Source organism: Dysidea avara, chromosome 1, assembly GCF_963678975.1.
Source record: "Dysidea avara chromosome 1, odDysAvar1.4, whole genome shotgun sequence".
Classification (NCBI taxonomy): domain Eukaryota; kingdom Metazoa; phylum Porifera; class Demospongiae; order Dictyoceratida; family Dysideidae; genus Dysidea; species Dysidea avara.
In genome coordinates this window covers 14,884,624-15,015,502 of record NC_089272.1, presented here as the reverse complement: position 1 = coordinate 15,015,502, position 130,879 = coordinate 14,884,624, and the positions used below count along the sequence as shown (strand labels likewise).

Genomic DNA, 130,879 nt, shown 5'->3' with positions numbered 1-130,879 from the left:
ACACACTGAAATTATCTAAATATGCTATTTCAACATCCTAAGTGAACACTTATATTGACCTTCTCTAGTTATTTTGACTGATTTAGTTCAAATGCCTACCCTAGTTATAACCACTTTTAGATGGTCATTTTATCCAAAATTTCTTTAGTTTAAATTTATCCATGGAGGTCGAATTGACCCATTTGAATTTTCTGCGTATCACTAAACATCACATATTGCATCACTTATCCACACACAGCCCAGTGTCTTCCCTCACCAATATGGATAGTACCTGGATGATCTTGTGCCACCCAATTACTGCACGCTATGGACTACTTCACACACCATCTGGACAATGTTGATGTACTATATGATATGTACTATAATATATACAATGCTGATATTCTGTTGATGTACTATATGAATTGTTTTAGACTTCCAAAAAGCTTTCAACTAAGTAACACACTACTACATCAGCAATGATTCAGCAATTATTACAAATTTAAAGCTATCCTGAGCTATTCTCATTTGGAATTCACAGTAACCTTTTATGTTGGATAAAAGATTTTTATAACAGAGAACAACAAGTTGTCCTGAATGGTCACACATCCCAGTAACAAGAATCAGTGTTGGGTCCTGTTCTCTTCACAATGTTTGACAATGATATACCATCAATATTTTTTTAAAAACCTGTATTCATGTTTGCTGATGGCACAAAAATATTACATGCATATATTAAGAAGTAGAGTGACTCTGATGACTATGCAGCCCTTCAAAATAATTTAAACTCACTTTATAAATGGCTAATCACTTGACAGATGAGATTTAACACACTAAAATGCAAATATTTACACCTAGGGACCAGTTCATCATTTTGGATTCTGGTACATTAATAACTAAAAAAATGATGAAACTACCGAACAATTAAACATAAAGACCTTGGTATACTCTTTGATGACCAACCTAAATTTCATGACTATACAACTAAAGTAAGCTTGAGTCTATTATGCTCCAAAATTTGCTACAAAATTAGTATAGGCATACTAGTGCAGAAAGCATATCTATAGTCACTTTAGAAGTTATAGAGATTTTATTGTCCAATATCTTTTGTAGTTTTGTATGCAAATTATATATAAAACATCATGCGTAGTAGTTTCTGATTGATCGTCTGAGTTGTATTCAAAGGACAGCAACTACTATGCATGCAGCACCATGCCAAGAAGATACTAGCCTCCTGGGGATAAACACTTAAATGATTCTCGTTCTCTTTGCTGCATGCGATTACCGTTCTATTAGAGTGTTTGACTGTTCTATTAGAGAATCTCGATCATTTTGAAATATTTCCTGGTTTGATATTATCAAGAGTAAATGTGACCCAGTCTGACAAAACCGGGCTTATCGCCTATTTAAAAGTATCGAGAAATGCCGGTTTTAAGTATTTAGTGTGTTGTAGCTCGCCAATGGTTGAAGCTATGTGTACCAAATTTTCACACATTTTACACCAATTCCTTACCTTACAGAGCATCCACTGTGCAAGTAGCCAACAACTAAGTTTCCCGCCATTTTAGATGGTTTTTAAACCGAGGTTGACTGTACCAGGCGAGCTGCAAATTGGGTGGGAGGCGGGCAAGATGGTGTTCAAAAATTGAATAGAAAGGCCAAGCGATGAATTAGGCCAAGTTTTGAGCCAATGAGGTCTCACAACTGGCTAAAATGAAAGGTAACTCACAGCAGAGGTACTTATTCAACACCACAGAGCTGTACAGCCACACAGCAAGGTCGGAGGAGACGGTCCGGTTGGTCAGGCCTGAGCCGGACCAATAATCTGGAGTTGAACCAACTAGCTGACTAGCTCGAACAACATTACTCTCATGCAATCTTTGGACGATCACATCTACATGTAGCTACGTACATTTTACAGATGTTATTGAAAATGCATGACACGAGTAGTTACCTAGTTTCTCAGCCTAACTAAAGCACAGAACTACACGTATAGTACCTCCAATTACCTTACAGTATAACAGCATTCGTATCGTTTTGTACAGAAATGATTGTGGGTTCTACGTACAGTATCACGTGTGCTGACAGTTGACATTTATCACGTGTAAGGCAGGTGCCTTCTTTGATTCTAAACCAGCACACTTATATCACAATTCAATCTTCATAAAATAATCATTAGCATTCCTTGGCTTGTCTCTCTTGGCTTCTTTTACTGGGCGAAGGGCTGGCAGTGACAAACCAGATGACTCATTCCGCGACAAGAAGCTGTACACCGTACATACATTACATGGTGGCCATCTGGATTAGAAATCACTCCTCTCCAACTACCTACTCGTCCTGTCGAGATACTGAGCAAACTCTCAGTCTTACCCACATCGCGCCATTTTCGAATACCGATTGGTCTTGTGACTGTCCACCAGTATATTTACGTGATAATCCGTTCACTTCATACAAACCAGTATAGTAGTATACTGTATTTCTGTAGCTGTGTAGCTTTTTATTGTAGCTGTGTAGCTTTTTATTGTAGCTGTGTGAATTCACTATATAGTCCTAGCTAAAGGGGGCCATGCTGCATGGGGTCCCTGTGAAATTTGGGGGGGAAGTTGCAAGTTGCTAGCTAGTTTTACTTTAAAATTTAGCATGAGTTTTAAATTTTAAGGCATTTTCAAGCCTTTAAATTGTAAAAATTCTGCAACTCCTGGGGGTTGCACCCCCAGACCCCCCTTGAACTTCTAATTGCTAGTTATAACTAAATGAACCATACAGCAAGTTTCATGCTGTGTCCCCTGTATGTCAGGTCTACAATTATACCATAGATCCTGTAAAGGATCTATGATTATACATAGTATAGAAAGTCTGAAGAACAACAGATAGGCTTGAGCATATTTATATAGCTAGCTAGCAGTGAAAAATCACTAAAATTGCATATCTGAGTGTCTAATTTTCAAAAATTTCCTGTGGGGGCATGCCCCCAACCCCCCCTAGAATGCTCGTGTTTCGCACTTCGCAGAGTGTGCTTTGCACACTGTGCAACAGCTCCTCTTCCATTGGCATGTATATAGTAGCAATTTCAACATTATAGTCAATGGCCTGACCAACTCAATTTTCCCTCCTCCGGCCCTGCACAGTCATTCTCAGGCTGACCAGAGCTCCATTAAGGCCCCACACCACACGTACGGATCGCCACTGGGCTTGGGAAAAGCAGCCAGCAAAACCAGACCACTCAAGTCTAGCTGATTTTAAATGTGGAATTAGATAGTTTATTCATGTAGCTGTGTGTCCTGGGTGAAAAATCGAATCTGCTGACATGGGTGATAAGACCGGTTTTCTCAGACTGGGTCACAAATAATGTATTATTTATTATTTACAGAGAAAAAGGCATTATGCCTGTGAGTCCTGCTCATTACAATAAACAATTACATTAAGAATAAAAGTTATCAATCAAAATTTTAAAATTGTCAGTAGAATTAGACGACACTACATAATTGGGTAAATTATTCCATGAATTGATGGTTCTTACTGAAAAGAATTTACTGCGAACATTCTTTTGGGCATGAGGTTTAAAATGTTTGAAGTCATGTCCCCTTGTGGCACTTGACAAATTCAGGTGGAAATAATTCAGGTTGAAGATTAACATTCCCTTGTAAGATATTATATACCATAATCATGTCAGCACAATTCCTTCGGTATGCAGGAAGCTTGAGGGTAACCAGACGTTCATCATACTCCAAACTGGACAGATCCTGAACACATTTAGTGGCTCTTCTTTGCACTCTCTCCATCCTGTCACAATCTCCAATATAATTGGGTCCCCATACAACATTAGCATATTCAAGGTGAGGTCTTACCAAAGCCTTGTAGAGTATTGGAAGGGTCTTTCTATTTAGAGTGTTAAATGATTTTTTGATTAATCCCAATACACGATTGGCTTTGTTTATAGGCAATTATAGCAGAGGTTGCTTGGCTATGGAACTTTAAGCTAGAATCCACTATTATTCCTAGGTATTTATGTTCTGATACTACCTGTAGGGGTTGTCCATCCATATAATATGTAAGACACGGGTTAGAGTTACCCAGATGCATAACAAATGTCTTAACAATGTTGAAATTCAGCAACCACTTCATTGACCACTCTTTTAGTAATAAGAGATCTTGTTCCAATTGAAAGTTACTCTGCTAGTTTACAATTGGGAAAAAAACTTAACATCATCAGCAAACAACAACACTTGAGATGATACTACACTGGGAAGATCATTGACATAAATTGAAAACAAAAGAGAGCCAATCACAGATCCTTGAGACACACCACTGAGTACATTACTTGTAGCTGATTTAACACCATTAATCAGAACAGCCTGCTTCCTTTGAGAGAGAAAAGATCTAATCCACTGCAGAACTTTGCCCTGCATGTCAAGTTTTAAAAGTAATCTTTCATGTGGGACAGAGTCAAAGGCCTTACTGAAGTCCAAATACAATACATCAACAGGGACGCCTTTCTCAAGAGATTCAGTCCAGTAATGTAGTGCAGTTAAAAGTTGTGTAACACAGGAGTCTTGGCAGAAAACCACGCTGTTCATCAGCTAGTAGATTATTCCTAAATAGATAGTCAAACATTTTATCTCTGATCACTGATTCTAATACCTTGCAAATCAGTGGAGTCAAACTAATCGGTCTGTAATTAGATGGGAGTTTACGGTCACCCTTCTTAAACACTGGAGCCACGTCTGCTAGTTTCCAATCATTAAGAACTATACCTTGTCCAAGGATTTCTGAAACAATACTGCGAAAGGTTTTGACAAATCAAGGGCTGCTTCTTTGAAAAATGGGGATGCCAACCATCTGGACCAGGTAATTTATTAGTATCTAAGTGACATAACTTGTCATAAATATCGTTATCAGAAATCTGAATATCAGCCATTGGTAATCATTAAATACATCAGGTAAAGAAGGCATATTTCTTAAATCTTCCTGGGTAAAAACACTTGTAAAATACTCATTAAGAACATTAGCTTTATCTAGATTTGAAACAGCTTCTCCATTATCACTAGTCCTTAAAGTATCCACAGGTAATCTAGTCTTCATTGTAGAATTGACAAATATAGCTAAATACAAATACTCATGTATTTGACCCCAAGCCTGACTACAAGTGCATAAACTCTCCTTATACATGTAGTAATGCAGATTAATCCCACTGACAGACTTACTACACACATAAATCCCCTAAATTTCAAGAACGATTTATGTGCTTTGAATAGTGGGGTTGAATGTGGCATGGCGGACCGGCTGAATACACCAAACTTGAAGTGCACCTAAACTGAAGGCCTTGGTAATACACTTGCACATGTACAACCTCCTCTGTTTTTGATGCAAAACTTGAACATGTTAGTTGATCAGGTGTTTATGTTTTACAAAATATTGATGACTGATAATCAATCCCATTTATAAGATTATCAACACCCAGTGTACAAATGTATATATCAGTAGGGACCACAAAGGAGTAGGCATATTATATTATATTTTATTACTGTGCAAGACCTCAAAATAGAGTATAAGAGCACACTATAGTTATAAAATTAATCAAGTAAGGATTTAAAATGTTCTACACTTGATGAATTAATTACAGATTCCGGAAGATTGTTCCATTATCGAATTGCTGAAGGAAAAAAGGAGTAGTGGTAGGAGTTGATTCTGGTGGGAGGTAGTAAAAATCGCAGTTGATGCCCCTTGTGGGGATCGTTAAAACCTGGAACGGACCGGACCGGACCAAAATTACCATGAAAAAGCGCAATCTGCGCACCACAGCGTAAGGTCCCGCGCCTTATATCAAGTCAAGCTATTTTTACACACTTGCGGTTTGTGTGCCATGTGTGATTTATGTGCCACGTGTGATTTGGTGTGAATATTGTACCTGTGGAAGAAGGTTAAGACGTCGTTTAGCCTTGCCACCTCCTTCATACTAATGCTTACCAAGCTGTACTAGGGGAAATCACATAATGTCGACAATTGTTATTAGTTCTGAATTCGATTCGTCATATTCTGATTCTGACTTCAAGAATGACTTGGCAGAAGCTAAAAGAAGATCAATACTAGAGACTGTCAAACAGAGAAGTGATGCTATCCTTGTGGAATATAAACTAAAGTAGTAGTGGCACATGTTTGTGAACGGATTTATTAGAATCTCTGCATTCATACATTTTTTTTAAATTTTAGTCGGGACAGTGTGCAGCAGGATTTACTAAAGAAGAGGAGAATTCTTGTGTTTCAATACTGTAAGTGTTCTATTTCTAGTTAAGGTATATCCTTTTATATATTGCACAGTGATGGAAAAGAAATTACTTTTGCCAGTCCTAGAGCTGGTGATGAAGGGGTGTTCTATGCAGACGACAATGAGGATATTGACATTAGCAACATAAATGATGAAAAGGTAATAATTTTGTTTGCATGTGTTTACTTGTGATATCTTGTTGCGCAGCAGGAATCTAGTGATATTGAGAGTGATGTTATAATGTAGGTGCAATTATACTTGGATCATCATTTACCTATTTTCTCTAGGAACAAAGATGATGAGCAGTACTTGCACAATGAGAAAAGTCTCCCTATATATGATGTTCGCAATAGCGGTTTGACTTATAGTGAAGCTGTAAGAATTTTGTTGGATGGAGACAAAAATCTAGTATGCCATCACCAACCTATTCTCGTGGAGAACAACTACTTGTTTTTAGTGAACTTGCAATTGGCTTCTTTGGATGACCCTGATGACATCAAAAGTGACGACTGCGGCCATTGGGTTCACAATGGCCGTAAATCAACCTATGTTGCAGTAACGTCTCATAATAAAAAGGTTGTGAATGTGAAATCTGTTGTCAAACCCGTGCCACCAGATGAAAACAGTACCATCCACTGCTTAGCCTGCACATATGACGTCCATGATCCCCATGATGATTTCAAAAGAATATTCTACCATATTTTTGGTGAGTTGTAGTTATGTGCTACCGTAAGGCAAGAAATTTTTCTGACATTAAATTCCATGGATGGGTAAAAATCTTTGTAATCTGCAATTTTTATGGTAACAATTTATTGTGGCTTAGTAATCACACAACTATCTACCGTGTGGCTTAATGCCAGTTATTTAGGAGTTCCTACATGATGAACAGTATTTAGCCATTTATTGTTAATTTTGTAAATTGGACTCCTAGCTATGTAAACAAGTTAGTTTATATAATGCTTGAGTGCAATAATTAAGGATTGAGAAGATGGTGAAAACTTGCATGATATCTTAATAATGACCAAATTTAGGCGGTGGGATATTGCAATGTGGGCGGTTGATCTGAAAAATAAAATTAACAATAAGGCCTTAATTAGCACTATAAACATCAAATGTTCAGAACCTAGTTTTCACTTACTCTGTTGTTCTACTGTTCTGTTTTCCAGGTTCTTCCAGGTTTTACTGCTCCCCATCCACGTAATTGTACTGTATTTGCCCAAGTGTACTGTGTCAGAAAATTTAATTATTTTGCATATTATTCACCATCTATATTTCAGATGCAGAGAAAGTCAGACACCCATAGCGTCTTATCCAATATTACAAAGCACCTCACATTGTACATCCAAGAGCACACGGTAATAGCAAATCTGACAAACCTTATGCCCGCAGTATGAAAAGCATGCACAACAAGTTGAGAGAAAGTGCTGGAAAGGCAACTCCCAAACAAGCACTAGTAAACTGTTTGAAAGATTGTGGTGGTGTACGTGAAGCACGCAGTCTTGGAAATATTCCAAAAGGCCGCAGTCAAGTATGATATCACCAGGCAAAGAACAAGGAAAAGGTTTCTCAAAGTGATTCACTGTTAAGTGTGATGCTTCAGTGTAAATCTACCGATCCAAACTCTGACGATGCATTTGTGTGAAGTGTTGTTGCTGCACCAGAGCCTATGGCAGTGCTTGCCACCAACTGGCAATTAAATGATATGGTGCATTTTTGACAGATCCCCAGCAACATACAGTCATGGGAATTGATCCCACATTTAACTTCGGGGACTTCAATGTAACCCCTGTTGCTTTTCGTTATTTGCTCCTTGAGCATAGAAAAGAAGGGCACTACCAATAATTTTAGGTCAGCTTCTTGTGCACCAACAAAAGAAGTTTAGTAGTTACCACTTTTTTGTTTCTACTTTGATAAGCCTCTGTCCTTCACTCAGAAACATTAAGGCGTTTGGGTCTGATGGAGAAACCAAATTATACCAAGCCTTCCAGATGCAGCTCCCAGAAGCTACTCACCTACGTTGTTTTCGTCATTTTCGGGCCAACCTTGTTTCAAAACTGACCAGTCTTGGGTTACCTTCTGAAGTGATTATAATCAATACATGAAGGATATATTTGGGGAAACGACAGCAGAAATTCATGTAGCCAGTTTAGTAGACATGCCAATGAAGAAGAAAGGATTGAAATGCTACGTGAAACTTGGGACCAGTGAGAGATGTCAGTTGGCTCACAGCACACCCCTGTTTTTTTCAATTGGTTTGTAAAAGAAAAGTCTGGTAATATTAAAAATAGTATGCTGCTTTCATTGAGAGAAGCTGCAGGTCTCGGTAGTCCCCCTTCCCCCTTTTACACCAATACAAGTGAAAGCCTGAATAACATGCTGCACTCAAAAGTGCAGTTGAAATCCCAATGGCAGCAATTTAACGAGTCCGTGAAGGAGCTGATTAAGGAAAGCTATAACTTGATAGAGTTAGCAGTCATTGATATTGGTGAGTTCAAGTTTAAATCTCAATATCAGCATCTAGTCATACCCCAATCACAGTGGTTCAAAATGACTCCCCAACAGTGAGAGCATCATATGTCAAAAGTTTCTTCAACTTCAATCAAGGAGTATAGTAGCAATTTTGGTAATGGTAGCAATTTTAGTGATAGTGTGCCCTTAAGTGACTTGCCAGATAATGTTTCATTGTCAATGTCTGTGGATGATGCGAATATTCAGTCTGTTCCCAAAGAAGTTCTAGAAGGGATTTGGGGAAAAGCTAAACGACTTATCAACACTCCTGGCCAAGTTGTGGAAGGCCCCTGCTTGAGTTCAACTGGTGCCAAATGTTGTGTAGTGGCCAGTAAATCAACAGATCGTCCCCACATAATCCAGTCCAATAAATCTGGGCAGTTTTCTTGTGAGTCAACTTGTCCCATGTGGCAGTCATCAAAAATCTGTACACATTGTATTGCTGCTGCAGAACTTGCACATTGTTAGGGGGAATTTGTTCTGTGGTACACCAAGACAAAATCAAAGGCAAACCTTAACAAACTGTCAAAAGTAGATATGCCTAAAGGGACTGGTCGAAAAGGAGAAAAGCCCCCTAGGAAGAAGAAATGAGGTGGGACCATGTGTTTTACTCTAGTGGATTAAAGAGCTAATTCTATGGAACAAGAAACATCAATTGTGCCCGTGTCTTCCGTCCAGTCAACTGCTTGCAATGTAAGCAAGCCATCTAACTGGAATGCTACTTCTCCCTATGATGGCATGTCTAGGTCACCATTCCCACCATCTAACCCGTGGATGTGTATGCTAGTTTACCAAAACCAATACGGTCATCAACAATACTGTGCTTCTCCCCAGATGTCAAATAACTTTTCATTCAGTCCTGTTTCACTCTATTCTCCAATGGGGTGTCAAACGTGGAATACTCCATTTGGCTCATCTTCTGTACCTCCATGCACCACTAAGTGGAATTCAGCCATAGCCCTGTACAACACCAAGAGAAAAACTCTAATCCTTTTTTTTGTCCGATTCATTGTTGGTAATATTCGTGTCTGTCAAGGTTGCACAGGCAGCCTCAGATTATCAGATGGATCAGTACCTTCCACTCCTAATAATATTGTGATTGCTTGTTTAGAAAGGTGACAATATTTTGATAAAGCCAGTGGTGTGTGGTGCTACCCTCAAAAAGAGACACTGAGTCATTATCACTTGAAGTTGTCATGTGTTGTGAAAGCTGAGCCATTATTTATGCCAAGCACATTGCAAGTACCTCCTGAGATGCATAATGATTTGCTTCCAGGTCACAAGGAGTTGATTGCTACAGAATTTGGACTGGCTTTGTGAACACATATGTTATTGTTAATCACCAAGCACTACCCGAGAAGTATGCCATGAAACGTCTATGTTTTTTCCATGAAATGTTAAATCGCCCCTATGAAATGTACCATGAAAGTCAATTCATGGTATAGCATGGGTTGTTTCATGGGCCATGAAATGCGTCTCCAGATCAGATTTTCATGGTAAATTCATGGCATTGCAGAGATTTCATGGGTGCAGTACCCATGAAACGTTAAAATTCATGGGATAAACCATAGGTATTTTCATTGGTATTTCATGGTTATTTTCATGGCAATTTCATGCACTGTATCTGGTAGTGAAGTGTTACTGTAAATTTTACTGATTCTTGTTTTTGATGTACCATGATATTGATGTGTTTGACTTTTTCATGTGTGCATTACAAGTATATTAAAATTACAAGTTGAAACAAATATATAGTTATTGATCAGATGCTTGCTGAAATGTTATGTGTGGCTATTCATCAACTGTCACAAGACCAAATTCCTGGTAATAGATCATCAATGTTGAATTCCTGTGGAAGTATAGTGAAAGTAGATTGGATGTCTACAAATCATGATTGTGGGTTTACAATAGGTTGTACCAAGAGTTAATATTAACTCTTGGCTGTACTAATATGACATACTGGCACATACTGTAGGTATCTGCAACCACGGTCTAAGTCAATGGTCAAGCTATCTCACATCCATGCCAAGCCAAAAGTTCACTGAAATGTCTGACCCACAATTGAAAAGTACTGAAATATTGTCACTAGGCACCAGTCAAATATATAAAAAAGGTCTTTTAATCCGGGTTCAAAGCTGGGTCAAAGTGAATAAAATTTCCATCGGTAAATGCGGTTGCAGATCTCCCTATAGCGCATACCTACGCGACGCCCCCGGTCCCTTGCAACGGTAAAGAGAATACCTTATATTTGCCTTGTATCCACGTAGTGCAGGCAAGTTGTGCTCGAGCAAGCTTTATGCAATACACAAGCCCTAAACCGCAAGTGTGCTCTGTTTGCTTGACTTGATATAAGGCGCAGGGACCTTACGCTGTGGCTTGCAGATTGCGCTTTTTCATGGTAATTTTGGTCCGGTCCGGTCCGCCCCCGTCTTGTATTATGAATAGATGATGAAATAACATCACCCATAAACCAGCCTCAATTTTTCCTGATGACGATGAGGCAGTATTGGTTAGGTAAAACTAAGCCAAACAAACTTTCAATCGACCCAAAATGCTTTCAACAAGTTGCTATGCATAATGGATTTTTTTTTAAATTATGTAACAGAATATGTTACCGGGCCTGCAAAAATAGGGCATGAGGGCACAAACTACACCCCACCACATAAAATCTCACATCTCAGTACTGGGATGGAATATTTTCATTCTATAACTTGTATTTTAAAGCTATCTAAATTCTGAATATGTATTGCCAAAAAACAATGAAATACAAAGTTATGACACATCAAAGTTTGAAAAAGTAGGAAATTTTTATGTGCCCACACGCCCTATTTTTGCAGGACCAGTCACATATTCTATACTGACTGACTGGCTGATTCCTTCAGACAGGTGTAACTCAATAACAGCTAAGGCTACGGTGCGTGGATTGCAGAGGTGCTTGTCAAACAGTTCTTGGTTTGAAATGCTGTGTAACGGGTTGAACATAGCTGACAACGAAGCGTATTGGATACTTCACTTTTGTATTTGTATTTGTATTTGTATTTTAAGGATAAAGGCTTATGCCTGTACATCCATAAACAAAATTAATAATTATTATGTACTTAGCTATTCTAATTGCTATACAAAATCAAATAAGCAATTACTGTAGTGTCTGTCCAGCAGTGTTTTAAAATCATTGACAGAGGGAGAATCAACAATAGATTGGGGTAATGAATTCCAGTCATTGATTACTCTGTTACTATAAAAATTAAATCTTGTATACGAATTAGTGTGATGTTTGAATAATTTCCTTGTGTGACCTCTTGTTACAGTAGAAGTGGATGGGGTAAATAAGTGATTTTCTATATCATAACTGCCTTTGAGAATTTGGTACAAATATATCAAATCACCCCTTCATCTACGGTGTTGTAAAGATGGTATGTTTAGATGTCTTAATCTGTCGTAGTATGATAAATGGTTGATAGATGGAATCATTCTGGTTGCTTTACGCTGCATTCTTTCGAGTTTTTGATTGTCAAGTGTGTAAGAAGGTCCCCATATGACATTGTTATATTCAACAATTGGGCGAATAAGTGTTTTATATAGTTTTACTATGACATCAGAGTCCTTACAATCAAATGGTTTACAGATGAGACTTAGAATCTGGTAGGCCTTTTTAACTACCATATCTGTGTGAAATTTTAATTTTGAGTCAATTTGTATGCCAAGATCTCGAATGTTATCCAATAGCTCCAGCTGGATTCCTGCTATAGTATAATTGCCGGTGTATGGAGCATTGCCAATATGTAAGACCTTGCATTTAAAAATATTAAAAGATAATAACCAACGTTTTGACCAGTCAAGCAAGATATTTATGTCATTTTGCAGTACAAGGCAGTCTTCAGAAGAACAGATGGTACGAAAGAGCTTTATATCATCTGCAAACATCAGTAACTGACTGGAGACAAATGACGGCAGTTCGTTAACATAATGAAACAATAACGGACCAAGTATTGAACCTTGTGGGACACCGCTGGAAACCTGTACCCAAGATGACAAGACACCATTAATTTTAACACATTGACATCGACCCGTAAGAAAACTTTTGAACCAGCTCAAAAGTTGACCATTAATTCCATATGCTTGAGGTTTCAATAAAAGTCTAGTATGTGGGACGCTGTCAAATGCTTTTGAGAAATCAAAATAAACTACATCAGCAGAGAGACGTTCATCGAGTGATAAGGTCCAATCATTTAAAGCATGTAGTAGTTGAGTATAGGAACAAACCCATGCTGATTAGGTGAGAGTAAGTTATTGTCGGAGAGGTAATTGGACAGAGTATCCTTTATAATAGATTCAAATATTTTAATGACAATAGACGTTAGACAAACAGTACGATAATTATCTACTTTAGTCTTGTTACCCTTCTTGTATATAGGTGTTATGTAACCAATTTTCCAATCATCTGGTAGTACACTACTTTCTAAAGATTTGTTAAAAAGGATAGACAGAGGGACACATAACTGATCTGCACACTGTTTGAATACCTCTGCTGGCCATCCATCTGGTCCAGATGCCTTACCAGTTTTAAGAGAAGCCAATATTTCAAACACAATAGATGGATCTATGGTAATACTGGATAATGAGACATCATCACTTTTGTCTATATTAAAGGTTGGTGCTGTACTTGGGTCCTCAATTGTAAAAACGCTGGAAAAGAAATTGTTAAGTGCATTGGATTTATCTATATCTGAGGTATAAAGTTTGCCATCAATTCCTTCAATATTTCCTAAAACTGGTCGTGTCTTCATTCTATTTCTTGCATAATTCCAAAATGTTTTTGGTTTTTCCTTAACATTGTTAGCAATCTGTCTCTCAAACTGTTTACGCAAGTTGTGTGTAAGAGTACGCAAGGCATTACGAGCTTGAGTGTAAGCAACATGATCAGCAGTAGATTGTGATCTGGTATATCTTTTCCACAAACGGTTTCTTTTGTTCTTTAAAGCTTTAGCTTCTCGAGTAATGTAAAGGTTGTTCTTTTTTCTTGGGACTGACATAGGAATACATTCTTTTATATAGTTATCAAACATACCAGAAAAGTGATCCCAAGCACTATTGATGTCAAGGTCCTTCAGAACTTCTTCCCAATCAGCTGAAGTAAGTAAACTATTGAGCTTGTTAAAATCAGCACGACATAAATTAAACCTAGGAACTGGTCTATTGCTCCTCTCCACATAACATGAGTACTTAAAATGTAAACAAACATGATCACTAAGACCAAGGCCTGGTTGGTACAATATTTGGTTGATCATGTGTTCTTCATTGGTGATAACTAGATCTAGGGTGTTAGGAGTCTGGTTCAGTCTGTATCTTGTAGGTTCATTAACATGTTGGTAGAGGAAAAGGTCATTTAGTTTGTCAATAACCTGCTGGGCACAAGAATCACCAGTATGACCTATGTTGTTGGCCCAATTGATGTTACTGTAATTAAAGTCACCACAGATTAACAAGTGAGAACAAGATTCAGCTGCTACACTAAGTAAGTCACATAGGGATTTTGTACTGGTAACAAAGTCAGCTGTAGGACTCCTATAAATACATCCAATACTCAACAAGTCATTATTCAGTAAGGGAATTGACACCCACAGATGTTCTTTAAATTGAGTGTCAAATGATAGTTCAGTAGCATTTATCATGTTTGATACATAAATTGCAATACCACGACAGTTTGAAGATCCGAGATTGTGAATGGTTGGATCAAAATTCAAGAATATGCTAAACCCTGGAATATTCAATCTTGCTTCATCAATAGGATTCGTTTGGGCTTTGGGAATAACTTCAGTAATTAAAATAATATCTGGTGGGTTATCAGCAATCTGCATAAGGAGGTCATCACGTTTATTTATAAATTGATCACTGTTTGTATACAGAATTTTGAATTCATTACAGTAAGTACTAGAAGCTAGTCAATTCTGGGTTTCTGAGCGCTGTTTTGGTGGTTAGCGGAATTAGGTTGAGAGTTGTTTCCTTGGTTGCCACTATAAGGATGTTTGGTAACTATTACTCCATTCCGAATTGTCAAGTTTGGTTCATTAGCAGCCTTTCTACGTTTCAATTCTTCAACTAATTGCTTGTGTTTGGCTCTCTGACACTTTGTCATGTCTGCTGAGATGTAAACATTTTTATACTCTTCGTGACGTCTAAGGAGGTAAGATCGAGATGTATTATTCCAGCTACACACCGATTTTCAGCTCACTGCTCTAAGCGGTTTGCCTGGTAGGCGTGAAAACTAATAGTGTAAGCCACCAATGTTCGACCACCATGGGTTCAAACCCGCAAAGAAAATTTCTGCTATTGCTATGCCTTTGGAGAGGTCTAGGCCATAAACTCTTGCATGCAAAATTTTAGACCTCAGTGCAACTTTCTTCGTCTGGCTGCAGGAGCTGCAAAAGTGACCTGTCCAAATGTTCTCAATTCTCGGACAAAAATATATATTATCGGTCGAGTGGCACTGCTAGTAATTCAATTTCATGCCCCACCCCCCCACCCACGGGAGGGGTGGGAGAATACAGGGGATTTGACAAATCGTGGTGTCAATTGAATTCCCCACTAGTGGGGCAAAATCGGCTGTCAAATCCCCACTATCTCCCCACCCCCATAGTAGGGGATTCGACAACACCTCAAGGATGACTAAGCACATAATTATTTCATGCATGTGACTAGTAATAAACCTGCCCTGTAGCTAGTAAAATTATAGCAAGTGCGATTTTATTGTTTAGAAATGCAACTACCGAAAATTGGTTAGTGAATTGGACAACTGTAAATTGCCCTAGGGGGGGACAAGAAGCAATGTCAAATCCCCACCTGGGGTGTGGGGACGCCCGGGGGTGGGGGGGGTGGGGCATGAAATTGACAAGTGCATAATGTTTGAAGCTGATCAAGTCCTTCTGTGCTTGATATGAAAGAGCAACTCTTATACTCTACAAATATATGTAGATATTTGGCTTAGTCCTTATTGGCTGTGAATTACAAAGCTCCAAAGTCACCTTTGCCATACAATCTTAAATTCGGCCACATGTGAAGCTCTTGCAAATCAAATAGTTACCTATATCGAATTCAAAGCTATTTTTTATGAACATTGAGAGCATCAGCTACTGTTCAATAGTAAATAGATAATGCACGATGACCGAACCTTGATTTTTTCCCGAATAGCTACATTGCATTTAGGCTTCTCTGATAGTAGCAGCCTAGCAACTGCACCCAGCACACACATACACAATCCAAATACACTAAAATGGAGTTTTTACTAAAACCTGTCTTAAAAATGTCAAAATTTTCTCTCCAAAATGTCCAGGACATTCAGCCAGATCAAAACACTCTAATGCAGAGTCAGCTAAGTGCAGAAAGTATTCTTCTCTGATTCCATCATTTCACTTCTCCTCTTTATGTGTTGAGACCTTGGGTGCTTGGGGATCATGTGCACACTCATTAGTGAGGCAGATAGGTTCCCAGGTGATGGAACAGTCTGGTGATAATAGGGCCACCCAATTTTTGATTCAGAAGGTTGCCATTGATGTTCAACGTGGCAATGCTGCTTCTGTAATGGCAACAATGCCATCATCCCAGGACTGGGCAGAGTTTGCCTCTCTGTCCACATTTTAAGTGTTTATTTATATTATCATTGTCTTAGTATCTTAAAAAAAAATAGAACAGTCACCTATTACACAATTGGGGCAGTCAAAAAATCTGAGGGCCACGCCCAGGCATATTCACTTTAATAAGACTATTACTATGTGAATTTCGTTGATTACAATGCTTAAATCAAGACACACGGTAGTGTGTCGTGCGGCCTAAGAAGCCGGCGCGCCACACCGTGAGTATATTTACAGGAAGAAAGTAAACGCGATTTTCACACCTTTGTAGCTCAGTGATTCCTTATCCGATTGAAACCAAAGTTGCTACAGAAGTGCCGGCTAGGTAGGGGAGTCCACATTCCAAATTTGAAGAAAGTCGCTCCATCCATTTCCGAGATACGATCGGCCAAAGTTTGGGTTTTTTTTTTCGTTTTTTTTTCTTCTACTTCTTTTCGCACACTTTGCAAAATCCGCCATAAAACATGAATTCGTGCTCCAATCGGGCTAAAACTTGGCACACTTAAAGGGCTCATTAAGGCGAATCTCAGCACCAAGTTTGGTAGGAATCCGATGAACATTCACCGAGTTATGACCGATTATTTCCATAAAATAAGGTCGAAGGTCTGTCACGCCCACAGGGTTAACCGCTTGAAGGAATGAGCTGAAAATTGCTATGTAGATGGAGTAACTATCGTAGGAGTGCCTTTTTGTAGTTTGAAAGGAATCCAGTTAAAGGCCATCGAGATATGACACAAAACCCAACCTGTGTCACAATTACGCGATCGATTTTTATGAATAAAAAAACTATTAGTTTTCACGCCTACTAGGCAAACCGCTTAGAGCCGTGAGCTGAAAATCGGTGTCTAGCTGGAATAATGATCATAGAAAGTCCTTGCAGTAGTACAGAAGAATCGGATTACAAACCACTGAGTTATGATTCCAAAGCCAACTACGTGTAACATACGCAAGATCGAGATACTCTAATAGAACAGTCACCCTAATAGAGCATTCAGCTAATTTATTTATTCCATTATAGAATTCCATTACATTGCAAGTTATTCTGTAGGGAAACAGTTAATATTATAGACAGTTCAGCAAGAAGCAAGTCACCCTATAGAGAGTTCAGCTACAGATATACCGCTGTAGTGATTCAGAAGAATCAGAACATTACAAGTCACACTGAAGAGGGTTCAGCTATAAACAAGTCATGCACCCTGAGGAGAGTTTGGCTACACTCTCTAGAGAGTTCAGCCACAAACAAGTCACTGTGGACAGAGTTCAGCTACAAAGAAACTATCCTGTAGAGAGTTCGTCTATACAAACAAGTTAACCTATAGAGACCAGCTGCAAACAAGTAACCCTGTAGAGATTTCAGCTACAGACAAGTCACTTCATAGTTTATACAATGTTCAGCTACAAGTAAGTCACTCTGTAGAGAATTCAGCTACATACAAGTCACTCTGTAGAGAATTTTGCTACAAACAAGTCACAGTGTAGAGAGTTCAGCAACCAAAAAACCACCTGTAAAGAGTTCAGCTATACAAACAAGTTACTCTGTAGAGAGAACAGCTAGAAACAAGAGAGAGCTCAGTTAGAAGAAGTTGCCCTGTAGAGATCTCAGCTGCAAAGAAACCCTGTAGAGAGATCAACTACAAACAAACCACCCTGCAGAGTGTTCAGTTATAAACAAAACACCCTGTAGAAAGTTCAAGTACATACAAATCACCCTATATAGAGTTCAGCTACAAAAAAAATCACTCTGTAGAGAGTTCAGCTACAAAGAAACCATCCTGTAGAGAGTTCAGCTACAAACAAGTTACCCTACAGTGAAATCAGTTTGAAACAAGAGATTTCAGCTACAAACAAGTCAACCTGTAAAGAGTTCAGCTATGAACAGATCACCCTGTAGAGAGTTCAGCTATACAAGTCACCCTGTAGAGAGATCAGCTAGAAGAAGTCACCGTCTACAGAGATCAGCTAGAAGCAAGTCACCTTGTAGAGAGTTCAGTGACAAAGAAACAATCCTGTAGAGAGATCAGCTACAAACAAATCACCTTGCAGTGAGTTCAGCTACAAACAAATTACCCTGTACAGAGATCAGCTACAAATAAAACACAGTGTAGAGACTTCAGCTACAAACAAATCAACCTGTAGAGATTACAAATCACCCTGTAGAGAGTTCAGCTACAAACAATTCACCCTCTGGAGAGTTCAGCTACAACCAAAATCACCCTGTAGAGAGCTCAGCTACAAACACATCACCGTGTAGAGAGATCAGCTACAAACAAATCACCTTGCAGTGAGTTCAGCTACAAACAAATTACCCTTTAGAGAGATCAGCTACAAACAAAACACCATGTAGAGACGTCAGTTAAAAACAAATCAACCTGTAGAGATTTCAGTTACAAACAAATCACCCACTGTAGAGAGATCAGCTACAACCAAATCACCCTGTAGAGAGATCAGCTACAAACAAATCACCCTGTAGAGAGTTCAGTTAAAAACACATCACCCTGTAGAGAGATCAGCTACAAACAAATCACCTTGCAGTGAGTTCAGCTACAAGCAAATTACCCTGTACAGAGATCAGCTACAAACAAAACACTGTGTAGAGACTTCAGCTACAAACAAATCAACCTGTAGAGATTTCAGTTACAAACAAATCACCCACTGTAGAGAGATCAGCTTTTCAACCAAATCACCCTGTAGAGAGATCAGCTACAAACAATCACCCTGTACAGAGATCAGCTACAAACAAATCACCTTGCAGTGAGTTCAGCTACAAACAAATCACCCTGTAGAGAGCTCAGCTACAAACACATCACCGTGTAGAGAGATCAGCTACAAACAAATCACCTTGCAGTGAGTTCAGCTACAAACAAATTACCCTTTAGAGAGATCAGCTACAAACAAAACACCATGTAGAGACGTCAGTTAAAAACAAATCAACCTGTAGAGATTTCAGTTACAAACAAATCACCCACTGTAGAGAGATCAGCTTTTCAACCAAATCACCCTGTAGAGAGATCAGCTACAAACAATCACCCTGTAGAGAGATCAGCTACAAACAAATCACCCTGTAGAGAGTTCAGTTACAAACAAATCAACTTGTAGAGAGATCAGCTATATAGACACTAGACACAATAATTATAGGGAATTCGGTTACAAGCAAATCACCCTGTAGAGAGTTCAGCTAGAAACACATCACCCTGTAGAGAGATCAGCTACAAACAAATCACCTTGCAGTGAGTTCAGCTACAAACAAATTACCCTGTAGAGAGATTGGCTACAAACAAAACACCTTGTAGAGACTTCAGCTACAAACAAATCAACCTGTAGAGATTTCAGTTACAAACAAATCACCCACTGTAGAGAGAGCATCTACAACCTAAATCACCCTGTAGAGAGATCAGCTACAAACAAATCACCCTGTAGAGAGTTCAGCTACAAAAAAAATCACCCTGTAGAGAGATCAGCTAGAAACACATCACCCTGTAGAGAGTTCAGCTACAAACAAATCACCTTGTAGAGAGTTAAGCTACAAATAAATTACCCTGTAGAGAAACCAGCTACAAACGAATCACCTTGTAGAGAGTTCACTTACAAACAAATCTACCTGTAGAGATATCAGTTACAAACAAATCACCCCCTGTAGAGAGATCAGATCACCCTGTAGAGAGCTCAGCTACAAATAAATCACCCTGTAGAAAGTTCAGGTATAAAAAAATCACCCTATAGATAGTTTTAATACAAACAAATCACCCTGTAGAGTGTTCAGCAAGATAACAGTCACCCTGCAGAGACATCAGGTTACCCTATAGAGAGGTCAGCTAGAAGAGGTCACCTTGTAGAGAGTTCAGCAACAAAGAACCCACTCTGTAGAGAGTTCAACTAGAAACTAGTTACCCTATACAGAGATCAGCTATATGTAGAAACAAGTCATCCTGTAGAGAATTCAGCTACAAACAAATCGCGTTGTAGAGATTTCAGCTACAAACAGATCATCATCCTGTAGATAGTTCAGCTATAGATACAAGTCACCCTGTAGTAGGAGAAGTCACCTTGTAGAGAGATCAGCTAGAAACAAGTCACCCTGTAGAGACCAGCTACAAAGAAACCATCCTGTAGAGAGTTCAGCTACAAACAAATCACCCAGAGAGTTCAGCTATGAACAGATCGCTCTGTAGAGAGTTCAGCTATACAAATCACCCTGTAGAGAGATCAGCTAGAAGCAAGTCACCTTGTAGAGAGTTCAGCTACAAAGAAACCATCCTGTAGAGAGTTCAGCTACAAACAAATCACCCTGTAGAGTGTTCAGCTAGATAAAAGTCACCCTGCAGAGAGATCTGGTCATCCTATAGAGAGAACAGCTAGAAGAAGTGATCTTGTAGAGAGTTCAGCTACAAAGAACCCACTCTGTAGAGAGTTCAGCTAGAAATAAATCACCCTATAGAGAGATCAGCTAGAAACAAGTCACCTTGTAGAGAGTTCAGTGACAAAGAAACTATCCTGTAGAGAGTTCTTCTAGAAACAAATCGCCCTGTAGAGAGTTCAGATGCAAACAAATCACCCTGTAGAGAGTGCAGCTACAAACAAATCAACCTGTAGAGAGTTTAGCTACATTTCAAGTCCCTTAGTAGAAAGATCAGCTACGAACAAGTTATCCAGTAGGGGATAATAGACATGTAATAAATATATTTATATAATTACTGATAAAATCAAAAACAGTTGAAGTATTAAAAATCTGCTCTCTCTTTTTATTCTTCCTGTGGTAAAGAAATATGATAGGTTAAAAAAGCCCCAAAGCCAGCCTATGGCCAGCTTTGGGGTATGCAAATACAAAAAGAAGTGAAATCTAATCCAAAACAGCCAAGCTGTAAAAAAGAGTGTGGCCCTCAAAAAGGCTATGGTGAAAAAATATGTGAAATCCAAGGTAGCGGCCAAGAAATGGCTGTGATGGTAGGTTAATGGTAAAAATTTTAATAATGACAATTCAGGTGAATTTTGTGCCAAGACCAAGCAGCACCAAATTCACCTGAATTGTCGTTATTAAAATTTTTGCCATTAACCTACCATCACAGCCATTTCTTGGCCACCACCTTGGATTTCACATCTTTTTTCACCTTGGTAATTTTAGGGGCCGCACCTTTTTTTACAGCTTGGCTGTTTGATTAGATACTTATTACTTCGGATAATACATTGGCTGATCGTTATATTAGAGTGATTGACTGCTCTATTAGAGTAGTTCAATCTGGCTAATGTCCTGGACATTTTAAAGAGAAACATTTGACATTTTTAAGACAGGGGATAGTATAAACCCCATTTAAATGGATTTGGATTGTGTATATGTGTGCTGGGTACAATAGCTAGGCTGCTACTGTCAGAGAAGCCTAACTGCAATGTAGCTATTCGGGAAAAAATCAAGGTGCGGTCATCGTGCATGTATCTATTTACTATTGAACGGTAGGTGATGCTCTCAATGTTCATAAAAATAGCTTTGAATTCGATATAGGTAACTATTTGATTTGCACAAGCTTTAAATGTGGCCGAATTTAAGATTGCATGACAGAGGTGACTTTGGAGCTTTGTAATTCACAGCCAATAAGGACTAAGCCAAATATCTGCATATACTTGGAGAGTATAAGAGTTGCTCTTTCATATCAAGCACAGAAAGACTTGATCATCTTCAAGCATTACGAGCAGTGCCACTCGGCCGATAATATATATATATATATATATATATATATATTCGTCCGAGAATTGAGAACATTCGGACAGGTAACTTTTGCAGCTCCTTCAGCCAGACAAAGAACGATGCAGGTCTGAAATTTTACATGCAAGAGTTTATGGCCTAGACCTCTCCAAAAGGCATAGCAATAGCAGAAGCTTTCTTTGCGGATTTCAAGAAAAATCGCGTCCGAACCCATGGTGGTCGGAACATTAGTGGCTTACTCTAGTTCTTTTATTCATAAAAATAGATCGCATAATTGTGACACAGGTTGGGTTTTGTGTCATATCTCGATGGCCTTTAACTGGATTCCTTTCAAACTACAAAAAGGCACTCCTACGATAGTTACTCCATCTACACAGCAAATTTCAGCTCATTCCTTTAAGCGGTTAACCCTGTGGGCGTGACAGACCTTCGACCTTATTTTATGGAAATAATCGGTCATAACTCGGTGAATGTTCATCGGATTTCTACCAAACTTGGTACTGAGATTCGCCTTAATGAGTCCTTTAAGTGTGCCAAATTTCAGCCCGATTGGAGCACGCATTCGTGTTTTATGGCGGATTTTGCAAAGTGTGCGAAAAGAAGTATTGTAGGAAAAGAAAAAAACGAAGACAAAACCCCCAAACTTTGGCCGCTCGTATCTCGGAAATGGCTGGAGAGATTTTCTTCAAATTTGGAATGTTGGCTCCCCTACCTAACCGGCACTTCTGAAGCAACTTTGGTTTTAATCAGATAAGGAATCACAGAGCTACAAAGGTGTGAAAATCGCGTTAACTTTCTACCTGTAAATATACTCACGGTGTGGCGCGCCGGCTTCTTGGGCCGCACGACACACTACCGTGTCTCTTGATACCACATGGACACGAGGGATTTGCCTAACATATATATTCCCAAGCCCAAGGGCCGCAGGCCCAAGAATCCGGAGTGCCAATAGGTGAGTATATTAACAGGAAGAAAAAAAACGCAATTTTCGCACCTATATAGCTCTGTGATCCCTAATCCGATTGAAACCAAATTTGCTAGAGAAGTGCCAGCCAGTTAGGGGAGTATACTTATCAAATTTGAAGAAAATCGCTCCAGCCATTTCCGAGTTACGAGTGAACAAAATTTCGTTTTAATTTCTTCGTTTTTTCTTCTACTTTTTCATTTCGCACACTTCACAAAATCCGCCATAAAACACGAATGCGTGCTCCAATCGGGCTGAAATTTTGCACACGTGAAGGGCTCATTAATGCGGATCTAAGTACCAACTTTGGTAGGAATTTTTTTTTAATTTATTTATTTTTTATTCCTGCCCTAATGGCACTCCCATCCTCCCCGATCTCTAGCTAGAAGTTAAACCTAATTTAATTTATAAATGACAAAAAGCAGAAAAAAGAAAAAGCAGCTAAACCTACAGAGCCTACACAGACCTACAAAAACACCGCATAGACCGCCAGCATACACACAGCAAACCCCTCAGACTTTGGTAGGAATCTGATGAAAATTCACGGAGTTATGATCGATTATTTGCGTAAAATAAGGTCGAAGGTCTGTCACGCCCACAGGGTAAACCCCTTGAAGGAATGAGTTGAAAATTGCTATGTAGATGGAGTAACCATCGTAGGAGTACCTTTTTGTGGTTTGAAAAGAATCGAGGTAAAGACCATAAAGATATGACACAAAACCCAACCTGTGTCACAATTACGCAATCGATTTTTTATGAATAAAAAACTATTAGTTTTCACGCCTACCAGGCAAACCGCTTAGAGCAATGAGCTGAAAATCGGTGTGTAGCTGGAATAATCATCATAGAAAGTCCTTGCAATAGTACAGAAGAATCGGAGTACAAACCACTGAGTTATGATTCGAAAGCCAACTACGTGTTGAAAATGCGAGATCGAGATACTCTAATAGAACAGTCACCCTAATAGAGCATTCGGCTACATTTATAACTTACTCCATTAAAGAATTATATTACATTGCAAGTTATTCTGTAGGAAGTTCAGCTACAAACAGTTAATCTTATAGACAATTCAGCTAGAAACAAGTCACCCTGTAGAGAGATCAACTAGAAGAAGTCACCTTGTAGAGAGTTCAGTTACAAAGAAACCACTATGTAGAGAGTTCAGCTGCAAACAAATCACCCTGTAGAGAGATCAGCTAGAAAAAAAAGAATTTACCTTGTAGAGAGTTCAGCTACAAATATAGAGAGTTCAGCTGCAAACAAATCACCCTGTAGAGAGTTCGACTACGAAAGGATCACCCTGTATGCCTGTAGAGAGTTCAGCTAGAAGTCACCCTGTAGAGAGATCAGCTAGAAGAAGTCACCTTGTAGAGAGTTCAGCTACAAAGAACCACCCGGTAGAGAGTTCAGATGCAAACAAATCACCCTGTAGAGAGTTCAGCTATGAACAGATCACCCTGCAGAGAGTTTAGCTACAAACAATTCACCCTGTAGAGAGATCAGCTAGAAAAAAGAATTTACCTTGTAGAGAGTTCAGCTACAAATGTAGAGAGTTCAGCTGCAAACAAATCACCCTGTGGAGAGTTCAGCTAAGAAAAGATCACCCTGTAGAGAGTTCAGCTAGAAGCAGTCACCTTGTAGAGAGTTCAGCTACAAAGAAACCACCATGCAGAAAGTTCAGCTGCATGCAAACAAATATTTCTGTAGAGAGTTCAGCTACAAAGAAATCACCCTGTAGAGAGATCAGCTAGAAACAAGTCACTCTGTAGACAGATCAGCTAGAAGAAGTTACCTTGTAGAGAGTCCAGCTACAAAAAACCATCATGTAGACAGTTCAGCTGCAAACAAATCACCCTGTAGAGAGTTCAGCTACGAACAGATCACCCTGTAGAGAGTTCAGTTAGAAAAAAAGTCACCCTGTGCAGAGATTAGCTGGAAGAAGTCACCTTGTAGGAATTCAGCTACAAAATAACCACCATGTACAGACTTCAGCTGCAAACAAATCACCTTGTAGAGAGTTCAGTTAGAAGAAGTCACATTTTAGAGAGTTCATGATCAGCTACAAAGAAACCACCATGTAGAAAGTTCAGCTATGAACAGATCACCCTGTAGAGAGATCAGCTAGACACAAGTCACCCTGTAGAGAGTTCAGCTAGAAGAAGTTACCTTGTAGAGAGTTCAGCTACAAAGAAATCACCATGTAGAGAGTTAAGCTGCAAACAAATCACCAAGTAGAAAGTTCAGCTATGAACAGATCACCCTGTTGAGAGTTCAGTTAGGAAAAAGTAATCCTGTAGAGAGATCAGCTAGAAGTATCACCTTGTAGAAAGTTCAGCTACAAACAAATCATCTGTAGAGAGTTCAGCTACAAACAAATCACCCTGCAGAGAGATCAGCTAGAAGAAGTCACCTTGTAGAGAGTTCAGCTATAAAGAAACTACCATGTAGAAAGTTCAGCTGCAAACAAATCCCCTGTATAGAGTTAAGCTAGAAACAAGTCACTCTGTAGAGAGATCAGCTAGAAACAAGTCATCCTGTAGAGAGTTCAGCTAGAAGAAGTCACATTGTAGAGAGTTCAGCTATAAAGAAACCACCATGTAGAAAGTTCAGCTGCAAACAAATCACCCTGTGGAGAGTTCAGCTAAGAAAAGATCAACCTGTAGAGAGTTCAGCTAGAAGCAGTCACCTTGTAGAGAGTTCAGCTACAAAGAAACCACCATGCAGAAAGTTCAGCTGCATGCAAACAAATATTTCTGTAGAGAGTTCAGCTACAAAGAAATCACCCTGTAGAGAGATCAGCTAGAAACAAGTCACTCTGTAGACAGATCAGCTAGAAGAAGTTACCTTGTAGAGAGTCCAGCTACAAAAAACCATCATGTAGACAGTTCAGCTGCAAACAAATCACCCTGTAGAGAGTTCAGCTACGAACAGATTACCCTGTAGAGAGTTCAGTTAGAAAAAAAGTCACCCTGTGCAGAGATTAGCTGGAAGAAGTCACCTTGTAGGAATTCAGCTACAAAATAACCACCATGTACAGACTTCAGCTGCAAACAAATCACCTTGTAGAGAGTTCAGTTAGAAGAAGTCACATTTTAGAGAGTTCATGATCAGCTACAAAGAAACCACCATGTAGAAAGTTCAGCTATGAACAGATCACCCTGTAGAGAGATCAGTTAGACACAAGTCACCCTGTAGAGAGTTCAGCTAGAAGAAGTTACCTTGTAGAGAGTTCAGCTACAAAGAAATCACCATGTAGAGAGTTAAGCTGCAAACAAATCACCAAGTAGAAAGTTCAGCTATGAACAGATCACCCTGTTGAGAGTTCAGTTAGGAAAAAGTAATCCTGTAGAGAGATCAGCTAGAAGTATCACCTTGTAGAAAGTTCAGCTACAAACAAATCATCTGTAGAGAGTTCAGCTACAAACAAATCACCCTGCAGAGAGATCAGCTAGAAGAAGTCACCTTGTAGAGAGTTCAGCTATAAAGAAACTACCATGTAGAAAGTTCAGCTGCAAACAAATCCCCTGTATAGAGTTAAGCTAGAAACAAGTCACTCTGTAGAGAGATCAGCTAGAAACAAGTCATCCTGTAGAGAGTTCAGCTAGAAGAAGTCACATTGTAGAGAGTTCAGCTACAAAGAAACTACCATGTAGAGAGTTCAGCTGCAAACAAATCACCCTGTAGAGAACTCAGCTACGAACAAATCGCCCTGTAGAAAGATCAGCTAGAAGAAGTTACTATGTATGGAGTTCAGCTACGAACAGATCACGCTGTAGAGAGTTCAGCTACAAACAAATCACGCTGTAGAGAGTTCAGCTACAAACAAATCACCCTGTAGAGAGTTCAGTTACAAAGAAACCACCATGTAGAGAGTTCAGCCGCAAAAAAATCACTCTGTAGAGAATTCAGCTACAAACAAATCACCCTGTAGAAAGATCAGCTAGAAGAAGTTACCTTGTAGAGAGTTCAGCTACAAAGAAACCACCATGTAGAGTGTTCAGCTGCAAACAAATCACCTGTAGAGAGTTCAGCTAGAAACAAATCACCCTGTAGTGAGGTCAGCTACGAACAGATCACCCTGTAGAGAGTTCAGATACAAACAATTCACCCTGTAGAGAGATCAGCGAGAAAAGTCACCTTGTAGAGAGTCCAGTTACAAATAAACCACCATGTAGACAGTTCAGCTGCAAAAAAAATCACCCTGTGGAGAGTTCAGCTACAAACAAATCACTCTGTAGAGAGATCAGCTAGAAACAAGTCACCCTACAGAGTAGAAGAAGTCACCTTGTAGAGAGTTCAGCTACAAAGAAACCACCATGTAGAGAGTTCAGCTAGAAACAGCTACATGTAGAGAGTTCAGCTGCAAACAAATCACCCTGTAGAGAGTTCAGTTAGAAGAAGTCACATTTTAGAGAGTTCAGCTACAAAGAAACCACCATGTACAGAGTTCAGCTGCAAACAAATCACCCTGTAGAGATTTCAGCTACAAACAAATTGCCTTGTAGAGAGACCAGCTAGAAACAAGTCACCCTCTAGACATATCAGCTAGAAGAAGTCACCTTTAAGAGAGTTTAGCTACGAAGAAACCACCATGTAGAGAGTTCAGCTGCAAACATATCACCCTGTAGAGAATTCAGCTACAAACCAATCGCCCTGTAGAGAGACCAGCTAGAAACAAGTCACCCTGTAGACAGATCAGCTAGAAGAAGTTACCTTGTAGAGAGTTCAGCTGCAAAAAAATCACCCTGTAGAGAGTTCAACTACAAACAGATAACCCTGCAGAGAGTTCAGCTAGAGTCAAGTCACCCTGCAGAAAGAATCCTGTAAAGAGTTCATCTAAATACAAGCAAATCACCCTGTAGAGAGTTCAGCTACATTTCAAGTCACACAGTAGAGAGATCAACTGCAAATTATCCTGTAGGGATTAATTGACATGTAATAAATATATGCATTATACATATAATTTGTACATATACTGATAAAATCAGAATGAATTAAAGTATTTATAAAATCTGCTTCTTCTTTTTCTTTTTCCTGCATGTGATAGAGATCAAAATAGGTTAAAAACCCTAAAGCTGGTACAAATACAAAAAGAAGTGAAATCTAATCAAAAACAGCCAAGCTGTAAAAAAAGGAGTGTGGCCCTTGAAAAGGCTATGGTGAAAAAAGATGTGAAATCCAAGGTGGCAGCCAAGAAATGGCTGTGATGGTAGGTTAATGGTAAAACTTTTAATAAAAACAATTCAGGTGAATTTTGTGCGAAGACCAAGCGGCACCAAATTCATCTGAATTGTCGTTATTAAAATTTTTACCGTTAACCTACCATGACAGCCATTTCTTGGCTGCCACCTTGGATTTCACATCTTTTTCACCATAGCCTTTTCAAGGGTCGCACTCCTTTTTTTACAGCTTGGCTGTTTTTTGATTACATAGAATATGTCTAGTTGCATTTAGAAAATGTGTGTGTGGGCAGGCGAGTTGAATATTTTTGGAAGTTTATGCCTTAAAGCACTATAGTATGTACTAATTGAGCTGAGTCCTCAATGTCTCACAATATTGTAATAACATACTTTTTGATGATTAATCACATAGTGATTTAATTTGCCATACATTAGTCTCAATAGTAGGAGTACAATTGATCCCAAATCGCATGGCCTTGTTTCTTGTAATTGCACTGTAAAGTAGCCAATAAAATAGCAGAATAACAGAAGCTTTTTAAGTGCAAATAGAAATTGATATAATGAATAGCCAATCAAAGAAGCCGACAATAGAAGCCTTTTAAGTGCAACATATGTAGACTTTTGAGTAGCCAATCAGAATTGCTGTCACATGAAGCCTTTAAGTGCAACAACAAATGATGTAATACAAAGAAGGATGATGCAATCACCTGGTAGAAGTTAATGGCCACATAGAACTTGATAGATGTGTACTACAAACCATGAAGGGTGGTCACTATGTGATTAGTAGGCAATCACACACATTTTCGTGCAATTATTATTATCGTGCAATTATATATGGAATAATTGTACTCGTAACAGCAAAAATTGCACTTCGCTTTGCCTCGTGCAATTTTGACTGTTACTCGTACAATTATTCTCTAATTGCACTCAAATGTGTGTGATTACCTATACTAATAATAAATCAATTAGTCAAAGTCCAGTCAATCACAATTTTACCATATATATACAATTCCTATGGGGAAGCCAAAATTGCACCATCTGTTATGTTCCTTTCCCATACTTGTAATGGAGCCAGAGAAAAATGTAATGGTCTGTCACTGGACATTTGCTGTCCAAATAGTCTGCACGTCTAAAATCACTAGTTTGCTCAGACATAATGTCCTAGCTATCAAAAGAAATGGGATGGAGCCTAAGGAATACAGTTTATCTGTTTGGTTTATGGATTGTACTGCTAATCATAACTACCACTTGGTTGCTAGGAGACACTACATAGCCCTACTCCCAATCAATTAGCAACAGTTGTTAGCTCACAACAACCATCACCAATACTGTGTGGAATTGATACAAGTGTTAATGACATTGATTTAACTAGTACATTCTGATTGAATTGTCCTACCTTGCCCTACCACGACCAATCAAGCCTGCACATGATAGGACATTACGATTGGTCTACTGCTGAACATATTATTTTGTCTGAGCCAAACCGCACATGTCTGCTCTTGGAAACTTTACTGTCACAACTAATCATGTTTGGCAGAAATGTTATTTCTCAAGAAAAAATCCATTTTTACTTTCTTAGAGGCTCACCTCAATTTGTACATACAATATAGCTCAGGCATTTATTTATATACTATTATCCATGCCCGAGGTGTACATAGGTAACGGGCCAAAACTGTCTACAAAAATAACAAATGAATGCCCATATTCAGAAATATCCTTTAACAAATTTCACCTTTCAGTGCTCTACTTGTCTTCATACTTTGAGCTAGATAGCTAAACAGTGGGATAAACAGTTAGATTTAGTCTCACCAGGGCACTGTGGTGTGTATGTTTCTGTCATTATTTGGTGAAAAGACAGGCAAACTCCTGGCCCATGCCCTTGTCCGTATGCACATGTACAGACACATGCTGACATGCCACACTATACACAACATATGTATAGTGTTACGTTACGTATAATTTGTAAAATACTAGCAAGTATATGACTCTCTGTCCATTATATATACATCTTTATTACATAAGCCACAAGTTTGTAAACATGGTTCAATGAAAAATAGCCAATTAATAGCATGGGGTGCATACAATTTATCCCATGCAGTTTGTAAACATATAATTTAAGTATGTATTGTGCAGAGCTATGTACACATTCTAAAATAAGTTACAAGGTATACACAAAATATAAAAACATTATTATGAAAATGTGGCTATTATAGTTACTCAGCTAGTTGCTTGGGGCACACACTTTTGATAGTCTTGTGCATTACAAGTTAGTATCTTCTACATCATCTTCATTGGCTTGCATAATCACAGCCTCCCTCTGGTACATTAAATATTGTGATGGTGATATTGGAGGAGATGTAGAGTGCATAAGATGGTGTTGCCGAGGAGATGTATAGAAAATTTTATCCATGTCATCAAAGTCATAGTCATCAACAATACCAGGAGTGTTAACTGTACAAGGTATAATAACAAAATACATGGCAACTTTTACAACTCACAAATGGTACTTGGTGGTTTAGTACTTGGACTGACAACAGATGCTGGAGTTGTATAATCATTGCAGATAACAGTATTGTAACGTGTCAGAATCTTTGCTCTGGTTTTTTCATCCATGTTTTCATGTACTGCATATACACAGATAAAACATCAACTATATGTACCGTATAACAACAAATATTGGCGAAACTAATATTTGGCGATTTGCTATAAAATTGCAGTTGGCGAAAGTTTAATTTGGCAAAATGCTCTCACTGAAAAATTGGCAGTGCACATGAGTGGTGTAAGGACAAAGTGTGCATGATGTAGTGTACAATCCTTTTTATGCTGAAATGTTATGAATTCAGTTACTGCATGCATCAGTCTGGCCTAATTGCTTTCATGATTGAACTGGGTCTGGATCTTTAAAGAACACCCAGATCCTGCAATTGTTTTGTGGGTCATGCCCACTTATCAGGATTATTTGGCATACATAGAGCCTCACCCTCATTTATCAATGGTTTATTGGCTGCACATGAATTCATGTCTGTTGCTATCTGCAAACTTACATGGAGCGACACCCACTAACCATGTACGAGTTCTAGTCTAGTCCATAAGCCACACCCATTTTCATGCATGGAACTACACTAATTTACTCTGTGTGTCTACGAAGTCATACTTGGTTTGTGAAACATATTTCAACAACTGCCATCAAAAGCTTGGACTATGCTTGGATACAAAGTATGAAAAAAATATATATACAAAATTTAAATCTGGCGGTTTAGTGACAAATTGCCAATTTGCCAAATTTAGTTCACCACCAATTTAATTGATATACGGTATATATATAAAGCATACGGAAAATTAGTAGTTTTAAGTTCGATTAGGGATCATGGAAAAAAAAAAGTTGGGAAACAAGGGAGGTCTTCTACACCTACAGAACATTTAATCCCTCATGAGTATAGACTGAATTAGGATATATATGTCCACTAGCATATCTGTAAGTGTAGGCGATGTTACTTGTTTCCTTACTTTTTTCCATTATCCCTAATCAAACTAAAAATTCCTAATATTCCTCATACTTGTTTGTTTACTGTTTTTAAAATGGCCATTACATTTCACTTTCACCTATTTTCAGCCCATTACACAGCATTACAAACGAAGAACAGTATCAGAAGCTCCTCTACAATCAATCCAGTCACCATGGAAAATACAGACGATTTCCGTTTACAAATGTAGGGAAGCCATGCATTGCACTACCATGAATCGACACCTTGGGCAGTCAGCAAAAACAAATGGGACACAAAGGAGGACAAAGGTAAGTCCATGATGCGTGCATTGTACATACTGCAGTATGTAAAAAGGCATGTATCAGGACTAAGTGATGTCAAACAGTGAAAAAATTCAAGCCCGTAGCCTTAGTCATTATTGAGTTACGCTTACCTGAAGGCATCAGGCAGGCAGGCAGTTAGTCAGTAGAAAATTCCATTGAATAAGTTTTCAAAAAAAAAATTGTAACAATCTATTGGAAGTATCTAGGGTCTTACAAATGGCACTTTTGCACTTGGTTTTACCTAACCAATACTGCCAAGGTGCCAGGATGGTATTGTGAAGCTGGTTTTTGGGTGATATTTTGGCCAGAAAGATGCAAACCTCTGTGATCCCTAATATACAGTACCGTAGTATCAGGTTGTTAAGCATATGCATCTACTAAGTGCATATTATTTGTTAAGCGCATACACATTTCTTGTGACTAACCATGGCTGCTAAGCGCACATGGTCAATGCAAGGCTCAAGAAGCGACAAAGCTACGCACAGGAAGAAATGCTGGAAAATGAATGTCTCCTCGAGTGCTTATGTCTCCCTTGAGGTCTCCCTTCACTGTGTATACAGCAAATCAGCCATCTGGATTGCAATATTCTTGTTCATTATGAAGCATTTCACCCAGAAATAGACTTACACACTGGCGTGGTTGCTGGTACGGACTACTAACTCCTCTATTACAACATAGCAATTCCGTGTTAACACAGCATAATTATTTCTTAGGCGTACTGCTGATTGCATGAATCATTAAGAATTGTGTGACACATGCGTGCATGTGCACACAGGACTCAAAATGTTTTGTTTCACGGAACAAGGTGCTAACGTCGGGAATCCTCGTCCCAGATGTCAGCAACCTGTCCCGTGATCTGCAACCTGTCCCAGATGTCAGCAACCTGTCCTGTCCCGTCTAAATGTTTTTAGATCTGGTGTACGTACTTGGTTACTTACACATGCGTCACACAATTTTTAAAGATTCATACAATCAGCAGTACTACACAGATACTGCTGATTGCACGAATCTTTAAAAATTATTGCGTGACACATGCGTGAGTACGTACACAAGATTTAAAAACATTTCGTTTCATGGAACAGGTTGCTGACGTCTGGGACCACAATTCCCGACATTAGCACCTTTTTCTGTGAAACGAAACATTTTGAGTCCTGTGTGCACATGCATGCATGCGTCACACAATGTTTAAAGATTCGTGCAATCAGCAGTAGTATAATTTTTCACAAATATTTTCTCCAAAAAAATTATAAGCACATGTGATCAACAACCTGATTTTACGGTACTACCGTACTGTATGGTATATATTGCACTAAGATGATTTATTTGCCCAACAAAGAGCAAATGAAAATTGCTTGTTTGCAAATTTAATACCTACAAAAACTATAATATAACAAAGAATTTTAATTAATGATAAAAAGGATTTGTGGTAGTTAAATGGCATTGCATGCATACTGCTGAATTTTAGAAGTGTTAACTAAGATGAGTTGTTATAAAATTGTCAGTACAGCAACACTGAGCTAGCTACTATCAAAGGGATTGTAACTAAAAGTAGTAAAACTTGTCTATTCCTGGGGAAGTGGTAAATTCATTTCACTACTTCTTAGCACATGAATCCCTACTTCATTGTATATAAATAATTATACTTTTTAGCTTAGAATTTATGTGGTAAGGCCCTTCCCAAAAAGTGGGGTTCTATAAAACCCTTGGAACCCTCTTGATTCAACACTGTTCTAGAACATGCTTGTAATGTAGTCACTGCTGTGATATAACCAAAGCAAAGGCATTACAGGGCCCAAAAGTTGTAAAAATATGGAAAAAATTATGGTAAAAGACTGTACATGGGTGTCTTAAGGCTTACTGGCAAGACACTATGCCAAAAGTTTTCCAAATAGAATTTTTTTGATTAGATAGCTACTTTGTATATTCCTATCAAGTCACATTAGTCATCATCTAAAGAATGATGCATTCCTATGATCAGTGTTGGGGGTAACACATTACTTATGTAACACGTTACATAAAATTATTACCTTTTGTGGTAACTAAGTAATATAACAAAATATGCTATACAAACTAGTAATATAACTCTACAATTGTAATGCATCTAAGTAATGAAGTAATGAATGATGAGAGACGTCTTATTTTCAGTAAGACGATATACAACATAAGTACAGGGGCCTAGAATCAGGGTTACCATGCACTGATACCCACAGGGTGGTGTCCTGGCAAGACCTACACTATTAAATTACAACACAAAAATAATAATTAGCTATAGCATTGTATAACAGGCAGAGCACAACTCAAAACAAAGGGAATGGCCTCTTTCACTTTCAGTAATTAATAGTTGGGGTGTGTGTGTGTTCAGATGTAAAACTGTCAAGATACAAATGGTGCCATTTTATCCTTTGATACAATATGTGTGGGGTCGTCAGTCACTATAATAATAAACAAACCAAGTACAAGGAAAAATAGGGATTCTAGTAGGAGTCATAGAAATAAAAGTAATGAAACAATTCAGGGAAGTCATCTGCAGCTATATAGTGGACTTTTTATCCCTACTTCAATTAGGGTTGCTGTATTTAGTGGATCATGGATCGGCGGGTCACGTGATGTACATATCCCACTACTCATTGCTCTGGTAGGGAAGAATGACTTTTGCTGACTACTGTGAGGACTAAAAATCAATCAACCTCATTGGAAATGTTTATTAAAACAAGAATTGTGTCAGCATTGTAATATACTTGATATATTAGTAATGAAAAAATGCTGCACACTTTAGGTACATCATCGCTGGCTAAATTGCCCATGCACCCTTTCAGATTTATGACCATTTATGGCAATAGTATATAGACCACTATCTGGCACTAGATTGAAATGGTGCATGTGTACATCGTTAGCCATGGCTAGGCAGGTGTTCAAAAAGACTGTGGATTTTATCAACTTAACACAGTGAATCTGAGTAAGTTAACTTGGTGAGCTAATTGAAGTAAGATTCTTAGCAGGAAAGCTCATCAATTCAGCGGTCTGATGGTTAGGGTAGCTAGCTCATTTAAACCTGCATAAAAGCTCGCAAATTTTACAAGATGTTGAAGGGTTCCTGCACTGATTTTTTCCGTCAGAGTGCTTAAATATCTGAACAATAGCTGTGGTGTCTCCTTTCCTGCTGTTAGTTAGCTGAAAACAATTATTTAATTTCCTTGTACTTAAACACTGGCAGGTAGCTTACTGCTGTAACTGACTGAACACCAATTGTAGGATTACAGCTGGCATGGTGGCATGGGCTGGCTTTAATATCTCACTGACTCTTATTTTGATCAAGGGTAGTAGACTTAATCTAAAATGCCTTGTAATAATGTGGCGTCCATGCTAGTTAGCTACTCGGTGCCTCGTAGCTTTACCTTCAATTGCCACAGTGATCACGTAACTGCATCCGTAAATCTGGAACAGCGTGTGAGTGTTATAACGATGAAGTGAGTATATCTAAAGTATGCAGCGTTTTGTCATTAATATATCTAGGATATTACAACACTGACACAAACTTATAAACATATCAAATGAGTAGTGGGATATACTCATCACGTGATCCATCAATCCGTGATCTGCCAAATACTGCAACCCCTTCAATTATGGCTATACTATTTACTAGGTATAAGACTGATTAAATGTGGCTGCAGGTATAGTCATATCTAGCTCCATCACTTTTTATGTCTATGACCCCTTTACACTTGTTACGTTATTTATTCCAAGGGGTAGCTCACAAGCTGGGATTATCTTTCACTATCTTAGAAATCCAATTATACATCCATGAAATATTCATTGAAATAATACAGAAATACATTTTGAAATACTTAAATATTGGGACTCTCATACACAATTTAGAAGTTTGTGTGGGCAGTTGACTACCCCTTGATTAATTTCTATGAAGTTGCATGCCTTATATATATAGATCCAGACTTTATCAGATTTTAACATAGTTTCTCTAATATTATTATAATACCAAATCACTAACACTATAAAGATTATATATCTTAAAACACAAAATACTGCAACATACATGTTTCATTTGTACTGGAGCCTTTCATCTACACAAAATAAATAAACATATGCTAAGTAAACATTACAGAATACAGTATCTTGTGGTTACTGTATTGTTGTGTAAAGCTGCATATATAACAGGATTGCTCAACTAGCTATGCAAATGCCAATGAACCTGCATTAACACACATAATTATGTGTTTGTAGATCATCATGTGGTTTCCATCCAAAATAAAGTGAAACTTGTGTACTAAGGACACTTTTGGACCAACTAAAAGTGTCCTGATAAAACATTATCCTGATTTTTCAGGTCAGTTTACCTACATTCTAAGGGACCATTGCCAAGTGTCCAGATTATGCAGGCGTCCTCATTATCAAGTGTCCTGATTAACAGGCCCCACTGTATATTTTACTGGTATGTTAAAATGTGTGACATGACATGTGTAATTATTTTCATTGTGCAAGTAAAATTTCATTACGTACGTCATCTTCATTGGCTTGTATAAACACAGCCTCCCTCTGGTGCTGTAAGTATTGTGACGGTGATATTGGAGGAGATGTAGAGCGCATAAGGTGGTGTTGCCGAGGAGATGTATAGTAAATTTCATCCATGTCATCAAAGTCATAGTCATCAACAATACCAGGAGTGTTAACTGTACAAGGTGTAATAACAAAATACATGGCAACTTTTACAACTCACAAATGGTACTTGGTGGTTTAGTACTTGGACTGACAACAGATGCTGGAGTTGTATAATCATTGCAGATAACAGTATTGTAATGTGACAGAATCTTTGCTCTGGTATTTTCATCCATGTTTTCCCGTACTGCATATACACAGATAAAATAATAGCTACACCATGGACACAAGTGGTTTGCCTGATATATACGCATAAGCCCAAAGGTCACAGCTCCGAGGGCGAGTGTGTATGTATCAGGCAAAACACTCATGCTTGCAATATGACTAATATGTGCCACGTTAATCACCTACACATCTGGGAAACTACTGGCATGCTATTGATATTGAGCTGTGTGAATTTTCACTGGCAACTATTAAGAATAATGGCAAGGCATTACTGAGCATTCAATCCTACGCGCAGTGATGCAAGTATGTGTGACATTCAATCCCTACTTCAATCATGGCTATAGCTGTAAGACTGAATTAGGGATTTTTAAATGTTCACTAGGTTATCTTCAGTTGTAGGCAACCAATAGCTTATCTTTAAGTGTAAGCAGCCTCCCTTGTTTCACTACTTTCTTATTTCTATGATTCCCAATAGAATTTATAATAATTAATCCAGCAAGCCTTATGTATATTTAAGGCACTTGCATGGGCGAGATCAAACAAATAAGAGTGCTATTATTTCCATACAGCACTGCATACGGAAAATACAGCACTATTGATCACATGTGTAACATTTGAAATCGCCAGAAGTAGCCAAAACAATGCTATCTGTTTGTTTTATGACCAAACTTGTACTATATAGGCACTTACCAATTGTCTGATGGCTGAAACACCTATGCAGTTTGAGTCTAAAACATGAACTCTCTGAACAGAGATTACCAGAAAGCATGTTAAAACACCTTCACACTCATGCAATATGGGAAAAATAACACTCTGGCGTGGTTTCAAGCCAAACATAGCACTTGCCTTTGCCTCATGCTGTAATAGTCTCTTGCCCATGCCTTTGTGCTATTTTCCCATATTGCATTCATGGTAGTGCTCTAACTAGTATCAAGATAGCATCAAATCCTATGGACATGAGAGCATGCAACTCCATAAACAGCGAAATTCAATATGGCTGCCATTTACTATAAAATGTGACTCTGAAAATTCCTTATTAGGACATTTTACTTAGGCGCATGCTTGAGTATGTCACATTACCGGCATGGCAAAGTGAAGCTATGGAAATGGAAGTTGAATGGCACAACAGAAGAATGGTAGTACAGTTATGGCATGACAGCCTATTCATCCGCTAGTGACACGAAATTGTTCTGGTGAACTATTCCAAACTGTTTTTCCATTCAACGGCCTTCCTCTTGAAGCAGCTTCACTTCCTTCACACAAAATGATAGAGCAGCAGCCCATTCTGTGTATACCTGTTGCACTTGAGAATGATGTTACTAATGATATACACTACTAGAACAAGATGTCATATTTGAATCTTGCCCGTATTGTTAGTAGTATAATATAGTTACATGTTAGTTTCATAAATTATAAATCCTAACATAATAGAGGTTATCTGTTTGACTTCACCCTAAATATTTTCTGTATAATCATTTGTAATGTGTAAGGCAAGAGTTAGTTACAAGCCAAAGAACGCTTGCAAAACTTGCAAAAAGTAAGAAAGCTGTGGTGCATTTGTTATGTTATTTGTTGCTTAGAAATATTGCTTAACAACTGGAAGAAACAAGGCTATTAAAATGCAGCTGCTCGTTGGCTTGTACCACAGAATTAGCCCAGTCGCCTTTGTTCTCTTTTTTTATAGGTACCTCACATAGCATAGCAATTTTCCCCACTCCTTCTTCAATTGTGCACAATCACAAAAATTTCACTTTCTTGCATACGTACCATTGACTTTTGCCTCAAAAACATGGCGTCTAGTAACCATTACTAACTTAAAATGACATAAATGGATAACTTCTAAACTAAACACGAACATTTATAACATAAAAATATAAACACTACAACATACATGTTCCTTTTGTACTTTTCAATGTGGAGCCTTTTGTCTGCATAAAAATTAAAGTATATACACAACCTTACAAAACATTTTCATGTATCATTGTGTGTAAAGCTGTATAATCAACTAGCCATGCAAACACCAATGAACATGCAGCACATTAATATGAGCATCCACACACACATCTGTAATCATTATGTGGTTTCCATACAAAAATACTATCATTGTACTGGCATGTTGACATGTGTGACTACATGATATGTGTAGTTAGATCAATATGTAAGCAAAAAAATTTAATAAATAAAATATCAAAATGTGGTTTGGGGTTCTGTATAAAACAATTACATAACAGTGCAAAAAGTTAAAACATAGTATATAGTATCAACTATTAAATAACACATTTTCACAATTCACATTACGCTACTTACAAAAGTAGAATATATACGAGATACTTGAGAATCTCCCATTTTGTGTAGTTTAATCTTCTTCAAAAACTGAAAGTGATTATTAAAATAATATCGTAATTGTTAATGTTGTATATAAGAGTTAATTGGCAAATTACAAACTCTAATCATTAGGCTTGTGCCAATTATGCAGACATATTTTGAGCATAATAGGCTAGCAAAAACATCAAGCATTATGAGTACGTATGTTTATCAAGATTCTAAATTAAAATCTGCAATGCTCACACCAAAATACATCAGACCATGAATAACATCCTACACATTAGTATTGCATTTTAAATCAAGAAAATGTGTATTTTTACTGCTTATTGCCTGAATAGTTACACTCCACAGAAATAAGATCAAAATTTCTAATAGAACAGTCAGTTATAGTATCATCAAAATATACATATAGCCAATACTATAGCTTACTCATTGAAAATTTCAGACAGTTACATGCAATGACACAAAAAGTTACAAAGTTTTTTTTAAAAGGTTCAAATTTTGTGTGAAAAAGGTACTTCTTCACCAATTCATTTGTTTTTAAACCATCCAATAGGTAAATATTACTATAACATTCTATTGTACATCTGTACTACTATAATTTACCGCTTCATTTCTCAGCACATAGAAAAACATAACGAAGAAACCCTGTAAAAATGTAAGAAAAGTTAAAGACAGTTACACGTCTATCCATGCATACCTGTAGTGAATTCAGTATTGTAAATATCCATGCAAAAGCTACTGCACTTTCATTGATGGCCAATAGTCCAAACACCCATGTGATCCCAAGTAGAGGAGTGACTATTATAGTTGCTTTAATCACTGGTCTGTTGGAATGCACACAGAGCAAAATTAATTGAGATTAATAAGTATTGATAACACTTTCAGAGAATAAACTTCAGTTTAATGGATAAACATTTTATTGCTACTTGGAAATATTTAAGTATCATGCTCAAATAGGCCGGAGCCTAATTAAGTGTAGGGTCCATAGCAATAAAATAAGTAATGAAACAATAAACTAGTGTCCATTTGGTTCTACGTGGGGTACTTAGAGACAGTGAGTTACTCTCTAGAATTCCTATGGATATAATTACATGAAAATAACAGGGAGAAAACATCCTGACCACCTGGTAGACTCCTGTAAGCGTTTGAGCGTAAATCGGATGGCTGCAGGTTTGAGGCTACCTAGGTCCAGTCATGGATTTTTTCTCCTTTCTCCAACTTTTCAAACACATCTTAAGTAGCTAAAGTCTTTGAGCAGGCTGTAGGACCAGGTGTCCTACAGACCTTCAGCACTTGTGCTGTAAAGCATTAATAAATAAAATAAATAAAAGGGAATTCACCTACATGCACCTCAGTGGTGCTTTAGATTCCTACTTTGGTCATATACAGCCTGTCGATTGTACAGTAGCTATATAGCCATGACTGAAGTAGGGATTATTCAATATCCTCTAGTTGTATAGCTACACTAAAGCTTAGGTGAACTCCCTTGCTTCATATTTTTAATTCTATGATCTCTACTCAAGTTTAAGTTTCATAACAATAGTATCTCATGTTAGTGCCTGAAGTTGTGTGTGATCTACTAGAATAATTTTAATAGATCTTCAAGAGCTTTATTTAACCAAGGGCATTCACAGGATTTAGAATATTTATCCCAAAATGTGATCCACCAAAATGTGATTTGACAAACTATCCTCCCACCAAACTATACAGTATCAGCTTTGATGAATCAAGTGCTGATGAAAAAATCACAAAATCGGTGATCTAATCAGCCACATTAAAGTTGATGAAATAATGCTGTTCACCAAATTCATCAACCTGCATTATAATTTTGGTACGTTACCTCCTAGTCACTATCTGACACTGCAGTTTATTCACAAATATGAGAAAAATCCCCATGAAGTATTTACTATTAAGGTAGAAGTTTAAAGAGTACAATTTGCTACCTTCTGAGTCACTTCTTTGGTACTATCTAACACTCACAGCAATGAGTGAAATCCTCATGCAAAAAGAGTATGGCTGTATATGAAAAGGACTCATCCACATATGCTTTAAGTAGAGCTCAAAAATCCAGCCTGTTATGCTTACAATTACACTTTCAAAATCAAGATTATGCTTGAGTGCTGACTGTTTTATTAGAGTATACCAGCATTTCCTGACTGCTGTATTAGACTGCTCATGCTCTATTAGAGAATATCGATCTTATTTCTGCAAAGTGTGAATAACTGACCAAGAAACAGTTCATCTAGTCATAATACCTGCTTTAATATAAATATACTAGTGGACATTTAATCCCTAATTCAGTCATGGTTATATTATAGCTAGACTGAATTAGGGATTAAATGTCCACTAGTATATATATCTGCAGGCCTCCCTTGTTTCCGTTTTTTATTTTTATGCCTGAACATGCACTCCAGCTATCTATTGCTGACTCGAAAGTGAATTGGTCATTATGCTCTGCTTTCAGCTATGTTCAGCCCATTACACAGTGCTACAAATGAAGAACAATCGGAGAAGCTCCCCTCTGAAATCAATCCAGTCACCATGAAAAATATGGACAATTCACGTGCCCCAACTATCAATTACTGAGTTGTTACTGAGTTGAAAGTGAATGGCCATTACACTTCACTTTAGCTATGTTCAGCCCGTATCACAGCATTACAAATGAAGAAGCACTTCTGCAGTCACCATGGAAAATACGGATGATTCCCATAGGGAGGCCATCATGTTAGCTACTGTGAATCGACACCTTGAGCTGTCAGCAAAAAGAAATAGGACACAAAGGAGGACAAAGGTAACTTAAGTAAGTTCATGATGCGTGCATTGTACATACTGCGGTATGCCAGAAGGCATGTCTCTGGACAAAGCGACGTCAAACAGTAAAATAATCAAGCCTATAGCCTTAGCCGTTTATTGAGTTACGCTTGTCTGAAGGCAATAGTCAGTCACTCAGTCAGTCAGTAGAAAATTCCACAATTTAAAAAAAAATTCATAGCAACTTTTTGGAAGCTTTCAGGTCGTACTCAAGGTACTTTTGGGCTTGGTTATACCCAACCAATACTGCCAATGCACCATGATGGTATTGTCAGGCTGGTTTTAGGGTGATATTTTGGCCAGAAAAGCCCAAATCTTCATGATACCAAATATACAGTATTACCATACTGTATGATACACAAAGTTATACATAGTGAATTCACACAAAATAATGTACATGTTATAAGCATACAGGAAGTATATAATAATACAAGGTCTAGATTAATACTTACTTCACTGTTTCCAATGTATTGATTTCAGCAGCACTTACCGAACTGCGCTTACTTCTAAATACTTTGTAGAGAATTGTTGACAAGAAAAATAAGTTGACCTATGTACAGCACGTCAAGCATTAACAATGTATTCTAAGGATAGCAAAACAATGATTCACCAATATAATCAGTAACATGGGGCCAATGAATGCCCAAATTGCACCCTTTTCTTCAGATAACCAACACCTAATACAAAAAATAGCAGTTAAATAGTTATTATTAATGCTACTGGAATTACCTGTCATTAAAACCATACTGCTCATGTGACACTGCTGCTGATACAGCAACAATGGGGATAGGCAGTCCTACATACAGCAATAATGTATGATCTATCACAATTAATTCTAGAAACCTCAACTCATGCTTACCCCATCCAAAAATCATAAAGAATTTCCTACTTTTAAAAAGTCCTTTGTAAAACACAAAATTTAACATTACAAAAAGCAGAATTCCTTCACAAAGCATCCAGCTGAATGCAGCCATGAAGAAGTAGTGAAGTAAGATGGCAACGGTGAGACAGCTAGCCTTTAAATGAAGGTAAAACCCATTACACTATTGATATGTACTTACCCTGTATTCGCTGGCTGTTTCAATTCCACTAACAAATGTTACAAGTCCAAGTAGTAAAGCAGTAGAAAGGTTCAAGTGAACAAAATGTTGCACTTGATTAAAAACTTGTTTCCTGTATACAATATATGCACAGAACATCAAACAGTCTGTTTAACTGCTCTTATACAAACTATCATACCTGAATACAATCAAAACAATAATAGTAAACAAGAGACAGACAATTGATATACCACATCCAATATAGCTGACAATAGACAGTGCTTTTGATCCAGTTGAGTCCTGTTTTAATGAGATATAATATGGTTTGCAGTGTGTGCAAAAATATTGTAGTTATTTATAAATTTGGGATGCTAACCGACAAATATATCAAACAGTACTGTAGTACTGCTTAAGTAGCAATCCCCCAAAAATGACACGCAGCGCCTAAAATTAATTTTTTTAAATCATCATAGAAACATCTTATGTGACAGCATTAAAAACAAGAAAACACTTACAGGCAGCCGGATATAGAATTTAAAAAAAAATTCACCAAAACGTGAAGTTTTGTCTGTTTGCCTGCCTGCCTGCCTGCCTGCCTGCCTGCCTGCCTGCCTGCCTGCCAGCCAGCCAGCCAGCCAGCCAGCCATCCAGCCAGCCAGCCAGCCAGCCAGCCAGCCAGCCAGCCAGCCAGCCAGCCTGCCCAGCCAGCCAGCCAGCCCAGCCAGCCCAGCCAGCCAGCCAGCCAGCCAGCCCAGCCAGCCAGCCCAGCCAGCCAGCCCAGCCAGCCAGCCCAGCCAGCCAGCCAGCCCAGCCAGCCAGCCAGCCCAGCCAGCCAGCCAGCCCAGCCAGCCCAGCCAGCCCAGCCAGCCAGCCAGCCAGCCCAGCCAGCCAGCCAGCCAGCCCAGCCCAACCAGCCAGCCCAGCCCAACCAGCCAGCCCAGCCCAACCAGCCAGCCCAGCCCAACCAGCCAGCCCAGCCCAACCAGCCAGCCCAACCAGCCAGCCCAGCCAGCCAGCCAGCCCAGCCAGCCAGCCAGCCAGCCCAGCCAGCCAGCCAGCCAGCCAGCCCAGCCAGCCAGACCACAGTCACAAGGCTGGAGGGAAAATAAAGCAATGCACAGCCACCATTTTAGGCCCCAATAATAAACTCACTAGTGGAATGTGCCTTTGGGGTTCTGACAAGTGTGTGCCCTCTACACCTTAATTGCCTTTTCTTTTATCTTCAATCAGGCTGGTCTTTTTCCTTCTTTATACATAGTTCTCCTTACCATAAACTTCCAAAATGGTATCACGATTTTTAAAATTCATAACTCAGTGATACATAGTGCAATTGTAATGAAATTTTTAGGTAACATTACTCAATCTATGCTCTACAGTGCACTAACAGTGACAAACAATTCCGTGATTTTAATGAGAATGTGGTAGATAACTTCATTTCACTGCCATGTTTCTTTAAAATGTATGTACCTATTGATAGTGACTGATGCCATACCTTTTGCACCTTTTAAGTGATTATCATGTGTAATGAAAACTTTCTACACAGCATTGTGTTCATTGCTGCTTTAGTTCAATTTCCATAAACAATTATATGGTTATTACCAAAAATGTATGTACCCACACATATTTATAGCTATCATAGTAGTTTTTACTGTAGAGTACATACAATTATCATGGAATAAAATTACAGAAGGGTTTTAGAATAGATTGTTTACTTTGGGATATAATGTATGCATGGAAAAATGGATTTTGTCAGCTGTTTACACCTATCTTTTGGTGTGACTTATATACTTTCTTGTATACTTTTACTTTCTTTTCTAAGTCTGGACCTGCTGTGTAGCCTTCTAGGTATGCAAACATGTACTGCTTTACCTTGCGGAAATAGTTTTTGATATTCTCGAGCATCACCGAATCAAGTCCATTGGGAACATTAGTACGTAATCGTGGTAAAGTGTAATTTGTAAAGCTTTGTGTATATCGCTTTGCTTGACCCCAACATCTTTCTATGGGGTTAAGCTCGCAATGAAACTTTGGTAACATGATGCAAATGTGTCCACGATCATGTAGAAAATGTTCTAGTTTGGTCATTTCATTCATGAAGTCAGGATGAGTCGAGATTTCTTTCCTCATGTCTTCAAGTTTCATTGATTTTTTGTATTTGCCTCTTTCAGTTAGTACTTGAATAAGGCCCTTTGGAATACCAATATTAAAGACCATTCGCTGGGGCCTCTCATCCCATTCTGTGTCACGTAAGCGTGGCTGCTTGCCCCCAGGCTTGGCATTCATATTGTTCGCATTTAATGCATCATCGGCATAGGCATTGTGACAACTGCTGTTGTCAAACACCCATACCACACGATATCCTAGATCTTTCGGATACTTAATATCAGCTATTTTTATTGCATGTTCCATTTGAGTGAGGAATTTGTCTGAGGTCCAATAACCTTCTTGACTCTCTCCATATTCCAAAAATTGACGAGCTTCTTTTTTAATGTTGTTCCCATATGTGTGTTCAGCCAGAGAAAATTCTGTGTCACTAAGATGAAGGTAACCATTAAACTCATCAATAAAGTCTGATACCATTATACCGGAACCTTTGCTTTTAGGCTTAATTGCAAAATTATCCTTTTCACCCCATTGTGTCCCTTGGTCTTCATTAGCTGAAAATATGGATTCATCATGGAATAACACAATAATTTTCTGTAATTGCTCTTCAGGTGGATATCTTAAATCTTCTGGTAGGCACTGGGCAGCTTGAGGTGTAGGGGCATTATCTTTGTTTATAAATCCAATTGATACCATTTTCTGAATGAACTTTTACGATAAGCAACTACGTCCTCTCTCTCGTGGCCATCAATATAAACACCTTTCTTTCTATCTAACACTTTAAAATCAAGATGGTACAGCCATCTTCTTGCAGTATCAACACTTATTTTGTGAGGAAATCCAGGCTCGAGCACACTATTGGGTAAAAGTTCGTTATTTACCGACTGGCAAAATGAAGCAATGGTCATGTTGGGTTTACCTTTTACATTAGCATTTTCCCTGACATACTTTCTCACATGCTTGTTTAACTCCTCATGTTGTCCCAAGACTCCAGTCCGTTGGTACTTTCCTTGCAGTGAATCTGGAAATGATCCATCATTGCATAAAAAAGGTTCCCCTCCATTCACGAACAGTTCGTTCACTTTTTCCAACTAAATCACCTATCACTTTAGCAGCAAACGTTAGCTGAAGGCCTAAAACGTTTGCTATTAGATAGTGCAGCAACAGAGACAGTGACATTAGATCGTCTCTGTCAAGTGAGTTTACCCAGTCTTTTGCATGGCCATGGATTAATTCATCCTCTGTTGCAGTTTCAGCTGGTAAAGTGTAGTCTTCATCATCTTGGGAATCTTAATCACTGAAAGTGGGTACAATCTCTTCAGCTGTCTCACTATGATCTCCAGTTGCAGGCACAATGCAGTACTCACTTCTGTGGTCTCATTTTGTGGTCTTCTGTGGTCTCAATGCAGTACTCACTTCTGTGGTCTCAGGCACAATGCAGTACTCACTTCTGTGGTCTCATTTTCTGACATATCACCAGAGTTTAAAGTACTAGAAAGTTCAAGAGCAGGGTCTGTTATATGTTCCTCAATAATAGAACTTGTTTTATCTTCAGAAATACCTTCATTCAATTTGGAGGAGCATTCTTGTGTTTTACATTTCTTCTGGCGGTGTGCTCTGGCTACTCCCAGCTGTAAACTTCTTTTTGACTTAGGTGGCATCAATAACAATCATCAAATAAACAACAATCACCTGTAGAGTGAACTTAGACACGTTTCTATCATTCAACAATAGTAGCATGAGGTGTGCATTAAATAGAATAACGTGGCAACGGGTGTTTTTTAAACTATACCAATCGATAGCCCATAAAAAAATATGCAAAAAAATTTATGGGTTGCTAAGGGAGTGTTATAGGAAAATTTGGAGTTATTTAGCTGGAAAGTTTTGGAAGTTTATGGTAAGGAGAATACATTGAAGCATTACTTTTCCCTATCAAAACTTTTCTTGAGGAGCATATTTAGACTCTGCAAAGTCATCTAAATGTTTACGCTCAGTAGGTACTGTAATTTTATGATAAGTTCAATACCATTCCTATCAACACGATCTTGGTTGATCAATAACAATCAATCACTGAGACTACACCTCTTAACTAACTATTTATACTCGATCACGATGACACACCCCATCATTATTAGCCTAGGTGTAGTGACACACATCCTGGTAGATGAAGGCTGATGTAAGATACTCTAATGCAGCAGTCACCCCAATAGGAAGTCACACGTGTATAGCTGTATGCCATAACAAACAAACAAACAAAACAAGAAAAGAAAAAAAACTAGTATATTAAAATTATTAATTTAAAAATGAAGTAGGGATCCAAGCGATAAATAGTAGTGAAACAAGAGGTGAATGATGCAGTGTGGCATTGCAGCATAACTCGGTGGGAGAATCCCTACTTTGGCTTTGAACAAAATGATCGCTAATGAAGGGATTTCCCCTGAAATATGCTGTAATAGCATCATTCATCTCTTGTTTCACTAATCTTTATTGCTTAGATCCCTTACTGGAACACTTTCACACCGGAGCTGCCTAGGCTACATACATACATACAAAATGTAGCCCAGGCTACATCTGGGCAGCCATTATAAAGACATTATGGCTGAAATAGATTGTGGGGATCAATAAATATTCACGAGATTAGTAGGCATGGCTTATTGACTTAGGTGATTGTTCACCCAGTGCAGGCTATCAGCCTGATACAGATGGGAAGTGTTACATATTAGTTGTAACACAGAACGTTCAGGCTTTGCCTGAAATGTATGCTTTCTGCCCTCGAGCCTGTGGTGCTCAGGCATACATTTCAGGCAAAGCCCTCAAGTCCGTGTTACAACTATTATATGCATATATTCCCTTTAGCATGGACATTCTCTGGGTAAAATCTTTTAGAGCAAACAGTGTACAAATGTATTGCAAGGAAAAATACAAGACAGTAAGTATTATTACAACAGAAAGTGCTAAAACAAGAGAGCCATCACCTTAACTTCAAAAGTGCATGCTTAATCCCTAAATAAGCCAGCATGGCTAAAGTAGGGATTAAACTTGCACTTCAGGTAACCTCCTTTATCCCAGAACTGTTTATAGTAATGCCCCTTAGCTTATAAAATTAATAAGTTGTTTGTTATCATTTTTGCAACATAATTCATCATCGGAGAACTCTTGCTATACACTCCATCAAAGGAAAACATAGGTACAATGAAATTCATGTCCCTCCATATATACTGGCTGGCAAAGTAACTATTATGCTTACTTTGTCTGTAAAAGCACAATGACAAAGAACAACGTGTGAAACTGCCCAGGTAAGAAAACACTTGAAGCCATTGAAGTGCTATCCACTATTCTATGTTTATTCATTTATTTATTTATTTATTTACTAAGGCTTTACAGCACAGGTGCTGAAGGTCTGTAGGACCAGGTGTCCTACGGCCTGTTTAAAGTTGTTACAGAAAGTGTGTTTGAAAAGGTGGAGAAAGGAGAAAAAATCCATGACTGGACCTAGGCAGTCTCGAACCTGCAGCCATCCAATTAATGCTCAAATGCTTACAGGAGTCTACCAGGCGGTCAGGATATGTGTCTTGTGCATGGAGCACAAAGACAGGCAAAGGTGATCAGATGTGCAAGCTGTATATCCTAGTAGGGGCCAAGGTGACATCTGTAGCAATTGGAAGAATCATACAGCCCTTTAGCATCATCTATGCTTGTCTGAAGGCATCAGTTAGTAAGTTACTGTAGTTAGATAGTCAGCTAGTCATTATAACTTTTATTTAAATAGTTATCTCTTTAAAAATTTATTCAAAGCATTTCAGGTCATTTGCTTGTGCTTAATTGTACCAACACTGTGAAGTTATGGTGAGACAGTCTCTGGTTAATATATTTGGTAAACCTTTCACTATACAGTAATACTATACAGTAATATTCGAAAAAGCACATTAAATTCATTTTAGGGCACTTACTCCTGTTGCATCCACTAGGACAGCAAAACTTGTCAAGTGTTCAGATCTACACTGAATAAATGTACTGTTACTTGTGCTAAGCTGCGCAATACCATCAGTCGAAAAACTGCCACTTTGGTTAGCGGTACTGCAATGTTTACATATCCAGTAAATGGTGCACCAAAAACAACACAAATATACATACTTAGAAAACTCAAAGAATTCACAACGAGGGCTAAAGCGAGTCTGGTTTCCTGGCTGAAAGTAATTAACTGTAAAGACATTTTGTTAATACACCAGTTATACTTACTGGACCAATGTTAAAAGATAGTAGTACAGTTTCACCACCAAGATCTGTCCTGGTTTGTGTCCGATTAGATATTTGACTGGATAATATGAAACTTTCTACTCTTTCCCTACAGAAAACATGACACAGTGCATAAAAACTATGCAACAGCTACTACGCACCCTTGATCAGTCGGTAATCTTGTATTTCTGACAACAATGAAGACAACTGGGACACTAGCACCTGTGTAAATGAAAAACCACACTGCATTAGACAATGTACAATGTTATATAATTATGGAGTGGAGGATCCAGTGGGGTTACAAAGATTCCATTCCATGGAACCAATTCTTGGTTGAAGCATCTAAATTTAGCAAAGCTATAACAAGTCTATCATAGGTAAAAGCCAAAAAAGCTTGGCTCTAAAATCCAAAATACTATCAAAGCTTGCCCATATGAAAGTGTAAACTTACCATAAACACTGAAATATAATTTTCAAGGATTGATGAAATACAAAATCTACAAAAAGTAGCACTGAAACAAGGCAATAGCTACCATTTACAGCAGGGTCGAAGCCTGCAGATCTTGAGTGGTCAGGTCATTCATGGACTGTGCTTTTAATACACATCTACATTAATTTTGCAAAGCACATACAAACTAGGGAGGTCTGGGGGGTATACTCTTCAGGGAAATCTTTGAAAATAGATGCATTGAAATGGCATCTGGAGGGTATTTTACATACAAGGTTTTTAACATCTAGATGGCTTAGACCAAGCAGTGTAATTAGAAAAGTAACTATAATTCTACCGACAGTTCTATTAGAGTATTGTGTGCTGACTGCTCTATTAGAATATCTCAATCTTTAATCCAAATAGCTGAAAAGTGGTCCAGCCAATGACGAACTGGCCAGATTGTGGGCTCACACCCTGATTTACAGCAACTGACTTGAAATCCATAGGGCTGCACACAAAAAAGACCACAATGAGTGTGATGAACTAACATTAGCCTATCTGGGATTTTAGGATTAAAAATTTGTGTTTTGTATTGTCTTTGTCAATACAATTTTTAAAATCAAGTCGTTTATAAATATTCTGTTATAATGATAAGAGAATTATAATGAGAAGAGAATACTTCTAAGGATGATTATATGTACACACCTTTATCAGCAATCTGATTTATAATAACAGAGGATGGAATTTGAATCATGGGTGTCATGTTTCCAAACATCATAAAAGCACTATTAGAAGATGAGTCAGCTGGAGGAAAATCAACAGTACTGACATTCTCCAAATTTTCTTGAGTTGCAATTTGTGCTCCAATAACTACAAAATAGTAGAAATGTACAACACTTACAAATTTGCTGACAGTCCAGTAGTCTATTTGCTTGGACTCACAATTTCTTTCAATCTAGTATTGATACTTGCATATGCTAGTGTTAATGTCAATCTCAGGAATCTTATATTAAATTCTATGTATTTAAATTCATGTAATTTTCTTATTACTTTTTATAGTGCATAAATTTTGTTACCATATACACCTGTTGTATCCAATGGACAGTTATAATTGGGGCGAGCCTGAGCGAGCCCCACACTAGCGAGTCAACGGTGTAATGGACCCGTTTACAAAAAATTATGATAAGAAACGGAGTCAATGTGTAATGGACCCGTAATACGACAATAAATTACGATATAAAGCGGATACCTTACACTTGCTCCAGCGTAATGATTCATATCACGATAAATCAACGGCGTAGATTACTGTCTTCCCATATTTGGCGATGTGTAATGGACCACATCACGAGAATTACCGGCCTAGATTACTGCTTTCCCATATTTGGCGATGTGTAATGGACCATATAACGGGATTTACCGGCGTAGATTACTGCTTTCCCATATTTGTCGATGTGTAATGGACCATATCACGGGATTTACCGGCCTAGATTACTGCTTTCCCATATTTGGCGATGTGTAATGGACCATATCACGGCATTTACCGGCGTAGATTACTTCCCTCGTTACTGCCCAGCCACGTGCAATGGATGCAGATGAACGCCTTCGACGCAGGAGAGAGCAGTACAGGTGCAGAAGAGATAGAGAAACCCCTGAAGATACGGAAAGAAGAAGGTGTAGAGACAGGGAGTATATGAGACGGCGAAGAGCAGGGATGACAGCAGAGCAGAGGAGAATTGAAAGAACTAGAAATGCACTGCCCTCCCCACAAATCCCTACGCAATTTAATCGGGAAGTTCCATCATTTAATGATCCTGCCGTCATAAGAAAGATGTGTGAGTTTCACGAGGGCCTACTCAATTTAGAATTTTCATGCTGTGTAGTCTGTATGGAACGTTTCCCTTCCGGCATATCCGGTAATGCTATGAACGTTTGTAAAAGATGCGCAACGGATAAACATTTGCCAAAATTGTATTCTGGGGACAACAACATGGATCCAGGCCCAGTACCACCCGAACTTGCTGTAAGTGTGCCATTCTTTATTTAAACCTACACATTTGTGTATTTAACATTAGTAATCGTTGTTGCCTTGTATAAGTTTAAGCTAATTAATAATAGGAGAATAACGCTATATTGAGGTTTTGCAGGACACGTTCCCAAGTAAGCATTCAAAATATGGAACATAGTCATGCCCCCTGCAAAATCTTATTTTTGTGAGAAAAAATGATTGTTATCAATAAAAGCATCAAGCTTCTACTGATACAGGTAAAATCCATGAGCAATATGAACTATTCATACAACTCGTAAGGTCTATAGTAATTTGCACTGCCATCAATACTTCAAAGTCATCAGGCTCGCCCCACGATGCTGTTTGCATCTGTCTAGTATATATCTAATAAACATGCTTGAGGGAGGGACTGTATGATAACACTGCCACTTTGCATGGATACCTTCATTTTTAAAAATAATATGTGACTCAGTCTGGGATAACCGGTCTTATCGCCTATTTGAAAGTATTGAAAAATGCCAGCTTTAAGTATTTAGTATGTTGTAACACACTAATGGTTGAAGCTATGTGTACCAAATTTTCACACGTTTTACACCAATTCTTTACCTTTCAAAGCATCCACTGTGCAAGTAGCCAACAGCTAAGTTTCCTGTTAGTTTTTAAATCAAGATTGACTGTATCAGGTGAGCTCCAAAAGGGAGGGAGGCAGGGGCCTGGAAGGAGGGCAAGAGAGTGTTTGAAAATTTGAAAAGGAAGGCATAGGGATGAGTTATGGGCCATTCAGGTCTCAAAACTGGCTAAAATGAAGCACATTTACAGCACTGGTCTTTAATGAACACTACAGTGCTAAACAGCCACATATAGCCAACCCCAGGCTGGCCAGAGCTCCGTTAGGACTCCAGGCTGCTTGTACGAATCACCACTATGCTTGGGAAAAGCAGCCAGCAAAAGCAGATCACTCAAGTCTAGTTGATTTTGGTGATGAAATTTGATAGTTTATTCATGTAGCTTTTTATTTATGGTGAAAAATTAAATCTGCTGACATGGGCGGTAAGACCGGTTTTCCCAGACCCAGTCATATATACCAGTTCATTTACATCTTTATATTTATCAAACCAAAGCATTTTAGGATGTTTTAGGATTTCCATTGCTTTATTAGTCACTGTATCAATTGTTTCACTAATCCAACACAGTGCAGCTTGTATTGGGCAGATTTCTAGTACATGTGATGTCTGGTCACCATCTTTGAGGTGGATCCCTACTTTTAAGCAATTAATACACTATATACACACTATGATCTTGTAAAGGCTCAAAGGTTAAATTGGATGACAGTCACTAAATGTATACATATGACTGTTGTATGCACAATGACTTGATGTATATATGAAACCTAATTTTGGAAAACCGTCAATATCCACATATTTTTCAAAGTTCATTTTATTGGTTCTTTGTTGTCTGTAGGAACAGAGGAATGGACTGGTTAAGTTTCAGCTTCATACATTAAGCAATGTGGAAAATACAGCACCAGACAACTGGACAAGCAAATAGATTGATATGTACAGAAGCCATTGAGAAAATAATCTACAGGCACTTACACAAACCATCATGGCTTACTGATACAACAGCACATGGAATTGAAACTTGGCTCATTGCTTCACCATGCATCTATAAATCCATGCACCAAGGTAACATTTTGCCCAAGGTATGCATCTGTGTTCAAGAAGGAAGGTGAATTCACTGAAAAAAGATCATCAGTAAATTCTTTTGACAAACAAATATCTGTATCTCAGAAACTCTTCCGTGCATGGAGATGAAACAAGCTCCCTATGAACAGGTGAACATGATGATTCTCAAGATTTATTCACCGACCAGTGAGGTGATAAAAACTTGATAACTTTATTCCAAAACATACATTACTTTAAATTACAAAACTACCATTGTGTGTAGATTGATGGTTTTTCCAACATATTATAACATGAGACAACATAATGTATTCATTTGCATAGGGCCCAATTAAGCTCAACTAAGCTATAATTATATATAATTTGATCCATGTGCAAATTACCGATATTATTAGCAGCTCTAATAGTTTGGTTGCCAGTATCATTTATAGTTCTACTAAACAGAACTCCAATTTCCTCTGTATTCATCAGCAGTCTTTCACCAACTGATACTGGTACAACTGCTTCTGTTGCATTCTGTGGTTGCTACATAATAAAACATGGAGTAACATTTATTTATTAAGGATTTACAACACAAGTGTTGAAGGTCAGTAGGACTCCTGGTCCTACAGCCTGTTTAAAGATGTTATATTAAATATGTTTGAAAAGTTGCAGAAAGGAGAAAAATCAATGACTGGATGGGCAACCTTGACCCTGCAGCTATCTGATTTATGCTTGAATGCTAACAGGAGTCTGCCTAGCAGTCGGAATGTTATCTCTTAGTTAATTTATAATAATGAACATTCTATTATTTATGTACTGTGCTACTTTTTGGCCCCGAATACCACTATAGAGCGTATTCACAAAGAAACTATAAACAAAGCACTTAAAATACATGTGGAACTACAACACAAAAATATCATGTTTTAGTTCTTTCCACCAGACCTGGTACAGCAGCAGCCATGACTATGTGGTAATCACCAAGGATGAATGGCATATAATACAACTTCATAGCTGGTCTACTTTCTGATACCATGCCTCACCTGTTTGCCCATGCATGTCATGATATGGTGGGTACCGTGGTGAATATTTTAAAAAGCAGACCAGCTACTCCATTGTGCTTCTATTCTAGTATGTCATTATCCATTAATACTCTATTGTCATACTATCATGAATTGGTTTTCTCTCTACCTCCAGTGTCAACACACCATGGGCCAAAAAGAAATGATTCTTTCATGTGCCTTCTCACCAGGGGAGTAGGGAGGGGAGGTTCCTGGGGGTTCAGGAACCCCCCCTGTAAAATTTTGACTTCTGCAAGCAGGATCCTAACACACCATTTAGTGTGGCTGGACAAAATGAGTGAGTAATATAGTGTAATGGCACAGCACAACGATTGATAAAGCTTGCATTCGTCTCTCAGGGAAGGATTTACAGAGATAACATGAGCCCTAGGCCTTTTCAAAACTTGTTTAAAAGATCGATATACTCTAATAGAGCAGTCAGGTATATACTCTAATAGAACATGCATGTAAATATATCCATGTCCATGTGGAGTTTTTCAGACATTCTAACATTAAATGCAAAACTTAGCATGACCTTATACTGCTATAGCTTTGGTGTGCAGTGTTTAAAGATATAGAGCTCCAGTAATTTATCACTTGTATTATGCAAAATGAATTCATGCTATGCATATTTGTATAGTTGTATTGTTTTGATTGCAAGTCATTCCATTTGTATTAGTGGATTCATGGCTCTTATACCACAGTGAGATAACTATCACTTACAGATTACTATTGTTATGCTGTCTGTTTCCACTAGGTGGCTTTATCTAGTACTACCTTCATCATGGGGCACTTATATGCATCACAATTAATGTACTTTTTGCAAAAAATATAGCAATTTGCTGAGTTTTGATCCATTAAAGTATTGAAAGTCTCTCAGCGGCTGGGGCTGTGCCCCCAGAACCCCTGCTTCTGGTAACTCAATGCTGGTGCTGGAACCCCCCTTCAAAAAATCCTGGCTATGCCCCTGCTCACCATCACAAATGTACTGAACAGCCACTTAATGGCAGTTTGGTAGTTGCCTATCAATAGAGAATAACGTACTACAAGTATATGAGTGTAATTAGTATGGTTTCTGACAAATTGATCATGGTTCCCACCAAGTTCCTACACAAGATGAAATGTTCCACTGCTACATCAGGAAGTAGACCAGCTAGAAGATCATGCTTCTAGTATGTTGTTACCCATTCATAGGTGATTACAACATAGTCATGAAAGCTGCTTCTGTACAAGGTTTGAATGAAGATGCAATTATTTTCTATTGTACTATTGGGGTTTATCCACACGTCTTAAATAAATGCCGCACGTGTCTAAAATAAATGCTACATTTGAGACATCATGTGAATATGCTCCATAGTGGCTTTGGTTCTTTAAAACGAAACTTATTTTGAAATACAAAACTTGGGCTCCTGTTACTCCGTGTAGGGACCACCTATTCCTTTGTGGTTTGCATTAAACTACTCATGAAGGATAGATCTACAACATCATACTACACTATTTTTCACTTTGATCTTTTGCTCAAAGCTCCTTAATATAAAATATGTGTGTATGCATATATGTGTGATTGTACCATGTAAGTGCTATATTTGCCATAAAAAATGGTCTTTACAACTGCAGTGCTACATACGTGACTGCAGTGCAATTGGATGTAGTTGTAGACCTCTATGCTGATATACCTGGAGAGGAAAGCTCTCAAAAGCCAGAGAAGAAATTGCTCCAGAGGGTCTAAAGGTGTGTCTGATTATTATCCAGAATGAAGTTGGCTGTTTTTTTTTGGAAAATTAATACTTTCACTCATGTTCTAGTTCAGCTCAAGCTCAAACTGGAACTTCTTTAAAATAGTTAAAGCATTGCCTTGCTTGTGTTATATGAAAATATGTCACTCAAGGTGTGATCTCAAGACCAAATATAGCACGTGGCTTCATTTTATGCTAACTTTGTCTCTTACCAACACTTTTGCATGCTATTTTTTTTGTATATCACTTGTGGCAATGCTTTAACTAATACATATATATGCATAATATAATTATTTCCAATAATATCTTCCTGTAAACTTCAAAATTTCAACAGACCTCATCTATCATCTCCTCAAATGAAACATCATTTCTTTCATCAAGCAAATTATCCAACACATCTATGGTATCCTGTAAGCACAATTAATAAGCGCAAAGATCATTCAGTTATGTAACTGTTAAACAACACAATTTACACAGCTGGGGCTGCCAGGCTAGTGTACCTCATTATGTGTTACAGCCAGGGATATGATAAATTGTTGATTCTATTTAAATAGCTATAAACTGACCAAAAACAAATCTCTGATTATCTAAAATCAAATCATCATTGCATTACTGCTAATGTGCTAAAAATGTTGGCATATGATTTGATAATGAGTCAATCAGATTGCACCATATTAATTATTAAAGTGCTCACTGATTAGTTGTAATTTAATTTCCTGCAAAGCAACTATAATTCTAAGGTCTAATTCTATTGCAAGAATGACAAACTCAATTGCCAAGGTTACAAACTCTATTGCAAATGGGTAGGCCTGCATCAAATATGCCAGCATAATGAAAGGCATAATTGTTTGGTATGCCAGCATAATGCTAGAATGGTAGGTGGATATTTTAAATTATGGAATGAAAATAGATTGATATACCCTAATAGAGCAGTCAGTGGAAACTGCAAACTGCAATAGAGTACTCAAATGTATTGTACATAGCTCCTTTGATCAATACTATCTAAAGAACAGCCACTTTGTAGTGAAATACTCTAATAGAGCATTCACTGATTAAAATATTCCAAGATAATTGTAAGAAAAGTTTCTAACTTAGGAGGATAATGCAGGCACAATGGGAGCATAATAGGTGAAAATTTTGGGAAATTCCTGAAAGCATTTTGGGCAAAATTTTGAGCATATTTCACTCAGGCCTACAAATGGGATGAAATCAATTGCATATGTGGCAAATTCAATTGCAAATATGTGACCCAGTCTGCGAAATGGGGTCTTATCACCTATTTAAAAGTATCAAGAAATGCTGGTTTTAAGTATTTAGTGTGTTGTAGCTCGCCAATGGTTGAAGCTATGTGTACCACATTTTCACGCGTTTTACACCAATTCCTTACTTTCTACAGCATCTACTGTGCAATTAACCAACAGCTAAGTTTCTCACCATTTTAGATAGTTTTTAAACTGTGGTTGACTGTATCAGACGAACTCCAAAAGGGGAGGGAGGTGGGGGCCTGGAAGGAGGGCAAGAGGCTGTTTTAAAAATTGAAAAGGAAGGCATAGGGATGAATTAGACCAAGTTATGGGCCATTCAGGTCTCAAAACTGGCTAAACTGAAAGGAAATTTACAGTACAGGTCTTTATTCAACACCACGGAGCTGTACAGCCACACACAGCCATCCCCAGGCTGACCAGAGTTCCAGTAAGGCCCCACACCGCATGTACGGATTACCACTGGGCTTGGGGAAATCAGCCAGCAAAAGCAGACCAATCAAGTCTAGCTGATTTTGATAGTGAAATTAGATAGTTTATTCATGTAGCTTTGTGTTCTTGGTGAAAATTCGAATCTGCTAGCATAGGCGATAAGACCGTTTTTCCCAGACGGGGTCACATATAAGTTTTGCTTAATTAATTAATATCTGACTTGGTCATTTATATCAAATGCTACGGTAGTACAATAAGTAGGGGTCGCCCCTAAAATTTCATGTTCCGCCCAAAATTTTGTCTTTGAAAATCACCCTAGAGATATCTTACATGACAAAAACCACCTTTACAGAATAGTACTAGTCCACATAATATATAATATATAACAAAACGCATACAGGTGGCTTGATATAGAATTTTTTTTAAATCACCAAAACTTGAATTTTAGTCTCACTGCATGACTAACCAGTCGCAAGGCTAGAGGCTAAACGAAGCAGTGCACGGCCACTATTTTACACCACAATAGCAAACTCATCAGTGGGATGTACCTTTTGGGGTGTCGACGAGTGTAGCCCTCTGCGCTTTGTCTTTTCTTTTTTCTTCATACAGGCTGCTTGTCTTCTTCAAACCATACCGAGGCAATATTTTTCCGTATCAACACTTTCTTTCAGCAGCACATTTAGATGCCACAGAATTATCTCAGAGCTGAATTTCAGGAGTGCTTCAGTCCTGGCGCTACTATAAGAGGTATACTAGCTAGATATCTGCAACTTCGCGATGGGGATTCCGTTTGCGATAGGTTCACATCCTTCACAACCACACCCATCAAATAAAGATCTAGGTAGACTAATAGTGATAGTGTAAAGAGACCACACCTCTTAACAATCTAGCCATTTACTTAACAGTAAACAAGATGACCTCACCACTTGGCTGACTCGGAATTCTTTAATACAACAGTCATGTGTGATATTCTAATAGAACAGTCACGAGTTACACTGTAGCTGGCTGTGCTACAACAAAAAACTAAACAAACTAGTGTTTTAAATTTATAAATGAAGTAGGGATCGATGCAATAAAAAGCAGTGAAACAAGAGATGAGTGATGGTATTACAGTATATTCAGTGGGAAAGTCCCTACTTGGGCACATTAGCTATAAAAATTATTTTACTCAATGCCAAAGCAGGGACCTCCCACTGAGCTATGCAGTAACACCATCATTCATCTCTTGTTTCACTACTTTTTTATCACATAGATCCCTTCTTCATTGTTAAATTAACAATTAAAAAAATAAATTAAAATACTAGTACATACAACTACAACCGCACCAACAAACCTCAACCACATTCTCTAGCAAATCCTGATCCAGCTCATCTGATTCAACAGTTACAATAGTCACTCTGTAAGTGAAATGAATCACAAAATACATTCAAGTCTATATTTACCATAAATACTCCTACAATACTATTGTAGTATTGATATTTTATATACACACATTGTTTTAAGATATAATTTTAAAACTCTGGTGGATCACCATTTTTCATTAACACACAAGCTGAGATGGCAGAGGTTGGCAGTTTGTGATAGTGGAAGTTGAAGAAATAAAGTGTTGAGCACTATCAGATGTTGACACAGAGATTAAACTCTTGAGTCTTCGAAATGCTGCATCTTTCCTCATGCATTAGCCATCTTATGAATTTACTCAAACATCACTTTACAAGTTGAACACAACATACATATTACAAAGTGTGATCTTGGGCATAGTTGTAATGCTGTCTGGATAATAGAGTTTGCTTGATGTGTAAAACCCAGTTTGCGTTTATACAACTGATACATGCATGAAGTGTAAAGAAACCAAGTGATGATAAAAGACACATTAACTGCTTCTAATACAGCACTTCTCAACCATTAACATTCAAGGGAATACAAGACAAGATTGTTACAACAACATTATTCATGGAGTGGTATAGTTACATATCATTGAGGTATTGAAGGCAACTGCTTTATACACAGTTTGAATGTACATGTAGATATTTAGTACTTAAAAAAGATTGAGATTTACTAATATATATATATATAAACAGTTAGGGACCTGCCGATTATGCTGGCATAATTATGAGCATAATAGGTGCCTGAAAGTATTGAGCATAATGCTAGCATAACAGGAAGAATATCTTGATGGTCAAATTACATATCACAGAAAAAGATCGATATACTCTAATAGAATAGTCAATAACTCTAATAGAACAACCAAGCAGCTGACTGTTCTATTAGAGTATATCGATCTTTTCTGTCACATGCAGTTTTCAAGAGCAAAGATGTGCTTCAGCCACTTATTATGTGCCCATAACTGCAAATTTAGTAGCAGAACATGGGAAATAAGGCATAAAGCTTGAGCATAATTTGAGCATAATAGGTAAAAATTTTGAGCAATGCAGCATAGCATAGTAGGTAAAATTTTGAGCATAATAGGCAGGTCCCTATAAACAGTTCCACATTCCTTGACTCTAATGTACAAGGTTATTTGCAGTGTATATAGAAAAGTTAAAAACTACTGTTGATGTGTAACCACTTACTCAATGATAGAATCTAAAGTGTTAACAGCTGAGGACACATCATTTGGCAGAAGAGGTTGTGTAGTGTTTGTGATCTCCTGTAGTTCATCAGCAATATCCTCCACAGCTTCTGGCATGAATGTTTGTGTCAAGTCTCTATCCTCATTAACAAATATATTTTCAACAAGAGTAACCAATTCTTCAGCTCTAATTTCAAGTCTTATTTGCTCAACTGTTCTACATTGTGACACATTTGGAGAACCCCACTGACCACCATCAAGACATTGTCTAGTAGCAATACCTGTATGAATGTAGTTTGTCCAGTTTCATTACACACTATATGCAAACTCTGTTAACATATGTGTGTAGTCAATATTAACCCATTAACGGCCACTGCTGCCATATGGCGGCTTGGCATCATAACTCACTCATAGAATAAACTGTAGCAATTTGTAAAATACGTTTCATAGCAAGATACACTAGTACTGAAACAGACACACCCGTACAGTACCCATTTCTGTGATAACTGGATCCTTTCTGGACTAGTCCACTTTTGTTATGTAATAGTGTCCTTTCATAGATTGGTGAGTTTATTGTTTTTGGAGCTGATAAGTATTGTGAAAGTGTTATACATTGATGGAGACACGTAAAGTCAACAGTTGGCTGCTTTGTCCTGGATGTGATGGCAGAAACGTGTGCACATACACAGGTGCAACAGCAAAATGGGACAAATCATGAAGAAACCAGCTGTGGAATGGATTGCACTGTAAGTAAACTAGTTCTTTGGAGTGTAAGACACTTTTGTAAATAGTTAGTTGGGATTCGGTTGTTTGTTTGGGCTGGTTTTTACCAAAGTTTAGACTTTGTTGTTTGATAACTTCGTTACGGTTACTGTTATGTAAACAAAAACAACACAGTCAACCTCCTTAGCTAAAAGTGAGTATTTACGTATATGATTACTAAGTAGTCTGTGTAGTGGATGGTTAGTATGATGTGATTTGGCAATTCAGCCAGTGGTCCCTGCATGAGAATTTGGCTGTCATTGCATGGGTTAAATGTTATACCATAGCATATTATACTGTACCTTCAGCTTCACTACCACCACGACATTTTTGCTGTGTTACTTCACTAATGTTAGTTGCTGGCCATGTTATGTTCCATGTGGCATCTTGTTCAAGTGGACACCCAATAAACTCTGTATCAATATATATATACACAGATTTAGAGTTAAAACCTAATAGTTGTAACATAATCATAAATGATATACATATACTCACTGCCAATACAAAGGTTCCCATCACAGCAGTGAATTACTCCCAAATTTTACTGGCAACAGTGAAATATCAGTAGTTGCTTGGTATTAGCTGCTTGGGTATATATAGGTGTTATAGCCCAAACACATTCTGTCTTATATACTGTCACCATGGTAATGGTTGCTAGGTAACAGGGAACTATAGGCTAGCAACCACTTCCATGGAATTTTTCAGCGATTTGAAATTTGAGCCATAGCAACCATACTTCAACAAATGTTGCTTTAACCCATAGTATTAGGTCTGAGCAGCATTGGTATCTGTTAAATTTGGGATAAACACCACTCTTGTTTTGCTACATTAAAAATGTAAATTTTACTCAGCTTTATGTTGTGAAATTTTAGCCATTTTCATTATGACACTCATGGCATCTATCCCAAATTTTACTGCTACCCATGCTGTTAGTAGTATAAATGCATCAGATTCTTTATTGCAGAACCTTAAAACACTTTGGAGCATATGTAATATATAAACCATGGCTACGAGGTGTATTGCACTTATCAACAGTAAACTTCCGATGACTGAGGAGGAGGGGTGTATATAAGTGCAATAAACCGAAATGAGCCATGGTTCATATGATATATACCATGTTTCTAAATTAATCTGCACTACATTACTTACTAACAACCCATATGCACACAAACCAACTTAAAGTTTATACTTACACTTAATTCGCCATAGTTTGGCATTGTAGACATGCTGGAAACGTTTCTTTCACAATTCAGCTCTCACAATGAAGAATCAAATTGATTGTGGGACTTAGTAAACATATCTCTGTATATCGCCAGGACTTGTCCGTTCATATCAGCAAATGTAGGAGCAACGTTACTTGCTGCCACCCATCATCGAAGTTGTTAGGTATGGGTATAAAATGAGTCCAGTGGTTGGACTCTTACTGGCTGGGGTGATTGATCGTCTAGCATGACGAAGGCTATTAGCCTGAGTTATCTGGGTGATTAGTCATGCTAGCATGGGCATTGTTTGCCTGCCCACGTCAGGCTATCAGCCCGTAATGTGACATCCCAGGTGAGTATATATATACCTACCTGAGGTGAGTATATTATATAGTTATACAACGGCCACGAGTGCTCTGCCTGATATAAACGCACGAGCCTGAGGGCCGTTAGGCCCGAAGGCAAGTGCGTTTATACAGGCAGAGCACGAGTGCACGTTGTATAACTGTTATGTACCACTCACCTAATAGGTGGAGAGAGTCTCACAAGACAGCTGTAACACTTATAAAGGCCAGGTTTCTAACATCGATTGTGGGTAACTAAGCCGGACGTTGCGATGACGTTCCCCCTGCAGTACTGCAGCCACCTGAGATATTGAAAGCTAGTACGCTATGGGTTATGTCACTAACCTGCATTCGCTGTTCAACTCTCATTATGTAGTGCTTAACATGCCAGCATGATCACTAAATCGCCATATAGACTAAGCGCCAGACTAATCGCCATAGTGATTCCCTCGAGCGAAAAAAAGTAGCTAAATAGACGTTTTAAGTAAACAAAACCCAACTACTAAACGATACTAGTCTAATTCTTACTATTCACACTGGCTAAACTTGAATCTGGTGGCATGACAAAACTGGTTACCACAATCGAACGTAAAGGTTAGTATTATTTAGAATATATTTGTTTTATTGAGTCATTGTCGAAGTGGACTACAGTTTAATCTGGGCTAAGATGGCACCAGACTAGTAAGGTGTATAAGTACGTTTATATATATGTAGACTAGAGTTGTGGCCACCCGTGTTGGCTTTTTCGATCGCCATTGGCTGCTTGTAAACATTATACGTATTGGTGACGTTATGGCCCACAATCGACCTTTACATGTCAGGCTATAAAAGAATTCGAGTGATCTGTGAAGTGTCCTTCCACCTATTAGGTGAGGTGTCGTAGTGGTCTTCGCCACCGGCACTTATGCTATGCTGCATAAAACCGCAGCTAGTGCAATATCTGTATATTGCACTGCGGTCGGTGCATTATAACTTATAATGCACTCGTTGTGGTCTACAAAACCGCAACCAGTGCGTTATAAGTTATAATGCACTCGCTGCAGTGCAATATACAAATTATGGCACTGGCGGTGCCTTTGAACTGCCCACGCAGAGTGGTACATATATATATACTCACCTAAGGTAGGTATATATATACTCACCTGAGGGTTGGGGATGTATATGCCCTTTATGCAACCAGTGGCACCTTTGAAGTTTCACATGATCATGGTACATTTTATAGTTATAACACGCTTATGAGGGATATGACTAAAATATACGCACGATTCACGAGAGCGCTCGAGTGAGAGTGCGTGTATTTAGTTATATCCCAAGTAATCGTGTTATAACTGTTATATTCTACACCCCAGTAGATGAAAACAATTTTAGATAGTAAGTTATAGTGAAACAGCACCTCCTGGAGATGGAAATCAATAGAAATTCTTGATGGATCAGACGTTTTACACTTTTAACAGTGCCACGCCCACATAGTCGCGATTAGTGAATTATCCACGAAGAAGACAAGAGTTCATTGAAACTTGTTCAAGTTCCTGAGGTAAATAATTGTCGGTTGATTTAGGCGCTTGTTCTTAGAGACTTGTTTACTGTTTAGATAAGGATTTCGCAGAATGTGTAAAGTTACACCATATATGGTAAGCGTAGCCACAAAACATGGTAGATCAGTTATATACCACAGTTTGCCGTGGTATATCAGTTATATACCACAGCACGGCGCTTTTGAATTCAACCACAGGTGTGGTATATTATATAGTTATACAACGGCCACGAGTGCTCTGCCTGATATCAACGCACGAGCCTGAGGGCCGTCAGGCCCGAAGGCAAGTGCGTTTATACAGGCAGAGCACGAGTGCACGTTGTATAACTGTTATGTACCACTCACCTAATAGGTGGGGAGAGTCTCACAAGGCAGCTGCAACACTTATAAAGACCAGGTTTCTAACATCGATTGTGGGTAACTAAGCCGGACATTGCGATGATGTTCCCCCTGCAGTACTGCAGCCACCTGAGATATTGAAAGCTAGTACGCTATGGGTTATATCACTAACCTGCATTCGCTGTTCGACTTTCATCATGTAGTGCTCAGCATGCCAGCGTGCCATATAGACTAAGCACCAGACTAATCACATAGTAATTCTCTCGAGCGAAAAAAAGCAGCTAAATAGACGGTTTAAGTAAACAAAACCTAACTACTAAACGATACTAGTCTAATTCTTACAATTCACACTGGCTAAACTTGAATCTGGTGGCATCGAACATAAAGGTTAGTATTATTTAGAATATATTTGATTTATTGAGTCATTGTTGAGTGGACTACAGTTTAATCTGGGCTAAGATGGCACCAGACTAGTAAGGTGTATAAGTACGTTTATATATATGTAGACTAGAGTTGTGGCCACCCGCATTGGCTTTTTCGATCGCCATTGGCTGCTTGTAAACATTATACGTATTGGTGACGTTATGGCCCACAATCGACCTTTACATGTCAGGCTATAAAAGAATTTGAGTGATCTGTGAAGTGTCTTTCCACCTATTAGGTGAGGTGTCGTAGTGGTCTTTACCACTGGCACTTGTACTATGCTGCACAAAACTGCAGCCAGTGCAATATCTGTATATTGCGCTGCGGTTGGTGCATTATAACTTATAATGCTCTCGCTGTGGTCTACAAAACCGCAACCAGTACGTTATAAGTTATAATGCACTCGCTGCGGTCTGCAGCACTGCAATATACAAATTATGGCACTGGCGGTGTCTTTGAACTGCCCACGCAGAGTGGTACATATATATATATATTATATACATAGGGTGTGGATCACTTTATTTGAGCAAGAAGTCAATCAGGATACACACATATGTAACCCTATTTTGGAAAACCATTCTTTTCCACCCATTGGTCAATTTTCTGTTTTATAGCTCAATTGAGGAATTGGGTGCTTATCCATCTCGTGTCAAAAATTTAGCTTGATATCTTAAAGCATTCCAGAGATATGGCCAATTTACTGTCTAATACATTACAAACTAAGTCCAATAGTAATGCATTAAATTCTGCGAGTGATTAAGTGGAACAAATGGTGACAAAACACTTTGTTGACAAATATGTCAATTTCTACCATCTAAAATACATAAAGAGATTTCTGGCAGTTGAATGAAGTATTCTTGGTACTGTTCTGCAATTAAACGGCATGTATCATTGTCTCAAGACTAGTTTTAATTAACCATTCCAGCACCTGAACAAATTACCCCATTTGTAAGTTAATTGATGTGTCACGCAGTGTGAAATTACTACATGGTCTGATAAAACCATCCATATATCCTAGCAGAAAGGAGCTTTGGTTGTGAACTTCACAGCAAGAAGATTTAATAGTTGCTTTACCCAAATGCGTAAAAATATTAATTTAAAAAAATTACCGAAATTTTCAATTGAGTTTTTCTACAAATTTTTCGCCATGTGTGGAAAAGGATGGTTTTAAATATGGTCACATATGTGCATAACAGCTACGCAAACAGAGCTAAATGTAAATGCAAATCATGCTAGCATTTTGAACCAATACAATTTTCTTGATAAAAATATTTAATCTAAGGTTTGGAAATGGAATTTAGATACAGCCTAAAGCCTTGTACACTCTACATTGCACTAGTATTATTATTACTCTACTGATGCAGTTAAGTAACACTCTAACATGACAATAGCTGAGATGTGTCGGTGATCTAATTATATATATGGCAATCAAATATGTAAGTTGCTGACAACAGAAAATGTCGTGATCTTGGAAATAATTGATAACTTTAGTGAACAAAACGATGACTACTCGGTTGCCAATTTCAAACTATAAACATGTATATTACTGACCTGTAGTGTTATCCATCTTGGTACAGAATGATCCACTTTGTTCACCAGTACTAGTGATACTATATATGTCAGGACAGAGATCCTATAGAACAATCATATTAATTCAATGCAATATTATTTGTTTACACACCTGTTTACATTGAGGTTGATCACAGCCCAAGCTGACATCAGGAAATCCATCACTGTCTGAGTCTAATCCACACACACTGCCATCACCAACATAAGTGGGACTGTTACACTGTAAAATACAACATGACTTAGGTGTTAACCGATGAAGTATAGTAACTTACTGTACAACTTTGTGGACTACACAAACATGGTGGGGTACTAGGTCCAGTACACACTGTTTGTATTGAAGTCTCAGCACTTAAAACACAGGAGCAACTTGCTGTATGCATTTAACAAAAATTCATACACATTATTTCCACAAATTGCACTTACAATTTGGCTGAAAAGCCAACACATTAGATCCATCAGTGAGATCAACACCAACCGGGAAAATTGCAGCCATGTTTTCCTCTAAACTGTTTTGAACATTTTCAACATCATCAGAAGAAACTGACATTAATCGAAGATTGAATGACAACATGAAACTTATTAACTGTGAGCTATAACTCCAGGACATATTGACACTATTAATTATTTCAATGGTAGAATTTACTTGGAGTTGACTATAAACCTGAAAATAACACATACACATCACATTGATAAAATGATACAATACAATCATGGCTGTTGTTAGTAAACTTTATCATATTATTCTACAATACACAAGAGCAAAAAAGGTACAGCCTTCAATAGCCTGGGTAAAAAAAGAGTTGTGAAATCAAATGTTATAGCCAAGAAATGATTGCAACGTAATAATGCACACACAGTCATTATCAAAAGTTATTAGCATAAACATCATTGTAGCCATTTCTTGGCCACCATTTTTGATTTCACAACTTTATTCATCCAAGGCAGCAACTTTTTTCACAACTTGTCTACAGTATTTTGTGTGAATATAGTATACACCAAAAAATACATACAGACATGTAAACAATGTTGTATGATCATCAATCTTATGACTTTAACAAATACGACACATCTCCATGGCCACAACGTACTTGATTTATTACTTAAGTAATGCTTACATGGAAAATTGGTACTAAAAATGTGAGTAATTTTGTTGCAGTCTGAATTAAGTTCTACTTATTATGCAGGATCACAATACTAACATTATTGATGATGGCTGATGAATCTCCTGCATACATGTTATCAGTAGTCACCGTAAAGTACACTACCACAACTGGGTAGGAATTCCTGAACATGGTACAATTACTCATATCAATTGATGACCAACTTCCATTACTTAGGCATTGCCTCTCAATGTTCACACCAGAACGAAAACTAGGATGTAGTTCTGAACAAGGTTGAGTAACGGACACATTTCGTCTACTGTTGCTCCAAAATATACCTCCAGCAAAGTCATCTACACATGCTAAAAACAGAAATTATGTAATAGTTATTGCAGTCCTAGTGGGAGTGCATATATACAGGCAAAGCATGAGTGCCCATGGTATAACTAATATGTTTTACTTTAGCATGTAGACCCACCTAATTGGCAAAAAACTTTAGTTGCTATACCCTTCTCTTATATAGGGAACCAAGTAAGCTGTGATTGTGGGATTGAATTTTGCCAAACAAACTGTGATTGTGGGATTCAATTTTAATACATCAAACAGTAGTTTGATTTGATTTTTGCTAATGTAGCAATTTAAAGAAACTAGTGTTACTTATGTTACTTTAATTGCTACATTTACAAAAGAAAAAACAAATTACTGTTGATGTATTAAAATTGAATCCCACAATCACAGGTTGTTTGGCAGAATTCAATCCCACAATCACAGCTTGCTTGATTCCCTATATAAGGGAAGAGGATAACAGTATAACATCAAATAAATCTGATGATTTCTGGATATATGTAGCGTGCACTCCTATTAGGTGTGCAATGTCTCAAGTTAACGAGATATACGCATTGCCTTAACAAAATATATGCACTGGTAGCAGTGCATATATCTTGTTAACATTTTGAGTCAGTGCGATATGTGATATATATGCACTGGCTTTCCTTTGATCTGAGGTGTGAAAGTGGTACATGTGATTATAACACATGTGACATGCTGGTAGATGAAGATAATTTTACATATAAAGTACAACAAGATAAGCAACATATCAAAGAAAATAACACATACTGTATAAACACTATTGCATGTACTATAAGAAACAAAACTGTCTGAGCCATATCCCTTTTATTCTCTAGAATTCGTACTGTAGTCTGTACTAAACAATGAGTCAACACTGCAATGGTGACACTCCAGCACGATGTGTATATTACGGAAGCAGTGTATGTCACTTTCTTGTAGACAGAGGAAGTTTATTATTACATACTATCCTACTGGGACCCTGTAAATTGGAATATTGACATTGAAATTAATAACAAAAATGTAGAAAAAAACCTCAGACCAGATCTGCAGACAGTTTGCAGTCTGTGAAAGTAAAACATCAAGCTCTGATGGTAAATAAGAGTCCTCAATTAGCTAAACCAAAATTGCAATTTTACACCTTTTTATATTATATATACTGTATGCTCTTTTGGAGTGTTTTGTATAGATTCTTGAAATGGAATACCTATCTATCATCTGTCTATCTACCTACATAAAATTATAAAGGTGAAAAACTGTCTATCTATCCATCTGGATTCTTTCTTCATCTGGTCGCTCACTGGGCAGCTAAAGCATGCATCGACACAGAACTTTGAAAAAATTAATGCTCATCGTCAGGTAACTTCAAGTTGTTGTTAGAAATCTCTACATTTTTTCATTTGTTCTCTTCAGAGCTTGAAGGCGTTGGTACAGAGGAAAACTTGAGGTACATTCCTGCAAAAATCAGCCATAGCGATAGAATTGTTAACTGTAAGGTTCAGGTTCAATTCCTGCCTATGACAACTTCTCTCTTCATTGCCACCTTTTTGTGACATTTTTATGTGTCTGATATTGACAGCATTTAACCATTTACCCACCTATATGTGCATGTATCAACATGATCCATGCACAAACTGAGATGCTCATCATCTAGCTACCTCACAAAGTTTATCACCAGCCTCTACCCATGACAACTTTTATTGTGGTTAATGTAGAATGTAAAATGGTTCTGCACATAGGGCAGGTACCATAGAATAAAAGCTAAACTGAATGTGAGCATGTCTTCCATATATAATATGTGACTGGGCCTGCGAAAATAGGGCATGTGGGCACAAAAAATTGCCTACTTTTTCAAATGTTGATGCATCATAACTTCGTATTCCATTTTTGCATTTCTATGAAATTTTCAGCACTTATTACACATTTAGTTGGCTTTACCATACAAGTTACAGAATGAAAATATTCTGTTCCAATACTGAGATATGCAATGGTATGTAGTGAGGTGTAGTGTGTGCCCATATACCTTATTTTCGCAGGCCTGGTCACATATGTATAGTATGTGGAGTTTATTCCTATCCTACCCATATCATACAATACAGTTACGTGTAGTACTGTATAGTAGAGATCATGAAAGGCTGTGCTTTTCTGCAAAAGTATTGACCAGAAATTCCTCACAATACCTTTATGCTGCCTTGGTATAGTCAAGCCCAAAAGTGATTTCAGTGTGACCCAAAATGCTTCCAGTAAGTTGCCATAAATCTATTTTTTATTTAGTAAAAATTTATAATATTGATAATTATCTGTCATGACTGATGCGAGTGTAACTCAATAACAGATAATGCCATGGGGTTGAGTTTTTCAGATTTTGGCATACCACAGTGCATACAATACATGCATCATGGACCTCTTTGTGTCCAATTTCTTCAGTGCAAACTAAGGTGTTGATTTGTGGGTAGTGCATCACTGCCTTCATGTGTTGCTTATAATGCAAGAATGTATGGAAATCATCTGTAACTTTGCATCACATTTATTTACAACAGTTATAGTAAGCAGATTGATGCCAGATTCCCAGTTTTTCATTACTAGGGCTAAATGGCAACTTTGCTATTATCACTCAGTATAGGATTGCACATGTGGTCATGCAAATATAGCCTCATACATCTGGTGTCATACTTTCCTTTGATGCAGTGTTATAGAAGATTTCCAATATGAAATTAAGTTTACAAACAAACAAAAAATTGGATCATTGCAATAGAATGTGCTAAAACTAGGGGGATAATTAAAGTGCAATGTTATTGAGCTGGATCAGGGCTCAATTGTCATTTTCTGTCATCCAAGCTACAGCACCTGTGTTTGAGATAGGATCAGGGGTAGGTTGGAGGTCAGGTACAGATAATGGAGCTGGTCTCCCAGCTGTTATGCCTGTTGATGTCTAAGTAATTTATGTAGTGATTAGTTATAATTTCAATTATTTTATATTGAGTCATTTTCGCAAGTGATGACCTGTTTTGATTTAGCTGTTTATTGTGATTGTTCTGATGTGATTAAAAAAAAGTAATTAAAAAGTGCAGATACTTTTAGACTATAAACTTTGAAATAAACCAGGGTGGGGATTAAATTTGAATTTCGGGTAATGCTGAAACATTTTGTATTGCAATTATCCTGTAATAATATTATTTTCGTAACATTTTCTACTGAAATAAATCAACAAGATAACATTGTTTTTTGATGAAACTTAAAACAAATTAGGTAGTGAATTTATTTCATACCCAAACTAGTGTTAACTGTTAACTACCTTAAAACGTGTTATTTAAAAAAAATTACAGACAATAGAATTTCTTGAGCTTACACCACACAACTAGCTATACACTATGTTACCTGCAATAACATTTACTGTGATATTTTGTTCAACCAACGCATCTTCAATGGCAACACGACAAGTGTAAATACCACTGTCCCCTACTCTAGGATTGGCTATCATTAAGTTATGATTGAGTGGTGGTGGAGAAAATGATATGTCATCTCTTTGTATAACATCTGCTCCATTGTGAGTCCACAACAAAACAACTTCCATTATAGATGGAGTACATGATAAGGTAATGGTATTTCCTTCCAGTAGAGTGATTGATGAAAATGATCTTGTGAGATTTAACACTAAATGCAATTTTTAAAATGTAATTTTAAAAAATCCATACATTTACATACCTTCTTCTCTCATTATGTTAAGTCGAATTTCAATATTCAGAAGTTGTACATCATCTATACCTACAAGAATAGGTTATCCATTGTAACCAGATATTGCAATATCAAACTAAATTTAGCCATGAGTTTATTATGTACAGGTTTGTATAAGGTACGCAAAGATGGTTGCAATGCACTGGTTAACACTACGAGACTGTATGAATTCAGTTTATAATGTGCTTGGTGAATATCACTATCTTTATAAACCTAAAATAACAACATAATGTAAAACCCACCACTCAAGTGCTCAAATGTTTGCACAAAGTGCTTTAAAAATCTTCCATTTTTTTTATTTTCCAAGCTCTTAGAATGTCACTTATATTATGCTCCTAAGCTCATAACATTTCTTATTTAATAGTAGTACACCACTTACTTACTATTCTATAAAGCGGAGAGGTTCTATGTGTATCTTGTCCTTAGATTACATCACTGTGATGTCATTATGTATGGAATGGTGATTAAGTATGTAATAATGGTAATATGGGTAATAGTGGTAATACAGGTAATAGTGGTAGAGTATCGGTGTAGTGAGTAATGCAAAATCCTATTATATTATAATGTATTACTTTGACTTATTTATTGCAGAGTACAGTGGACTTTTTAAAATGGGGTTCTGCCTTGAGGCATGATCAGATATATACAGTTGTTTGGCTACAGTCCAGCCAACTAGTTGTAGTACTGTATTTTACGCGATAGTATCAGTGGCGGATATAGGATTTTTAAAGGGGGTTTCTGGAAGTTGGTATAGCTGAATAAGGCAACTGATGACGTTTCTCCAGAAAATTGTCAATTTTAGAAGCTCTAAGATCAGATTTTAGGCTACTGTTAGTTAGCAATTACAATAAATTGAATGTTTTAAACTGTAAATATTATAGCTAACTATAGGGAAAAGATGGTGACTATAGCTGTAGCTTTGATAGCACTATTAGAGTATTTACTTGATTGCTCTATTAGAGTATCTTGATCGTTTTTAATGCAGTGGGAGATGAAAAGTGAAGTGTTGCTGAGGGTTTAATAGCTATAAATGGTGTCAGTTAAGTGCAGCTGCATGCATGCTACTGATATACAGTGGTATATAGTTGTTTAAAATTGTCAGTACAACAATGTTTATGTATTTATACTGTCACTGAGCTAAATTTAAAAGGGCGTTTCTGTCAAAACCCCAGAAACCCATCTAGATCCGCCACAGACTGCATATAACCAATTCTCAGAAATGTTTTAGAATGAATTTTACAGTACCACAAGGCCTAACTGGAAGGATTCGAAGCCTTAAAATACAATTATAAAGAACTACATAACTGAATTTTGGAAGGTCACTGCAAAATGTATATTAATGCATTGTGATTCACCAGCCCTGGCAGCTATGCATATGGATTTCTCACAAATGATGGAGCAATTTATGACCTTTTAGGAGCATCTGACAAACCATGTGATACAAATGGTATGTCATGATGCCTACTTGCAGATATCCATTGGATTTTAATCATGTCTTTAATGACTATAATATAACCTTCTAAACCTACTATGCATGAACAGTCACAGGAAGGCAATAAATGATACATTCCTTTATCTGAATAAAATGATTTTTGCAGTGGAGTTGCTCACCAAGGGGTTAGCTACTTTCAAACTTCACGACAATATTAATGGTCAATTTCATATCTCAATCCAAATTTCATAGCAAATGGCAACATTTTTGATTTTAGTCAGGAAGTCACAAAGGACCTCGTTCATTACACGATCAGTGATATACAGAAAATATCTGGAATTTCACAAATTTTGATTGTCCATGAGTGACTGACTCCTCATTTCACATACCCAAATTTGAGCAAAATCACCCCAGGCACTCCCAAGACAAGAATGACTACAAATTTGGAATTTTCTGTGCTTTTTTGCCTTATCCTTCTTCTTTTTGCAGCATACTTATGTTGAACTTTGCTACACCCTAAGGAGGCCCAAAAAGCAATGTCAGTACCATTTTTTTTGCGAATCTGAAAACTTTCCATGGAGTTACAGTAAAACCAGTTGTTCATGTACTAAAGGCCAACCTTTCGTCATGCTTATATGGTAAACCACTTGCAAGTAAATTGGTCTATAAATAGACTTAACTACTGCAGAAATGTCTTTTGGTGGATTGGAATAATGGTCATAGAGTGACTACGCAAAATCCAAACATGTGCAGTAGGCACACAATCAACTTTTGTGAAAGAAACATAATTTGTTATCACACCTACAAGGCAGCCAATGACAAGTTTAATACAGTTAATCAATGGCGAATCCAGGATGGAGCATTTGGGGTAGTGTTGTTTTAGTATGGAGTTTTAGTTTTAGTTTTAGCTATAGTTGTAGCTAGTTTCATCAATAATTTTAGTTTTAGTTATAGTAATCTTCCTTAATTCTTTTTAGTTATTGATTTAGTTATGGTTATTCACTCTTTGTTGTTTTAGTTTTAGTTATAGTTACAGTTAAAAACATGAAAACCTTTTAGTTTTAGTTACAGTTTTAGTTATGTACATCAAAATCTTTTAGTTCTAGTTCTAGTTATAGTTAGAAACATAAAAACCTTTTAGTTTTAGTTATAGTTATAGTTAAAACATGAAAACCTTTTAGTTTTAGTTACAGTTTTAGTTATGTACATGAAAATGTTTTAGTTCTAGTTCTAGTTCTAGTTAAAACTTGGAAACCTTTTAGTTTTAGACACAGTTTTAGTTATGTATCTGAAAACCTTTTAGTTATAGTTTTAGTTGTACATAAGAAAACCTTGTTTAGCTTTAATAGTAAGCACAAAGTGACTATATTTTATGTGAATGAAACTCTTGTTATAATCTCAGTACCATTTTACCAGCTTAGTAATACAAAATCTTTGTATTACAAGACCTGTCAATTTTTTTATGATATAGATTAATACAATACTTAATATAGTGCATATGACGCAATCTGTCACAGGTATTCATTATTCTTTCTTAGTAGAACTTCCCTTTCTAAGTTACTATCAGTAAGTCTGTTGCGTTTGCCAGATGTTGATTCCCTACTTGTAGAAGATACTCTTTCAATAGTAGTCTGGTAGATTTAAGGTTGGACCCAGAAAAAATTCGAAGAAAGCTGATTTTGATATCATTAGAAAGCAAAGTTTTCATAGAATAACATATCCAAAATCCTCTAAAATCCACCTTGGGGAAATTTTTTATGGCCAATTTAGTTAGTATTGAGGTATATGTGACTGGGTTCAGGAAAGTGGATCTTCCACACATAACCAATTTACCAACTTTGACAACTCATAACTTCAGATTGGAAAATGGTATTGACTTGAAATTTGATCAGTAGTGATCACCAGCATCACTTATTAGTTGCAGAAACTTTCTGGTTGATATTCACCTTGTATACTAAGTTGTGGTTTCTTTATTAAATGCATTTGGTAGACCTATTTTTGCAAATCTGGTCATTTTTGGCTAACAAAAATGCATATTATCCTTAAAATATTTTCTCATACGAAATTCATTGCAATCAATATTAGCTGTATGAAATAAGGATAAGACTAGTTATAGAAATAAAAAAGGTGCCTATCATGTAAGTTCTGAACAAATATATTTGTCATGATTATTGTAAACAGTTTCTTCAGCACTTCTGCAACTCTCTCCCCTGCAACTGCCACATGCTTCAACATACTTTAATCCATGATTACACTGAGAGCATAATGTTGCTACCACATGGATTTACAGTAAAAAGCTTGCATTTGTATTGTACAAATTTAAGTTAGGACTTCTGGTGTTAGTCCCATTTCTGTTATCATCAGTTGCATACAGCCTCGATCCTTCTAGTTTCCAGCTCCATTATGGTAATGGATCAAGTTAATCATTAAGTTCCTTCTAATGAATAACTTGTAGATGCACATACAAGTTGTGAAAGTGTTCTTGCAATCATTTGCACATCATTTTCTTCTTGATTAGGCCAACTTTACCCCGTTCAAATGTCGCAGATGTTGTATCACAGCCACTCCATGCAAGCATGCGAAAAGAGAAGATGTAATTATGATGTTACACTAGGACCTATGTGCCCAATAATGTCATCAATTTTCCAATTGTCAAATATTTCCCAACCTCTGAAAGAAAATATATACTTGCTATGCTCTGGTGCATCATGCAGGAGGACAAGAACATCAGTGTCATCAGCTACAACACACTTTACTTCCCTCAATTGCAAATTGAAGTGCACATTGAACAATCAGTGTGTCAGTATCCAAATTACTCTGCACAACCTGGGCATCATCTCTCAGATATTGGACAATTAATTGATGTTTGCTCTTTTCATTTGCAAGAAAACTTCCTGGCTTTTGTATGCTTCCGTAGATTCACTTGACTGAATATCTGCACCTGCACATACCGTAACATACCTGGGGATGCTGCCAGCCCTACACACTGATTGCACACATGGAGATTCTGACATACTGATGGTCCAATGCACACTTCAATAATATAATTTAGCAATTGAAGGAAGTAGAGTGAATGTTGTAGCTGATGACAATAATGAAGTTCTTGTGCTACTGGTGCACGCTGGAAGCAGAACATGACAAGTACATATCTCTTTTCATTCAAAGGTTGTAAAACATTTGAAGATCTGGAAAAATGATGACGTTATTGGGCACATATGTAGGTCCTCTTTTCACATGCCTGGGTGGCTGTGATACAATGTCCGCAACATTTGAATAGGTAAAGTCAGACTAATCAGTAATCAAATGATGTGCAAACAATTGAAAAGTTGATGATGGATTATATAATGCAACAATTCACATGTTGAAAAAGTTGGAGTTTGATGGGAATCAGTCTGATTTATTGAGGAGTCTCAGGTATACAAAACAAAGTACGTACATGGAAATGGTGGCATCAGAAAGTTATTACACATGCGAGCTGTGAAAGTGTGCTAACCCTTGCAGTTGGATGGAGCTTTCAGGATCAATGGTTTTACCTGATGCAAGAAGTTATTGAACTTAATATGGGGCTGGAAACTAGAAGGACTAAGGCTGCAACCGATGATGATAGACATGGGACCAGTCCCATAGATCATATAATTAATTTTGTACAATATAAATTCCAGCTTTCCACTACAAATCCATGTGGTAGCAATATTATGCTCTTGTTGCAAACATGGATTATTAGTGTGTTGCAAAATGTGGAGGAGAGAGTTGCAGAAGTGCTAAGGAAACTATTTCTTGTGAAAAAATAATTTAAGGATAGCACATTTTTGTTGGTCACAAATGACCAGATTTGCAAAAATGGGTCTGCAAATACATCCGATTGAGAAACCACAACTTAGTGTTCAAGTTGAATATCAATCTGAAATTTTCTCTACCTAATAAGTGATGCTAGTGCTCATTACTGATCAAATTTCAAGTCAATACCATTTTCCAATCTGAAGTTATGAGTTGTCACAGTTGGTAAATTGGATATGCGTGGAAGATCCACTTTCCTGAATTTTTTATGCCTCAATACTAAATTGGCCATAAAAAATTTCCCCAAGGTGGATTTTAGAGGATTTTGGATATGTTATTCTATGAAAAATTTGCTTTCTAATGATACCAAATTCAGATTTCTTCAAACTTTTTCTGGGTTCACCCCTTTTTTTAGTTATATCTACCGGACTACAGGGGCTGTTGAAGCAGGTATGCATAAAACATCACAAGCAACAGCTGCAATAAGAGGGAAATAAGTGGTACAATTCCAAAAGTAAAATGGATCATCTTCAAGCTCAACTGTAAAATTTTCTTGCTTGTAATGCTCAATTTCTTTCTCTTCTGGAGACAATTCAATAATATAAATTTAATTTTAGTTATAGTTATAGTTTTGGTGATTATATATGTTTGTTTTAGTTATAGTTTTAGTTTTAGTAATAATATAGATTTGATTTTAGTTATAGTTATAGTTTCAGTGATTATATACGTTTGTTTTAGTTATAGTTTTAATTAACTTAAATATATTCACCTTACTAAAAGTACTTTTAGTTTTAGTTACAGTTAACTGAAACAACACTAATTTGGGGCAAATAACCTTTCCTCCCTCCCTTTGTGGAGGAGTCATACTACTTTTGATTAAAATGCTAAACCTTGTCAGGCCAAAATCAATTTATGTAACTCATGATATTGTACATATTACTAAAGCAGCTGTCACCCAAAACCTTTGTGTGTACTAAGTGCCTCTTAAAAATTATTGTGTGCTGGATTCATAGCCCGTTAAACAGCTTTTAAGACTTCACAACCAACTGCAAAAGCCAAAATGGCTAAAGTCAACATGCTGTAAAGCCTTAATAAATAAATAAATAAATAAATAAACAATGACACAATACCAAGAGGTGGTTATTAGCTGCTTCAGAAGAATACAGCTGAGAGAATCTGCTCTCCCCAACTACATACAATTTAGTCTGTTTGTGCTTCTCCTCTTGCTAGTTTCTGGATCTGCTCCTGATATAACATACATTGTATACATGTATCTACGATGGTTAGCCAATTACTATTTATATTAATTATACATATGGTCCAATTTTTTAGTAACTAGCCCCAAGTATATTGTACAGGGTATTTCAATAATACTAACCTGCTGTAATGGTGTAGATACCCTCATCACCGTCCTGTACTGGTGGAAATGTGTAATGGTACAACTGAAAGTTAACAGGATCTTTTTCAAGTCCATCCACTCCTACTACAGCACCATTATTATTAGCATGAGTGAACACTAAAGAGTTAGTGATATTATCCTGTTGAGATCTTGTACCATCAGAATCAATGGCAATGATAATACTGATGACTGGACTACTACCCAATGGCACTACCAAAGTCTGGTTAGTTAACAATGAGTAGTAAGGATTTTCTGAAACAATGTCATAGCAATATTCACTTCAGACCTACATAACAATGAATATCTTACCTTTAGTAACAAACACATCTTTTCGCAAATATCTGTAATCTAAGTAATCACAAATCAGATATGATGCAAAATCATCACTTGGATTTACAAACATTGCTAAAGATGAGACATTAAATAATTTTGTGTACTGTCTCTCAACAGTTCCAGTCTGATTGATCATTGTCCATTCAACAATATCAAACATATTACCAGGGGTACATGTTAGGGTCAGTGTGCCATTGTCACTAAAAGCATTAATTATTGACTGATTCTCAACATCTCCTCCTCCATCACTGATGATAACAGGACCTGATGTGAATTATTCTTCATGAAATAATTGCACACAAAAGTACCCTATGACTACATACAGGTGTATACACTGTATGTACCACATGTAGAAGTAAGCATTAGGAAATTTAAGTTCAAAGAAATAAAACGAAGTGAAACAAGGGAGATTTCCCTACACCTGAAGATATACTAGAGGACATTTCATCCTTACTTCAGTCAAGGGTATAGAGTGAAGTAGGGATTAAATGTTCATAATATATCTTCAGGTGTAAGCGACTTCTCTTGTTGTACTGCTTTTTACTTCTTTGGTCCCTAATTGAACTTAAATTTTTGATTACTTTTTTGTATCATTATTATGACTGATGAACCTGTGCACACTGCATTAGAAGAAAGAATGGCACCAGGTTTGTTTTCATCTGAACGTGAGTCCCAATTACCAATAATTACTGAAACAGCAAAGAGGCCATTACACTTCGTCTTCAGCTATGTTCAGTCCAATACACAGCATACATATGAAGGACACTATGAAAAGGACCCCTGCAAATCAATCCACTCACAGCAGATATGGATGATACCCATTACAAACATAGGGCACAATCAATGGTGTGACCGCAAATCGACACCTGGCACTGTCAGCAAAGTTAAATGGGACACAAAGGAGAACACAGGTATATTGCATGAAGTATGCACTGTACAAGGCACCTGTTGGGCTGAAGCGACATTGAATAATGAAGACAAGCCCATAGCCTTAGTCATTATCAAGGTATGTTTGTCTGAAGGCATCAGTCAAGCAGTTAGTCAGTAGAAAATTCCACCAAATAAAGAGATTCGTAGCAACTTTTTGGAAGTGTTTTGGGTCACACTGAAGGAACTTTTGGGCTTAGTTATACCTAACCAATACTGTTAAGGTGCCATGAAGGTATTGTGAGGCTGGTTTTAGGGTGAAAGCTAGAAGCATCAAAAACCATGGTAAAAATAGCAAACTATGTCTACCTGCAAAAAAGGTATGTAGAAAAAGTAAACACAAATGGTAGAAATGCATACTCATATGGTACAACCATACACATATGGTAGTACCATACACGTACAGTATGTACCGTATGATTTTTTCATCATATATGTATGGTACATACCATTCGCGTACGATATGTACCATATGCATATGGTACAAAATACGCATATGGTATAGAACAACTACACACTGCGTAAAGGTTCACCACATTAACAATGATCACTTTTGCCACAATTCAAATTCAATTAAATTCCAGATGTCGCATTAGGCTGCAAAGTCCTTTTAGTTCAGATCCAATAAACAGACATCAACCTTTACAGTCTAAAATTTGCGATGCCTCAAAATCTTACCCGATGTGCTAGTTCTCTCAAAGATCTCTAGTTCAATAGAAGCAGTAGGAACACCATATCCCATCACTGACATGTGAATAGAGTAGTTAGTGAAGACTGATAACCCGGTCAAATAGTAATGTGTCATAGGGAATGACAGTGGTAAACTAACATTGAAGTCATCACTTAATATGCCAGGAAACATTTGAATCACACTGGGATTTGCTTTATAGTAAATGATATACTGAGTTAGCTGACTGTTGGGATATTCGGGATGCTTCCAAGTGAGGTAGATTGAAGTAAGAGATGATGGAACAGCTGTGAGGTCACGAACAGCTGTAGGTGCTACAAAGACAATATACACAACATTGTTAGATACAATATAAATGGCATACAAAAAGCCAAGGCTTCGACGCACAAAGCTTTGTTAGGAGATATGGCGATTTTAATGAATCATTGTGTAATAACTTACCAGTGCCTACAGCTGTGCAAACAAAATTTGCACCAATTGTTCATCTGTTCACTAGCTATCACTGAGTGGGTGTATACATTTCTGATACCCAAAATTTGCCCTGTTTTGAGCAGCTTTTTTCGAGCGGGTAATAATATCACAGATGGTAGTAATAGGGTGGGAGGGTGGGGGTGGACGGTGGTCTTAATATACGGGTATAAAATGGAGTAAGAAGACGATTGGAATCCAGAGGCCAAGTTTGGGCTCTCCATGACCCTCCATGGCCCTCAAATTACTCCAAATTGACTGAGAACACTATTGGCGAGCTCTCTGTGAAGTCCCAGCTCACTACACACCATTATCACAAAGCCATGGCCATTTAATGGTGCCAATCTCACACTCGTGGCTTTGACAGGGTCGGAAGAAAGCTGCTACGGAAACCAGACTTGCCAGTGCTGAAGGAAGTACAGTGTGAAATATGATAGTGTATTAGACCAGCAATCCATTTCTGGTAAAATCGTAAGTTTGATTTTGTGTGTGTGGAAGCCTTGTTATATGAATTCCGGTCACATATGGTTGTTGAAAAGTTCAATAATTTAGAATTACGACATTCAAAAAGATACTACCGTTAGATCCCTAAAAATTCAGTAGAATAAATAAATTCCATTACTGTCTGGCCAAACAATTAGAAAAAAGTGTGCAACCTGGTGCTATTGTCGGGATAAATTCCTGATACATCCTGCATGCTTCAAGGCTATGTTATTGATCGGTTTACATTTAACTATTACTTTCTGGATTTCTTTCTACAGGGAACAACAGAAATGCCTTGAGGCAGAATAATGATACCATGAATCAGCAATGTGTGAGGAAATGTGCTATACTGTGAGTGCCTGCATCATCCAGGAGGACAATCAACTACATCGCTTATGAATACAATCGCTCAGACATAATATTAAGTATTTCAACAACTAATAAAAATAGAAACTATAATCAATAATTATTATAGGCTACCTTGGTTTGCATGTGATAATTAATTAAATCTCGCTACCAGATGCTGAAATGCTCCACGACATAACAGTGGACAGCGTTATCAGATGGTATCATGTTTCAAGGATATTATTTTAGGCCCTTTCAGTTATTGCAGAGATCTTATTCTGTGAACAGGAACTTGGAAATGATCGTTTTGCAATATATAGCTGTGCTGTCACATGATGACATCATTGGACACGTATCCTGAACAATTTCACACTTGGTACTTCATCCAGCATTGATGTAGCATATTGTGTAAGGTCACTGGGTATCATCAGTACTCAAGAGATCTTCGTCCAGGTGTTGAAAAATTAGCACACTTATAATTAGAAATTTTGTCTTGTTTGCCGAAGTTTGTAGCATATTGCATTCAATATACGGGGAGTACCAAATATTTAGAGATGCCGAAATTTTAGGGAATCTAAAATAGTGTTTTAGTCACACATAAGCTCATTATAAGGAGTTCTAAAACACCATAAATGTTTAATTTTAAAAAATTCTAGCAGAGCAGAGGAGTTTTACAGTGCATATATTTCCATAGAAACTATAACCAAGCCTTCTGAGAATATTATACAAGTGTCCTTAGAAAGTCCACTTCAAGCTAAATGTATTCAACTGTTTTGCCACTACTACCCCAAGTGCATGATCACTTATAACGTTAGGGATTATGTGAATAGAAACCTTACACAGTTGAAATGAAACTCAAATATTCATTATAAAAACACTCAAAAGATAAATTGGAGACCACTAACTGCTGCTGAGATCAATTTCCCATAATCTGTGTCTTGGTATCCAAATTACGCATGCAAATGAAAGGTTAAAAAATCAGTGGCATTTATATTGCATCCAACCACTTCTGGCAACAGAGTATTCTCTACAAACATACAGTACTATATTACACCCATACTATTTTTTTATGATAATACACATGGTACCTCTGTACCTGCAGGACTACTTTGATTTTGAATCTCAACAGGACCATGGTCAATAGAGTATTTGATATTGATAGCTGTGATGGCAAAAGTGTAGTCACTGAAGTAGAAAGCATCAGGAATGACATGTTGGCCTTCTCCTTGTCCTATTGTTTCAGTTAATGTACCATTGAACTGAGGTCCAACAGTATAAGCTGAAATGAAGGAATAGTCTAATTGTTGATAATATGATCCATTGATTGCATTAGGAGGTGTCCAAGTGATTGTATATGTTCCTCTGGGGTTATTCCCAGCTGTAAACACTGCTCTTAGGTTCATCACAAGAGTAGGTGCTAGAAAACAGACACATCGACATGATAAGCTCTAAACGTGGTTAGCCATAGAAGAGCATAATATAACGCTACATATTTTTATTATGCAATCTTAACATAAAGTTCCAGTGTATTTAAACATCATTTCAATACACTAAATCCACCTGCAATAATCAACATTAGAGGGATGAACACATGTTTTTGCCCCACTGATGATGTGCTGTAAAACATGTTCCCTGCCAAAGTTTGAGAAACACTGAAAATGTACTTAACTCTTAGGAACGATAATTCACACTAAACTTTGAGCCCTTATTTTCACTTTGACTGCAAAAGACACCTATCAATACTTTTAAGAGCTCTATAAAGTTATTTATACCATGGGACAAAAGCCTTATGACAAGTGCCAGAAAAGTGATATTTCAAAAATCTTTCATACATGCACATCCAGCACTGGGAGGGAAGCATGGCACACATGTTGTTAACATGAAATGTAGTTTGTGTACTTGGGGAGAGGACAAATGTTCAATTTTTTGATGCTATCAGAAATCAGGTGAATGTAATTAGTACAGTATGCCATACAATACAGCTGTACATACAGTACTGTACTACACTTATATATCATCTGAAATTTACATATGTACTAACCATCTTCATCAGTAGAATGTGCAGCAGTTACAGGATCTCCTAGACCTGCTCCAGTCCTTCCTCTCACCTCAACAGTGTAGTTAGTGTTAATAGATAAATCATTAATAGTGTACCACAGTGTATCAGGACTAGTGATGTTCACTCTTATTCCATTACTAACACAATCACCCACTGAGGTTGGGACATAACAGAGTTCATAACCAGAGAGGACACCTTGATCACATGCCAGTCTATCCCAAGTGACCACCAGGGTAGTTGAGTTACGAGACATCCCAGGATAGTTTACTGTGAGATTATTGGGTGCAAGTGGAGCTGGGGAATAGGAAAAGTACACATATGCATACACCTATTTATTATACAGAAAATGTTTAATACTTCAATTAATGAGTGTGGATGTACATGATTATGTGTACCCCATTATTTCAGCACTGGTATATAAACCACTCACTGTCTTCTCTGGTCAGGAAAGTGCCATCAAGTGGAGGGCCTTCACCAACAGAAGTGGCAGTAAACACTGAATATCTGTACATCCGGTAAGCAACTAGTAAGAACAAATGTATGATAACGTTGATTGCTCTATGAAGAGTATGCTCTTTGCATACTACGGTAATAACACTAACCTAGATTATCCAATGTGATATTGGTAGGAGCTTCACCAGGTCCAGTAAAGTTAGTAAACGCATTCATCACTTCTGTGTTTACTGGTGTGACCTGCTTTCTTCTACCTCCACCACTACCATCAGATATCTCCTGGAACTCAACACGATAGTAACGGATGAATCCATTAGGATCTGATGGAGGGTCCCATGTAAACACCACACTAATCACTGGATCAGTGAGATTTACTATCATTATGTTTTGTACTGTAGTGGCAGGAGCTGTAAGAATACAATGGTAAATCATTTATAAATTGACCATTCCTATTTGTAAGTTAATTGTGCAAGTATTGCATACTTATTGGCTTGCATATACAAAATCTGATGTGACTAGTATAAACACACTGAACATGAAGAACTCTATTTCTCACTTATAGGATAACAACAATGTACACTTACTTGATTCATTGGTAATAATCATAGTAGTAGCATTCACATCACTCTCCCCAACTTGGTTGTTAGCTGTTACTTCAAATGTGTATAACTGAGACTCATATAGACCAGTGATGTTAAGTTCCTGTGAACAAAATGTTTCTAGCTAATAAACTGACCATTGGCACATGCAAAAGCAAACCAACAAACCATAACCTCAATATTTCAATACTGATCATGAATACAGTACATACATACATACAGGGTCTGTAAGTGCGAGTGTCTTGATTAATACATCAAGTTATGTAGCCAACATGTTTTGCCTGACTAGCTAGTACTGTAGAAAGGCTTGTTCATAAATAAGTTAAATAACAGACATAGAATAAATTGAATAGATTTGTTTCACAAAACATAGTTCAACCATTTAATAGGAGAAGTTTAAGCCCTTAAACGATAGTTCTTACCATCTCTGTTACATTAATAATCATCATGTAGTCACTAGATATGCTATCATACTGTTGATAGTAGATGTTGTATGATAACATAATCCCATTTTGTTCTCTAGCCATAACTGGACCCCAACTGAGTTCCACTGTAGTAGGATCAATATTTGTCACATTTAGATCAGTTACTGGACCACTGGGAACTGTCGGGAATGAAAAAGAGAGAAATTCCACATAATACATTGCGTATACTGTAACTGTATACACTAAACTCAGATTAGCTGTAATTATGTTTATGTAATTTTTGGGGGATAAGCATCCTGGCAATATCAGCTAAACAGAAAAAATGGGGGAAAAGCCATTTTGAAAACTAGTCACTTATATATTTTGCACCATATGGCAGCATGTAATCTAGATGATAAGTTAAATCAAGAGCAATAAGTACCACAAGGTGCCTTGTAGCATTTACACAGTCCTGGTTGAATGCATACAATAAATTTCATCTAAATAATTGTTCATAGAGTGTGAAAGCAGTATAGGAATTTTAGCATAAAATGGTTTACATTAAACATAAGTGTAATTCACTTACTGTCTGGTAATGTTTGTACATCAATAGGTGAACTGTAAGGACCAGCTCCTGCTGCAGTATGGGCCCTCGCTTCTATAGTGTAGTTACCAAACTCTTCCAAGTTTTCTATCATCAAACAAGTATCATCTCCCATTGTAGTATTGAGTGTTAGTGATTTATCCTCATTAAAGTCTGAAGTGTTGTAGCGTACTTCATAATGTGTGATGACCCCACGATGATCTTGACAAGCTAACTCATTCCATGTTACATTAATAGTTGTAGTAGTTGGGACTGGAGTAGCCACCATTGGAGCAACACGAGGAGCTGGAAATTGGAGAAGAAATGTAATACAATGATGATCCCAACAACAAGTCAGGAGTTCATAAACATTGTAAGCCACCTTGTGGTATTCTTGTACTCCTGGCGCAAGCATAAGATATTTTACCTGTTGAAATTCTCTAAAGCCATTAAGGGATATACATGCAAAACATTTGTAGGGTAAAACTATTTAACACCTATGTACATTTTGGATAGAAAGGCATACAGAGAAAATCATACATGTCAGTACACCATATTACAGTTACTTTGGACACTAACTACTACTCTATCACAATACCTTCCTCCATTGTTCTAACACTAACTGGTGTACTGGGTACACTGGGACAAATATCATTGATGGCAATCACAATAAAACTATAATTCTCCCCAGGATGAAGGTCATTGATCATGGCCTGCTCCTCCATACTAGTCACTGTCACATCTTGTGGTTGATTATTAGGTGCCATTACCAGACAATCAGGATTCTGGTAGGTGATATTGTAACCAGTAACTGGAGCATTATTGTCATGAGGTTCAGTCCAGTTAATGAAGAGATCACGTGAAGTAACATCAAACAACCCAACATTGATGGGTTCATCAGGACAATCTGTGATAGGAGAAATGACCATATACAAAGAGTTACAACAATGACACTTCAAAACAATCTTTCCAAATAAATAGCTTATAGCACAGTATGTATGCATTGAGCTGGATCCTCAATAATATTTAATAACTGATGGATGCAATTATGCATGATTTTGAAATTGGATAATTTGTAGCTCTGCTTGACCCACTAAAAAAATATTTCAAAATGTTTTGTTCAAATGTGTAACACAATTTTTACGGTCACCCAAAATTTTTACCATAGATTTCCTGTGGAGAAGCCATAAAAGTACAATATCCATTACAACATATATGTCTGTTGTTGACACCTTTACTATCACCACTAATCATCTGGTTGGTTGAAATGTTAATTCTCTTGAGAAAAAATTCACCTTTAGTTTTTAGTTGTTTTTCAGAATCCAACTCAACTTGTACATACTATAGTTCGAAAAAATCCCATAATAATGGTAAACATTTTGAGTCTGGCTCCATACAAGAAATTAGGACAAATAATTACCAAAAATATCATTGCAGCCCATTTCTTGGCCACTGCCATTACATCGTTCTCATAGTAGCCATTCTTGATCATCATTATAATTTATTCTAATTCTTGTACTATTACAAGGGTTTGTATATTAAAACATGCACCTAGCCCTGAAAAAACATTCAGGTATTTTTCTTTTGAACATATCACACATGTATATTTTCAAAAATTGTGCACTGATTCTTCATCAAAATTGTACAACAAATGGAACATTAAAGCAGTTTAGTAGTGTAACTCTTCCAATATTAAGTACACTAGATAAAGCATACTTGTACATGGTATTATCTGTACATGGTATTATCTGTACATGGTGCAAAAAGTACAGAAAATGAAAACAAAGTTTGAATGTGTAGATTCCAAGGGAAATCCCACAGTAAGAATGGCCGGTTACAGGTACATGAATTTTTGGGTTCCCATATTACACATACTTGTGTGTTGCACATCCACAATGGCTCAACCACACAACATGTTACCAAATGTCTTGATACTCACTTTCTACAATAACTGTAGCATTTTGTATGTCAGTATCTACTACATTAGTAGCTACACACTGGTATAGTCCTGTATCACTAGTAGTAGCATTAGTGACAGTGATAACACTACTATTAGATCGTAGTTCATCTGTTGGTGTAATTGTGATCACTGATAGGTCTCTGATGGTATAGGATGTGTCATTCTGTCTCCACTCTATGATAGGAACTGGATAACCTGTAGCATTACATGTTAGCACGAATGACTGTCCAGCTGTGACATTCTGTGTCTGTGGACTATCCATTATCACTGCAGCCACTATGGGGAGAAAACACAAACATCATCAATAAAACAATACAAGACAAAAATCACCAGTTACATACAAACATGTCCTCACCATTAAGAGTAGTCATGTCAGTAGTGTTACCAGCATTATTAGCGATGGTACACCGATAGTCACCACCATCTAATGGGTCTGTATTGTCCAGTATCAGTTCCTGTACAGAAGACACTACTGAATTGTTCCTTAGTTGTAACCACTCATAGGTATTGCCAGGACCACCATCAGCATAACATGTGTAGGTGACCATATTGATGACTACTACTTCAGTAATTGTAGCATTGTATGGAGCAACTGTAGGAGAATAGAACATGTTATATATCTCAACATATCATAACATGTACAATGTACATACTAGTAGCTGTACTGTGAGTATCACTGTATAAAGCAGTTGATAGCTACGTATGTATAAATAGCAAAGACCAATGCGCTAGTAATGCAGCATGTGGTTTTCTCCCCCTGCAACCAAGGCAGTATTACCACACTTCCTTGAATAAATGCCACTCTCATGTAGTAGTTGTAGCTACATACTAACAAGTTAATTTTCAGCATTTTATATCAGGTTTGGCAGTTGTGAAACGCTAGCCCTCATTTATTTGTTTACTTACTGGAAGTCCCACAATGCAAACGTGTTATTAGTTCCTTGTTATAATATACTTCCTTAGGGTCTGATAGATACTGACAATATTCATCAACAGTAGCTTGTTCCTCCACAGGTATGTAATGGAGTATGTGATATCTTAACTATGATATACTAAAACTAACTCTTGGAGTGAGTACATACTGACACAAGCATGGAGCACTAGACTAGCCTCCTACAGACTAACAAGAAGCGTTTTACCTAGTATAAATGTACAAGTAGGAAATATGGTGCATTCTTTAACAGGTGAGAGAAGAGAAAAGCACTGGGTATAAAGTGTCCATTGTTAATATTTGTACAGGTAAAATGTTGCCTACCAGTAATTCTAACAACATTAATATCATTTCCAGCAGCATTAGTTACTGTACACTGATACACTCCACCATCAAAACCAGTTACCATTGGAAATGATAACACAGGATCTTTGGCTCCACTAATGACAACCCCATTTTGCCTCCACTCAAACATATTGTTGGGACCTCCTTCAGCTGAGCACGTTAAATTCTCGTTAGAGTTAAAACTAGTTAAGATGTCTCCTGGTGATGTCTGAACACTGCCCTCAGGTGATACTACACAATGAAAGCATCAAAATAAGAAATGCGTCACTTCATAGACAAAAAAATTTAAATGTAAAGATTTAGAAAATCAAGTGGTATTTGGAAGTGCATGAACTCATGACTAGACAAGTAACTCCCTTACAAAGCATATTTATATGCAAAACAATTTCCTATAAGAATTAGGAATTTTATATCAGAGTAGGGACAATGTAGTACCCCGACAAAAAGTATTGAAACAAGCTGGATTGGAATAGTATGTAATGCCAAATTACTATAAAATATTCTTACTGGGTTGTGAAGAATCTATAATTGAAATGCAAAGTAGGGATATATATATATATATAGAATTAATTTTGTATTTACTTCTTATTGTTTTACAGTAATTGGACATCATGTATTACCTTACAGCATAATTTGACGATGGAAAAATTTGACGAATTTATTATTGTCAATTAATGTTGCTTGTCAGTTTAACCCGGTCAGCAGGTCTTACCCTGTTGTGAGCAGGTTGCCACCGTCAACAGATGGTGGTTGTTTTGGTAGGTGTGCAGGGTTTCATGGATTCTCCTATTAATTCTCAAATAAGCCCCTTTTCAACAATTTTACATGATGTATACAGCATGTTTTATTACAAAGGCTTTGAGGTAGGAATGCTTGAGGATTCTAACATTCTCTGAAGCATAAGAATTTCCACATGCCACAATCGTCCTAATAGAAACCCTGCACTGTCACACCCTGAGCTAGCCTCAAGATGGAAAAGACAATGGAAAAAAATGGGGGATTTACTAAGCTCCCTGCTGGGACTGTCTGTGATGCATGCTTCACCTCCCCACACCCCCGTTATTAATTTTATTTTATTTATTTAGTTTGTTTTGGGCAATACATTACATTAAACCCCACCAAACAATCCCTTTGTGATTATCATCTTCTAAAAATACTAATATGAGCTAGTTGGTAGAGAGGGGAGTGGTAAAGGTGGGACAAGATTCACTATGCCATGTAGCACCATGCGTTCTAACACCTCTCCACACGCCTTTTTCTTGTAACGCATGCGCAATGTTATTCTCCAATTATTGCCAACCCTTCTCACGTGTGTGCCTGCCCAATCTTCCCCCTAGTCATGGTGGAGCTTCTGGTTAGTCACTATCATAATACATATATGCATGCTTGACTGCAACATTAACCTAGTTTAACTAGTTAAATTCCATATATTTACAAGGAAAATTTTGACAAATGTGCTGACTTCAATAGTCTAATTAACCAGTCAAGTGAACTTTTAGGAGGAAAAATTTGACAAATTGCAACAATTCACCAAATTCGTCAACCCCCCCCACCCCCCCACCCCCATTAAATTATTATGCTGTATGGTATACTCTGATCCAGCTTGTTTCAATACTTTTTTTATTGGGGTGCTACATTATCCCTACTCTAGTTTAAAATTGTTTGTGAACTTTTTTGCAAATTCATGACCACCAATACCCTCGAATGTATGCATCACAACTCTGGTTTAATCATATTCATGAGTAAGGTCATGATCCGCAGCGATTATGAATCTGCAGTTATATTTATACCGTGTGTTTATACTCCAATGCGAATGAGTTCGGATTGATTCAAACCAACCATAAATGTATACACAACACAAAACAACTTGACTTAATCACAACTATTGAAAACCACAATCACTATTTCCCAACAGTTTTAAAAACCACAATCATTATTTTAAAGTATTTGTAAACATGCCTTCGTATATGACACAACTTCATCAACTTCTTTCATGACAAATGGATGTAGTATGAAGCTGCTCTTTACAATCAAGGTGATGTTGTAATGCAAGACAAAAGGCTACTTTTATGGTGTTTACAGTTCTACTGCAAGCAGAAATTTCTTACCTATTTGGACGGCACCCTAGAAGTGTTTGGATGTTTGTCAGGTTGTCAAAATGGTGGGAAGACGTTGTATTGAGTCGATTTCATCCCTGTGACTGGAGGGAGAATTTCAGGGTAGGCAAAGCAACATTTGATTACCCTTGTCATAATCTACTATCATTAATTCAGAAGGCAAACACTAGCATGAGGAGGCCAGTCTCAGTTGAGAGGCGTGTCACTGTAACATTATGGGTACTAGCCACACCTTCTCTGATTATCGCAGTATTGCCCATTTATTTGGTCTAGCTTGGTGTACAGTGTGTCAGATAGCTCACAAAAACTGTAAAGCTATCATTCAAAAATTCAAGTCAGTGTACATCAACTTTCCTACTGGAGATAATTTAACTGATGTAATTCAAGTATTTCATAGCAAGTGGAATGTACCTCAGTGTGCAGGTTCTTTTGATGGTACGCATATACCCATTACACTACTCACACTGATTACAATAACTGTAAAGGATGGTATTCCATCATAGCCACAAGCTGTGGTTGATCACAACGGATTGTTTAGGGATCTGTGTATTGGGTGGCCCAGTAGTGTACATGATGCACGTGTGTTTTCTAACTTTATGCTCTATAGCAAAGTTGATAATGGTGAATTACTACAAGGTTAAGAGTTAGCTGTACAGGGTGGAACTATTCCAGTTTTTCTTATAGGAGATTCAGCATATTTACTGCTGTCTTGGCTTGTAAAACCGTTTGCATTCTCCTCATCATTGTCACGATAGCACAAAAATTACAAATACAGAACATTGAGGGGTAGAGTCATTGTTGAGATGGGTTTTGGAAGATTGAAGGCACAGTGGAGAAGGCTGAACAAGAAGATTGATATGTACATAAATAATGTACCAAATGTTGTCCTGGCATGCTGCATTTTACATAATGTTTGTGAAATTCAAGGTGACGAATTTAATGAAGAGTGGTTAGATGTTTGATCAGCCAGTTGACACGCATGTTTCTACCACTTCTCAAGAAGGTGGTGCGTACAGTAAGAAACTTAGTTAATTATTTTGAACATCATTAACTATTATGTAATCATTTGTTTGTACACACAAAGCTCATTGAAATTAACTCATCAGTTTTACTGTTTATTATTGTGATTGATTTATACGTTGACTTGTTCTTACGTATGTACACTCATGTACAGCTTTAATGATCAACTGTATATATATGGTCCTGCATGACACTTTAAAACTCATTTGTTGAACCAGGAGGGCTGTAGTACAGACTTGACAGAGGAGGTGCATGATATTGAGGAAGGTACATACTGCTTCCTCCCATACACCCTGCAGCATTTGGACCATTTTAGATGGAATTCACACTCCTCACGCTTTTGTTATTCTTCAAACTGAAGCTGTTTTTCCTCCAGTTCCAAAAACATTTTGTCACTACTTATTCCATGTGACATTGTCTTCACTACTTTGGTGATCACATCTTCTAGTATCTCTCCTTTACTTCGCTTTCTCTTTTTTCCTTTTATTCCCACTTTGGGTGTCTGTGACTGGAACTTCATCGAAATCTTCTTTCATTGAGGTCCTGCTGCCCTTGTGAGGAGGATGTGTATCACTCACACTAGTGGTACTGCTACTACGACTCTGGTTGTCAGAAACATCACCTGAAAAATTGCTTTGATCCTGGGAACTACTTTCCTGATATCCTTCCACTTCTGTTTTATCACTATCTGGTCTGAGTGCAGTGGCTGTGATTATAATGTCTCTAGCAAAACAGGGGGACGAATAGCAGGGCATGCAGCCAGTATCTCATCTAGTTTGTTGAAGTGTTTCCATTCGGTTCTTCCACATCCTGTCAGCTTTTGCTTGTCTTTAATCTTCTTGTATTCTGATGCAGGTTTATTCACTTTAGTACATCACTGTTCACCAGTTTTCTCAATGTCATATTCAACCAAACTCCTTGATAGTCTCTCGTAAAAGTGCATATTACTCTAACAGCCCTCGAGTTGTTCCTGTATATGTACCTTCCTTGGCCCAGCAGCTAATCAACTGAAAGACTTCAGCATTTGTCCAGCTCACTGCCACCATTGTTGGTGAGTCACGTGGAAAGTTGTTTGCTCACATGATCACGTAACACTTTGGATTAATTCACGGTTTTGTTTATACACAGATGTGAATCACATTGAATCGCACTGGACCACCTCAGGCAGGTATCCCTATTTAAAATTGCATGGCTCGATTCTGTGTGTGTTTACACTGAAGCGTTAATTGTCCCAGATCGAAACACACCACAATAGCTCAAATTCTTTGTCTAGTGTAAACAGGCTGATAGAAGTACAAGGGCTGTCTACTTACATTCCACTAATGATACAGACCAGGGTCTGGCGGTTATGCCAGACTATTTCACTTAACTGTACACATGAGGTTGCATCATGGTTGACAGTAGTTTACTTTTACACTTTGTGCGTACCATTCTACAAGCAGTCCATTTTCTGGTGGCAGGCAACATCTTATGTACGATGGATAATAGCTCACCAGCTGAACTTAGAGAACATGTGCGTTCCAATATTGTAGTACAATAACATTATGCAACAATCTGTGTGCCTGGAGATAGAAGCCGTAATGTGCTTGACTGATGGCTGCTATGGTAAGAAAGGATAAAAGTAAGACAATAGTGCATGTAATGCATGTCTATCAATGTGCCAAAGATTTCTTCTTAAGTGACTTTGACTGTGAAAGAAGTAGCGCCGCAGCTGTGGCCACTCTTCTCTTACATCTGAATGAATACATCAGCTGGGCAGGCGGGCAGACGGTAGAAAAATTCTGTTGAATGAACTTTAAATTTCGGATCAATCTGAAGGCACCTTTGGGCTTGACTTTATTCAACCAATACTGGCACATTACCGTGAGGGGAAATCGAGGCAGGTTTTTGGGTGATGTTTTATCATACCAAACCTTCACGGTCCCTACTATACAGTACTGTCACATACATACTGTATGATAATAAATGTTTCGCTCAAATTGTAAGTACGGTGGGTCTTTAGTTATCTGCAACTCTATTTGGACCTCTATAGATGTTTATACTTTTCTACACAAAGATACACTACACTACAGGCATGCACACACACACACACACACACACACACACACACACACACACACACACACACACACACACACACACACACACACGCACACACACACACACACACACACACACGCACACACACACACACACACACAAACACACACAACAACAACAACAACAACACACACTACATACCTACACCAGCAAAAACACATGCACACATGCACCTACAAAACTTACCAGTTAATAATGCTGGATCAGACATAGCAGATGGACCAGTGGAGCTAGCAATACAGGTATAGTTACCAAAGTAACCATATGTGACATCAATACTGATAGTACTAGTATTGAAAGTCTCATTGGTAATGGGAGTAACCCAACTGTATGATGCAGCAGGAAAAGCTATTGCAATACATGTGAAGTTGATGACATCTCCATTTCCTGCCAGTTGTGGTGTTGGATGAGTTGTGATGAACGGATCAACTAGTAAGTGAAACAATATACACAATTAAATGTAACAAGTGTATATTTTACACATAGTACAATGTTTATTCATTTTTATTCAGTAAGGCTTTACAACACAAGTACTGAAAGTCTGAAGGACACCTCCTCTTTAAAGTTGTTAGTTTGAAAAGTTGCAGGATGTACAAAGTGTATGTAGAAAAGAAGTGTGGATATAGTGATAGTCTCATCCACCAGAAGTAGTTACATGTATTATACAGGTTAATAGGTACAGGTTATTGCTTGGGTGGGAGTAGCATTTGTAGTGACTATCTAGATAGTTAATGATTGCACATTTGCTGATATTTTCATGAACATATTGTCATTGTGTATTGATTCTCGTGTCATTTATGTTGTCCCATCAGCAAACCCAATCTACAGTACCAATTGAAGAGGCAGGATCAAGTGGGAGGTGGTGGATACCATGGTGAAGCCCAGTGGGTTGTGTTGGTGCAACAAGCATTTTAGAAGAGGTACATATAATAATACTGAGTTGTGGTGAACCTTACATTTTCAATTCCAGCACTCCACCAGGGTAGTTGAGAGCTCGGTGGGTAGTACTAAGTAGGGGTGGGCGATACCAGAAAATTTTGCTTCGATACGATTCCAAGTACTTTTGTCATGGTATTGATGAGTATCGATACTGATACTGAGTATTAGTGATTATTGTATTTAGTAGCCAATTAATGAACCTCACAGTGCTGAAAATTTCTCAGTGATGACTGTTGGGTTGAATAAAGCTTGCATTACAGTACAGTAATGGCTGAAAATCCATTTTTTAGTGTTCGCACCCGTAACACATGCACAATGTAAGTAAAATATCACGTGATCACCGAAATTTCCGATTCTTCATAAAAAGTACTCGATACCAAAATATCGGACATTCTAGTATCGGTATCGATATTTTTTTACTTGTATTGCCCACCCCTAGTACTAAGGCTAAATTTGCTTTAAGGTAGGTTCCTGAACCTGGCTGTAAAGCATTTAGCAAAATGTGATCCATCAGACACAATTTCCTTCCATTGTTATCTGTTGCTGGTAGGCAGTGTGGCTGAGGATGACTCCTAAAATTCTTGACTAGTTCTCAGAATGGTGACTTTGTGTGTGGGCCAACAGATTCAGAATGCTCTCATAATGACAGCACTGCTGTGTGCAATGAAAAGAACTTCAGCCGCAACAAGATGTTTTGAGTCTAATGGTAAGGTTTGGCCAGCTGGCCAGTGGAACAAAAGGGAACAAGGACCAGTCACCATCTAATCAGAGTGAGTCCACGGCAATATGCCTGCTCACAACTTATTGTCCCATACTCTGCTTGGCACACAGGCAAGTGATCTCCAAAATAAGTAGGGGTACTTATGGACACAGATCTTCCTTCCATCCTAGCCAGTCTGGCAGTTTAGATTCCTAAGTCAACATAGCAAGCATGTTTGTCAGCCAGGGCAACCTTCATGGCGTCAGCCACAAAACAGCAACAGCAGAGGTTTAGGACAAGTCTGGAAACTACAGACTGAGAAGCCTGCTAAAGACCCTTATGTGGACTTGAATCAATATTTTCTGTTGGGACCATCAAGGTGAATGCACCATTTGCATAGGGTGCAACACTCTTTCCTGGCATCAACACCACAGGTGATTTAAAGGCTGAAAGCTATGAAGGTATGATCAATTCCAGAATTTCAATAAAAAAACTGCTTTTTCTGCCAGTGCAGTATCAGCACATTTGATCATACTGCCACTACATTCACCCAATGGCAGAGTTCCCTCTGTTGCAAGAATTATCAAATAGGAAGCCCAACCCACACAGTAACTCTTTCCACAGTTACCTTACAGGTAGTCTACTATATGATGGCCTATCCAAGGACTAGCTTTCTCATGATTTAACATTGTTATTATAATAGTTGGTACTTCAGCAATATTTATTTATATGTGCATATGCACTTTACTTCCCCTAATCATTTAAATTTAGGTATGGTACTAAAGGTGGGATCTCCTTCGGGACACATAATGGGTGGAAGAACCAGGCAGTGTATAATTGGCAGGCTAACCACTGATCTCATATTGCAGTGATGATCTAGGTATAGCTGTGGTGAAGGTTGCCCCTTAACCCAGGAATTAGAGAAACTGTTTCTTTGAGTTATAGCAAAGAAACAGCCAAGTTGACCCTGGACTAATTGTCTACAGAGGAGCACAGTGTTAACAACAGAATTAAGTGTTCTCATCAAACGTATTTGTTGACAACCATAGGAGTAGGACAAGCCCACATGAACTGATATGCATTACACAATGTAATGAAAGTATTTCACATGATCCAATGGTTACTGTACTAATATCAGTAAAGAGGTTAGAAAAGGTTCAATAGACATTTGAATTCTACTGCATTTTTACTTTACAATGGTGTGAATTTTGTGAACAAAAACAAAAACCATTATGAAGGCATCAGCATTTTGAAATGACAAAATATGGCAGTTGCCAATTCCATGTATCTGATTTGTCGTATATAGTCTCCTAAAGGATTTACTTATCCTATCTGGGGAGGTTGGCTTGGAGAATTGGTACCTAACCCCTTGTGTGTAGTGAAAAGGCCCTTCAATACTCTTCTCCAGTCTCCCATTCTAGCAATTGCTGCTGATAGGTGGTTTCGGTGCCCTATCTGAATTGGTCACACCAAGTCCAAGCCCTCCAGACTGATGCTATGCGTGTACTTCAAAGATGAATATACAGGTCTCTTGTGATAAAGTGAGCTGTAACGACTTCATTGACATCTATATACCTACAGTATAGATTGCCATGTTGCTATCACCACTGTGATATTTTTCTGCAGCAGTTTTAATTTCAAGATTCTCACTCCCTGTATTAACAGTCTCTAGCCTTCTCACAGGTCCCTAGTGGTTCCAATAAACATTGGTAGATTATACACTTTAGAGACTATAGTATACTAATTTTTAGAATCACAGTAATACTAATAGTAAATTCCTTCTTCTGATATGGTTGTATTATTCCTCAGCCTTAATTTGGACTTCAGAGTATCCTTTATCATTAGAGTCATTACATAATGCTACTCTTCACATACAGTTGTGCATTGGATGCACAAAAACATTTAGTACACTGTAGCACTCAACACAAAATGCCATCACAGTGAAACCTGTGGATGGCATTAGGATACTGTAGCAGACAAATAACACATTAAGGGATTCTTACAATGACCAGTTGATAGATGGGGACTATTTAAACTGATCAGTGCAAAGTTGTTACTTACCATACAAGACACTACTGTCCCTTCCTTCTCCAGCATCATTGCTTACAACACATGTATAAGTTCCCCCAAGGAGATAAGTTATATTGTTCACTGTCAACTGGTTACCATTGATCACAATGTCATCATTGTTTGGTGTAGCATCATTGTACAGCCAGGTGTACATGAGATTGGGACCACCATCTGATTGGCATGTAAAGATGACATTATCAGTCAAGTGAGGTGCTTGATACATCTCTGGAGTGATTTCAACAGTACCAAGTGGTGATACTATGGTAAAGAGATTACAACATTATAAACATGTATGAAAATAATACAAAAATTTTACATGGACCGGTGGACGTACTTTTGATATGTTCTATTAGGGAGTATTGCAATACAGGCTATACATACTAGTAGGGGCGGAAAGCATGTAGGCAGTGATACGTGGTAAAGCTAAAGACCTTAGGGGGTCTCAAAACCTCTCGAGGATGTTCTTATTAAGCTGTCTTACTGCTTGGATGAACCACAGTAGCTCTCTAGTGGAAAGCTTACATAATGGTAGATTATGGTAATATTTACATAATGGTTAATGGTACATAATGGTCTCTAGTGGTAATATTTACATACTGGTTAATTCCCCTATAAATATACCCAAGTTAAATGTCCCTAACAGGCTGGTTTAGGGCTTTAAATGCTAACAACATCATGTCAAGCTGATGATAGATCTTTGATAAGCAGTCAGGGTTGGAGGAAGCCATTAATTTAAGATCAGTTGTAATGTGGCAGAAACATGTGCATAAAAAGTCATATATGAATAAAAATTAGAAAACTACTCTAATAGAACAATCACCCCTACTCTATTGCTGTATCACTGATTGTTCTATTAGAGTATTTTGAGTTTGATGCTCAAAATGTGTCTATGTAGACAAAAAATTTGACCAGTTGACCTATGTACACCAGACATGGCACTAGTCATTACCAAAGACTACTACTGCATCTTTAAAGCAGATACATGTAAGCAGACACTTTAAGCAACTAATCATGAAAAAATTAGAAATCCATAGTACACCAACTTAACATTATTTTGACAGTTTAAGGGATAATATATAGATGATTTTGTACAATCAAACAGAAGACCCCTAAATAATATTCTACTCGTATACTCATGGTGCAGATATTTGCTCACCGTGTAATGTTGCTTCATCTGATGTGGCACTGTTGACAATGTTAGAGGCCATACAACTGTAGTTACCCCACTGAGTGACATTGTCATTGGTAACCATCAAAGTGTTAGTGGTAACACCAGACACATACATCAGTTGATCCATTAGTTCAATACCATTGTAGTACCATTGGTAGGATATTGGAGGGGAGCCTGTGGCCTCACATATAAGGGTTGCATTACCACTGATATTAATATGCTGATCCACTGGATGAGTAGTGATTGTTACACCAACTGTAGAGAAAGTGAAAACAATAAGAATACCATATTACTATACAGCATGTTTCAGTGAAATGTCCAAATTTATACCAAAGCCATGAAAATACAACATATAGCTTTTTCTAATTCATAATATGAATGTACAGTGATTTTCATTAGTTTGATAGTAGGAAACATGATAATTTACCTATGCATGTAACACAAAACAGGTTCTATGTTTCTAATGTGTTAATGTACATAGTAAATTGAACCAAACCTAGCTATGCTATGATCAAGAGTAAATAATGGAGAAGTTACTTTTGCTATGACAACAATTTCTGAAACAATCATGGTTTTTTTAGTATTCGAGTACTCCCTAGAGTTAACGATTGAGTACTCAGTTCTACTCACGAATACTAGCTACTTGTAGTCATACCCATTTGATATGTTTTATTTAATAGTTATACCACATGGACACGAGGGATTTGCCTAACATATATATGCCCAAGCCCAAGGGCCGCAGGCCCAAGAGTGTGGGCATATATATGTGATCGGTTTTGCGAAAAGGTTTTCCACACACATCCAATTCTATGAACTTGGCACAAAAAAATAAATAATTGTGAGTTTCGCTGGTTGAAGTGGTACTATTTCTAATCAGACAACCACTTTGTGGTGCCTATAAAGTACCCTTAGGTACTAAAATAAGTACTTAGGAGTATAGGCTGAGCATCTGAGCCGTCTTGTCATATGGTTGAAATGTGCTGTGTAGAGAAACGATCCCCACATTGTGAAAATTATTTAGTGATGCCTAGTAACTCAACTATGCAATGCTGACTCACTCAATTATTTTCCTCCAAGAGAATGCATATTAGAGTCAATACTAAACTCAAACCCACAATGCAAAACTTTAAGCAGCTTATATAAAAATCAAAGGGAACTGATGCTTTGTACTTGAGTACTTGCAGTAATTGTTTCAGCCCTAATTTAAAGAATACTTTGTCCAACTTACTAAAAACAGTCTCTGTGGCACTACTAGTTCCAGGCTCATTACTGACAGTACAAGTGTAATCCCCTCCATCAACTGTAGCTAGATCACTAATAGTAAGGGTGTTGGTGTTAGTAGTTGTGGTGGCTGAGAATGTATTAGTCCTGCTCCAACTGTATTCTAAGTCTGGTCCACCCTCTGATGAACAGGTCAATTCCAACTGACTTCCCTGAGGGTACATGTTGTCACCCATGATGGTTACATCATAAGAAGCAACTACGTGGGAGAAGCAAAGAAGCAGCCCATCTAGCATACAGTATGTACATCTAGCACACATGAAATGCTATTCTGAGTACTGTCATTTATGTACAACACACTTCTCAACTGGTTGATAGTTCATCTTTTGTTCACCTTTTGAGCTTAATTACTGACAACTTTGTTTAAATTACACTTTCTTACCCCTCTCTGGGGCACTTGAACTAGAGCAAAAGAATTCAACCACTGTGATAGACTGATATCTACAGCATTATGTTGTGAGTTTGAGCCTTGTCAGGGTTGGCTGTATGACCATATCATTAACGTAAGAATTTCTCATTAAAGTGGGTTACTAAGGCTTAGGTCACTCTCTCATCTAACCTTACCCAAAGATCCCAGTACAATTTGTCTTACCAAACAAAGTGTACATATCAGAAGTATCATTTATTCCATCAATAATAGCTACACAGTAATAAGTACCAGTATCACTGGTTGATGAGGATGAGATGGTATAAGTTAAACTGTTACTACCAGTGGCTACTGTCAACAATGATGAACCACTGGCTCCAGATGATGAATCATCTTCAAACTGCCACATGGTCATGATCCGAGGACCACCACTAGCAGTACAAGTCATTGACTGACTGTCATTAAAATTCAGTAATAGTGAAGAGCCAGTTAATGGTGGAGTAAACATGATATCAGTGGTGTTTGGTTGGAGAACTGTGATGAACAAAGATGTAGTTCACTGAAGTAAAAATTAATTACATTTGCTGCTAATTATACATATACTTCTATTTACATACACCATGTATGTTGAACAGCTTCATTCAACAAGCAACACTGTTGTTGTCTTTGTTTATCTGAGCATATGTGTGCATGTGTGGCTAGTGGCAAGGAAGAACAATTGCAGCTGATTGTACAAGTTATAAATCATAAAGATTGTAGCAATAGAAATTACACACAGCTACAAAATATAACTAAGAAATCAGCCAATGTTGACTCAAACATCTCTTTTAGTTTACAGCAGTGATGGCTTCTGCTGTTGTCCATTTTCCAATAGCTACTGTACATTTTGTGGCCAACTACAACATCCAGTGGTTGTACATTAGGTATTTAAAAATATTTTCATTTATTTGCAATCAACCGATTATGTTAGATGGGCCAAACAAATGCAACAGCCACAGTACAAATGTATTATGTATTTTAGTGACAAGACAAACAAGAAGACAAATAAACTGAAATTACCAGACAGTGTAGCAGAGTTGGATACAGCAATTCCCTCATTGTTAGTAGCAATACAATAGTACCCAGTGTCATCTTGATCATATCTGGGATCAGAAATAGTGTACATTGGATTAGTTTCATTCTCAATTTCCATTCCAATATCAGAACCAGAAGCCACTACAAACCAGCTGTAGCTGAGCATAGAGAATCCTTCAGCTCTACAACTGAAACTGACTGATACTCCTGGATAGACTGCTTGTATTGCAACGGGATGTTCAACTATGCTGGGCTGAACTGTATTAGAGAAACATTAGTGAAAACATTGGAGTAACCATAGCACCTGTCTGGTTGAAATCATACATGAAATCATGCAAACAGCAAAGAAATGATATACAAGCACAATGTAAAAAACTCCATAAATAGATTCAGTGCATTGACAACTCTATACAGAGAAAATACTCTAACTGAACAGTTGTTTTGTCACCAAGTGATAAACCGACCAAAATTTAGTCGAACAAAGTGACCCAAAACCAGGACTCTTCGACCACTCCACTGATGAGGATAATTTAGAATAGTCCCATGCTGTTCTACTCCCTCTGCATATACATAATTGTAGCTGGATTTGCGAAAAGGGGTCTTCCACACACATCCAATTTGCCTACTTTAACAATTCATAACTTCAGATTGGAAAGAGCTATTAACTTGAAATTTGGTCAGCAGTGGACACCAACATAGCTGAATAGATGGTGAAAATATCAGCTTAATATGGTACTTGAACACCAAGTTAAGGTCTCCCAAATTTATGAAATTGGATGTATGTGGAAGACCCCTTTTCGCAAATCCGGTCACAATTATACAAAATTGAGACAAGTCATGCAACTGACATTATAGTAATCATTTTCTATTAATTTTGCTTCGAGTTACTGAAGTAACATTATTTAAGTCAGATAGTAGTTAGCTTAGTACAATATCAAGCCTTTTCAATCCTTTGACTTTTGTCTCTTAGTAAAAGAGAGTGTCTACAATAAATCTATTATTACTACAAAAGGGAAACCATTATAATACATCTATGTACAGAAAACTTTATTCACCCATCATAACGTGGATTCATGCATAATTATGTAAATTATACACAAATGTTTTCACCTGTTAGTTGAGCTGGTGTTGAATTAGAAAATACCCCAAGGGAGTTACTAGCTTCACAGATATACTGTCCAGTATGATTGTACAATACTGATGCTATACTGTAAGTGTTACTAGTCTCATTCAGTAGTAATGTCACTGTTGGAGTATCTATCATAAACCATTGGTAGGTATATGGTGGTGAACCAAACTCTGTACAGTTAAACATGATACTCTCTCCTAAAGTGACATTATGGAGTGGAGGTGATATCACTGGTTGTTCTGTAGAACAAAACAAGTACAATAGATATAATAAATAAATAACTAATGTAAAAATAACAAGAAAATTAAATTTTAAACAATAACAGCAACTCCTCATTGGTGATTATATCTAGCCATCCCTTTAGTTACACACATACAGTAGGTGCCAGCTAGAGAAGGCTACATGTTGGCCATGTCCTTAGTCATGGATGCTATTTTGTCAAGATACTTATTAAAAAATCTGCCTTCCTGCACTACAATTTTTTAACACAAGAAAATTCACCCTTTTTTGTGTGTGGTGGTAATATTAATGTACAGTGTACAGTTTGTGGGTATGTGATAAATTTGTGAACAAATTTCTTCCCAGACCTGACAAATTTTTGTAAAACTATCAATAGCATTACACCAACACATCTTGCTTTGGAAAGTGTTTGATGTCGATTCTACATCACAAGTTTGAAATATGAGGAAATTTAACTATGAGTTCTGAAAATTTCTCAATGTATAGGAACAACACACACTATAAGGCTTTTAGCTACACAAAATAAGGATAATATTACTGTACAGTAGTGTGACCAAGCTACTCCTACTATAGCTGGGGAATATTGTGCAGTAATGTCTACATTGCTGAACTGACACAATGAAATCTGATCAATAGTGATTATCTTAGATATAGTGTACAAGCCATTAAAAGACATAACTAAGTTGTAAACAACATGACAATTAACAGTAACATGAGTATTTGGCTGCCCATGTTATGTACTTCATGCATCCATAGAGAGATGAGAATTCAAGAACTAAACAGCATATTTATGAAATTTATCGAGAAGTATTATTAATTGACAGCCACCCATGAAGGTCTTTCATTATTCACAATACCATGATAAAATTCTTGGCTACTTGTAAACACACCAGTATCTTTTTCACAAGCTATTTCACAATGAATATTATTAGTTAATTACAATGAATATTATTAGCTAATTACTAGAGATGCAACAATAAATTACATTGATATATCGCACGCATGTTGATTGTACGTTGGGGCAATGATACATATTGATACAAAAATAGGGTATATTGATATTGTGATATATTGATGTATCGAGGTATATGTACTTAAGAAATATACTACATTTTAATGGCCAACGTTCTCATGAATCAAATTATTGTATGTTGTACATGCCGGTTTTTACACTTAAATGATTATATGGCAACAAAAAGGGTTTCATTATTTTTAAAAAGCATCAAACACTTACGTATGTTTAACTGATATTATATCGCTGTATGGTGATACAATGGAGACAATGATATCGATACACCTAAATACAGTACTGTTGCAACTGTACTGTATCCCACACATACTCCCCCAATTTAATATTATAGTTACACACAGTTACATCATCCTAGTGATGCGTTCATACCTTACCACCCCCCACATGGAATGGCTGACCAACACACATTCAATAGTGCTGCATCATAGTTGTTTACTTGCCATTGATATACTAGAATGGGACCAGAATTTAAGTAGCATGCTGAGAGTGTATACAGTGTGTGTACTGTGTGTGTGCTCTACTCACCCACTACAGTGATATTGACCATGTCACTGTTCACAGTAGCAAGACCAGATTGACTACTAACAGCTTCACAGTAGTACACACCAGAATCATTAAACTCAGTCATCATAACTGTCAATGTACTAGTGATACTGTTCATTGAGGTAGTATTAACAATAACTCTATTACTGTTATCAGTGATGATGGTATTGTTGAGGTACCATTGTATGGATGGTCTGGGGAAACCTTCTGCAATACAGACAAGTGTAAAACTGTTTTCAATCACCACCTCCTGAGCAACAGGATCAGTAGTGAATACTGGACCAACTGTTGACGAGAGCAAAACAACTTCATTAACACACATCTTATAATATGACAAAACAAAAGTTTTGTGAATTTGGTCGATTGAAGGAATTACCATACAGCATAAAAATTTTATGGTACTATAATAAAATTTACAGTCTACCTATAACGCAACTTAATTAAGCTGATGGAATTTTATTTTACAAAAGCTTGGTTTTTGCTTGTAAGTGTCTAATAGTAATGCCTTATTAAGGTGCACTTAACCAGTACTTTGAAACCTTATTTGAGACTGTCATTCATTTACTATATAGTTCCATCTGTGCAGTGGACACCACATATACAATTGTGTGGAGTGTGGCAGTTGTAGTGATTTCCACAACTTACAGCTGGAGTGTTTACATGGACGTGTTGGTTGTGTTGAGTTCATGAAGACCAAAGCACTTTAGCGGAGCAACAAACATTCTTGTATGCAGCAAGGATATTTCTGTACCACACACGGGCATCATAGATATGACTAAGATAAAATCTATGCTAGCTGCTTTATTCATTTGCAAAATTTGCTAACAGACTGTTAATATTGCAGTTATGACACCAACCGTAAAATTAAATTCTATGTAAATTTTTTATGCTATGCAATATCAAGAGTTTATAATGTGTTATAAACCCTTGATGATATTTGACAAAGCCACTGTATTATTGTTCAATATTGGTTGCCTGGAAAATATGTCTAAATTTATGTTTGTGATGCCAATTTGTCAAACGTTCACCATTTTACAGCATATAGTACTGTAGACATCTTCATTAATAATTGTTATATGTAAACATTGTGCAACTAGTGATTGGCAAGATTATAGTAAACAAATTATAGTAAAAATTATCAAGAATCAAGATTTAACCCCTTAAAACTTTATTTGATGGCAATTGATCATTTATTCTTGGGGAATTTTTCTTGACTTGGGAAAGTCTAAAGATCAAAGCTACTTTGCACATTGTTTGTATCTAAATGTATTTTTAATTGTTATCATAAATGTGCCATGTTCGTGTGGCCAACTCACCATAAACAATGATGATATGGTTACTAGTTCCAGCATCATTAGTGACAGTACAAGTGTACTCCCCTCCATCAACTGTAGTTAGATCACTAATAGTAAGGGTGCTGGCGTTAGTAGTTGTGGTGGCTGAGAATGTATTAGTCCTGCTCCAACTGTATACTAAGTCTGGTCCACCCTCTGATGAACAGTTCAACTCTAACTGATCTCCATTATCATATGTGTTATCACCCATGATGACCACATTGTATGGAGCAACTGAAGGATGAGACACATACAGCAGTAAGATAGTCTACCAAAAGACATGCATTGGGACTAACTCATAATTACAAACTTGACCATTATGTTTGTCTGAGTACATCAGTTAATAATAAACTGGTTAGACTTGATGTTCTGCTATACTTCTAAATAACAGCCACCCATGCAGATATCAGTATTCAATATTTAAAACTGGGTATTACTCCTTACTTATGGTTTTGTATTGAATGCTTACTTCTTGTATTTTGTATGAATTTATTTTATAATTCATTATAATTACCATGTTTTGTTGCTCAGAAAGTACAACTTAAACAAACCGGTTAAACCACAAACAATGTTCAGACTCTTCTTTACTGTTTTACAGTTTATCTATCTATGGTGTCTCTGGACAAAACCTTGGTTCTGCTTTTCATTTCCATTTGCATACAGGGGGGACACCCCTTTGGCTCAAAGTGATTTGCAATTACTGGTAGCCTACAAGGTCCACAATATGGTTTTTAGTTGCTACAACACCTGTACAGCTTGCTTGGAAAGCTGTTCACACTTTATTTCAGCATATTTTGAACTATACCTACGTGTAAATTTAGTACAGCATCTCTCACACTGGCATAAAGCTTCTTTTCCGCACAAGTGTGGGTATGGACAGACAAAGAAACACACACAACACACACACTTTTCTGAAACAACTTTAGGAGACCAGGCAAATGCTTGGTTTAAAAATTAAAAGTTTGATAACAGAAACTCATTGGAAGTATTTTTTGGGTCATTAGCCTTTAAAGAATATTTGAGTTTAGGTACCAAACCAATACTGCCAAGGTACCATGAATGTAAAGTGAGGCTGGTTTCTGGTCAATACACAAAAATTATTGTGATCCTTACTAGTAAGGGATACTGTACTTAATGAAAACACAAGATTACAAACAAGAAGGAAATGAACTATTTGATGATTGTACACTTAAAAAACACCTTGAATGGAGTTGTGAATGAACTAATTCAATGAATGTAAAGTGGTGCCTTGAAGAAAACCTGCTGAATGGCTTTGTAATCTTAACTTACCATAAACAATGATGGTGTTCATACTAATTCCAACATCATTAGTGACAGAACAAGTGTAATCCCCTCCATCAACTGTAGCTAGATCACTAATAGTAAGGGTGCTGGTGTTAGTAGTTGTGGTGGCTGAGAATGTATTAGTCCTACTCCAACTATATTCTATGTCTGGTCCACCCTCTGATGAACAGTTCAACTCTAACTGATTTCCATTATCATATGTGTTATCACCCATGATGACCACATTGTATGGAGCAACTGAAGAATGAGATACATACAGAAGTAAGATAGTCTACCAAAAGACATGCATTGGGACTAAATGATAATTAAAGCAGAAACATAAACCATATACTTGTATGAGGACATCAGTTAGTCAGCTAGTTACCCAGAACAAGTTGATGTTCCATTGCTTCTAAAAACCAGGCACCCATGCAGTTTTATGCTATCCCCTGCTATAGGTACATATTTTAAAAACAATTCATTTATTATGTTTTGACTTATTTCATGTATTTCATAATTCATTAATTGTTTTGTAATTCTTTTCATTGCTAAGGAAGCATGACTCAAACAAACCACTTTAAACCACCAGATCTATCTTCTTAACTGTTTAAGCTAGAGTCTGTTATACTCCAAAATTTTCCTACTATGCTTTTTGGCATTTCCTTAATTTTCTATCTATTATGTTTGCTTTTTATGCTTTTCAGAAATGTAATTATTTTGTGTGCTTTTCTTTGTGCAGAGAAATTTTTAAAAGAATGGAGAAGTGACATTTCAACTGCAACATACAAATAATAGCAAGGGGGTGTGCTCCAGAGTTAGTAGGCTAATAGGGCAGGGGTTTGGGGGCATATCTAGTCCCTCAGAAGCTATAGGCATTATATCATAGTATAGTTTTGTATGCAAATAATTATGTATAAAACATTATGCATGGTTTCTGAATAATTTTACCAATCTCCTGAGTTATAGCAATTGGCATTCAAAGGACAGCAACTGCTCAGTTAAATGATGATGTAACTTGCATTTGTAGCACCATGCCAAGGACACGTTAGTATCCTTGGGATAAATGCTTAAATGGTTCTCATTCTCTCTGTCACATGTGATGACTGTTCTATTAGAGTGTTTGACTGTTCTATTAGAGGATCTTGTCTTTTAAAAATATTTTCCTGGTTCGTCAGTGTCACTGTAGACCTGCAAAGATTTAACTATTTTCAATGTCCAGATATTCACTAGGTACTGACTAAACACTACATTTATCATCAGAGCTTCCATTGTAGCTATTGTCTTCCAATAACAATAATCATCATATCACATTTTATTCACTTAACTTTGATTTGATTTTTCAACAAAAATCAAATTCAGTCTCAAAATGAGACAGTGAGATGAATACCAAATTCAATGATTGCAGCTCAACTAAACTGTCCAGCCATGCCTTGGTACTAGCTAACTCAACCCACAAAGAAAAGTAACTGTTACATATCTGGTAGCAAGGCTGTAGTGCATTGTTTCTATTTGTTGTCAGGAATCATTTCACCATCCAAAACAGGTTAGCCCTTACTGTTATAGCAAAAGTTATTATACTTATTGTGGCAAAAATTTATCTCATTATGCTGCAATTATGCTTTATTATGCTAGCATTATGCTTTATGCTTTTCATCACCTATTATGCCAAAAATTATGCCGGCATAATCGACACAAGCCTATAACTGTTTTGTGTTTCTGGATAAAGCCATGGTTCTACTATGAGAAGGACATTCCCCCTTTTGACATGCAATTTCTGGCAGCCTGCAAAGCCTTTTTGGTTGCTACAACATCTGTACAGCCTACAGGGAAAGTCATTCACACCATACTGGGAAATAATTACAGCATATTTTGAACTGGTAAGAAGTATATTATACCCTTCACAGTAAAGTTTACCTGCCTGTAAGTTTAGTACAGGATCTGTCACACTGGCATAAAGTTTTTGTAAAAGTATGGGTGTGGACAGACAAAGAAACGTGCACACACACACACGCACGCACACACACACACACACACATACACATGCACACACACACAAAACAAAGCAAAGCCTATGGCAGCAATGCAAAACACATCTATTACCACCCTGTGAGCCAGCACTGGGATTCCTGTGCACCGCTTAGGTGATTGAGCATTGTGCAGGCAAATCCTTCTGGGGCAGAGCGAGTAACTTGCAGGAGGACTGTCCAGGGAGCAATGTGAGTAAAGTTTCTTGTTCAAGGAAACAACAACAACAATACCAAATTGGCATAACTGGGCATCAGACCTGGAACCTTTCAATTAACAGGCTGATGCTCTAGCCACTTGGCTATGCTGCCTCACACACACACACACGCACACACACACACACACACACACACACACACACACACACACACACACACACACACACACACACACACACACACACACACACACACACACACACACACACATGCACACACACATACACATTCACTTTCCAAAGAAAAACTATTTCAGGAAACCAGGTATTAGCCTGGTCTAAAATTTAAATGTTCGGTTAAAAAATTTTCGACACTCATTGGAAGCATTTTGGGTAATTTTGCCTTGGGTATCCAACCAATACTGCCAAGGTACCATGAATGTAATGTAAGGCTGGTGGTATCACAACACAAACCTTTGTGTATCCTTACTAGTAACCATTACTTTACTTATGACATACATGTAACATTAAAAACACAAACTATATATAATTATGATGATTGTACACTTATTTCTAAGGTCAATACAAAACAGCTTGAATGGAGTTGTGAATGAAGGTGGTGGCTTGAAGAAAATCTGCTGAATGGCTTTGTAATCTCAACTTACCATAAACAGTGATGGTGTTCATACTAATTCCAGCATCATTAGTGACAGAACAAGTGTACTCCCCTCCATCAACTGTAGCTAGATCACTAATAGTAAGGGTGCTGGTGTTAGTAGTTGTGGTGGCTGAGAATGTATTAGTCCTACTCCAACTGTATTCTAAGTCTGATCCACCCTCTGATGAACAGTTCAACTCTAACTGATCTCCATTATCATATGTGTTATCACCCATGATGACCACATTGTATGGAGCAACTGAAGGATGAGACACACAGCAGTAAGATAGAATATGTGTAGTAAACTGTAAATCTATTATTTTCAATGAATGCCGGGTGGAGTATTGAATCTTAAATATATTGTGCTATGTCAATGAAACAAAGTACCAGCCAGCATGTACATGATAGTATGAATTAGAACTGCTCAATAATTGAGAAATGTACATTAGTTGATTTAGTATGAATATGTGACTGAATTTGACAAAACAAGGCTTCGACGCACAAAGCTTTGTTAGGAGATATGGCGATTTTAATAACTTCCCAGTGCCTACAGCTGTGCAAACAAAATTTGCACCAATTGTTCATCTGTTCACTAGCTATCACTGAGTGGGTGTATACATTTCTGATACCCAAAATTTGCCCTGTTTTGAGCAGCTTTTTTCGAGCGGGTAATAATATCACAGATGGTAGTACTAAGGGTGGGAGGGTGGGGGTGGACGGTGGTCTTAATATACGGGTATAAAATGGAGTAAGAAGACGATTGGAGTCCAGAGGCCAAGTTTGGGCTCTCCATGGCCCTTCATGGCCCTCAAATTGCTCCAAATTGACTGAGAACACTATTGGCGAGCTCTCTGTGAAGTCCCAGCTCACTACACACCATTATCACAAAGCCATGGCCATTTAATGGTGCCAATCTCACACTCGTGGCTTTGACAGGGTCGGAAGAAAGCTGCTACAGAAACCAGACTTGCCAGTGCTGAAGGAAGTACATTGTGAAATATGATAGTATATTAGACCAGCAATCCATTTCTGGTAAAATCGTAAGTTTGATTTTGTGTGTGTGGAAGCCTTGTTATATGAAATCCGGTCACATATATTGCTGTGAAACACATGTAGATGATTACAGACTTCACTATCTAGACAATATGTAACCGGGCCTGCAAAAATAGGGAATGTGGGTACAAACTACCCATCACAAACTGTAACATCTCATATCTCAGTACTAGGATAAAATGTTTCATTTTGTAACTTGTACTCTAATGGCAACTGAATGTTTAATATGTGGTGAAAATTTCATGGACAAGTAATAATGAAATACAAAGTTATGACTCATCAAAGTTTGTAAAAGTAGGTATTTTTATGTTAGTATAGCGGCGTAGTCCCCAAAATTGGCAATATTGTGCACTTTTCATAAAACCACGAAACTTTCCACATAAATAGTACTCCTCATGACATGTAATTTTAGATATAGTGCCATCGCTGAGTTGACCCTTGGTGACTTTTACGGCAATTTTTGTACAGAAAATTGATCATTTTTGTCTTTAACTACCTGAGGTAGTAATTAACTTGTTAAAACATGGTACCAAAAGAAAGATCTTGCTGATAGAAACAACTTAGTTTTTATTTGAAGTCAATACGTGATTTCAGTACAAAGTTATGACCATTTTTACTAGCTGCAAAATTTGATAAATTTACATGCCCTCGAGGTGTGAATTACCCGTGGGCAGATAATTATGCATACATTTATCAAATTTTGCAGCTAATAAAAATACTCATAACTTTGTACTGAAATCACGTATTGATTTCAAATAAAAACCAAGCTGTTTCTATCAGCAAGATCTTTTGTTTGGTACCATGTTTTAACAAGTTAATTACTGTCTCAGGGAGTTAAAGACAAAAATGATCAATTTTCTGTACAAAAATGGCAGTAAAGGTCACCAAAGGTCAAATCAGGATGGCACTATATCTGAAAATACATGTATTAGGACTACTATTTGTGTGGAAAGTTTCATGGCTTTATGAAAAAGTGCACAATTTTTTGGTTGTGCAGCTATACTATGTGCCCACATGCCCCATTTTTGCAGGCCTGGTCACATATTGTAACACCAAATTAGGCTTCTAATTATACACCGGGGCAAATATGGTATAGTATTACCAAAACTACAATTATTATAGACAAGTACACAAAATATTTAAAATTTTCTACTAGAGTAGGGACCATAGCATATTGATAAAAAGTACTGAAACAAGCTGGAGTAGTGCATGATATTAAGGGTGCTCTGTACAGTTTGTACAAGGATTCCCAAAACATAGTCTGTTTTGCACTAAAAGAAATATTATGGTCAGTTAATTAGCCTGTGACATATTGACGCATTTTAGTACCTGTAAATTAGGTATCCCATAGCAACAAGCACACGCATCTTACTATTCTACACCCTCTTACTTAAATTAGAACTACTCTATCATTTTTAATCCAATAGACATGAAATTTTAACACAAGCTACTTTAGTAATTTTGCCAAAGAATAGCATTTGCCATTTCGAAATAGCAAGTCCAGTGATGAATAACGTGGAAGTAAAGAAAAGGATTTCTGGGAGTGTCAACCCGAAAGATAAATATGTGATGATTGAGAAGCTAAAAGACAAAAATAAAAACGCACAATGGTTTGTGCTGTTTAGCATAGTGTATCATAAAAGTATCAAAGCCCTTGTGCATAAACTGTAGGACTAGTTCTAGTATAAAGGGATAAACTGTATCCCTACTTGCACTATCGATGTGCTATGGTCCCTACTCTAGTTGAAAAATTTTTGTGTACTTGTTTTTGTTAACTTATTTTTGTAAATAATTATTGGGACTGGTGAACTCACGCATACTGCATCAAAAGAAAGAAATGGCACCATATGCCCCAGTTATATCAATTATTGTCTGAAAAGTGAAGTATTCATTACACTTCATTGTCAGCTATGTTCAACCCGTTACACAGCAGTATGAATCAAAAACTGTTTGAAAAGCATCAATCAAAGTAGCCACTATGAAAAATATGGATGATTTCCGTTACGAAAGGAAGCAATCATGTGCTAACACTTTTCGCTGTCAGCAATGATGAATGGGACACAAAGGAGCACACTGGTAAGTCCATGAAGAATGCATTGCACATACTGCGGTATGCCAAAAGGCACCTCTCGGACCAAAGCAACATTGAACAGTGAAAAAATCAAGCCCGTAGCCTTAGCCATTGTCAAGTTATTCTTGTCTGAAGGCATAAATCAGTCAGTCAGTTACTCAGTCAGTAAAAAATTCCATTAATATATATATATTTTTAAATTATGTAGCAACTTGTTGAAAGCATTTCAAGTTGATCTGAAGGCTTGTTTGGGCTTAGTTTTGCCTAACCAATCCTGCCTCAACGTCACCTGGGAAAAGTGAGACTGGTTTTTATGTAATATTTTTTCACGCTTACTCCTTTGTGGTCCCTACTATACAGTACAATTGTATTGTACGATATTCGCTTAGTAAATAATTACTATACTAAGAAACTCAATTTGGTATTATTGTTTACACAGCAATAACAAAAAGATTGCTATTAAATTATAAAACCATCAAAATGATACAACAAGCTGCAAATGTAATGCTTAATATCTTAATTAAGTATTTAATCATATTTTAATCTCTATGTAATGTTCTAAAATGTTTACATACGAAGCATTTCACAACACTTGGACACCATGAAAAATTAGTTAGCAACTATCCCCAGTATTATAGATCACCTTCTCCCATTCTTCAAGTGTAGTGATGGCTAAAATGATTGGTAAACAGTTGCACAATACTTTTTAATTTTTTTTTATTTGAATGCACGCAGACTCACACAGAACACTCATTTGATTACCTGTACACTACATGTAGCACTCTCATCCCTCAGATGGATCTAAACTTATTTTGAAGAAAACGCAGATGTAAGAAAGAATAAAAGTCACCCACAGTAGACTCCATTTATATTTCAGGGCCTATACTACCAGGTATTTTTAATACCAATTCTTCCAGCTTATAGTTGAGAGTGGTATTTATTGGAATGAATACAGTATGTTTCTATACAATATCACAAACCTTTAGCTTGTACTAAATGTTCAAAGGTATCTTTGAAAGTGTTTTCATATTGTGCTGTTACATAAACTCTTAAGCATGAAGCACCTTTAGGACAATTATATGCCCACCATTGCTTTACTGCTAACATAGAAGACTAATGATAGAACTACCTTAACAGCATGCATGTAGGAAGACTCTGAGCTAATTTTCACCAACATATCACACCACCCCACCTCTCTTCAATTATTCTGTCTTTATTATAGCACTTAACTACTAATGTATTGGATTATGATAATGTAGAGATGCAGACGAAGATACCTGTATAATGTAACCTATCAATTTCAACTCACTGTAAACAATAACTGTAGCATTGCTGGACCCAGCATCATTACTGACAGCACAAGTGTACTCCCCTTCATCAACTGTAGCTAGATCATTAATAGTAAGGGTGCTGGTGTTAGTAGTTGTGGTGGCTGAGAATGTATTAGTCCTGCTCCAACTGTATTCTAAGTCTGGTTCACCCTCTGATGAACAGTTCAACTCTAACCGATCTCCACTATCATATGTGTTATCACCCATGATGACCACATTGTATGGAGCAACTGAAGGATAACACACATATAGCAGTAAGTACAGTACAGTCACAGGAAGTATGACACACATTAAGTGCAGAATTCATGTTAATTGCATATTTAGACTTCTAAACTGATGCTAAATCTGGAATTACGGACACCTCAAATAAAATTTCCAGTGCTATTCTCTTCCATTGTTGCCGTTTTCCCTCTGTTTCATGTAATAGTGAATGAAATTAGCATAAAATGTGGATCAATACAGTATAGTAATATGTGCTGCAATCCTGAGGAAGTATACGTCATCATGTGATGAAGGGCTTACTGAATAATTGGTAAATCGGTTAGTTACTGTCGAATTTTGGACAATAATCCATATAGAAAGGTGCCATCTTTACTGTATATACTGTATGTAGCATTTTAATTGTATTTGTTAGCCAAAGTTAAGGCTGCTTTCTATCAAGTAAAATTTGAGTTTCATAAAGTCCTTTAGTAGCCTTAGTGCAGTGTGTCTGGTGGTAAAGTTATAGCAAAGCTCTTTACAATGCCGGAATTGAACCCGGTACATGATAGCTAAGAGTTGGTCACTTTAACCACTAAATTACAAAACATCTCTCATATGTTTACAATTAAGGCATGACATGACATAGGTGTTAACACATGCGAGGTATGTTACAAACCAATTATGGAAACTTTAGACTTGCTCAGAAACTGCCAAAAATGGAAATTTATGGTGACCAAAAGTTTCAAAAGTTTCATCCATACAGTTGCTTCTATCAAATGATATTGTGCTACTTCTAAAAACCAGGCGCCATGCAGCTAGCTAACTCATCTATGCTACTATAAATTGACCAACTATGTATTACTACTTTACAATAGGGTAATTTTGGGTTATGCAATAACATTATTAGCTAATTCTGTATGGATGAAACTTTTGGCAACTTTTGAACTGCGCACAATTTTTGAGTAGAAAAAGTTGCCACTTCTGGCAACTTTTGAACTACTCATAATTGCCATATTTGGCAATTTCTGAGCAGGCAATAAATTGGCAAAACTGGAAACTGTTTACAGTTTCCAAAATTGGCAACTTCTGTTTTTTGCTTTGAACAACCACAAGATGGTGTTCAAAGCTACCAATTCTGGCAATAAGTGTACTACTCCTTTTATAAAGGATGATGAACTAATTGATTGTGGGATTAGTTTGCCAAAAATGGCAATTATTTGATACCCAAAAGTTCCAAAATTGGCAATTTATATAATTGCCACATCTGGAAACAAAAAGTTGCCACTTTTGGCAACTTTTGGCAACTTTTGAGGTGCTCACAATTTCCATTTTGGGCAATTTTTGCAATTGTTATATAATTTTATTGAAAGTACATCATACAATACAGTAGGACTGTATATTAGGAATCATAAAAAGGTGCACATAAAAAAAATAATATGACCAGAAACCAGCTTCACAATCCCTTCATGGCACCTTGGCAGTATTGGTTAAGTAGAATCAAACCAATAGGTGTCTTCTGAGTGACTAAAATCACTTCAGATAAGAAGTTCATGCTTTAAGAAGATGTTTATTATAGCACATAAATAGATTATATCTCTTTGGGAAATCAGTTTCAACTGCCCTCCAAATTTGAAGAAAATCAACTAAAGCATGAGCAAGTTATAGTGATTTTTCTAAAGTGTGGCGAAAAGAAGAATAACAAAAACGAGTGAATTTTTATGCGGGTAAGAAGGTGTCTTTAAGTTTGTGTTGTAGGTCAGTTTTGGCAAAAAAAGTTTACTTTTGAAAGTAAACATACTAGCCTGCCAAAAGTAATAAGGCATTGTGACTGTACTAGATTGCAGCAACCCGACTGATATTAAAAAGAACAATATATAGTTATCAATGGCGGATCCAGGATGGGGAATTTGGGGCAAATGCCCCCCCCCCCCCCCCCTCTTGGAAGAGCCAGCCATACTTGTGATTAAAATACTAAACTTTATGTCAGGCCAAGATCAGTTTAGCTATACAAATCGTGAAAATATCACCTGAAACCGAAGCAAACCAATGTCAAACTAGCTGTTAAATTGCTACCTAGCACTCTGCCCAGCACCTTTGTGTGTACTAAGCGCCTCTAAAATTAATTATCATGTTGCTGTTGTTTAAGACGTTAGGAGCCTTTTAACAGCTTTTAAGACTTCACAACCATCTTCAAGGGCCAAAATGGCAAAAATCATCAGTGAGACACTACTAAGAGGTGATTATTTTCTGGTTCAAAAATGCAACAACTAGCAACAGAATCTGGATCTCCCCAATCACCTACAACTTAGTCTGTTTGTGCCCCTCCCCTTGCTGGCTCCTGGATCCACCCCTGGTTATCCCTTATAATAAGTTCCGTATTTACATGGTTAAATGCCACAGTGTTCACTACCTTAGTTGTCAAATTGATGTGGCGATTATTCAAAATCTACCGCTATTCATAAAACGTTTAAGTTATTATGGAACTTGTTAATCACACTCATATTTTAAGCAGTTAAAATCTATGAATAACTGAACAATAATATTTTTATTATATAAAAGTACAACTCAATGGCAATGGCAATAGAGTTGGTAGCTCCAAGGCAATTCTGTGGAAGTGCCAAGTCATGATGAGGTGGAAGCTGAAGAAGAGTAGGAGAGACAAGAACACATAGAGGCCTCTGTATCTCCTATGTCATCAGACAATGAAGAGGAGGTTGATGATAAAATTGTATAAGAAGAAGAAAACAACAACCAACGGTGCAAGGAATTTGCACCCTTGGCCAAGCATAGGTGTAAAAGAGTCATTAAGAAGCAGATGTTATATGAACAATATTAACTTCAAATCTTCTACATTGTAGAAACTGATTAACTTGCATTTACTAAATTAACCCATTTATTGCATATTATAATTAAAGTGGGATAACACTTAAGCACCATCTAGTTTTTGTTACAGTTTCAGCTTTGGCAACCTTTGTGCAGCTTGAAAAGTGTCTAATAGCTATGATAATTCTGTGTAGCTAAGAACTTGCCAATTTGGTCGCAACTTTGCATTGCATAAAAAGTGATATATTTAGCTGCCAGAAATACTGTAGCTAAATTGCCAAAAATGGTAATTTCTGGCAACCAAAAGTTACCAAACTAACTGTTCACTAATTTCTCAGCATTAAAAAGTTTCCACTTCTGGTAACTGTTGGCAAACTAAATCCCACAATCAATGAGTTTATCATCCTTTATAAGTAAAAATACAATTACTGCCAGATTTGGTAGCTTTGGAGCACCATTTGGTGTAGTTGCTCAAAGCAAAATAATAGTTGCCAATTTTGGAAACTTTCAGTTTTGGCAACTTTTGAACTACTCATAAAATGTCAAAGATGGCAATTATGGGCAACTAGAAATTTGCCAGAATTGGCATCTTTCCTCCACTGCCCAAACTTTTTGAGCCGTCAAAAGTTGCCGAAAAAGGCTACTTTTGGTTGCCAGAAATAGCCACTTTTGGTCATTTCTGAGCAGTCTACTTATTAGTTTCCAAAATTGGATCTGTAACATACCTGCACATGCAGGTAACATAAATGATTTTGCCAAGTTTCATTCTACTAATACCCTTAAATTCGATGTACTGCAGATGCAAAAGACCACCATTAGAAAATAAAGCAGCTTTAGTCCCAGATGATGATTGTTTGGTATAACAACAGTCTTGATACATGCAGCATTTGGCAACGTTATTCACTGTAATGCAGACAGACAGTCAGATGAATAGCTGTAAATTTTGATGGAGCCACTTTGTCATCCTTGCTACCCTATGAGTAAAGAAACATTGTTCAAGGTGAGAACTAGTCCTATAACTTATTCACGAATGCGGACCACACTACTTCACAGACAAATGAAATAACTACTCAAAAACAAAGTATAGCTCTCTGGGTCTTTAGTAAACTATAATTTGTAAAATCACTAACCTGGACTGTTCCGTGATGTCTCTAGGACTTCTCTGTTCATAAAAAAAGTGGCTATTACGTATGGATGCAACAATATGGGTAAATATCATATTGCATATTGCCTTAAAAATATTGCAATATATTGCTATATTGCAATATTTGGATTAGGGCTTTCGGTGATGTTAAAGTGCTATACTTGTGTAAATAACTCATGGATTTAAGCTTCATAAGATACAGCAGATAGCGTTAGTGTCATGTGGTGTACACTGCTTATAATAGCCAACAGTTATTAAATAGGTATTACAGTACAAGTAGGCAGTATGTACTACAACCAGCACTGTTTGTTAAGGATATGTGGCTTCTAAAACATCAACAATTACATTCTGGTGATTTTGATTCCCGCCCTCCAGGAGGGTGGCAGCTGAATAAGCTGATTATCCACAATCCACAGCCCATTACAACCCTGCAATATTATGCAATATATTGTAACACAGCAATATATTGCAATAAGCAATATATCAATATGTTTCATCACACATTTTGTATTATATTGTAATAGAAAATATTGCAATATATCGATATATAGATATATTGTTGCACCCCTCCTATTACGTTATGAACCATCATTGAAGATTTAGGCACATCCATAAAATGAATCTAGTGATTACGGATGTATTGGTTTAGGTGATTGATTGCCTCCCACAGGTTATCATGTTGTAACTTGCAATAGTAGGTGCAGGAACTGGTAAGCATTGTAATGGATGGTCAGACAGACAGACAGCTCTTCAGATAGATGAATATAATGAAACAGCTCATGAGATTACATGCAGATCTTAATCAAACTTATAAATAGTATGATGAAAGTAGTATAGACAAATGTTTTGCTGATTCACACATAAGTTTAAACTCACCATTCACAGTGATGGTGTTCATACTAATTCCAGCATCATTAGTGACAGTACAAGTGTACTCCCCTCCGTCAACTGTAGCTAGATCACTAATAGTAAGGGTGCTGGTGTTAGTAGTTGTGGTAACTGAGAATGTATTAGTCCTGCTCCAACTGTATTCTAAGTCTGGTCCACCCTCTGATGTACAGTTCAATTCTAGCTGATCTCCATTATCATATGTGTTATCACCCATGATGACCACATTGTATGGAGCAACTAGGTGAAGAAAAGAAGTGGTAGAATTACCACACATGTACATGAATGTTATTCTGAATACCGATGATCAAGTATGACATGATCATGGATTTTTAACCTTTCTATATACGTAGGAGTATAGTCAAACATTTTGTTGATCCAGGGGAGTGCAAACACACACTGCACATACACATGGACACACCATCTTCAAGAATTAATTTCTAGAAACAAAGCACATACCCCCAGCTGCTTGCTGCAACCTTTGGGCATTTATCTAGAAAAAACTGAATGCCTTGAAGACTCACCATATACAGTAACAGTGGCACTGTTAGATCCAGCATCATTAGTGACAGTACAAGTGTAATCCCCTCCATCAACTGTAGCTAGATCACTAATAGTAAGGGTGCTGGTATTAGTAACTGTGTCATTTGAAAAATCATTATTCTGACTCCAACTGTAAACTAAGTCTGGTCTACCCTCTGATGAACAGTTCAAGTCTAACTGATCTCCCGCAGATACAAGTGCATTTAGTATCTAGCATCTGGAAATGTCCTGGGATACCCTATTTAATGCACAGCTCTAGTGCATGCCATGCTGCATGCCATGTATGCAGGCCAAGTGGACATATACGATGTTAAGTATGAGAATTTTGATGGAATTTAATGCAAAAAGACTCACCATACACAGTGATGGTACCGCTACTAGTTCCAGCATCATTACTGACAGTACAAGTGTACTCCCCTCCATCAACTGTAGCTAGATCACTAATAGTAAAGGTGCTGGTGTTAGTTGTGGTGGCTGAGAATGTATTAGTCCTGCTCCAACTGTATTCTAAGCCTGGTACACCCTCTGATGAACAGTTCAACTCTAACTGATCTCCATTATCATATGTGTTATCACCCATGATGACCACATTGTATGGAGCAACTGTTAAATTTTATAGATTACATTTAATACAATGGATAAAATACATGTGAATTTACATTGAAAAAATTGTAAGCATTTGTTATGCAACAACAGAGGTGTTAACAGCATAGCCTTGGTTGCATTGTGTTTGTCGATCAAAGCATAAGAAATCTTTGGTTTGTGTCAGTTTTCCTATATTACATATGCATATAGCATCAAATATGCTATTCCACTGTTTTTGTTTTCAGACAGATTTTTCATTTGACTTAGTCCTGTATACCATATCTATACAAAAAACAGCCAAGCTGTGAAAAAAGGGTGCAGCCTCCAAAAAGCCAGGGTGAAAAAAGATGTCAAATCAAAGGTGGCAGCCAAGAAATGAATGTGGTGGTAGGATAATAGCTAAAATCTTAATAAGAACAATTCAGGTGAATTTGTGTTGCCTTCTCCTAGGATGCAACATCATGCTCGTTCTTCACCAGAACCCAAGAAAAAAGGCTGACACTGTCGATAGGGAAATCTAGAAAACCACTATCACCTTCACCTTGCTTTAATAATACCATTACTGAAGAAGAAGTGACTAGATTTTCCAGCGGTGTAATCCCCAAGAATACCGCTAAGAATACTTCGGGGACAGTTAGGGTATTCAATGAATGGATCCAGTGAAGCACTTCAAACACTCACACAGAATAACACAGCCATATACTTTCCCTAGAATATCGCTAGGGTATTTTACTTCCACGTGCTTGTTCCATGTGTGCATTTCATCAATTATATAGGAAGCCAAATACATTTGCTTTACCTGTCATTTGTTTGTTAAAGTGTTAATCAACTGCTATTGACACCTTTTTGGTCCATGTTCTCAACTACAAGCCATGCATGGTCTAACTACCAACCAGTATATCTTAGTTAGACTATGGCAGAACCCTTTGATCTGCTCATACACCATAGTACAATTAGGGATTCTTACAATGAACGGTTGATAGATGGGGACCATTTAACTCATCAGTGCTGAGTTGTTACTTACCATACAACACACTACTGTCCCTTCCCTCTCCAGCCTCATTGCTCACAACACATGTATAAGTTCCCCCAAGGAGGTAAGTTACATTGTTCACTGTCAACTGATTATCATTGATCACAATGTCATCATTGTTTGGTGTAGCATCATTGTACAACCAGGTGTACATGAGGTTGGGACCAGCATCTGATTGACATGTAAATGTGACATTATCAGTCAAGTGAGGTACTTGATACATCTCTGGAGTGACTTCAACAGTACCAAGTGGTGATACTAGGGTAAAGAGATTTATACAACTGGCACATAAATAAGATACATGCATAAAAATAATACAAAATGCTCAACAGATTTTAACGTACTTTGGACATTCTGTGTATATTCTATTAGGGAGTACTAGCACTGGTACCTGCCCTACATGCAGGACTGTATTACCATAGTTACAGCATTTCAGTGTACCAAACTTTTAGTAACAAAAACACTAAGCATTAAACCTTGTACGCAGTGAAGTGGATCTACAGTATACAAAACTTGCAAATAATACTGAACAATGACTATTGTGCAGGCTATAGACACAATACAATACCCCACAGTATTTTCAAACTGTTAGCCTAATTTACTGTGCTGAGGGTATAGACACAGAAGATACCTCAGTGATGCCTACACTCCTGCAATGCCTACACTCCTGCAATGCCTACACTCCTGCAGTGCTCCCTATAGACTTGTACACTATAAAAACCCAAGAAGGAAAATGTATATGTGTTTTGAAAAAGCTACACAACAAGAGATAGAGTACTGGTATCTGCCGTATGTGTAGGACTTTATTGACCTAGTTGACTATTTCAGTAAATTTAACTAGTTTGTGACAAAAAAACTAAACTAAGTATCCACTAATACTCATTCAATAAAAGAATGCATAGATGTTGGAATTGGTTGAGGTGGTGGGGCATGCCCTTTCCTACCCACTTTCTTTGGGTAATGTTTGTATAAAATGTTCGAGATACTCTAAATAGAACAATCACACTTTAGTGAAATTGTCTTTAAAATACTCTCTCAAAGTTTCTAAAATTTTCCTGGGGGCAAGCCCTCAGACCCCATAAATAACATACATATTTGTTCTATACTTAAAACTTCATTGCCATATTGACACCCTACTCTTTGCACTGCTCCACCACCCCTGCAAAAACAGTATCTATTGTGCATTGAAAGCATATGTATTTCCAACTATATTTTATATATATAGTAACACTGTAATGCTGTCCATCCTATATACACAGAATATGAACACAATATACCAGTAGTGTCCCACAGCACATGTATTGCCAGCTCTGTATTTCTTACCAAATCTAACAATATCCACACTGTTGCAGTGTTACCTTATACTTGCATACTACCTATTGACAGTGAGCTACTACTCAGTGATATAAAATGTGCTGAAAGCCACCTCTGCCGCTTATAATTGAGACAGGTGTTTATTCAAGTGGGGCTTTTGGATGGGGAAATACAGTATTATGGTATTTGTTTAACAGTAATCTACTCACAATGCAATGTTGCTTCATCTGAGGTGACATTGTTGACAATATTAGAAGCCACACAACTGTAGTTACCCCACTGAGTGACACTGGCATTGGTAATCATCAAAGCATTGGTGGTAGCACCAGACACATACATTGGTTGATCCATTAGTTCAACACCATTGTAGTACCATTGGTAGGATAATGGAGGGGAGCCTGTGGCCTCACAAATAAACGTTGCATCATCACTGATGTTAATAAACTGGTCCATTGGATGAGTATTGATCACTACATCAACTGTTGAGAGAATGAAACAATAACTGGTAGCATGTTTACTGCATGGGTAATGTCTCAATAATTGGAAAGTAGCCACTCAGAGATAAGTTAATGTAAAATTTGCAAGGCATAAGTAATTTTCTTTGTAATATTACATATATATTTCTGCGTTTAAGAAAACATGATGAAAATTTAAAAAAATTAGATTCTCCAAGGTTTCTGTTGATGCTTAGTAAGTATGCACTGCATGTAACCTGTGAAATACAATTATACAATCAAAACAGGTTGTATGCATGTTGGTGCTATGACAAGAGTAAACAATGGAATAGTTTTTCTTGGTATGACAACATGCTCTACTGCCACAGAAGAGCAGAAAGTTTCAGTTTGTTTGAAAGAATGATAATCTTCATCCATAATGATCCAAATGGCACTTTCCAGCGGGTGGTAGTACAACATGAGTGAAAATATGACATGAGAAAACAGTTGGATGATGCCCAAGTATAGACATAATCAAACTTGTATGTACAGATTTTATTGCTCTAACTATTGTGCACACAATTAGCCAGCATTTGTAGTGAACAAATTTAACCAAACCATACTCTACCACTACACAACCCCACACTCGTTGCCTTCAAACATATTTCTTTCAACTTACTATAAATAGTAACTGTGGTACTGCTAGACCCAGCATCATTAGTGATAGTACAAGTGTAATCCCCTCCATCAACTGTAGCTAGATCACTAATTGTAAGGGTGCTGGTGTTAGTAATCGTGTTGTTTGAGAATTCATCAGTTCCACTCCTGCTCCAACTATATTCTAAGTGTGGTCCACCATCTGATGAACAGGATAACTCTAACTGACTTCCCTGAGGGTACATGTTTTCACCCATGATGGTCACATCATAAGGAGCAACTAGATGAAGAAAAGAAGTCACAGAACTAGCACACAGTACATGACATGCTGTTCTGAGTACTGAGCATAAGATATGCGTATTTCTCAACTTGTTGATAGCCAATCTTTTTATTGTATAACTAAATTCCTAACAACTTATTAAACTACACAATTTTGTGCCAAACTTCCCTTGAACCCATCTCTTCATCACTGAACAAGAGTACATGAATTCAACCACTGTACTAGATGATATCAGCAGCATCATGTTGAAAGCTTGGGCTACATCATGAAAACTTCACCTTGGGTGTATGACAATATAATTAACTTGAAAATAAAGGTCACCCACTCATCCAACCCTGTTCTACTACCCAAGGTCCCTTAGTACCCTTACTACTGACTTCTGTGCTAGTGTTTGAATTACATTAGATCCCATACTGATCATGCATCAACAGAGGGTAAGTTTGCAATATGGTAATGGTTGCAAAGGTGATTTGAATAGAAATGTACAATATATATATAACACGCCGTACTTATGTCTTACCAAACAAGGTGTACATATCAGAAGTATTGGTCATTCCATAAATAGTAGCTACACAGTAATAAGTACCAGTATCACTGGTTGATGAGGATGAGATGGTATAAGTTACACTGTCACTACCAGTGGCTACTGTTGACACTAATGAACCACTGGCTCCAGTTGATGAATAATCTTCAAATTGCCACATGGTCATGATCCGAGGACCACCACTAGCAGTACAAGTCATTGACTGACTGTCATTAAAGTTGAGTAACAGTGAAGAACCAGTTAATGGTGGAATAAACATGATATCAGTGATGTTTGGTTGGAGAACTGTAGCAAAAAAAGAATAATGATGATTCTTTACATGCTACATTGTGCAATGCACTGTACAAATATGCATATGTATCGTATTTGAACAACATCATCCGAGTTTTGTTTAATTGTTTGTATGTACAGCTGCTATTTAATCAGGCAAGGAAGAACAAATGTAGCCAATTGTGCAAATCATAGATTGTACTAATATACATTATTAACAAAGAACTAAAAAATTAACTAGTCTAAAAAAAAGAATTTCTCTTTTAGTTTCTGATAACAACAGTCTACATAGGTATCGGTGGACATTTTCCAATAGTTTCTGTATATACATATAATGGCAGCATGCAATGGTTACACATTGGACTATTACTTATCTGTAATTGTCAATTGTGTTAGATGTGGTGGCACACAAACAAACATGATAAACAAGATACGCACAAATATCAAAGGCAGGACAAACAAGAAGATACAAACAAACTAAAATTACCTGACAGTGCAGCAGAGTTGGATACAGCAATTCCTTCATTGTTAGTAGCAATACAATAGTACCCAGTGTCATCCTGATCATATCTGGGATCAGAAATAGTGTACATTGGTTCAGTTGCATTATCAATTTCTATTCCAATATCAGAACCAGAAGCCAAAACAAACCAGCTGTAGCTGAGCATAGAGAATCCTTCAGCTCTACAACTGAAACTGACTGATACTCCTGGATAGACTGCCTGTATTGCAACAGGATGTTCAACTATGCTGGGCTGAACTGTAGCAGAGAAAAAGTATGTGTCATGGAGCACTTGTCTGGTCATAATCATGCATACAGCAAAGAAATGAAATATATACAAATAAAAATTCATAAGTGCATTTGACCACTCTTCAAGTGCAACAAAGAGAAAATTCTCTATTTGAGCAGTTGTTTTGTCCACCAAGTAATAAACTTAGTAAACACTGTAAACCATTAACACCCATAGGCGGATCTAGGAGGCACTGTCGGGGGGGGGGGGGGGGGGGGCAAGAAGCTTTAGTGTACAAAAGTGTTTATTCTACTAAGAGGAATTCTAGTACACAAGTTATATTCAGTTTCATAACTATATTCAGCATAATTGGATGAATGATAGACATACAGTTTTAAGACTGTAGTTAGGGAATCTTTTTAAAAATTAGACCTAGGTTTGAATTTGGGAGCATTTTTGATAGCGTTTAGCTAAAAAAAGTGTATGCTTGTAATGCATATAAAGATTAGTTAGCCTATCTGAGATAAAACCTGTTTGATGGTAAAGTGTACTAAATCAAAATATAAAGGTGTACAGTATTGCTATATTATGATTATAAAATTGTGACTGTTCTATTAGAGTAGTGACTGCTCTATTAGAGTATCTCGATCTTGACACAAAAATTTAAACTTATTTGCCTCACTTTCTTTACAATGTACAGTATAACTGTAAAGTACATTTATAACTGTTGGCCCCTTGGCCCACCCTCAGATCCGCCTATGTTAACACCACCTAACAATTAAGCTTGCATACCTCCATAGAAACCAATAAGTACTAAACCAAAGGAACTGGACATGTACTATGGAGCAGTAACATGAGATACAGCTTCTCACTTGCTTGTACAATAATAAACACCATTATTAGGCACCGGCCTATTATGCCCGAAATTTTACCTATTATGCTTTTGAGCATTGCTCAAAAATTAAGCCTATTATGCTCAAAATTATGCTTTCAAAATCAAAATTATGCTCTAGAAGTGATTGTTTTATTAGAGTATATCAGCCTTTCCTGACTGCTCTATTAGAGTAAGTGACTGTTCTATTAGAGTATCTCGATCTTATTTCTGCAAAGTGTGAATAACCAACAAAGAAACGGTTTAATAAGTTGTATTACGTGTTTTTGATTATAAAATGCACTAATAATACTATTGGCAGTGAATATTTGCTTTCTTTCAGGCGCGCGTATTGTGCATTTAATTAATTTTTCAAACATCGTCCCTATTATGCTGACATTATGCTTGATGCTTTTGGCCACCTATTATACTTTAAATTATGCCGGCATAATCGGCCGGTGCCTAACCATTATTAAGGACACAGTGTATAAATAAAAGGAATGCAATTACAACTACAGGAATACAATTCAAAGATGAAGTGATGTGCCTATACTACTACCTGTGAACTTGTGAATCTAGGACAGCATCTGTGCAGTGTTATCATGCATAAATTACACCCTCTTTGCTTTTAGCTTATATATGAGCAGTGTAACAAATGTGAATTGTAGTTGTTCTACACTTGTGTGGTAAATATTTTGCACTTTACTGTACAGTTAAGTGGTCAACTCTGTGGAACGGAACTACATAGAAAATGACACCCTGGATTCTTTACTAAAGCAAGAGACTTATTCATGGTGATGTCCCATTCACCTACATACGTACACTGTAAATTCAGAAGTGTGATGTTCATACTGATGGTATGACTCCTGCGGTCACTTAGTGTGATGCTCATACTTCAGAAGTATGATGACCACACTAAGCGACCGCAGGAGTCATACCATCAGTATGAACTTCACACTTCTGAATTTACAGTGTACATTTAAGCTAAACCTGGAATCATTGGACACCGCACTGGTGAGGACAATGTTAGTCCCATGCTGTTCTACTCCCTCTGTATATACATATACAAACTTGAAATTGAGACAAGCCATGCAACTGAACATTTCCTTTACTAATCTTACTGAAGTAACATCAAAACATTCATTTAAGTCAGATAGTAGATGGCTTAGTTCAGTACCGAGCCATTTCATCCCTTCAACTGTTATATCTTTGTAAAGGAGAGTGTCTACAATACATCTATTATTACTGCAAAAGGGCAATTATTATAATACAGAAAACTTTAATCATCCATCATAACATGGATTCAGTACATGTGCAAACTGTGTTAATTATACTCACTTATTAGTTGAGCTGGTGTTGAATTAGAAAATACCCCAAGGGAGTTACTACCTTCACAGATATACTGTCCAGTGTGATTGTACAATACTGATGCTATACTGTAAGTGTTACTAGTCTCATTCTGTAGTAATGTCACTATTGGAGTATCTATCATAAACCATTGGTATGTAAATGGTGGTGAACCAAACTCTGTACAGTTAAACATGATACTCTCTCCTAAAGTTACATTATGGAGTGGAGGTGATATCGCTGGTTGTTCTGTAGAACAAACAAGCACAATAGCTTAATAACTAGGCAGGTCCCCTAATGTAACAATAACAAGAAAATTAAAATTTAACTTATACATAGGTGCCAGCTAGAGAAAAATACATGTTGACCATGTTGAGTCACGTACAGTATGCTATTTTGTTAAGCTACTGATTACTAGTCTGCCTGCCTACACTACAGTTTCAGTAAAACCTCTATAATCCGATGTTCATTTGGATGAGAAAATTGTGTTGGATTAGTAAGGATGTCAGATTAATGAGAAATTTTTGGTACATAAAATTATAGAGGTATTCTGGATTACAGAGATGTGGGATCAGAGAGGTTTGTACTGAACTTTCTGTGGTGATAATTTTAACATACAGTTTGTGGGAAAAATTGAACCAGATTTGATAAACTGTATAAGCTTTACACCAACACATCTTGCTTTGAAAAATTGCTCAACTTCGAAGTCATGGAATCTCCATCACGAGTTTGAAAATTGAGGAAATTTCTTTTGGGTTCTGAGAATTTTCCAGCATATAGGAAGAACACATTTAAAAACTTGAATAAGGCTGTCAGCTATACAGGGATAGCATTACTACCATAGTATGGCCTACTATAGCTGAGGAATATTGTGTAATAGGTGTCTACATTGCTGAATTGACACAATGAAATCTGATCAATAGCGATTATATTTCAAACACAAGCCAATGACAACACAAATATAAGACAATAGTAACATGAGCATTTGGCTGCTCATACAACTTGTTATGCATTTCATACATCTAGTATCTAACAACTAAACAGCATATTCCAGTGTATTACCAATTGACAACCATTGCATGCATGAGCAAATAAATGTATAAAATCTTCTTTGGATATGTAATGAATACAATGTGCACTGTAAAATTTACAATCTCCTTACCCAAATATGACAGTGTATTGGAAGAGCCATGTGATTGTCACATGGTATTCTTCATTAACGAAACCTTCCTATTCACCACAGAGGTCTTGCACTATTCAGAAGGCCATGATAAAATTCATGGTCACTTGTAAACACTCTGGTATCTTTATGGCATATGCTAATTCATTACTAGCTGATTACCCACGCATACTCCCCAATTTTAATATTATGGTCACACATAGTCACATCATCCTAGTAATGTGTCCATACCTTACCATCCTCACATGGACTGGCTGACTGACTACTGATGGATTACACATTTACTAGTGCTACTGTACATCATAGTTGTTTATTTGCCATTGATATACCAGAACGAGACCAGAATTTAAGTGGAATGTTGAGGGTGTATGTAAGTAGTGTGTAGTGTGTGTGCGTGCGTGCATGTGTACGTGCATGTGTGTGTGCATGTGTGTGTGCATGTGTGCATGCATGGTATACTCACCCACTACAGTGATACTGACCATGTCACTGTTTGTGGTAACAAGACCAGATTGACTACTATCAGCTTCACAGTGGTACACACCAGAATCATTAAACTCTGCCATCATAACTGTCAATGTACTAGTGATACTGTTCATTGAGGTAGTATTAACAATAACTCTATTACTGCTATCAGTGATAATGGTATTGTTGAGGTACCATTGTATGGATGGTCTGGGGAAACCTTCTGCAATACAGACAAGTGTAAAACTGTTTTCAATCACCACCTCCTGACCCAGTGAATTAGTAGTGAATACTGGACCAACTGTTGATAAGAAGAAAACAATTTGATTAACACTCATTTTATGCGACAAAATAATCTCTATCCAAAATGTCATGAATGTAAAATGGCTTCCAACAAAAATTAGCACAGTAGGGATATTCACTTCTCATTGTTTTACAGTATTTGGACATTACGTACTACTCCGATCCAGCTTGTTTCAGTACTTTTTATTGCCGCACTATATGCTCTGGTGTCCCTACTCTAATTTAAAGTTCCTATTTTTTCTTATACTTGTTTGCAAACTTTTTTGCAAGCTCATGACCACTAAATAGCCTGCTTTCACAAAACCAGTCACAGTATTATATAGAGTTAATCACAGCACTAAGTCTATATAATGACTCATAAAATAATAACTGATTAGTGGGCGTGGCTCTACATAAGCCTGCAGACAAGAATGGATGTGGATTCATGCATACCTACAGACTAACAATGGGTGTGGCTACTGTATGCCTACAGACAGTAATTTACATAAGTGGGCAT

General features: G+C 37.3%; 2 protein-coding genes across 2 annotated transcripts; one reads left to right on the top strand and one right to left on the bottom strand.

Annotated features, from left to right (window-relative positions):
* The first annotated feature begins 5,972 nt into the window (after positions 1-5,972).
* LOC136260604 (uncharacterized) lies at positions 5,973-10,093 on the top strand. The gene is made up of 6 exons (XM_066054440.1): positions 5,973-6,101; positions 6,190-6,248; positions 6,298-6,403; positions 6,455-6,486; positions 6,532-6,950; positions 7,522-10,093. Exons 1-6 carry the CDS (start codon positions 5,973-5,975, stop codon positions 7,545-7,547), a joined length of 771 nt encoding a protein of 256 aa, XP_065910512.1. The 3' UTR covers positions 7,548-10,093.
* Positions 10,094-30,331: 20,238 nt separating this feature from the next.
* On the bottom strand, positions 30,332-130,181 carry LOC136260456 (uncharacterized). Its single transcript, XM_066054219.1, has 68 exons — positions 130,079-130,181; positions 128,427-128,684; positions 125,974-126,246; positions 125,193-125,501; positions 124,415-124,672; positions 123,511-123,780; positions 121,979-122,245; positions 120,724-120,972; positions 120,351-120,524; positions 119,815-120,066; positions 114,749-115,000; positions 110,323-110,574; positions 107,482-107,733; positions 106,174-106,425; positions 104,840-105,142; positions 103,026-103,283; positions 101,901-102,173; positions 101,067-101,375; positions 100,422-100,673; positions 99,179-99,448; positions 98,014-98,280; positions 94,500-94,742; positions 89,056-89,307; positions 88,156-88,392; positions 87,780-88,076; positions 86,439-86,747; positions 85,844-86,146; positions 85,276-85,457; positions 84,839-84,956; positions 84,404-84,661; positions 84,232-84,324; positions 83,784-84,095; positions 82,839-83,159; positions 80,437-80,760; positions 78,808-79,095; positions 78,478-78,750; positions 71,861-71,920; positions 71,534-71,809; positions 67,910-68,172; positions 67,134-67,371; positions 66,983-67,080; positions 66,823-66,930; positions 66,693-66,774; positions 61,602-61,712; positions 60,539-60,818; positions 59,299-59,362; positions 56,608-56,679; positions 53,879-54,020; positions 50,514-50,678; positions 49,540-49,600; positions 49,382-49,487; positions 49,277-49,329; positions 49,093-49,219; positions 43,239-43,339; positions 43,061-43,172; positions 42,859-43,015; positions 42,729-42,795; positions 42,610-42,676; positions 42,452-42,549; positions 39,886-40,012; positions 39,792-39,833; positions 39,168-39,233; positions 38,752-38,788; positions 36,757-36,882; positions 36,540-36,709; positions 36,076-36,103; positions 30,715-30,840; positions 30,332-30,667 (listed from the first exon to the last, which is right to left on the bottom strand). Exons 1-68 carry the CDS (start codon positions 130,179-130,181, stop codon positions 30,477-30,479), a joined length of 12,984 nt encoding a protein of 4,327 aa, XP_065910291.1. The 3' UTR covers positions 30,332-30,476.
* Positions 130,182-130,879: the final 698 nt, after the last annotated feature.

Bases quoted from the DNA above. Each gene is read 5' to 3' on its own strand.
- LOC136260604 (XM_066054440.1), top strand. From the start codon at position 5,973: ATGTCGACAATTGTTATTAGTTCTGAATTCGATTCGTCATATTCTGAT. The intron at 6,487-6,531 runs GTAGGTGCAATT...TATTTTCTCTAG, and splicing joins ATTGAGAGTGATGTTATAAT to GAACAAAGATGATGAGCAGT. The intron at 6,951-7,521 runs GTGAGTTGTAGT...TCTATATTTCAG, and splicing joins AATATTCTACCATATTTTTG to ATGCAGAGAAAGTCAGACAC.
- LOC136260456 (XM_066054219.1), bottom strand. From the start codon at position 130,181: ATGGCAGAGTTTAATGATTCTGGTGTGTACCACTGTGAAGCTGATAGT. The intron at 106,426-107,481 runs GTAAGTTAAGAT...CTCATCCTTCAG, and splicing joins GAACACCATCATTGTTTATG to TTGCTCCATACAATGTGGTC. The intron at 100,674-101,066 runs GTAAGACAAATT...TCTCCCACGTAG, and splicing joins TGATATGTACACTTTGTTTG to TTGCTTCTTATGATGTAACC.